The sequence below is a fragment of the Mastigoproctus giganteus genome, chromosome 11, assembly GCF_048544385.1.
Source record: "Mastigoproctus giganteus isolate SK-2022 chromosome 11, ASM4854438v1, whole genome shotgun sequence".
Lineage (NCBI taxonomy): Eukaryota > Metazoa > Arthropoda > Arachnida > Uropygi > Thelyphonidae > Mastigoproctus > Mastigoproctus giganteus.
Genome location: NC_143585.1, coordinates 38804723 through 38939182, shown reverse-complemented (window position 1 = coordinate 38939182; position 134460 = coordinate 38804723). Strand labels below are relative to the sequence as shown.

The following is a 134460-nucleotide window of genomic DNA, read 5'->3' as shown; positions in this document are numbered from 1 at the left end:
CTTAAGTTAAAATGCACTATAGTAGATGAATAAATATAGCAAATGTTTTAATATATTATTGAAAAACAACTTTTTTTAGTAAATCCTATCCTATCCCATCCCTTTATATATGTTTGCATATTGAGTCATTACAGTGTGTAAGGATCTTTATATCCATGCTGAGAAGAAAAAGTGTTCCATACTGTTAAATAAAATAAAAGTTATTCTCCGATTCAGTCTTTAAAGTAATAATAAAAATTCAGAATAAATGTGCACTTCAGGGAGTATATCACATTTGTTCAGGAACTGAAAAAAAAAAAAAAATTATATAATAATAAAAGTTATGAAAAGCCTTCTATAATCTCTTGAAATACAAAGGATGCTGTAAAGTTTGTGACTTAAATCATAAGAATTCTGTAATTTATTTGTGCTGTTTGTAGAAAACACTAGTTAATGTCTGCAACTAGATATTTAGTGTCTTTTAAGATGTTCCCTAATACATCAGTGTGAGAAAGTTTGATACATTAGTAGATTTGGAAATGTGCAAGGGTTTTCCAAAGTTAGCAGAATTATTATTTACCCCCCACCCTTTTCTATTTTCTAATAATAGAGAATGTGAAGTTTTGTTATTATGGTTCTAAATATTTTATACATCGTAATCAAGGTTAATTATTAATGAGAATGAAAATTTCTCTGCATTATTTGAATTCTAAAACCCAAGGGTTTTGCTGGTTAGTTTCTATTTTCATTTATATAAGTAAGATCAAAAACATCTAGGAAAAATTGGGTAGAACCTGTATTTAATTAAAATAATTGGCAGTTTATGCAATACTATGGATTGTTTCCTTAAGATAGGCACATTATGTAGTCATTTAACTACATAACTCCACAAAATGAATTAGGTGCTATTCATTTCAAAAGAAGGTGAATTCTGAATAATGGTAGAAAGAGCTTTGAATTTGTTACTAAAATACTAATCATTTCCTAACTTGAAGTAACCTCATCAAACCTGACATCTGATTGAAAGGCTAAATTTTACTAATTAACTTGGTAATAAATTAATTATTACAAAGGTACTATGTATAACTGTTTGCTTATTATTTCTTAACCAAAAGTAACTCAGCTCTAAAGTTTCCAACCAGTGTGGTGTTGGTTGCTTGTAGGTCTGATTAAACTACAAGTATGCTAGAAATTTGTTTTAGAAAAAGTGTTTTTTAATTTTCAAAAAAAAAATAATAATTAGACCTCACTTTTTTTTTTCTTTTTTTGACAGAAACTTGAGAAAAATTTCTTGGAAGCATTATATGAGAATTTTATAATTCATTTTCTCTACTAATTTCATTAGAGGAGAGAATTTTAAGAAACCACTGATTGCCTTGTCCATTTACACATCTCAGGACATAACAAAAGTGGCAGATTGCTGGCTATAATATTAAGTAAGAGGCTGTTGCTTTTGATGTTTGGTGTTTTATTATAAAAAAAAAAAAAAAAAAAAAGTCGAAGCCAGTGTTAAATAAAGAAATGGGTTTAATTACATACAACAAGAATATGAAAAAAATTTTACATATTAAATTTTGTTATTCAGAAGGAAAGATTAGTTTAATAATTCATTTATATAAATATGCTTCCATAGTGCCATTTACAAAGTGTTTTTGAAGTTATGGTCATCTAGAACAGTGTTTCTCAGAGTTGAAACCTGAAAATTTTTAAGGTTACATACAAATGTTTTTAATATATATTTTAATGATTAATATATAGGTTGATAAGGAAGGTCCCAGGAAGAAATCTCAAAATAGAGTGGAATGTTCGGTCAGTAAGCTAGATTGCAGTGCCACTGGTGGCATATCTTGAAAATTAACAGCACTGACTCTGTAACTGCGATAGATAACCCAGAAAACATCAGCTGTTAAGTTAGAGAGCATCAACAGTTTAGTAAAAATCCATAATCATTATGTCTGCAGTAGGGGACCATTCATAGTGTGAATGAACTTCAGACAACATGGATCATAGCTGTTGATAAGAGGTTTTCAACTTGAATTCATGGAATTGTGATGCCACAGAGCTTACCTAGGATTTCCTTGAGATTTTGAGTAAGAAGGATAAAAAAAACCTGGTGTATGAGGATTTTAAGATACATTAACAGTATTTTAATACACATTAAGAAATATCTAAAATACAAAACCTGTCTGGGGCAGTGGTTTCCGAGGTATGTTTAGCAGAACCATTGGGTTTCACAAATCTCAGAGGTTGATAAATTATACCGTTAATTTTTTTTTTATTTAATTGTACACCTGTATTACTATTTTTAATTTGTTATTATTTGTAATAATAACTGTTTTTAAAGATGGGTGCTTCAGTTCAGAAAAATATTTAAAAAATTCTGGCCTAGATCACTTAACTTGATGCCTCTGGAATGTTTTCTTTGGGGATATGTGAAATCCACAATGCATATTGCATGCCTTCTGCAGCTCCATTGATGCTACCATGCTGTCCATTATGATGCCATTGTACAAACCAGTCATGTATTATGAAAGGCACTAGTCATTTTGAATGCACCATCCTGTCAGTTATATATGGCTATTTGTCTGAACAGTTACCACACAGTATTCACATTACAATAAATGTCATTCTGTGCATAGAGGTTGTTGTTTGTTGTTTGGTTTTTAGGAGCATTAGCAACTAAGGCCATATTGCTCCGGGATATGCGGTGGTCATTCCTTTCCGCATCCTCCGTATTTGGTGGTGACGGGCTCGAACCCCGGTCTAATCAAGAAGCGTGTGCTACGCACTGCTGCTCCTTCCCACCTGGCTACCGAGGCGCCTGTGCATAGAGGTGCTATTTGTGTTGCTCTGCTGCTGTGTCACTGGGGATAATAGAGCTTATGCCTTTGAAGATTCTGCAATTGTCTTTCCACATTGCAGTGCGTTTGTATTTTGCATTTTAGTTTGCTTGTGATTTTGTGGTCATGGATGGTGCAGTTGCAGTAGTCAGTGGTAATTAGTTTCTAATAAATTGTTGAATGCTCTCCAACTTTGAAGTAGTTTTTTTACACTAGGTTTAGTGTGGCTGACTTCCAGATAGCCATATAAATTTCATCACTATAAAATTTTTCACAAAACAAGTATTAAAACTGGTATAATAGCTTCTTTAGACAGAATTTTTTTATAAACTGACCAAAAACAGCTAAATATTCTACTGTATTGATAACAGAAATACATTGCAAGCTATCTGGACATCTTTCCATTGTGATATGTGTTGAGTCATTGTTAACAAAAAATTAAATAAAAATGTCGATTGTAATATAAACCTGTAGATCTCTTATAAGAGATTAATATTTTGCTGTTTCCCCGCATCCCTCACTGCAGGCTTTTTCTTACTGCTGTGTACCTCTCTAACATATAAGGAGGTGATTATCCCCTTGTATAAGGCAATGGTCAGGTCACACCTTGAGTACTGCATACAAGTCTGGAGGCCTCATTTTAGGAAGGATGTAGAGTTGCTAGAATGAATACAGAGAAGGTCAACAAGACTGGTGAGGAGAACAAAGGGGTGTTTGCAAATTTCAGTGTCTGGAGATTAGGCACCTGCAAGGTGATCTGACTGAATGTATAAGCCCTTGAACGGTTTGAGGAGGCTCACTGTTGATGGGATTCTTCCTCTTGCTCAGATTACAAACTTGAGGGGCCATAAATTCAAATTGAGGAAAGACAGTTGGAGAATAGATGTGCAGAAACTTGTCTTTAGCCAGCGGGTAGTTGATTGCTGGAACAAGCTTCCATCTATCGTTGTGAAAGTTGATAGCTTAAATAAATTCAAGGAAGAAGTGGACAAACTTTTGGAGCAAACTGGGTGGGTAAAATGAGAAGGGGTTTTTTTTTTTTTTTTTGTTTTACTGATGTATAAGTTTGCTTTCTTGTGTCATATGCCTCTGCTAATGCCAATATCAGATACTTGATGCATTCATTTCCTAGTTTGTGCTACCAAAAACAATGGTTTCTTGCATTGTTTATCTCTCTTGACAGCTTTTTTTTTTTCTGTAGAAGTTTTCTGTCCCATGACATTTCAGCAATTTTCTGTGGAATTTAAATTTGGACACACACACACACATTAGATTATGGGAGTCTCACGTGAAATTCTTCACCTAAAGATAAAACAGTACTTTGCTATAAATCAATCATTAACGTACTGTAAACTGCATGAAATGATTGTGGAATGTTATACTTAATTGCCTACAATGTTGATAAAGCTGCAGTCATTCTGGAAAATAGTTTGCTGAAAGTGATATAACAAACAGTTTTTTTTTGTTAGCAGTCACAGTATACCATTTACAAAATATAAATGGTACTGTGACGCTGGCTGCTGTACAAGTTGAAGCTGTATGGTATTAAGGGCAAGTTGCTGCTATGGATAAAAGGATGCTTGAGTGGGAAAACACAGAGTGGTAATCAATGGACACTGCTCATTGTGAACTAATGTTATCAGTGGAGTGACCCAGGGTTCGGTGTTGGGACAATTGTTGTTTTGTACATTTATTAATGATATTGATGAAGGTATAACAGACTTAATGTCCAGGTTGGTGGGGTTGTTAATAACAGTAACGACGGTACACTGCTGCAACAGAATCTAGAAAAGTTGGGCAGATGTGCTGACAGGTGGCAACTGAAGTTTAACATTAACAAGTGAAAAGCACAGCATATGGGTAGCAGTAACTAACACATCAACTTTGTGGTACTACGTGTGGCACTCAGGGTAGCGGAGAATGAAAAAGTCCTGCAGTAATTGTGTAGTCAGATATGAAGTTTTCAGAGCAGCTCATGGGGTCTTGTCAGTAATGTACAGCAACTTTGCCAGTAGAGGGATAAGGAGATAGATTATTCCCTTGTATATGGCAATGGTCGGGCCATACCTTGAGTGCTGCATACAGGTCTGGAGACCTCATTTTAGGATGTGGAGCTTCTGGAATGATTACAGAGAGGAACAAAGGGGTTCTCTGCAAATTGCAGCATCTGGAGACTAGGCATCTGCAAGATGATCCATTTGAGGTGTATAAGGCTTTGAATGGTTTGAGCAAGCTCGGTGCTGATGGGATTCTTCCTCTTGCTTAGATTATACCCTTGAGGAGACAAATTCAACTTGAGGAAAGACAGTTACAGAATAGATGTGCAGAAATTTGCCTTTAGCCAGTGGGTGGTTGATTGCTGGAACAAACTTCAATTTGTCATTGTGTAAGTTGTATAGTTTATACATTCGCTACATGGTTACTTCTTCCCCTTTCCCCCAGTCTTCAGGCTTAACACCGGCTGATATTTGGTTTTGGTGCTACCTTAGGTCTTCTTCTTTATACAGAGTTAATTCAACCTTTCTGTCATGAATGGGGTAATTCCACACCAGTACTCAGTAGTAAAATGTGGTGGTAGCAGATATAATTGTGCTGTGAATTTTTTTTTAATTACTTTTATTGATGCCACTTCATGCATCAATACCCCCCTCTCCCCCACCCAGTGAAACTTGGAACTAAATTTTTTTATTCATAGGAAATCCTATACTCGCAACAATTGTAAAACAGTTATTAATCAGTCTAAACTAGAGTTTGAACAGGCTAAGTGTAGAAAACTTGCTTCTTGCCAAATGCTATTGGCCGCAACTTTTGCCCATCTTTGCTCCCACCTCTGTCAAAACCAGATGGTTCTGTTGTCATTTCAGTCAAGGATAAAGCTGACCTGCTAGCATCCCATTTTTCTTCCAACTCCTGTATTAATGATCTTGGTAAAACACCTCCCACCATTCCCAACACGCTCCATTCATGCCGCCTGTGGTCTTCCGTCAAAAGAATGTCAGAAAGATTTTGATGAATCTTGATGCTAAGAAAGCTCCCCATCCTGGTGGTATTTCTCCACTTGTTCTCAAAACCTGTGCTCCTGAACTTACTCCTGTTCTTTGCCGCTTTTTTCATTTTCTTATTCCAAAGGTGTTTTTCCTTCTGCTTGGAAATTTGCTCATATCCAGCCAGTTCCTAAAAAGGGTGACAAATCCCTCCCATCCAATTATCGTCCCATTGCAATTACTTCTACTGTCTCTAAAGTAATGGAGAAATCAATTAACTGCCAACTCTTAAACTACCTAGAAACCTTCCGTCTGATCAACGGTCGCCAGTATGGATTCCGTCAGTGTCGATCCACTGGTGATTCTGGTTTATGTTACCCATTTATGGACTAATCAATGGAAAGGTTTGGTGAAACACGAATAGTTGCTCTTGACATCTCAAAGGCTTTCGATCATGTTTGGCATAAAGGTCTTCTAAACAAGCTTCCATCTTATGGTTTGCTAACTGTTTTTAGTAATTGGTTATCCAGTTTTCTCACTGAGGGTGATGGTAGATGGCTCTCTGTCTTCTAACTTCTCCACTAATGCCGGTGTCCCCCAAGGTTCAGTTCTTTCCCCCACTCTTTTCCTCTTGTATATTAATGACCTCTTTCCATTGACTGGAAATTCTATTCATAGTTTTGCTCATGATAGCACATTGCATTCCACTTTCCATTTTGAGAAACCTTGCCCTGCTCAATCAGCTTCAACTTCTCGAAAATCTGCTACCAATTCCTTAAATGCCGATTTTCAGGTAATTCTCCAGTGGGGCAAAGACAGCTTAGTTGAGTTCAACTCTTCTAAAACTCAGTCTTGTCTAATATCTTGTAAAAAAGGATTCGTCTGCTCCTATGCTTATCTTTGGTGACACTCCGATTTCTAGGCAAAATGATATATCTCTTTTGGGTATTACCCTGCCTTCTAATTTCTCTTGGCACAAGCACATTACAAATATTGCTTCTTCTGCATCTAAAAAACTTGGTTTTCTCTTTCGCTCTCGGCGTTACTTTTCTTCCAAACAGCTGCTCATTCTGTATAAATGGCAAATCCGCCCTGCCATGGAATATTGTTCCCACATCTGGAGTGGTGCCCCCAAAACCTCTCTCAGTCTTCTTGATTCCATTCAGAAAAGGGCAGTTAGGTTAATTAATGATTCATCTCTAACAGAGTCTCTCCACTCGCTGTCTCATAGACCTACTGTTTCTGCTGCATGCCTCTTCTATAGATACTTCCATGGGCACTGTTCTTCTGAATTGGCTTCTATAATTCCCACTCTCTCTTTCAAAACAGTCCGAACATGTGCCGCCAACATCCATTTACTGTCCAACTTCAAACCCACAGAACCAACTTTTCATCTTGCTCATTTATTCATTCAACTGCCGTTTTCTGGAACAACCTTCCTTCATACGCATTTCCTGAAAATTACAATCTACAGAAGTTCAAGTCCAATGTCAACAAATATCTTTTTTCGTCTTCTCAACCTCCAACCCAAGCACGGTACTAAGTACTATAGGTTCTAATACCTCTCGTATTTGGGGTTTACATAAAAAAAAAAATAATAATAATAAAATACTTGTAGAGCGTTTTGTAAAAATAGCTATCCATTACGAGTAGCAGTTCTTGCATGGTCAATTTTTAATTTTTTTTTTTTGCAATACTTTTGGCATACTATGTACTTGAGTAAATAATGATTTATTGGTTTTTGTATTTTATGATGCTTTTAATTATAAGGCTCTATAAATCCGACTGACTACAGTGCCTAAGCAATCGATGCTTGTGCAGTGGTGCGTTATACGTTCATGGGGCCCAAGGCAAAATGGAATTTGGGGGCTCCAACTATAGAAAAAACTAATAAAGAACATTTTCAATTTCATTTTATTGTGACAACAAAACAAGCAAATTATATGATATAAGAACTAAATATAAAATTTCATCGAAATCAGTAAAACCATTTTAAGAAGGGGAAAAAAAAAAACAACGTAATTTTCAAATTAATCTTCAAGTAAAGTTCATTGACCTTAACAGGTAGATAGTTCAATTTCGAATAAAAATCACTTAAAAAATATTAGTGAAAAACAGCAAATGAGTTTTTGAAACAGTGAGTTTGGGTGTCCCCTCTGATCAGGGTTCCCAGGCAGATAGGCAGATGTCTTTTTTGTCTAGAGGATAATGTGCCACAGTGCTTATGCCTATCTTTTTGGTAAAATAGATCTCTGTAAGCGACTTCAGAAATCAACAAGTTGTTGATTGTGCATGATTGGTCAGTTATGCAATATTTCAAACTGTGTAGCATACAAACATAAAAATGGAAAAAATAACTTCTGTTTGCACTTCTTACTAAATTTAGTAATAATTTCGAAGCCCTATTTATATTGCTTCCCCTGGAAATTTGGCAAATTTTACTGACTTAACCTTATGGGTATTTCTCAAACGTAATTATGAGAATGCATAATTGATTAGTTATGCTTGTGTGTGTGGGGGGTGGAATTTGTGGTGTTTTCTTTTTATTATTATTATTTTATTTGTATTTATTTTCCCCCTTCCCACTTTAACACCTGACTTGTTTGATTCTCAGAAAATCCTAGACTCAAAGGGGGTCACAATATTATAAGTATTCTTCCTCTGGACTGGCTGATGTTTAGAATGACAGACAAACTCATAAGTGTAGAATATAACAATATTTATTGGCATTTCTTACATAAAAAAACTTGCAACAACATCTAACTGAATACAATAATTAGTGGGAACTTGTTATACTACTAGCGATTAAATGTGTTTATATCTTGTAATCAAAGTCAACCTTTTTATCAAAAGAACTACCAAATTCTAATACATATACAAAGGGTACTAGGAAAGTTTTGCAATACAGCTTTGTTTATTTAATTTTTTCAAAGTAATTTCCTCTACATTCAATACACCTCTCCATCCTCCGAAACCAATCTTTAAACCAGTTCTGCCAAGTTTCACTAGGGAGTAAAGCACACTCGTCCCAAGCCCGTAGAAGGTCCTCATCACTGGAAAACCGCCTCCCTTTTAGCTTCATTTTCACATGCGGGAACAGTGCAAAGTCGCAGGGAGCAAGGTCTGGGCTGTAGGGAGGGTGCTCGAGAAGTTTCAGTCCTGTCGTGGTCAAATATTCGATGCAGGCTTTGGCGCGGTGAGCTGCAGCATTATCGTGATGGAGGTACCAGGTGTCCATTCTTGACTTTGGCCGCAGGTTCTTCATAGATCCAATGACTTTAGGCAGGCATTGTTCAGTATACCACTTAGCTGTGACTGTCTTCTGCGTGTCCAAAACGACACGTTCCACAATTCCACTCGATTTGAAAAATACAGCTATCATTTTCTTCTTTACAGATCGGGATTTTCTGACAATTACGGGTGTGTCGTCATCATCAAAGACCCAAACTTTGTTTTGAGCCTTGGTCGGCAGATCGTAATAGTACAGCCAAGTCTCGTCACCTGTCACGATGTTGTTCACATACCGAGATTGTCCCTTATCAAACTTTTTTAACATCTCCCGGCACCAAGTCACACGTCGTGTCATCTGCTCTTCAGTCAGTTGATGCGACACCCAGAGAGAACAAAGTTTCTTCACGTGCAAATGATCTTGCAGAATCGAACGAATTGCTGGTGCATTTAGGCCCAAAGTATCCTCTATCTGTCGGTAGGTCACTCGCCTGTTTTCGTCAAGCATTTTCCTCACAGCAGTAACGTTTTTCTTCGTAACTGACGTTCGTGGCCTTCCCGGCCTCTCCGAATCCTCCAGAGTGAAATTTCCCCTTTGGAATTCTCTATACCACCTGAATATCGTTGTACGATGTGGACAATCATCATCTAGTGCAAGAGTCATTTCTTCTAAGCACTGGTCTATGGTTAAACCACGCACGAAATTATCCCGCAAAACTGTCCTTATCTCATTTCGTGACCACGATGCCATCGCAAGCACTTTACACTCTCACTACTAATGAATAACTGAGCCCATCGACTTGGCGCGGCGGCTACTATGCACGTATGAACATGCAGCAACATGCAGCAACAAGCAGCTTCCTGTGATTCATTGTTGCGTCATATTGCAAAACTTTCCTAGTACCCTTTGTATATCATTGTGTCTCTTCATGTTGTTCTACATAGGTTCCAGTAGGTCCGGTTATTTATTACCTCTCACAACACACAATCTGTCTCTTTACTCCTTAACAGTCCATGTAAGTCAATAAACAACTATCAGCCAATGAACAGACAAATATAATTCATTAAGTGTCCGTATCCCAAAATTATTAGGAAATACATATATTCAATCAAGAACCTTTCCTTGTAGCCAGGTCAACAGTCAACAATAATCAACCAAATTAATTAGTTACCTTTCCATTCAATTAATCCACAATTCCTTAATTAGTGCTAGACGCTCATTTAATTGTCTACCTGTTTAATCAATTTCTACCCAAATAAGATATACTCACAATAAATCAATATTCACAATAATTCAAAGTTCAACTTTTACTTCCACACTAGTTAGTAATCCATTACCCAATTTGTTAACCATTCTTAGTTACTTATTTGATCATTTCTTTCAAATCTAATATTAAGACTTCACTTCCAACTACAGATTAACTTACTCTTTAATTGCATTACTCTGATCCCCTCTACTAAACTGAATTATCACTCTTTAAGTATTACAATCGTACATATATATATATAGTTATTACTTTGGCATTCTCTCCTAAAATTTATAGCATTCTCCTAGAGTCCTTTTCATTACTAAGTTAGTTTTTTTTTTCAGTACTTATTCTAGCACTTACGCAATGGGCTGGCATTCCTCCCTGCTCGGTCTCCCTTTCTATCTGCTCAGGGCGTGGACTGGAAGGCGAAAGGTCGCTCATCCGGGGAACACAGTAATCTATCCGAGGTTTCCCTACCGGGTACTGCACTGCTGAAGTTAATACAGGATCCTATCTCCTTTCTTGGTCTGCATTGCGTCCAAGGACTGAGATACCTTCCGGGTCAGCCAGTCGCTCAACAGCTCAATTGAGTAAATTGCCTCTAGGATCTCTGTGGGCGTTTCTCCTTTCTTCCTCCATAGACTGCATTAGCTTCTTCAAGGGAACATTCCTTCCGACTCTAGACTTTCACAAAGTTCTTATAACAAATTCTCCCACTACAGCTTCCATCTATCCCAGGACTGCAGCCACCACCCAAACTCGACCACGACTCTGTCACGAATACCCTCACAAACCTCTCTCTTGGTTCCCTTCAAAATTCCCTCCGCTTTTCCTCTGGCCAACCGTTGACATCCACATCCCTTCCCTCGTGATTCCCATTCGTCTCCTCTCCTCTTCCGTGGGCGTGTCTTCCATCCTTTATGCAAGAACTTCCGTTTGTCCAGCAATTTCTGGAACTTTCTAGAAGGTAAAACGGAAGTTCTGGTCAACTAAGAAGTTTCCAGATCTTCCTTGTGACCTCACACCCCCACCCACTACTATGTCGCCCTGCACCTGCCATTAGATGCACCATGAAATTTTTAAGAGTGCACTTCCGTACTCAGTGCCCTTTCTGTTGAGTACTGCCCCTTTCTTAAGTGGGATTTGTTTCGGTCTATTTCAATTAACGACTCACTTAAGGAATCCTTTACAAACGAGAGATATAACTAAAGCTGGGAGTGTCTGGAATAAACTTTCAAATTCCATTGTTTCCTAACACACGGTATTTGAACTGAAAGCTGACTGTTTAAACTACAATTAACTCCCCCAATATTTAACAAAAAAATGTATTAAATATTTGTAAGGATGGGTCCTTACACTTGATCAGTGGCAGAGTTTTCCAAAGCTCCCTACACTGACCATTTATACACTTTTTCTGGCAATTCTTAGAAATGAATGTGACCACCATTACTGAAAACTTATGAAATGTGTAATGCCAAAAGTGAAGTTAGAGAGCATGAACAGTCTGAAAAATTGTTTCACTATTACACTGAAAGGTAATTGGAGCCCATTTGGTGTCTATTTAACAATAGTTGAAATGATAGAGGCACTGGTAGAAAGAAACAAAGATGATGCTATTAGATCTCTGTGTGAGTGTGTAATTAAAATATATATTTTGTTCCTCAGCTCCTAATTTATGGAGGTGGCTCGTAGGTTTTTGGGAAATTTTGTAAAGAGGTTTCTCTTTGCACATGCTGAGATAGCTTAGCATTAGCAATGCCTACTTATTACCTGGTTGCACTACCTTTACTGTACCACATGACCTAGATGTATCACTACATAGATTCCACAAGGTAGTGGAGGGTGTCCATAGGTGGGATAACCCACTGCATCCCACTTGTTTGGTCTTTGAGGATACTGGATCTGGGCAACTGCTTGTTCCACAATGTCTGACATAATTTAATTGGACTGAGATTGTGACTTGGGAAACAATAGGAGCACAGAGAATTCTTGTTGAACAAGTCCAGTCCCACTGCACTATTGAGACACAGAGCATTCCCTTCTTGAAAGATGTCTTTTAAGATGGTAATTATAATTGGTGGAGGTGCCCATGGTCAGAAATGGACCTGTACAGTTCTCCAGTGAGACACTGATTGACAGATAGCAGTGGACCTAAAATCTTCCATTCAAATGTGCTTATTTATGCTGCCCTCTCAATCTTTTGTGCAGCAGGATTTGATAGCTTTATATTGAGCACATCACAGTATACCATACCTTTCCATCTGCATTATGCAGTTGGAAATGCAATTTATCAGGACAGGCAACCCATTTCTAGTCATTCACTGGATCTGCTGTACTCGGGTGGGCCATTAGCCACAAAGCCAAACAATGCTAGTGCTTAACATGTGATTCACGTTGAAAGGAATTGTGCCATTCTGATGTATTATGTGGTCAGTTGCTCCACTGTGGTGTCATCTTCTGCTGGAAAACATGTTAGATCTCATCAGTTTGGTTCACAATGTATTGCTGTCCTGTGTGGGGATCTCTGGCCTTGTGGTTCCATGGTTGGTCCACTCTTGATACACAAGAACTGTATGGAAATAGTGAATGTAGGCAACCAAGATACTTGTCCTACTAATCTGTCCCAAAAAAAATTGACCACTAGGAAGTTGGTTAGGTCATCTCTAGCATAAAGCCATAGTTGGAATTGTTCCTAATGCAAGGCCATCTGAACACCCTCTCTTTAAGGGTAAATAAGTTGAATATGGACATTGGACGTGTGATTTATAGGTAGGCAACAAGAAAATTTGAGTTTATATGGGCTTCTGTAATTAAAAAGGTTGAGAAACACTGATCATAGGAGGAAGTTAACAATTTTGTAATTATTTCAACTTTTATATGATTTTAATGAATTATTCTGTATCCAAGAAGGTTATACCAATTTGGCTGGTTGTAAGGCCCGTAGATTTAGTTAAGAATTATTGCATTAAAAATTTCTTTTCCAAAGAAAAGCACAAGATCATTTATGGCATATTAAATCTCACTGTTTTAAATAAATTTTATTTTATTGAACACTGATCAGGAACATTGCTTTAACAATCCACCAGGTTGTTTGCCCAGTTATCAGAGAATTACTCAGGAGGTCCAAGAACATACTGGAGCAGTTTGTAGATGACTTTCATCAACCGGTGAAATACCACCACTTTGCTTATTGGAGGCTTGAAGTGGTGAAACACATGTTTAGTCTCTAGAGCAAAGTTTCCGGCATCCCCCTCCCCCCATACTTCTCCTTCAATCCATGCACGGTACTAAGTACTATAGGTTTTGATACCTTTCGTGTTTGGGGTTTTCATAAAAAAATTTTAAAAAAATGCGTCGGTTTTTCTCAAACTCAGTATTTTCATGGCCAGCAGAATTTGAATTGCCTGGTAAGCACAATGATCCCAAAGGTTTTCATGCTGAAGTGAAGTGGGACGTTAAAAACAAATTTCATCATCAGAAGGCTAATTTGTCATTTATTTAAAAGACGAGAAGACTGCTATGACATCTAGTTTTGGCACTTGGTAATCTGTAATCACAATTTCAAGGTAAAATAGTGAGAATGAAGTTGGCATGAAGAAATGTGTTAAAAGGTACTGTAGTATCAATGCAATTCATGGTAATGTGAAATTCTCACCATTAGGACCATTGCATTTGTTAGGCAAATTAAATGCTGTATATCAACCTATGTAGAAAAGCTTGATGATTGCATTGTCAAGAAATGTCACTAGAGATGAACTGCTATTTGATGAGGGATCAGTAATAATACCTGAAACAGGCAGTAATAGCATTATCTCCCAGCTTTTAAATATGAGTCATTTTTGGTGACTCTGATATTTAAAAGTATTGTAACAGGATAAGTTGTGGTTAAGTTCATTTTGTTATTAGTATTAAAATCGCTGCATTTACTAGGCAGTTTAAATCCTATCAGCTACAAAAACGAGAGAAAATCAGGTGGCCATCTGACTTTTCATGTTTTGAAATGGCCATAATAGCATTAACTGTGTTATCATTTCAAATAACAGATATGGTTTATAAAAGAGGGAAGGAGTGGGGTAGCTGCTATGTGCTCAGTGGTAAGCAACTGAGTTAGTATCATTTTTTCTGGCATAGGCCCCCTAGTTGCAAATATAAAGACGCGATCGCACTCTTCGTTCCATGAGCTACGCTCATGGGGTGAAGTGGAAGTGGTTATTTTTATTTATTTATGTTACTTTTTTTTTTTTTTTTTTTTTTTTGGCTGATGCTGCATAAGCTTGCTTTCTTGCATCAAATGCCTCTACTAATGCTAATGCTAATGCTAACAAAGGACGATTCCATCTTGGTTGACAATCGTTGCGCGTTTCTGAAAGCTGCTTTCATTTAATTACGGCATATAATTGAGTAAATATTTTCTCTACCATACATATGTATTTAAATCTTAGCAGTAGCAACGTTTGATTTCTATGACTATTGTGTTCCAGTGGCTTCTCGTGTTCCTGATTGCACTACGTGGCCATTGTAGCTTTGCATAGTATGTGCATATAGTGAATTATATTTGTTTATATATATATATACCTTCTTTGAGAACAAACAGGTGTCATCCCGATTTACCAAAGATCTCCGATAATCTGGATTTCTGCAAAATGTGTGACATAAAACTGAGGTGCCAGCAAATGATCCCAACCAACCCGAAACAGTTATCAGAAATTCCACTGAAGATGTAAATGAAAATAGGCAGAGATCGGCATGCAAAAAGTGTAATAAAAATCCCCAAGTCGGACAGAGAAACTAGAAGCGCAAATAATCTAAAGGAAACGCAAGTCAACCCAGCCACACAAAATGAGCCTATTGATGATGAATAAAAACAACAGTCTGGATCCCTCACTGCCAGAGGGCACAGTGTTGGAACAAATACGAACATTAAGGACACAACTTGAAAATCTAATGTTCAAATACAGGGTAATCGTAAAAGGTGTCCGTGATTTCCCTTTCAATTATCTTCGGAAATATGTGATCGTAGCAGCAAGCAGTGTGGTAACTCACTAAGTTTTATTTGACACCGCAACAATGACCTTGGGTGGGCCGTGAGTGCATAGAATGACTCCTACGCACACCACCTCAGTGTCAGTAAGATTGCCGTGCAACCGAAAGTGCAGTGTGTGTTGTACGCTGAATTTAAATCTGTCATAAGAGTGCAACGGCAATATTGACGTACTTTGGTATTGAAATTCAGCGTACTACAATATACAGGGGAGATATTAATTGGGTGAAGTATAGTTGCTTACTTTGTGCTTGAAAACAAGTAGACATTATTATTTTTGCTCTTATATTAATTCATCCTGATGGGGGGGGTTCCACCCCGTGATAGGTATTGCTACCGAGTACACAGGGTCGTTGTTGTCTGGTGTTACTGTTGGTCGAAGAATTCTCTCACTATCCTACAGGTGTCCAGGATTGTGACTTTCTGGAGTTCCTTGTAGGTGTTCTCTGGGAGACCTATTGCTGCTAGGCTGTTATGCAGGGTATTTGGCACCACACCGGCGGTTGACATGATGATCGTTACTTGTTGCATATGCCACACTTTGATCTCCTGTCTTAAGCCGTGTACTTTCTGATCTTTTCCTCTTGCCTTTTCTGGATTGCCAGTGTTGGGCACCGCTATATCAATCAGATAAATAACCTTTTCTGTCTTGTTGACAAGGGTTATGTCTGGTCTGTTGTGCGGATTTTCTTGTCCGTTATTATGGCGCGGTCCCAGTACAGCTTGTGGGTTTAGGTTTTTAGTACTGCCTGGAATTCGTACTTTTAATACGGTATACTTTCTTTGAACAATTGGCATTTCATTGCTAGCTTCTGGTGTATTATCCTGGATGATCACCTTGCATCCTGCGGTGATATGTTGGATCGTTTCTGAGGCCAGGTGGCATCATCGACATGTGTCATCTGACATTCCGGGCTCCTTGGCGATGTATTTTCTATAGTTTCTGGTGTTGATTACCTGGTCTTGGATGGCGAGCAGGAATCCTTCAGTCTCAGGGAAGAGCGTCCCACTCATGAGCCATGCATTGGATATAATTTTATCTATGTGGTCTAATGGAGGTCATTGTAATGTCTGCCATGGAGTGCCTTCTTTTCCCATCTTTCTAGCTTCGTTTTTTTCCTTCCGGGACTCCTCACTTAGGTTGAGTGGGGTATGCTGCTTGTCTGTCTTCCTTATGGCCTGGTCGAGTGCAGCTGCGTTATTATTATTATTGTTATCAACCATATGGTGCAAGGCAGCCTGAGGATTTTGCTGCACCAGCCAAAAAAAAAAAAAAAATTTGAGTTACCCTGAGAGAGAGAGAGAGAGAGAGAGAGAGCAAGAGTCGGACAGAAGTAGAAAGGAAACACCAAGGAAGAGAATAATATATCCAGCTCGGGACCCTGAGTGTGCCAAGCCCAATGTTTAAGAACTTATTGTAATCAGAGCTTAAATAAGACTGTAATCCACGTAACTTTTAATGGCGAAAAATTATGGAGTTTATTAAAACAAAATTTTGTTTCAATAAAACTGAATACAACAATAAAACTCGATTTGCAACAATAAATATACCTGCAGGCGGTGTTGTTTAATCTCATAGTACAATTAGTTAATTTCCAAGTACTATGTCTTTCTCCCAAGATATTAGATGTTCAGGGTTTGTTTTTTTTTTTTTTTTTTTTTTTTTACATCATGAGTTAGTCGACGTCGGACAAGGGAAGTAAGGTATTGATCCTGAAAACCAGGATTTTTTCGTCCAGCAAATAGGCACTATAAAACATAAAACAGAACTATTTACTCGGAAAACCAGATACTGTATTATTACTACTTCGTTATTTTTGTATTCTATGGGGTTTTGCTAAGTGAAATCGAATTTATCAGAGATGATAATATGCAACTGTCGTCGAAAAGTTACCGATAAGGGCACATAGAAAAGCTCATCTGTCATGGCAGGAAATTTTTGTTTATCCGGCGACGGGAATACATCCTTCACTTTCACACAAGGAGTTCAGAGAACATACTGCAAATGAAATTTGAATTGTGAAGGCTGAAATGAATCCAAAATTCAGAAAACAATGACTGCCTTGAAGAATGAGGGAGTCTGTAAACCTCGAAGTAAGGTAAAGAAAGTACTTAGCAGAAAAGTGACGAGTACAAAGGATTTTTTTCCAGTATAATTATAATAAGCGTCTATGAACTTGTCCCATTGGTTTATCAAATTCTAGAAACCTCATATATAAAAATATGTCAGTTTCTCTAGCTACTAATGACTTATGTGGGAGGGATATTCAAAAATTATTTGTATTCCAGAAGTAGTTGTGATGAAAGGTTTGAAACAAACACTGTGTATTACACTGGTGTTCAAAGAAAGTGCATCATCCCTTAAAATTGTAATTGTCGTCCGAATAACGTAAGTATATGGCAATATTTCTTACAGATAAGATTGACATGCGTAGGTAATGACGTAATATTGCATCAGCTGTTACTTTCAGCTATATAAGCACGGTCTGCAAAAACTGCAGTCATTCCTTGCTTGTGTCAGGATGGCGAGTTATGTGCAGCTGACGCCACAAAGAAAGAGTGCTATTGTTGCTTTACGTGAGGAAGGGTGTTCTTCCCATCATATTGCTTATAGAGTGCCTTGTAATCAGTCGACAGTGAGTAGATTTTTTCAAACTCAGGAGTACTGGTTCTGCTGATAGGAAAAAAGGAACCGAACGCAAACGAGTCTCTACGCCAAAACAGGACCGCGTTTTGAAGCGCTTATACCTTAAAAACCGGCTTCTTCGTCTGAGTTGAAAAGAGAATGAGAAGAACATACAGGAGTGGTAGCAAGTGCAGTAACAGTACCACCATTGTATAAGGCGATGGTCAGGCCACACCTAGAGTACTGTATACAGGTCTGGAGGCCTCATTTCAAGAAGGATGTAAAGCTGCTGGAACGAGTACAGAGAAGGGCAACAAGATTAGTGAATGGAACAAAGGGGTGCTCTTACGAAGAAAGGCTTAAGTTTTGCAAATTACAGTGTCTGGAGACTAGGCACCAGCGAGGTGATCTGATAGAGGTGTATAAAGCCTTGAATGGTTTAAGCATGCTCAATACTGATGGGATTCTTCCTCTAGCTCAGAAAAATCACCTGAGAGGGCATAAATTCAAATTGAGGAAAGACAGATGTACTATAGACGTGCGGAAATTTGCCTTTAGCCAGCGGGTGGTTGGTTGGTGGAACAGACTTCCATCCCTTGTGGTGGAGGTTGATAGCCTAAATAAGTTTAAGGCTCAGCTGGACAGATATTTTGAACGGAGGGGTGAAGTGGAAGTGGGTTTTTTTTTTTTTTTTTTTTTTTGGCTGATGCTGCATAAGCTTGCTTTCTTGCATCAAATGCCTCTACTAATGCTAATGCAAATGCTAATGCTAACAGTCAGAATACGCCAAAAATGGACTTGTAGCCCGTAGTCCTAAGAGTCCCCTCCTCACAGAAAAAATGAAAAAGGCCCAATTAATTTGGTGTAAGGAGCATGTCAAATGGATCCCCGAGCAGTGGAAGTCAGTTTCTCGGATGAGAAGAAATTCAACCTGCATGGCTGAGATGGGAGACAAAATGATTCGCCGTAGACGTGAAGAATACCATCCAGACTGTATGGTGCCTGCAGTGAAATTCCCTACCAGCCAAATGATATGGGAGTGCATTTCGTATCGTGGAGTAGGTCACCTGCAGTTTATAAAAGGTTCGGTAAATGCCAATGGATACCTGGCTATATTGGAGGGCGAATTGGTGCCAACCATTAGAGAACAAAATCTGCCAAGTAACTGCATCTTTCAAGATGACTCTGCTCCTTGTCATCGGGCGAAAAGCGTAAGTAGACACTTCTGTAGTTAGTTTAGCTTCATTTCTGCATTAGAGGTTCGATAGTAATGTGTTTACATTTGTTCCAGTTGAAAAAATGGTTGGAAGAACGTTCCATTACAACTCAACTGGGTGTGCTGCTGTCATCAGGTCCAGAAGCGGTTCAACTAAATATTAGTTCGCACCTTGTGAACTTTTCATTTTGTTTTCCATTTAAAATGATAAAGTGAAGCAAATTGAGCCTTCTGATAACATTTCAGCCATAATTGTCATGTTTACCAAAGCTGTTGTATAAAAGTTGCAAATGCTAATTTTTGAATATTATGAGAGCATCTGTCAAATATTACTTAGTTTTGCCTTAACTATTAATAAATATCTTTTGTTTATATTTCTATTTGTGATGCTAGTCATTAATGTAACATACCATCGGGAAAAGGGTTAGAAATGTGAAATTCCTAGGTGATGCACTTTCTTTGAACACCAGTGTATACTTTTTTAACATAATCACCAGTCAAAATGGCACATTTTTTGTCACTTCTCAATACACTTCTACAGACCAGTTTTGTAGAAGTCCTTTGACTGTCTTACAAATCACGACTCGGCAGCAGAAATCACCTCGTAATCAGCAGCAAATTGCTTTCCACGAAGAAATAACTTCATGGCAAGAAAGAAATCCGAGGGTTCGAGGTGGAGAAATAAGCTGGTTGCAGCAATATTTCAATCCCACGGTCGTGGGAACACCTCACTGCAGGAATGCGCAGGTGCATTATCGTGCAGCAGGCCACAACCTTTGACAGCTTTCTCGGTCGTATTTCTTTTATAGAAGCATATAGTTTTAAGAGGATTCCATTTATTTACACACACAATTTTATGTACATTCTCATGATATAAACAATTTATATACAGGATTATATACAATTTTATAGACATTATCATATATATATATATATCCATTCTATATAATGGTAATCAAGGTAGTGTGTGTGTGTGTGTGTTCTTATATCGGTGTGGCTCCTAGGCCTTAGCCCATCTCCACCTTTGTACTCTGTTATGGAGCAGAAACTCTGCATAATGGGCCTGAAAAGTGTCAGTGTATGTGTGCAATATTAATGTGTGTTGTTTGTTTGTGTCAGGCTATTATGCCACCAGGGTGCAGCCAACGAATGGGTAGCTGCTGCCTAGTGCCCATCCCTAGCACTGGGCCTGGGTCAACAGTCATCCTGTACCGGTGTGATTACCACCGAAAATCTCGCACCCGCCAGAGGTAGTGCAATACTGGCGAGTGCCTGCAATCTCGCTCCCAGGTTGCCCTTACCTGAGAGCCAGCAAAAAAAAAAAAAAACTTGTAGTTACATTTTACATTTATGGTCTGGGTACCTCGATCAAACACTCCTGGTCTTAAGAGATATGTAATTTTGGTCCCGAGTCACCAAGACTAACAACTCCAAGGCTAGGAGGATGTTCTAGCAAAACAATTGTAACAATTATATTAACATATATACATGATTTCCTAGTCTTAGTCTTTTTCGCCACAGTTCAATTATTCTCAGTACATTTTCTTATTTTCAAATGAAGTCACAAGTTGAACTAGCCGGGTGGGTAAAGTGCCTGCCTGGCAACCCAAAGGTCGCGGGTTCGATTCCCACCTCGGGCTTGGATCAAAGTACTACAAAAAAACCTTGGGAGGTGCATTATGGCCACAGAAGCCTATGCGCCAACAATTACAAAAAAAAAAAAAAAAAAGTTGAACTGTCCAGTTTGATTTCATTCAAGAAAGAAGTTCAGTACCAGTAGTCTTTTCCGTTCTGTGCCAGCATAAGTCTTAAAACTCTTCTTCAGGTGGTTCTATTCTAGTTGCTGAAGACTTCTAATTATTCTCTTTTTCCCTAGAATCCTAACTTGTGTATGATTTGGAATTCCAATGACAGTCCATAGATAAGAAAATGGAGTATTTTCACTTACCAAAGTTCTCGTTGTGAAAAACGTTTCATTAAGTTCATGTAGTTTTCAAGTGTATGTATGCGGTAGTTCATATCTATATGGTCACAGATCTAGATGTCACTTAAGACCACACAAAGTATTGACTGCATAAGTTTCAGAAGAAGTTATGCTTGTAACCTATGTTTCCATCTCGTTCCTCAGTTTTTAATTTCAGGTATCACGCCCCAGAACCAATCAACATTCTTTTGAGAATCCTGTTAACACCTGAGGGTCCCTGGATATCCTCCCATTAGAGTTCTATCGAAGTATCCGATCTGCGACTTCCAACCAGCTGAGAACCTAAACAAATAATCTTAGTATGTGTTTCTTTAATAATTCATCTGTACATCCTACATCTAATTTCCTCGAGGGTGAAGGGATCTTATTTCTAGTCTTCTTTTAAAAACAGTCACTAAAAATGTCTGTAAAGCATTAAAATTCCTACAGCTTTCGACCAAAGGACTTACGTTATCTTCTGTCAGATCCTATACACTGCTAAACAACTCTAAACGTGCCTGAAGATACTGTGGGCAGTCAAATAAAACATGAGACCAAGTTTCCGCACCCCCACAAGTGCAGTAAGGGTCTGGCTCAAGCACGTTCATGTAACTTGGCTCTGAGGGAGCCATGTCCCGTTTATAAGTACGTTGTATTTATCAAAGGAGCAAACCAAGGATTTATTTCCTTGGCGGCAGTAAAGTCCACTTTGGTTATGAATTGCCTCTTAACTATTCCATGTTCACTGGCATTCCACTGATCCTGCCACACAGATGTCAGATGTTCCCACAGGTTTTTTTTTTTTTTTTTTTTTTTTTTTTGAGGAGGTTGGAACACTACTTCTCCATCACAGTATTGCACTTTGGAAAGTAATCTATTAGTATTACACCATGTGATCCAAATAAAATGACGCCATCACCATGCCAGCAGTTGGCTGCACCTTTGCCTTTTTTTCGGGTGGGGAGTAACAATTATGCATGCTTTCATGATTTTGATATTTGATATAAGTTTTGGGAACATAGTGATGGATCCAAGTTTCATCCATGGAAAATAGCATTGCAAAAACTCTTCTTTCTTTTCCTAGCACACCAACAAATTGTTATGTGTACATTGTGCCCTTTTCTTCTGGTAAGGGGTCTAAGTCTGAAAGCCCATCTAGTAGACATGTTACTCATATGCAACTGTTGGTGGATGGATGTTAGCATGTTGGTCCATCCACAGATCTACACTAATTCGGAGCTCTGTAGTTAGTTCTTTGACGGTAATACGACGATCCTCTTGGATTAATGCCTCAATTTTTGCAACACTCTTCTGTTACAGCAATTGCTAGGCACTGAGGTTCCTCCACGTTTGAATTTTTTATACCAATGTGCAACAGCACTGTAACCTGAGTAGCCTTTTCCATAAGCAGCGACCGTTATGGATTATTTTGGGTGCTTTCCCTTGCAAAAAAAGGAACCGAATCGCTGACTATGTCGACTTGATCCATTGTGATACTTCTCTTCATTCAGAAAAACAGACAAAGCGACCATAGAACACACGCAATTAACAGACATAAGACACAGCACGGCAGATGAATTTAATTATTCGGGTGGCCTAAATATAATAGTTTGGGTTTTTTTTTTTTTTTTTTTTTTTCTCAACATTCAGAGTCTACGTGTGTAGCACAGTGGTATCATCACCGATCTCCCCACACCGGGTTTTTTAAGGCCCGGGTTCGAATCCCGTCGATGACGCGAGGAACTCTAATGGGCTTTTTTCACTCCGTGGCTGAGTTAGTCGGTCTCAGGCGTAGATAGCAAGGTTTTTTTCTCCAGAAACTGGCGCCTCCGTAGCCAGGTGGGAAGGAGCAGCAGTGCGTAGCACACGCTTCTTGATTAGACCGGGGTTCGAGCCCGTCACCACCAAATACGAAGGATGCGGAAACGTCAAGGAATGACCACCGCATATCCCGGAGCAATATGGTCTTAGTTGCTAATGCTCCTAAAACACAAATAACAAACAAACATCTCCAGAAACTGGGGTTTTTCGTGCAGAAAAACAGACAAATCGACCATAGAACACACGCAATTAACAGATATAAGACACAGCACGGCTTATGAATTTAATTATTGGCCTAAAAATAACAATTTGGTGGGGGGGGGGTTGTGTTAGTTAAACTGCTGTTCGGGGGAAAATAATGGAGTCATTAGTTAAAAATGCACTGCAGGGTTATCTAGACGAGACTGCAGTTAGCAGTGGCGTATCCAGGTATCATCGTAAGACAGGGCCGTACTTATGAACAGGCACATGAGGCACTAGCCTCGGGCCTCACCACATAGGTGGCTTCGCGGGGTCTCTGTAATCTCATTTTTTTAAAAGTAATTTCCTTTTTTTTTATCACCCTGGTCCATCTAGGGTCACTTGTACCTACCATGTAAACAGACATGTGTGAAATTTATTGAAAGTGTGGAAGATTCATTTCTGCGAAACAACAGATGAATTTCCAGGAAAATGAAAAAATTCATTATCTCCTAATTCTTTAATAGGGTGCTTACAGTAGGACATATGTTGACCACGGCGGCGTATTGTCTGCTTCGGGAATAGGGAATATGCCTTAATCTTTTTCACTCGCTATGGACTCAAGACCCAAGAAAGTAGTTGATCAGTGCTACTTCTTGGTACAATATGTGGGAGAGGTGGTTGTAAATAAGTTACGGACACCACTAAAATTGGAATGTTAGTACCTTTAGCTATTAATCCGGGCTTTCTACAGCAGCAGCTATAATGCCTAAAGGGCAGAGTGTTTTTGTTATTGTTTTGTTATTTGGTTTTTAGGAGCATTAGCAACTAAGGCCATATTGCTCCGGGATATGCGGTGGTCATTCCCTGACCTTTCCGCATCCTCCATATTTGGTGGTGACGGGCTCGAACCCCGGTCTAATCAAGAAGCGTGTGCTACGCACTGCTGCTCCTTCCCACCTGGCTACGGAGGCGCCGGGGCAGAGTGCGAACGATGTGTACTCACGTCTCTCGAAATCCGTTTCATATAAGTTTATTAGTCTATATAAACTGAGACCCGAAAACTAAAATTTAGCAGTTGATGCGTAAAATTAATGTGTGATACATAAGAGTGCATACAGGGCAGTAAATATAGGTACGTGTCTATATATCTTTGAAAGTAGTGTTGAAGTTTAATAATTTTTGATTTATTAAAATGTATTAAACTGAAAACTTTATTAATCAAAGAATCATATCCAATGTATGTGGATATATAAGAAAATGTGTCAAACAATAGGATGTGTTGATAAGCAGTTGAACAGAGTTAATGAACAGAGTCCCAACAAAATTATTGGCGCGATGTTTTAAAAAGAGTTATTGCTAATTCAATTATTTGATAACTTTAGCAAAGCATTTAAAGGTAGCAATGACAGTATATATTTCGAAATTTAAGGAATTATTTTAAGTTGTTGGGAATATCTTAGTCAATTTGACGTATTTTTTAAAAATTCATATAGAAATGTGCAAATTGCTGACCTGGTAAAACAAATTACCTTTCACACAAAACCTGTGATGAGTTTATAAATTTAATGTTAAATAAGACAAAAGAAACTTTCATTTCTGAATGAAACAAGCTACATACTTTTCAATGATTATCGCCTCTACTCCCTTTAGTATAAGTCCCTTTAGAATGTATAAGTCACATTAATCAGTTAATGCTAAAAGATTGTAAAATTAAAGAAAGATTCTTAGGTTTGCTTCCCGTGGAATACCACAATGCACAATATCTTGAAAAAAATCATTTTAGTCAAGTTATCAAGTTGTAGCAGATTCTTGTAAAAAAGTAAAGGATGGTCAGCCAGAGCAGATGCTGTATTCCGGCGAAGTTTAAAACATTGCTGTCTGCACATGGGTTGTAGACAGTGTTGAATCCAGAGAGTTTGCACCGGGGGGGGGGGAATGTAAACTTTGGGGGGGGGGGTACATGTAGTATATTTTTTATTATTATTTAATATGTATATGTTACAAACAAATATGTTTATGAATGTTATAATAAGAGAATATGAGAAACATATGAGAAAAGGAAATATTTATTATTTAACACTAAATACTAATAGTTAATTCACAAAAACCACATTACTGACAATAATTACAGTTTAATAATATGAAAATCACCGATTAAGATTCGCAAAAAAAATACATATATGCAAATTATAATCAAACATGCAAGTACTGTATTTTAATAATCTTATTCTTCTTTGATTTTTCTTTGCGTGTATATCAATCACTTCATTTATTAATTTTTCCGATAACTCATTCCGGCCTTCTAAGTTTATCTTCATGCGATGACAGATGAATATATAATAAAAAGATTATAAAATTTATTTTTAGGCTGCAACCAAACCGTCTTGTTTGCAGTATACAAAGTGAGATTAGCCACAAGTAGACTTGCTGTGAAAAAAAACAAATAAAGGGAATGTGAAAACCCTAAAGCGAAACTTCCGACGATTGAATTAGCGGCTGCAATAGACTCCCCTCTTGCCCAGACATTTAGCCTTTTCCCTGAAAGCCGCGGGACACTTTATAATTACAATAGGATTTGCCAGGAACCAATTCAGGCTGACCTATTCGATCAGGCGAACCTATTCGATCTTGTTTGCGATATACAAACAAAGAATTAGTCGCAAGTAGACCGTTTGTGTGAAACACTGTCAAGAAATGGTTTGTGCGAAAATAAAGGGAACCTGAAAACCATAAAACAAAAATGAGGAGACACTTGAAATAGTGGCTTTTAGTTACAATTTGTGCAGCTAGAAATATTGCCCATTTAATTATTTTGAAAATTTCGTCTTGAAAATTTCTTGTCTTTTGAATTTAGTGATTTATTTTCGCCTTATACCACCTAATGAGTAACACACTTAGTTGATGTGATTTTTCGTCTTGTGTTTATTTGACATAAATTCATTTAATTTATTTCAAATAAACACAAAAATATTGGCTTCTAAAGAGCGCAGTAGGAAGAAAATTTCAATTAAAAATAAACAAAAAATGTGGCGAAAATTTCAATGTCCGAGGTCTTTGAACTAATATTCAAATAAAAATTACTATTTTTAACTGGGGAATTTTATTCCACGGGGATCACCCCTTTGGATTCAACACTGGTTTTAGACAGTCTGGGATTTTCATAAGGCTGGACAGAATATATTAAATATTCAGTGTTAATATTTGGTACCATTGTTAAGACTATTATTCTATTAAACTCTTTTTATGTTTTAGACAATACTTGTATTTAATTATTATGTTATACACTGGTGTGCAAAATTTAAGGGCCAGTCAGGTTTTCACCTGTAGCTTTTCATAGGAGTGGCCTGGATATAGGAAAGGCAAACCAAAGGAACCTCTTGAGGTACAATTAAGATGAAGGAAACAACATGGTACAGAGGGACTTTATTCAAAAATGGCAATACAGCATTGGCTGCCATGATAAGACGCAACAAAGGGTCCTCAGTAGGAGATATGGCCACCCCTAATGTCGATGCAGGCTTTGCACTGCCTGTCCATACTTAGAACAATGTTGTTGATAAGTTCTTGCAGTAACTTCGTCCATTCCTCCGTCAGTGCCATCTTCAGCTGGTGAACATTTTCTGGTGGGTGTGGATGTGCCGCTAGGCGTCTCCCCAGAGCACCCCATATGTGTTCGATGAGATTTAGATCGGTCGGTGGAACGGGCAGGCCAATCCATACGAACAATGTCCTCACTTTCCAAAAACATATCAACAGCGCCACACCCCATAAACACGAATACTGGGCCAATGGCACCTCGGAACAGACGCACATGGGGAAGGATTACCTCAGTACAGTAGCGTGCACTGGTTACAGTACCACCTTCCAGTTCTGGAGTTGTGTACGTCCATCCAAGATAAAGCCTCCCCAGACGAGAACACCTCGACCGCCATATCGATCCCTTTCAATGATGTTTGCGGGGTAATACCGTGTGCCAACCTCTCGTCAGATTAGCTGACTTCCTGAATCTACTCTCATCAGTAAAGAGTACCTTAAGTAAAGATTTTGTGTTTGAAACCTTTAGAAAAGTGTTGGTCCTTAAGTTTTGCACACCAGTGTATAAATATATTGTTTTGGCAATACAAAATTTTTACTGTTATACTTTATAAATAAAAAAGATCAGGGGTTGTGCTTTGGGTCTCGAAAAGCGTTAGTACGGCCCTGGCTCTAGACATGTTCTTTCTCTTCAAAAAGCCTTTGGTTGAACTTCTGCGTGGTAACTCATACCTTCTCTCTCTCTCTCAGTCTTGTTTTATGTGTTTGGCCTGAAAGTTGAGCATCGCTGTATTTACCATCAGCTTAAAGATAAGAAATGATAGTGTTAATGACTACCATGACATTCTCATGCCAAGGTAGATCGGTCAGTAAATCGGTCGTTCGGTAGCAGTAAATCGCCCAGTAACTGGGTCCGTTCCATAATACAATCTTACCTTGCATCAGTCAAACACTGTTTCTCATAAACGATGCAATGTTTCAAGACGATAATGCTCTACTACACAAGGCCAGAAGTGTCCAATATTGGTTTGAGGAGCACGAAACTGAAGCTAAGCATCGCCCATGGCTTGCACAATCATCAAACTTAAACATTGTTGAGTCGCTGTACATTTGTAGAAAAGAGTGAAAAGCAGATTTTCTCCATCTTCATTATTCAAGGAACTTTAAACTTTCTTCCATTAAGAATGGTCAATATTCCTCTTAAGACAGTTCAAAATTCATTTTAATCTATTCCATGTAGACTACAAGCTGGTTTAAAAGCCAAGGCTAGCCCAACGTTATATTAGTTATACCTGTAACTCTTATCACTAGTGTTTCCCTTATGTTGTCCACCATTACATGCTTAAGCTTTTATTAACATTAATATGTATTCCATCAATTTCGATGCACAGTGGATATCTTGCTTTGCATCAGTCATCATGATGCCCTCTGCCATATAAGTTCATGACAATCTAAACTCGTTATACCCTCTCTCTCTCTCTCTCTCTCTCTCTCTCTCTCTCTCTCTCTCTCTTTCTCTCTCTTCTATAGAATTCAGCTTCTTTTTCTTCAGCCCACAATACCCAGCAACTTCTATCAAATCGCCCAATATTCCAATTTCCCTTCTCTTAATCGTCTCCTGCTTCACTTCAGTTACACACTCTAAGAAACCCTCCCTCGCAGAACATTCCCAATTTGATTTTTAATTTTTTCCCTTACAGCTTTCATCATAATTTGATTTTCTTCTATCCTCATCGCTACTTCCCCATTTCTAATCCTATCTGTCCATTTCACCCTTCCAAGGTTTCTTCAGACCCACATCTGAAAACCTCAGCATTCGCGGCATAACGACACTAGCCGGCATAAAAGAAGAGCGAAATGGCAGATCGCCCTAAGAACAGAACTGTTCGTTCCTTTTCGGGACCCTTCACAGCAGCGGTGCCAATTAAAGAACCACCTTCTCTGGGATACTATTTATTATTATTATTATTATTATGATTATTATTATTATTATTATTGTTGTTGTTGTTGTTGTTGTTACTCATATTATTTCTCCCTGATTGGGGAATTCCACTCCATGACGGGTACTGCTACCAAGTACACAGGGTAGTTGTAATGTCTGGTGTTACTGTTGATCAAGGAAATCTCTGACTATCCTACTGGTGTTCAGGATTGCGACTTTCTGGAGTTCCTTGTAGGTGTTTTCTGGGAGACCTATTGCTGCTAGGTTGCTATGTAGAATCTTTGGTACCATACCGGTGGTTGACACGATGAACGGTTGATACTTCTTGCATATGTCACATCTCCTTGACCTCATGTCTCAGGTTCGTCTACTTCCTAATTTTTTCCTCATGGGTTTTCTGGACAATGCTAGCGTTGGGTACCGCTATGTCAATCAGATAGGTAGCCTTTTCCATCTTGTTCACAAGGGTTATGTCTGGTCTGTTGTGCGGGATGGTATTATCCGTTATTATGGCGCGGTCCCAGTATAGCTTGTGGGTTCGGGTCTCTAGTACTGCCTGGGGTTCGTACTTGTAGTATGGTACATTTTCTTTGGTCAACTTGTATTTCCTCGCTATCTTCTGTTGTATTATCCTGACTACCTGGTCGTGTCTATTACTGTACTCAGTCTGGATGATCGCCTTACAACCCGCGGTGATATGTTGGATCGTTTCTGAGGCCAGGTGGCATCGTCGACATGTGTCATCTGACATTCCGGGCTCCTTTGCGATGTATTTTCTATAGTTTCTGGTGTTGATACCTGGTCTTGGATGGCCAGCATGAATCCTTCAGTCTCGGGGAACAGTGTCCCGCTTGTGAGCCACATTGGAAGCAATGTTATCGATTTGATCTTGATGGAGGTCATTCTAGTGTCTGCCATGGAGTGTCTTCTTTGCCCATCTTTCTAACTTCATTTCTTGTACCGTCTGGGCGGGAGGGGGGTTCCTCGCTTAGGTTGAGTGGGGTATGTCACTTATCTATCTTCCTTATGGCCTGGTGGAGTGGTGCTGTGTTGTTCTCGAAGTAATCCTTCAGGTTAACTATCGCTGTTTTCTGTTGCTCTATCAGGTCTACCAGGCCCCTTCCTCCCTCTTTCTAAGCTATTGTTAGTCTCTCCACTGCTGATTTCGTGTGGTGTTGGCGACTCTTGGTCATCATTGTCCTTGTCTTTCGCATGATATCTTCTAGCTCGGTGTTAGTTTAATCTATGACCCCAAAGGTGTATGTTAGTACTGGAGCTGCATAGGTGTTTATGGCTTTAACTGTGTTCCCTCCGTTCAATTTTTGATTTCAGTAGGCCTCTGAGTCTCTGATGATATTTTTCGGTCAGGACCTTCTTGATTTCCTTGTGTTCAAACTACTCAGCCTGCATTATCCCTAGGTGACTCTCTAAGTGCTCTGATATCTTCTTGGTTATGCAGCTTGTTAGGATCTTGTATGTCTCTCCTTCTGCCATAGCTGCGATTTCTTTACCAGTCAGCAGCTGGTAGTTTTGGCCAACTAATTTTCCCTGGTGCAGTACAATATGTGGGTCTTGCATTTGTCTAGAAGTGTGTCACTATCGGATTGACCTTGTAGATCTTCAGGGTCTCTATTAGCCAGCTATGAGGTACGGAGTCGAAGGCCTTGCGGTAATCAATTTAGGCCGTGTATAGGTTGCGGTGCTTCTTGTAGGCTTGCTCCATAACTGCGGCATCTATGATTAATTGCTCCTTGCATCCTTTGCTCCTCCGCTTGCATCCTTTCTGCTGTTCGGCCATTATGTTTTGACTCTCTAAGTGCTCTGATATCTTCTTTGTTATGTAGCTGCTTAGGATCTTGTACATCGTTGGAAGGCATGTGATTGGCCTGTATTTCGCCGGGTTTCTTGTATCTTCATCTTTAGGCTTCAGATATGTGACTCCTTCAGTGAGAAACTTCGGGATTGTCTCTGGGTGCCTTATCATTCGAGTGAACTGCTCTGCTAGGTGTTTGTGTGTGTGTGTGCAGGTGAGCTTCTTGTACCAGTAGTTGTGAATGTTATCAATTCCCGGGGTTCGACAGTTGTGGGTGTTCCTGATCGACTGTTTTACTTCTTCTTCTCGAATCTCGTACTCTGTCATCTCTTGTATGTCCTTGGTTTTCTTGCGTTCTACTTCTATCCAGGGTGCTCTGCTGTTATGTCTCATTTCTCCAGATATTTCCCCAGAACTCTTCGATCGTCTTCTTCTCGGGTGGTCCGTTTCCTGCTTTCTGATCTTTACCCAGTTTCCTGTAGAAGGCTCTTTTTTTGGCCTCATCGAAGATTCGGTTGTCTATTTTCCTCTGGGAGCTCCCTTTTTATCGGTGTATTCTCATGCTGAGTCCGAGGAAGTTCTGCTTCAGTGTGTCCAAATATTCTCCTTTCTCTGATTTCTGGTCTCATGTTTGCTGTGGCCGCTGTCTCTCTTAAGGATGCTCTTCACCTTTCCAATCAATTTCTTACACCCTGTTGGTACTGGGTCAACTGACCTATCTTGACTTAATTCTTCTGTCTTCTGCTGAAGTCTTCTTTCCCAAGCTGGTGGTTCCTTCTGTGTTCAGTTCTTCTGCTGCTGCACCAGCTAAGAGAGAGAGAGAGAGAGAGAGAGAGAGAGAGAGAGAGAGAGAGAGAGAGAGAGAGAGAGAGAGAAGATTGATGATATCCAGCTCAGGACCCTTTTAGCCTAGTCTTGGCCCTAAACTCATAAAGGCACTTTGGGGAGGGGTTGCACAACGTTGCAATCATCCAATGAGTTACACCGATTACATTGATTGTAATGCTTGCCGATACTAGTTTTTACTTAAAATAGCATACGTAAGATGCGCTTGGATATTTTTGTAAATGTTGACTTTTTCGAATTTTTTTTTTTTTTTTTTTTGGATAAATTGTCTCAACTTCGAAATATCTTTTAGCACGAAAGATTAAAAAAAAATCTATTAAATTAAGTACCCAATAGTAATTAATATTATTACAATAGTACTAAGATTTAAGATTACGAGTACTAATATTTAAGAGTACTTAAGATTTAAGCGTGGGGAATTTTATTTTCTCGTAAGAGGGATGTATCCCTCTGAAAATGATATGTTTTCCTGCCGAGAGAACAGCTTTGCATTTCAATGTGTCTAAAATCAACGATTGGTTAAAGAGAAGTGCAGCGTAATCTGTATAATAGAATAAAAAAAATATATAATAATAAATAATAAGAAAAAAATAAGAAAAGAAAGCAAAACTTATAGAAACATAATCAGAGAATTGTTATTTTTAAACTAAACAAACTGGCGGTCATTATAGACAGAAAATATTTAGGTGATAAAGACAGCAATTTTGTTTATAACTTAATTGAAGATATCAAGAAATATATTGAAACTTCAGATTTAGATACGTAAGTACTTTATTTGGTATGATAGAAGTGACAGAGTATTATTATTATATTTTTTAATACTTGATGTCAGTATAACTTAATTTGATGCAGAATTCTCATTCATGATGATACGATTGTTTGTAATTAATGGCATTGGATATTTCTAGGTTCGAAAATTGCCAAATCCGAACATAATTTCGACACTCTCGTTTTACTTCCTTTAAAGTTTTTAAGCATGCAGTTATCTGTTATAACACATCAGCGAAACCTATGCGTAAGGGATTCAGTTTTGTAACATAAGTTAGTTCTGTAGTATTGAATATATATAATGAATGATTTGTATTGATTAGACTCTATACTGGCCCAGGGGCTCACATCTGGTGAGTATGGACTTAGCACACCCAGGGTCCTGAGATGGATATCATCATTCTTCTCCTTCTTGGTGATTCCCCTTCTACTTCTGACTCCCCCTCTCTCACACTCACACTCAGGGTAACTCGGAAATTTTTTTGGCTGGTGCAGTATAAGTCTCAGGCTTCCTTGCACTATGTGGCTAGTAATAATAATAAATAGATTACACTGTGCTGAGTAAAAGGTGCACGGCCGAATTTATGCTTAGACAAATTAAACAGTTATGTATGGTCATAATCTGGCAGGTTCTTTGAGACATTCCAGCTCAGGTTCTGCTGTATTGATTTGAATATCTTTTAAAATTATACACTTATGCGGTTGCGTTAGATTACAGTATGTGCAGCATTATACAATTTTTTTAAAATAAAAAATAGCCCAAAATTGGTGTTTCAAGCATCATTAAAATAGAAGAGGCTTGTGGCACTATTTGCATTAAGTGTTATTATTTGATTTTTTTTTTATAATCAGGAAAACCTCCCCCGCCCCCTCCATCTCATTTGTACATGCCATTTACCAATCTAAGGCCTGAAAATTTATAAGTTTGCCCATGGAAAAGCAGTTTTATCCTAAACCATGCTTCAGTCCTACCCTAATGGTCTCCAACAGTTATCTCAGCTAACCATAATTGACATTTCATATAACAGGTCTTGTTTCTTCATTATTGTAACCTGAACAACCATGCCCTTAAATCAACATATTCATGATAAACCATATCTTATACAGGATTATCCAGTTAAATTGCATTCCACTATGCAATAACCAGTAGCAAAATGGATCAAAATACCAAAATTCCTGTTATTAAAAATGAATGTGAAGTTATTGATGAAGATACAGCATGTAATTAAGGCCAAAGTTGAGCTGATACGTTATTATTAAATATATCAATAAAAGTTATTTGAAACGTGCAGGTGCATGGATATTTCATGGCAGTACAGCACACACACACACACATATATAAAAGTACTATTTGTGCAAATCAAGAAAGCACAAATATAATGTGGTCCACCAAATGTAACTTGCCCCCCCCCCCAAATAATTTTTAACTTGTAAGAGTTTTCTTTTTAATTTTTATAGCTATTTGAAAAAAAAAAAAAAACTTAATGTCACATTTTTAATTTATTTTATTCACAACTTTAATTACATTAAATTAAATTCACATTCATTTCTGAAAATATTCTTTAATGTATTTTAGTATTTGTGTTAGTAATGGAAAATGATATATAAGAAATCAAGCTTATATAGCATCAGCCAAAAAAAAATAAATAACACTTCCCACATCACCTTTCTGTCCTCTCCAATAATTTGTTTAGTTCTTCCTTGAATTTATGCAATCACTTCCACAACAACAGATTGCAGTATATTTCAACAATCAACCACCCACTTGTTGAAGGCAAACTTCCACACAATCTATCCTGCACCCATCATTCCTCAATTTGTGCTTCCTTGTGTCTGAACAAGAGGATGTCATCAGCATTAAGCTTACTTGATTCATTCAAAGCCTTAAACACTTTGACAGTCCTTACAAATAAAATTAGCTACACACTTATGATTCGTTTATCTTCTCAGAAACAAAAGCAGTTTTCATCCATAGACATATTAGATAGTATAGACAAAATACAACCTTGGTGTATTATTCATTTAAAATATTTTGATTATATTCCAGGCTTGACCAATGATGTCTAAAGCGGTAATAGAGGTTGGGAATTGGGATTATGGAGCATATGGCAGCAATTATTAAGTCATTACCAGTTTCCTTTAATCTCCATTTTTTTAAATTTAATTTTGTTTTTATTGCCAAAACTACAGATATGGCAACTCCCTTCCAATTTGGTCTAGAGCAGTGCTACTCGAAGTGTGGTCTGCAGACCTGCAACAGTCTGCAAACTGTTTGTTACTGGTCCACGATGAATTGGAAAATCATCACGGACCGGTAACGCCTGCAACAATTCGTCTGTTACCAGTTCGTGACAATTTGTATTTTACAAAAGTACAGATCCACGATGGATTGGAAATAAAATAAACTTGTCCTTCACCACAGATAGTTTGAGAAGCACTGGTCTGGAGCAGAGGTTTTCAAAGTGTGGAGTTTGTTCCCCTGAGTAGTCCTCAGGGGAACACACTTTGTGGGGTACTGTTTTATTTAAATTTTATTTCATTGTTTTCATCATTTCATCACTTTTATTTCATTTTATTCCATTCATTTCATCAATATTATTTCAATCTTCGAGATTAAATGTATTGAAGTACATATTAATTTATAAAAGTGTGTATACTCAAGTAGCTAAATATTATGTTACATCTGGTTTTTTTTTTTTTATGTTCTGGAATGGGATATGCATGAAATTTAAGAAATATTTTTGGTTCTAAAGTAAATTGTGTAACATGCAAAATAGCCCATGACACTTGGATGTACATTTTGGTAAAATAACACTGGTGAGCAAAAATTTTTTTTTCATCAAAGATGTAAGCAGTAATATACGTAAGTTAGTTATAATCCAGTTTAATACAAATATATACTAACAAAATCAGTAGCTTTCGAGACGCGTGTCTCTTTGTCAACTGACAAATTAAATACAAAAATACAACGAGCTGAGTGAGGCACGTTAATCATGCATCATTGTTGTTGCACGGATGTGTGCTGCTTTCTACACCACTGATCATCCAGCAATAAAACGGTTGTCTCTAGGATCCTAGAGACAACCTAGAGACAACCGTTTTATTGCTGGATGATCAGTGGTGTAGAAAGCAGCACACGTCCGTGCAACAACAATGATGCATGATTAACGTGCCTCACTCAGCTCGTTGTATTTTTGTATTTAATTTGTCAGTTGACAAAGAGACACGCGTCTCGAAAGCTACTGATTTTGTTAGTATATATTTGTATTAAACTGGATTATAACTAACTTACGTATATTATAAACTATGAACCCCAGTACTCCAGGCCCATTCGTTACTAAAGATGTAAACAGTTTTCAAAATAAGTTTTGTGCATTGATTTCAAATATGTTTGGTTTTTTCTAGCACATGTAGTTTTCATAATACAGCTTCTGATAATATAAGTACAAGTTAATTAAGGCAATTTCATTACAAAACACAAGACTGATTACAATTACATTTTTATCGCCTTTTCAGTTTAAACCCAATGCACTCTATACATATAGTTAAAGTTATACAGTACAGATGATCATAAAAAAAGATACATACAGTTTAAAACTGTTGTGTAGATAGCTTTCTTTGATACAATTTATCTAAAATGTTGTGTTAGTAGTAGTAGTCTGCCACTAAATGTTTATTCCAGCTACTTTGGTAGCGATTTTCCATTGACGTCTTTGGTAGCAATTTTCCATTCCATCTTTGGAGAGGACTAGATGTATTAGTGGAATTTCCCTTGATGAATGTTCACTTCATCAAGGTTTTCAGAAAGGAAGTCTAAATGCAAATGCAAGAAATGAAGTGTCAATGACATGCAACATCCCATTTCATTATATGCATTGAACCATTTTTGATCTCCATCTTTGTGTGTGGGAGACTTGTGGTTACCAAAAAGGTTTCCAGGAAGCCATTTGAAAGCCTGTGATGCTTTTAGTTCTAATACATTAAGGTATTTTTCAAAACCATCATCCTGCAGAAGCTTTCTGATTTGAGGCCCCACAAAGATTCCCTCTTTCTTTTTTTGCTGCACTGATCTTAGTAATGAAAGATCAGTGCAGCAAAAAAAAAGTAATGAAATCCTCTTGAGTAACTTTAGTAATGAAATCCTCTTGAATTTATCTTGCCCATTACTTTCACCAAACTCATTGCTACTTTAAGTTTAATGTGGAGAGATGGAAAGAAAATCTTTATTGGATCCACTAATGGAACATACTGCATGCTACTCACTCCTGGCTCATGTATGCTTGAGGCCGTTGACATCTGATGCAAGGGTCTGTGCTAGAATGGCTGTCTCACAGGAATAAGAAACAATAGTATTTTGCAAACTCTTTTTGCATGCCTATTAATACACAGATATTCCATTAGTAAGTGCCGTATTGAATTGCTTCATGTTATAATATGTCTACTTCAGATGAACAGAATAGGCAGTGGGGATAGATGGCTTTTAAGTTTCCGGTGAAAATGGATTTTAGACTTCACTGTGAGGAGTCAATGAAGAGGCACTGTTCAGATGTAATGTATACTTGTGACAGTTCCTAAAAACTCAGTTGATATCATGGCAGTAACAGGGAAAATAGTTTACTGTAAAGATTATTGCCAAAACTTGGTTTCTTTTTTGATAGTGAGATACTTTGTCATTCTTCTTAACAAAGTGTTTCTATATATTTTATCAAGTGTTTTTATGTATTTTAACCAAGTGTTTCTATATATTTTATATATTTAGTCTCAAGGCGAGAAGTTCGACTTTATCTTTGGAGAGGGTTAGATCTCTGATGAGGTCATCTCCTTCTTGGGTAAAAAGCTCTGACTGATGTCCCTTTGTTGGGTATGTACTCACAATCAGCTAAAATTTTCAGGTCTCTACCATTGCACCTTTATCGCATCCCATTTCGTCTTCTAATGAATCCAGGCCATGCTGTGGAGATACTAGAATGAACATATGCTCATTGTGAGGGATTGATATCATCACTGAATCCAAGCTTGGATAAAAATCTTGTGCTTATTCTTCATAGATATTCTATGTACATTCCCGTTACAAGAATAATAACCACCATTGTCATCTTTCGGGCTCCCTCCATATCATGAGTTGGCAAACAGCATTGACTTTTTCCTTTTATTCAACCTATCATGTAATCCATTCAAAGAAGTGGTACAAATGATATGTGGTGCCCGTGCCTCATTGTGGTCATCTAGAGAAGTGTTTCCCAATATTTTTTTCAGATATGGAACACTTTTATATTTGAGGTGGAAACCACGGACCAATTTTATATTTAAGGTAGAGGGCACAAACCACAAAAAATATTACACTATACATGTAGATATATTAATAATTATTTTTAAATAGTGATATGTAATCATACTTAACATACGTAGTATATGTTAGGTTGTTATATGCATACCTGTATCTCTGGTTGCTGTAATGGGATTGTATCCTTCTACAGAAAAAACAGTTTTCTTGTCAAGCCTCACAGACCACTTTCATAAGTTACATGGAACACAGGTTGAGAACCAATCTAGAGAACATAGTGGATGATAGGGAGACTTTTCACCTGGAAATTAAATGGATAGAGGGGCATCCTTGTGGAAGGAGTCCATCCTCCACAGGGGGGGGATAGGAGAACCTAGAGGACAGCCAAAATATAATTGCTAAATTTTCTGAATATCCATCATGACTGTACACTGTAGTGATTTTATTAGGAAAGAGCTACACATATGGCAGAATTTTTTGGGCTGATTTTTACACTTTCGAGTCATAATGGTAAATATGTTTCAGTAATCCACCAGACCTTACCTGAAACAATTAAATTATGAAATGACAAGGATATAGATATATTCAAACAATTGCATAAATAAGAATGTATAAACAATAATAAATAAATAAATAAAATAATTATATTCATGTAGGTTGGCTGAATATACATGAATGGTATAATTGGTCTCATTGTGTTCACATAATCGATCTTGCCTTGTAAACTAGATGTGCTAGAAGATAACTGAAAACACATTTGGAATCAGCATCCAAAGATCTATCTAATCTACATATTTTTTCTGATTAAAAGTACTTGTTGAATTGTATAATCAGTGATACAAAAATCATAAGTAAGTAGGTTGTAAAATTGCATATAATCAAAGTATATAAAGTACAGTATAAATAAATCCTACATTGCTTGCACCACAACTTGAAACAAACCTGTATGCTTAGTACCTATTAGATGCAAGTTAGTGTTTTTTTATTATAAAATGTAATTTTTAGCATTTTGTTTTTAATTCAAAATAGACTTTTATTAATTATGATTTACAGAATTTTCCCATAATTCATCACTTGAAATATCTTCTGCTGTATTTGTCTACATCTGCTTTCTTTGCTCACTCTTCTTATATGACTTAAAACTCATTACTGATCTGTCTGTGGTTCAGGAATAATATACATGGTTATGCAGTCACAAAAAATACTTAGAAAAACTAATTAAATTGAGTTTTTTTAGTCGATGCTTACTTTCTTACGTAATTTTGCCAATACTAATAATAGTAAAGCCAGTAAAAATGTATATAGCAATAAAGGCAGTAAAACTTTATGAAAGTTCCTTGTCTTGTTATGGAAGATGATTGGATTAGCTTCTTTATTTATATCCCATAATCTCTCGATAAGTAGTATTTTGCTACCATGCTCTGTGTTTCTTGTACTGCAGTATGCTATTTGGTGAATTGTGATTTTGTCTCACTGGTAAAGGAAATGGAGATAGTTCTGAAAAATTAGGGTTAACTGTTTGATCACTTTTAGCTTTTTATATGATTTTTATTATTTTTATTCCAATATATAGAGTTTTGCTTAGTTTAATTGTATACAATTTTATATTAACAATTTTATGACCTGTTCAGTTTTGAGGTGTATTGAATAATGATGTTATCATGCTGTACATGAATTATTTTCATTCTAGTCAATTATGCCTGCTTTGTAGGCCCAATTGACTAGGCCTATCTGAATAGACTGAAAACTTTAATTGACCTCAGCTGGAAACTGGCCATGCAAAATCCGAATATCTGGCAACAAAATACCATATGGAAGAAGATACTTTCCAGGAAATAAGAAATTGCAAATTGCCTTTGATAAATTTTACTTCAAGTATGAGAGAGATTAAGAATATTGGCTGATGGAGATACAGTAGTAGCTGAGTCAAACTTAGTAGTGATTGGTAAAATCAGATTGGAGTTATTCTAAAAGAAACATCTGTATAAAAGATGTGCTTTGTTGCATTTAGTACTAACATAACTTATGTGAAAAGTCAACCAAATCCATCTGTGTCATGATTACAGTAGTAGTAGTAGTGGCATGTGATTCAAGAAAGCAAGTGTATGAGCTCATGCAGCATCAGCCAAAAAAAAAAAAATCACACCATTCCCTCCAAATGCCTGTCCAGTTCCTCCTTAAATTTATTTAACCTATCAACTTCCACGACGACAGATGGAAGTTTGTTCCAGCAATTAACAGCCCGCTGGTTAAAGTCAAATTTCCACACATCTATTCTACATGTCTTTTCTTAATTTGAATTTATGCCCCCTTAGGTTCATAATCTGAACAAGTGGAAGGATCCCATCAGAATTCAGTGTGCTCAACCCATTCAAGGCCTTATACACCTCAATCAGATCACCTCGCAGGTGCCTAGTCTCCAGCCACTGCAATTTGCAGAACTTAAGCCTCTTGATAAGAGGATCCCTTCATTCCCCTCACCAATCTTGTTGCCCTTCTCTGTACACGCTCAAGCAAATCTACATCCTTCCTAAAATGAGGCCTCCAGACCTGTATGTAGTACACCGGGTGTGGCCTGACCACTACTTTATACAGAGGGACAATCACCTCCTTTTCCCTGCTAGCAAAATTCCTATATATCATTGACAAAACCCCATGACCTGCCCTGGCAGCCTGTCTGCATTGCTCAAAAAACTTCATAGCTGACTGCACAATTACTCCCAGGTCTTTTTTATTTTCTACCACCTTAAGTGTAGTACCACACAGTTGGTATGTTTCTCTGGGGTTACTTCTACCCATACTCAATACTTTGCATTTGTCAAGGTTAAACTTCAGTTGCCACATCTTAGCCCATCTGCCCAAATTTTCTAGATCCTGTTGCAGTAGCACACTGCCATTACTGTCATTAACAACCCTGCCAACCTTTGTATCATCTGCAAACTTCGGCACTAAGCCTGATATACCTTCATCAATATCATTGATAAATATACAAAACAACAGTGGACCAAACACTGAACCCTGTGGGACTCCACTAATAACATTAGTCCACAAAGAGCAGCACCCGTTGATTACCACCCTCTGTCTTCTCCTACTCAACCATCCTTTTATCCATTGTAGCAACTTACCCTTAATACCATTCTGCTCCAATTTGTACAATAGTCTTCCATGCGCAAGTGTCAAAAGCTTTCCTGAAATCCAAATATATGATATCAAGATTATTTTTTGCATCCAGTTCCTTTGTAACCACATCATAATATCCTATCAGATTTGTCAGACAAGACTTTCCCTTAACAAACCCATGCTGTGTCTGAATTATTGCTGCAGTCTTGTCTAGATGATCTTGCAATGCATCTTTAACCAGTGACTCCATTATTTTACCTGGAACAGAAGTTAAACTAACTGGTCTGTAATTACTTGTGTCACCCTTCGATCCCCTTTGTGAATTGGGGATGCATTTGCACATCTCCAGTTCGTGGGGACCTCCCCTGAGTCCAAGGATGCTCTCATAATTATGGCTAAGGATTTGCTTAGTTGCTTTGCCGCCTCCTTTAATATAACTGGATAGATCCCATTCACCCCAGGTGCCTTTCTTAGGTTTAACTTCAACAATTTCTCCTCCGCTTTGCTCACAGTTATTACAAAATCATTAAGCACCCTACAATTTGATAACCTTCTGCCATTTTCAGGCCTTAACTTCTCATGTGTGAATGTAGATGCAAAATACTCATTCAGTTTGTTTGCTATCTGAGCAGGATCATCAACAGTCAAACCATCGATATCAAGTGGACCAATCAGATTTATCCCCTTCCTTTTAGAGTTTATATAAGTAAAGAAATCCTTGCTGTTTATCTTAGCATCCTTTGCCAAAGATTTCTCGTAATCTGCCTTTGCCTGCCTAACCTCCTTTGTGACCTGATTACAGACTAACTTATATCTGCCATAGGCTTCTGAGTCACTTGATAATTTATATGCATCCCATGCATTTTTCTTCTCTGTCACGAGTCTCATTAGTTCATTTGATAGCCATTTAGGCCTAAACCTTGAACAATATTTCTTAATAGGTATGAAACTTTTAGTAGCTTCCACGATTAATTCCTTGAATGCTTCCCACTTAGAATTTACTGTTGGTAACATCATCAGTTGATCCCACTGTACAGAATTTAAAAACTGTCTGAGACCACTGTACTCACCTTTACGGAAGCAAAAATCCTTTCCTTTACCCCCTGATGGTAATTATATCTTTAAGTAAATCCCACGAGTACACTGTGATCACTGCCTCCTAGTAGTTCCTTTATCTGCAAATTCTTAATACACAAATGATCACCGCTGATAACCAGATCAAGAGTATTACCCTCTCTGGTTGCCTCTCGAACATGCTGCTGCAGAAAACAGTCATCCAATAAATCCACAAAAGTCTTACTAGTGTGTGAGTGACCAACCCACAAGTTCCAGTCAATATCTGGGAAGTTAAAATCCCCCATTATAAGACATTCTGATTTACTAGCCCACTATATTTCTCTGTACAATTGTTCATTGTACTCATTTGAGTCATTAGGCCTATAACACACTCCTACTCTTATTTTAGCTTTCGCAGTGCTTATGTCACACCAAACTGACTCAACAGGGCACTGTTCATCTATATCAACTGGATGCACTTCTTTTGATTTTGTTTTTCTTAATTAACAGCATGACCCCTCCTCCCTTCCTATCCTGTCTATCCTTTCTGTACACATTGTACTCCCCAAATTCCAATTCTGCATTCCTAATATCAGTGTGACACCACGTCTCTGATATCCCAACAATATTTGCCTTTGATGTCTTGACGAACACTTCAAATTCATCAAATTTATTTACTATACTTCTAGCATTGGTATACATGCACTTATTCCTAGTTACCATGACACATCCCATGTACCCACCTGTTTCACGATGACTGCCATCAGTCCTTGAAACCCCCAGCACCCCTCGCTCCAGGTCATTACTTATTCTAATAGAAGTTGTGCAATAATCACCTTCACCTCTGCCTGTGGCTACTTTTAACCTTTTAGTCTGTGAACCCCCCCCCCCCAAGCTAGCAGTTTTCTGGCCCACCTAACACTGCCTCGATAGCATCAGCAAATATTCTTGCACCCTTTCTATTTAAGTGTATCCCATCCCTATAGAAGCAGTCTCTCCTGTTAACAAGCACAGACCACGCTGAAAAAAATTCTACCCCATGAACCTTGCACATTCTCCCCAGGGCCGTATTGATTGACAAGGCTCTCATCATGTACTCCTATCATGTCTGGGCAGAATTGCAGACACTTTCAAATTTAACCCTGACTTACGACTTTTTTGCAACATTGACCTGTACTTGTTAAGTAAATCTGCAGATCTCCTACTCTTAATGTCATTTGTGCCAACGGTACAACAATATCACCTTTTGTGCCCTTAAAAGATGATATATGCTTTACAATGTCATCAACTTTTGCCCCTGGCAGACATACCCTGGTCCTTTTCCATCTATCCTTTTTACACAATATATTCCCCATTTCCCTGACAATAGAGTCACCAACAATAATAATAACTAGTTCCTTTGGTACCAGTGCATTCTGCCTTGGAGATTGCCGCTGTGTTGCCTAATGCCCAGGAGTGAGCTCTGACGTTGAGATGGGCAGCTAAGGACTTGACAGGACTCATATTAATTTCTTCGAGGGCATCTACCCTACACCTCAAGCTCTCATAGACGCCCAGTAGAACGCTGAGTTGATGCCTAATTTCTAGACACTCTCTGCACCTGGCACACACACACACACACACACACACACACACACACACACACACACACACACACACACACACACACACACACACACACACACACACACACACACACACACACAAAGACATCCTCCTTGGCTAGATCATGTTCTGTTCCAGAGAGTTCTGCAAACATTTGACAAGTTGCACATTTTTTTAGGCTGTGATGCATTGGAGAATCGCCCCCCCAAGTTCTCCCCCCCCCCGAGTCACAGCACTCCTGCCACTTTGTGCCCGGATCAATAAGATCAATAAATTTAATTAATTAATTGTCAATACTACACTATCTAATAGAATCTTAAATGCAGTGATGCATATTACGCTATATAATTATACATTAGAACTACCTAGTTACCACAATTAAAAATTTGAATTCCCTACTACTCTATACAAATACAATGGCTGCAAGATTCAAATGAAATGACGGTTTTACGTATATTAAGTAGTAATCTCCAAAAACTCTTTATCTAAATTAAAAATAAAAATAACCAGCATAACTATAATTATAAGACTACGTATAAAGTACAATATAAAATTACAGTTAGGTAAATGAAAAGGCAAACACTTATCCCTTTTTCGGAGCCTGTAATTCACAGCTGTAATTTTTAAAGAGAGTCAGCGCCCTTTCTTTCCTGTATAAATTTTATTAAGTTGTGTGCACTTCAGCCACTATGAACTCCTTGAAGACTACTTTTTACTGTGATGTATATTAGCTGAGAAGTGGAATAAGTCATAAATTAATGTGTTACCGAAAGATTTTTATTTGAATAACAAGTTATCCCCTCTCATGAACATGAAAGGGAAACAAGTGTTAAATTAGATAATAACTTCTATAATCTGGAAAAGAGCTAGCCAGTGAACACGGTGTGTTGTTCTGTTGTCATTTTCTAGTGAGTTGATCTCTTTGAGGAATACAGTGATGGACAGTTTATTGTAATCATGGATAGTGTCATCGTTTGGATAATGTTATCACTTTTGTAAAGTCCTGATTAGATGTATACAAATATGTATAAAAAACATCATTTATTGTATTCAGGTTTCAGTTTGCATAATTGCTTTTTTGCTTCGCTGCAATTTATGGAAATTGCAAATGTCCCACTGAATGCAAAATGACACTGTCATTTTGTTTAATTTAATTTTTTTAATTTTGTTAAGCTTTATTAGCTGAGCTGAATAAAGCTCATTCAATGATATTCTATTGCTACTCAACTCAGCCCTTTTTTATAACAATATAAGACATTCTCTTAATATTATAATTAGTATTATAGTGTTATTATTATAATTAGTATTGTAGTGTTATTATTATAATTAGTATTATAGTGTTATTATTATTATAAATATATGTGTGAGTCAAATGAAAATGAGGTTTTTATTATCTAAATTTAAATTATATTCCACTGTGAGGTGTAAATTTAAGTACCAGTAGTAATACATCTGCTGATTGGACATAATGATTGTCTGTATGTGAGGGAAGTGATATGTAGTAGCAGAGACAATGTGATGTTCAGGGGGCTCAAGTAAATAAGTAATGTTGAGGATACCTGATCCTTGTTGCTCGGAGTGAGGAGGCTCCTTTTTTGTTTGAATTTGGGCCCTTTTCAATTATAAACCTGGGTGCAATTGCACCTACTGTTCTCCTTCTCCAAGGATAGTTTCACAGTGATGAATGCATTCACCTGCCTGTGATCTTGTATTCCAGCCCATAGTATCTGCTGAGCTGTGATTGTGGGACCGAGAGTGGGATTGGAAGAGGCATCCTTGGATGTATTGTATCATTAGTATAGGGTCCCTTACATTCACTAGTTCCTGCATAAGCACTCATATGGCAGCCCATGTCTTTGCTTTTAAGTAGTTGGAGTGCCTTCCAAAGGTTAATCCTTTGTCCTACGTAAGATGGTCCATGTGGGAGAAAACTTTCTTCACTAGGGTGCTGCTTATTTGGAAGTCAGTGTTGTTGGGTTTTTTTTTTTGACACTACAGGTTTATCAGATTTCATTTGGGTTAGGCTCCAGACCATTGAGGTTAAATAATTCTGAAGCAACTATTTAGAAAAGCAGTAAAGGGTACAACTCTCAATCTGCTTTATTTTTGTCATGGGGGATTGATATTCTGATATTTTAGCACCTAACTGACAGTTCTTATTTTGTTACACAATGATGGGAAATCACACACAACTCAACAAGCTATAGCAAATATCCAAAAAGAGCACTGGAGAGTGAATCTTGTTTTTTTGGGAGAATGAGATATTTTTTGGAAGACTGAAACTGATCTAGTGGGATGTTAATTCCACATGGATGATGAAGTGCTGTCTGACAGTACTTCATCATCAATGAACAGTAACCAGAATACTTTTGTGAATAGTGTTTGGTCCCTGAGGCTGTCACAGACAGCCTTTCAGGTATGACAAGCTGGGCTTGCTACCTGGGAGTCTAAAATACTAATGGAAACTGATATTCGGGTGACTTGAGTCAAGTGGACTGCATTTTGCACCTTCACAATGGTGGGACTATTAGTAATCCTAGATAAAACCCCCATGTGCAAATCCTGAAGTATAGCACCTAGTATACTGGAGGTGATCACCCAGATGTCAGCCAAGCAGGGTTCAAGTGTAGCATTCACACCACACAGAGGAATGTGGCCACTAGACGGTAGATGACTCATCAACCAGTATAATACCACCACTTTGCTTATTGGAAACTTGAAGTGGTGAAACTCATATTTAGTCTCCAGAGAAAAGTTCCAGCAATCCCTCTTCCATCATACATTATGATTGTCTTTTTGAGGCTATGATGAGCATCACGGCAAGATCCAGTTGGCATTACATTTTGAAGTACAACTCTCAAATATAGAGTTCACAGGCTAGCTGCTAGACAGTCCACCAGAATAAACCTATTGGTTACTCTCTAGGAGGCATCCACATCAGCTATGTATAATCTCACACAGGGTAGGCTGGCGGGAGTTGGAATAGTGTGTATACTGATGGCATTGTCGAAGCCACATTATGTCAAGGAGCTGGGTATATTCTTGCTGTGTACATGCCATATCCAAAATTTTATTACTTCATACATCATTTCCTCCGCACCTTTTATTACTATCAAATATTTCACGAATAGTCAAACTAATAGAATGAACTTATCTGCGAAAAGATCTAAACCTCCCAAACACTTCTTCATTCATTTTACAAATACGTGTGGTCTTAGTTCCAATCTCAATGATGTCTACAATTTGCCAAGCCCCACTTACTTTTTTCTGATAGAATCCCAATTATTGGTTTATTCAACCACTGCTCATCTCATTTGTCCTAATTATTCATTGTACAATTCCTTTAAATTTCAAATGCGGTACTTGTACATATACCCATTCTCATATTCGCTGTCAGGGACTTAGTAATCTCCTCTTTTTGATCTTCTGAGGCTTAAAATCTCTCCACTCCTCTCTGTCAAATTCATCTATTATCTCTATCATTCTTCCAACTCCATTAATCATTTGGAACTGTTTGACTTCCTTTCTTTGAAACTCAATTTTCTCCAGTCCAACTTTCCTAACAATGAGGAAAATTTTCTTGGTAATTTAAATGTTCAACTCCAGCTGGCTTTTGTTTTCCAGTTACACAGACCCAGTTGAGATGTTAAGGCTTTTGCTATTGCTAATGACCTTCCCCAATTTGTTTGTTTGTCTACCAAAATAACAGGCAATTCTAATGTTGCAACCAACACTTTTGATCTTTTTTTCGTGAACAAACCTTACAAGTACATGGTTGAAATGAGTTTCTCTAGGCACCGCAGATCACCAATTGGTCATGGTTTCTTCTCCAGTGGAGCCTTTCTTTCATTGCTGTTCTCAATCTCATATTGTTTGGCATTACAAGAATGCAAAATGGGATGATCTGCAGGGTTTCTTTTCTTCTTTTTCTTGGTTGGATTATAGTTTTAAATTTTCTGATGTCAATATCAGATTGTGCTGGTAAAATTATTCTTGTAGAGATGAAATCATTTATTCCACACTCCATCTTAAAATCTCTTCCTTTGTCTAAACCTTGGTGTTCCAATAAATGCACTAAGACTGTTCAAGATAAGAATGTTACATATCACGGTTGGCTTGCATCCAAATCATCAGGTTCATTTTCTGCCTTCACCAAAGCTTGCAACAATTGTAAAGCAGTTGATAATCAGTCCAGACAAGATTTTGAACTCACCAATTTTAGAAAACTTACCTTTTGTCCAAATGGTATTTGAACATTCTGGTCTCTTGCCAAATCTATTGGCTGCAACATTTGTCCAGCACTACTCCCACCTCTGTTAAAACCCAGTGGTTCTATTGCCACTTCAGCTAAAGATAAAGCTGACCAGCTAGCATCTTACTTTTCTCTTAACTGTTGTATTGATAATCTTGGTAAACCACCTCGTACCATTCCCAGCACATTTCATTCAACGTGACTTTCTGTGTTCTTCTGTGAAAAGGATGTCTGAAAAATCTTGACATCCTTTTCACAGAAGAACACAGGAAGTCCTGATGGCATTTTTCCATTTGTTTTCAAAACCTGTGCTCCTGAGCTTACGCCCGTCACCACCAAATACGGAGGATGCGGAAAGGTCAGGGAATGACCACCGCATATTCCAGGTGCAGTATGGCCTCAGTTGCTAATGCTCCTAAAAACCAAATAACAACATAAATTCCTGAGCTTACTCCTGTTCTGTGTCACCTTTTTACACTTTTTTGTTCCATTGATGTTTTTCCTTCTGCTGGAAATGTTTTGTCACATCCAGCCAGTTCCTAAAAAGAGATTTAATAAAGCCCTCCCATCCCATTGCACTTACTTATACCCCTTCTAAAGTAATGGAGAAATCCATGAACCACAAATACTAGACTATCTAGAAACCTTCCATGTGATCAGTGATCGCCAGTATGGATTCCATCGGTGTCAAACCACTTGTGATATACTGGCTTATGTTGCCCATCTGTGGACAAACTCAGTGGAAAAGTTTGGTGAAACTCAAGCAGTTGCCCTGACATTTCAAAGGCTTTTGCTCATGTTTCACATACAGGTCTTCTAAATAAGCTCACCTCTTATAGTTTGCCAACTGTTTTTTGTAATTGGATATCCTTCTCTCTCTCTCTCTCTCTCTCTCTCTCTGTTCACTCATTACAGGTGAAGGTGAATATCTCTCTGTCTTTGAACTGCTCCACTAATCCTCAAAGTTCAGTTCTTTCTCCCACTCTTTTCCTCTGGTATATTAATGACCTTTTTCCATTGAATGGAAATCCTATCCATAGTTTTGCTGACATTAACACATTGCATTCCACCTTCCAGTTTGAGAAACCTTGTCCTGCACAAATAGCTTCAACTTCTCAAATATCCACTACTACTTTCTTAAATGCTGATCTTGAAATTCTCAAGTGGGACAAAAATAACCTAGTTAATTTTAATCCTTGTGAAACTCCAAGCTTGTCTTACATATTACAAAAATGAAACTTCTGCTGCTGTGCTTATCTTTGACAACACTCAGATGTTAAACAAGATCACATATCTCTCTTAGGGATTATCCTGACTTCTTATCTCACTTGGCCTGAGCACATCACAAATATTACTTCCTCTGCATCTAAAAAAAACTGGATTTTCTCTTTTGCCTTCAGCATTTCTTTTCTTCTAAATAGCTACTCACTCTGTACAAATATGAAGTGTGCTCTACCATGGAATATTCTTCCCACTTTTGGGACAGTGCCCCCATAATCTTTCTTGGACTTCTAGGCTTCATTCAAAAGGGAACAGTTAAGTTAATTAATGACCCATTCTTTCCACCCTCTGTTTCATAGACATTCTGTTTCTGCTGCATGCCATTTCTATAATTCCCCACTCTCTCTTCCAAATGATTCTGAACACATGCCACAACCATTCAGCAGCTTTTTTCCGTCTAGCTTCAGAACCAACTTTTCTCCTTCATTTATTCTTTCCACTTCCATTTTTCTGGAACAGCCTCTCCTCACACGTATTTCCTGAATATTATAATCTACAAAAATTCAATCTAATGTTAACAAGTATCTCTCATCTTTCAACCTACGCATAGTACTAAGTACTGTGGGTTCTAATACTTTTCATGTTTAGTGTTTTCATAAAAAAATAATAATAAAATAATGTATAAAAAATCTGGTGTACAGATGAGATCCTTGCCATGATTTGGTTCTTCAGATTGTCTCAAAGGTGTTCTGAGAGATTTCACTCAGGATTCTATGATGGCCAGGCTTGTTTCGGAACTTAAAATCAGCCTGTGTTTGTCAGATGGAGCATTATTGTGCCAGAATATAAAAGGCCCTTTCCATATAATTGGAAAAATGTGGATATCTGGAGTTTTCCAAATGTCAATACATAATATTGCAATCAGGTTTTACAACTGTGACAGACAATTCCAGTCTGAGCCACGGAAGGCATCCCCATATATTGTTGCCTTGTCCTGTGTACTTTATTGTTAGAATGATGGATATAGTAAGCAGTTTTCGTACAAATAACAGTATTACGTTTTGCAGGAATATCTTTGTGGGAATAACAAGACCATCCTTACGGGGGGTTTTTTATTCCCTAACTGTTAGTATTAGTAGAGTAGAGGCAAATAGTGCAAGGAAACAAGCTTATACAGTATCAGCCAAAAAAAAAATTAAAAGAAAAAGCATTTCCCACATTACCTGCTTATTTAATTCTTCCTTAGTTTGTTCAGACTACCCACTTTCACAACACCACATAGAAGTTTGTTTCAATAAACAATTACTCTCTGGCTGAAAGCAAATTTTCACATCAGACATGAAGTAACTTCATTACGCACTATATAGTAATAAATTGTTGGGTGTAGGGAGTTGTTTACGTAATACCTGTGTTTTTATGGTTAAATCTCGCAGTGATTGAGTATAATGTCATTGTATCAGAAATTTCTCCTTGTAAATGATTATTTTTTTCTTACATAGGAAGGTTTGTTTGTTTGTTATTTGATTTTTAGGAGCATTAGCAACTAAGGCCATATTGCTCCGGGGATATGCAATGGTCATTCCCTGGCTCCGCATCCTCCGTATTTTGTGGACATGGGCTCGAACCCCGGTCTAATCAAGAAGTGTGTGCTACGCACTGCTGCTCCTGCCCACCTGGCTACGGAGGCGCCCTACATAGGAAGGAAGAGTTAGTCTATAATATTAGACTGAAACTCTAAGCACTTATTTAAAAATATGTAACATGAAATCAATATTTTAAGTGAATGTTTCTAAAGGTCATGTTATCTGAGTTTCAGTGTAGAAACTTGGAGTTTCCTGGTGGAGGGAAAAAAAAAACAGCCCTGGTGCCCCTGCTGGAGTAGCTCTACACAGGGTAAAAAACCTCCAGAAAAAGGTTGTTGTGAACAGGATTTGAACCCAGAAATTAGCTATAATGACTTGTTGCTTTGAAAATTTTTTTTTATAATGTGAATATATTTTATTTTAAAATTAAAATTGTGACTATGTAATATTGTTTCTTTTAATGATAATTTATATCTAGTATTTCCTTATTTTTCATGTTGGACAGCTTCCAGTATAACACTTGAATAATTTTTTTTATAAAGTAATAATTTGTGCACTTTGATTGTTGATCAAACTGTGCAGTTTTATTTTATAGGGTGTTACTGTTGCCTCCACTTTTAAGACACTATCGTTTCTTGACACACAAAGTTGTAGAAGAACATTATAAAAATTTACACAGCTTTTCCATAGGTGAAGGTGATGAACGACAAACTATAATTTGTCTTCAGGATACATTACAAAGGTAAATAATTCTGTTTAAAAATTTTGTATTGATTAAAATTATTATTTCATAATTTAATATTTTTACATGATAAAATTTTAATAATGATTTATTAATAATTAGAATTGCGGTATAGTTTAGGGCTAAAGCCTCAGGTTATGTAAAGAGTTTAACTAACTCTTTACATTGTGAAGCATTATTATTCAAGGTAGTTCAATATAATGGCAACTTGTTGCGAAGGTATTCACAATATGAGATATACTTAATGATGCCAATTTATAACTACTTAAGTAGTTGGCTATGTACTGAAATGATGCAATTGCACTAACTTGTATTAGAATTTGGTGATTTATTAATAATTCAATTTTAATTGATACAGAAATAATAAAATACTATGATAGCACTGCTTGAGTTTTAGTTCTTTGTGACTTAATTTAATTCTCACTTGTTAGCTGTTCTGTTTTCATACCTGAAAATAGCTAACCACATCATTTCTCTAATATTATTATAACAGACTTATTATATTCCATAACTTTGTTCAAAATTGAGTTTGAATTGATTAGTAATTGCTTTACAATTGTTGTGAGCTTTAGGGAAGGCAGAAAATGAAACTGGAGATTTGGACACTAGCTAATTATGTTACAATCTTACCTTGATCAACCTTAGCACATTTATTGGAAAACCAAGGTTTAGATAAAGGATGAGATTTTAGAATGGAATTTTGAATTAGCTGATAACTGCAACCTGATTATCTGCAAATATACTAAAGGCTGCTGGTGTTCCTCTCTTCTTGTTTGAATAAAGCAGTTTGCTTGTTTCTTTTAAATGTAATGCTAACATTTGAAAATCTCAACATAGCTCTCCAGTCAAATGTGCTCCAAATTCATTTACTCAGGTCATCACTCCTAGATATGTTAAAGAATGTGGTTTGTAAATTTGTTATTTTAAGAGTTATTAAACTTCTCATTTCCATTTTGGAATTTGATTACCAAAGCATACTAAATCAAAAGGATGTTTCTGACTTAGTCATGGGAATTTCTACTGCCAAGTTGTGGAGAATCTAAGATGAGGAAAAGATTCTGTTCTTTTGTTCAGTGAGGAAGTACCTCACTGCTGCTCAAATTTTATGAAATGGCAGTGCATTTTCAAATTTGAAATGTTTTGTATACAAGTTTCTCATACTCCTCAATATCATTGAAGATAAAAAAAAAAAGATGAAGAAATATCAGCTCTCTCAATTTCAGTGTGCGAACCTACCAGAAATTATTATGAAAGAAGAATTGATGTATAGTGGTCCTTAAGTACAATATAAGAAATTATGCCAAGTCATATTTGGCATTTTAACAATTCCTCGTTGTGATGCTGAGTGCGAGAACATATTCAGCCGGATAAAATAAAAAAATATACATATACGTTACATCTTCTCGTTTTGATAAAACACTGGAATGCACTTAACAGCTAAATCTAGAAAGCAAGAACATTCTTATAAACAAAACTTTGTTTAGCATATTTGAAGAGGGCAAAATCTGTGAGAGTATCTTTATTGAAGCATTCATAATCATTTTGTGTGTTAACAGACAACAATCCAAGCAGACAGAAAAGTTCTACATATGATAATGTTCAAAAACATACTGTACTACTAATAATCCTATAGTGGTTTTATTTTATATATACATATATATTTAAAAATAACTAAATGCACAAGGCATAATACGTTTAAGAGTAAGAGTTTAATATCTGTATAATGTCGGTGTAAATACACCATAGATAACTCTTAAGAAACTACGATGGTAGTGTGGGAGGCATCATTTGCTCTGTATCTCATATTGTGCTCTTCCTTGGCGCCTCCGTAGCCAGGTGGGAAGGAGCAGCAGTGCGTAGCACATGCTTCTTGATTAGACCGGGGTTCGAGCCCGTCACCACCAAATACGGAGTATGCGGAAAGGTCAAGGAATGACCACCGCATATCCCGGAGCAATATGGCCTTAGTTGCTAATGCTCCTAAAAACCAAATAACAGCTCTTCCTTCACAACGAGTTACCATGATATTGCACTACCTCGAATAAGTAACGCTTCACTGATAGAGAAGACTATTGTTACTTATTCTCAGTGAGTACCACCACCCAGACGGCACCATTTCAAAGCTGTTGGCCTATCATCGGTGGGTGGGCAGGTACCCTGGTAGTGCAGACATGACAACCCAGTTGTGAAGATAATCACACAATATGAGAGATTCCAAAAAGATATTAAACTCTTACTCTTAACGTATTATGCCTTGTGCAATTAGTTATTTTTAAATATTATCATATACACCTTTTGGCATCTCATATTGTGTGATTATCTTCACAACTGGGTTGTCATGTCTGCAATACCAGGGTACCTGCCCACCCACTGATGATAGGCCAAAGCCTTGAAATGGTCACAAGGGGAAGCCTGATATTCATGGAGTTTCCAAGAATAGGTAACAACAATCTTCTCTACTGGGGAAGCGTTGCCTATTCGAGGAATTTATGAGCTTTTGAGTAGTGAGTTGAAGGAGTAACTGTCCCTTTCTCCCTTCTACGGCATTTCCTTCCTCTACCTCTCCTACTATCACCTTCCAATTTTTTTTTTGCTTTCCTAAGTCTAATAGGGATAATATGAGGATAACAGAGATCTTTATCCCATTCCATATTTCAAACAGTGCTGTCTGGGTGGTGGTACTCACTGAGAATAAGTAACAATAGTCTTCTCTATCAGTGAAGCATTACTTATTCGAGGTAGTGCAATATCATGGCAACTTGTTGTGAAGGAAAAGCACAATATGAGATACAGAGCAAATGATGCCTCTCACACTACCATCATACTTTCTTAAGAGTTACTAGTGGTGTATTTACACCGACATTATATAGATATATATATATAGGCTAAAATAAGAAGGCGCCTCCGTAGCCAGGTGGGAAGGAGCAGCAGTGCGTAGCACACGCTTCTTGATTAGACCGGGGTTCGAGCCCGTCACCACCAAATACGGAGGATGCGGAAAGGTCAGGGAATGACCACCGCATATCCCGGAGCAATATGGCCTTAGTTGCTAATGCTCCTAAAAACCAAATAACTAACAAACTAGCTAAAATAAGATATTTTCCAGCAGCATGGCAAACCAGTAGAGTGAAAAAGAACTCAACCAAATAAAATAACAAAGATAACATAACAGAAAAATATATGGGGGGGGGATAAATAAGAAGAGGATAGTGTTGAAGCAATGTTCCTAAAATAATTTAGAAAATTATGCCAATTAAAAGAAATTTAGCGGCACCCCCTAGTAGGCACCCGTTTCCGAATTATGTGAAATCTCACTAATTTTGGATTAATTGGATTATATATATATATATATATATATATATATAGACAAATGTTTATATTCAGTGTATAGGGAAGGGATGCTGACCTATCAATTGCAGTTACCATGGAAAAATTGAGAAGGCTTGTAAGGTGAAGGAGATAACCTGAAATAAATCGATTAATATAAAAATAAAAATAATAACAATTATAACGATGTTACCTAAAGTAGTGGGTCCTAGGGCTTTACCTACTTCTTCAAAGGATTGGCAGCCAAAACTGTAGGAGCCACTACAATAAGCAGGGTCTCTGTTTCTGTTATGATGTATATGTGCTAAATGTATAAATCATAGCCAACCCGACAGAGACCAAAAAGAAAGGAATAAAATTTCAACTTTCCAAAAGAAAAAATTAGCTAAAATAATGCCAATAAAACTTTATTAAAGCAAAAAGAAGAATAAAAATTTTGAAATCAAAAAGACCAATACATTACAAAAATTAAAAAAGTAACTGTAGATTACAAGATAAAGTTAGGTTAAAGCAAACTTACTGTGTGTTTGGACTTGAATCGGTGAAATAGCTGCGTGTGGTGTTTACAGAGCAAAATTGGAGACCCAAGGAAGAAAGCCAGTATATCTCTGTCCGGAATGTTTATATAAGTTGAAGTAACCACGTGTGAGGGGGAAGAAGTGGAGTTGTCAAATGAACCGTCCCATGTTACGTGGAAGTAGGTAAATAAACAAATGAGGCAAAGTGCCAGCAAAGGGAGACTATGACTGACAAAGTAGTGTAGAAAAGACACTAAACTTTGTATCAGAATTAAAAAGAAATAATAGCAGAGGAGTAGAATCTTAATATTGCTTTTGGCCAGCCTAATTGCACATGAGAAGTAAAATGTACTAATTAAGGATAGTATAAAGCAATTTGAAGAAGAGTAATATACTTGTGCTTGGGTAGTCCGGGGTTGCTAAACCCGTACCATAGCTTGTCTCTGAACAAATGCCTCAAATGTTTAAGTCGGTATTGGTATTATTATTGAGTAAATGTAAAAAAAAAAAAAAATGGACATAACAGAACACAATATCCCCATGCATTGCCAATCCCTGAAAGTAATATGTAATCAAACAGTAAATATGTTGTTTATATCAAAGTTGTGGTTGGTAAGGTTTTTGAATTTTATAATATTTACTGCTTTTTTTGAAATGATGGTAGAGGAATGCTGTAGGGAAATTATTGCATAGCAATTTATCATGGAGTTGTTTAATATTGTCAGCCAAGAGACTGTCACTATTGCATATTGTAGCAATTCTGATGCATTGGGATAGTATTATATTAGCATGTACTTTTTTGGAGATGTTAGAGTGCCAGTGGGATGCCGACCGGGCTAGCCAGGTGGGTAAAGTGCCTGCCTGGCAACCCAAAGGTCGCGAGTTTGAATCCCGCCTCGGGCTTGGATCAGAGTAAAAAATGCAAAAACTTTGGGAGGTGCATTATGGCCACAGAAGCCGATGCACTAGCAAAAAAAAAAAAAAGTGCCAGTGGGTAAAACTGACTACATTAAAGTTAAAAGCATCTCTTTTATTATATATGTTGATTGTGGTTTGAGGGCTGCTAATATTACTATACATTTATTGTATATGTTGATTGTGGTTTGAGGGCTGCTAATATTACTATATATGTAGGGTAGTTGAATACCAATAAGTCATCAATATATCTCTAAAGTTTAATATCTGAGGGTAGAGAGGTCTCAGACCAGTATAGATATAGGTTAGCTAAGATACAGCTGGTAGGGCTACCCATGGGGGTACCTTTGGTTTGCAAGTATACAGATATGCCGTCAAAAATGTAGTTGTTGGAGACATAGAGATTAATGAGATTGCTTCAAAAAACTGAATTACAACCAATAATATGTTTGTATTTATTATAAATTTCATTCAAGACTGATTTTAAGTTGGTTAGGTCTATGCTGGTGAATAGACTATTGAAATCAAAAGTTTGCAGATGAGAAATATATCAGTATTCAGAGCATTAATAACTGAAATGTTGTTATTAATTATCTTACTATTAGGAAGGATGTTCATTATGGGTTTAAGTAACCTTTCTAAAGTTTTGCCAGGTTTATGGGTGTAACTGTATTTGCAGGATGTAATAAACCTAAATCCTGTAGGGTTTTTGTGGAACTATGAAATAAATATAAGGAAAATCGTAGTTATTAAAGCTGATTTTTAGTTTCTTGCCGTAAGCAATTAACTTCTTTGTGATGATACTGCTGTTGTTAGTGATGGACTTGTTGGTGGCACTGGAATTTAGTTCTGTATTTAATGTTTGGAAATAAAAGGCTTTACAGATAATGGCGTAATTGCAAGAGGCTTTATCAACAAGGGTGATTATGAAATGTTTATGCATGTCCTCCAATTGTTGTTTTAATGTGTAAAAATGAAATTTTAATTCTGCTGATGGTTGCACCTGTGGTAATGATAGCTTATAATGTTGTAGCATCATAGCAAGTACTGAATTAATCCATAGTTGGAAGGCTTCAATGGGGACGTTATGATGGTAAGAGAGCTTAAAACAGAAGTTAAGTAAATCCTGGTATAATTGTTTTCTGAAGTATTTAAAGTTGATTTTAAAGGGTGGCCTATATTTGAAGTCATAGGACGATGCTTCTGAGTTCCTTGCTAGGTATAATCTCTAGGTTGCCTGTTAAGATATAGCCAAAGTGTGTATCAATAAATGATACACACTTTGTATAATAATAATCAATAATCAATAATAATCAACCCTCCAGCAATGAGAGCACAACAATACAAATGGCCCTCAGTCCCCAGCAGCTTTCACTCTCCCTCTTACGGCAGCGAGAGGATCAGAGTGGAAGCAGAGGGTGCTAAGAATCTCTGGGTACGACCAGGCTGCCATGCACGGAAAATGAACTTGGCCTGTTATAACGTACGATCACTCATCGGTGAAGACAGGATATTAGAGCTGGAAAAGGAATTAGAAAATGTGAATTGGAATATCATCGGTTTGGCTGAAACAAGAAGAAGAAATGAATCACTTATAAGTTTATCAAGTGGAAATCTGCTGTACACCAATGGAAACAGTGAAAGGAGTGAAGGTGGAGTTGGGTTTCTGGTCCATAAAGATTTTAAAAACAACATTTTGGAATTCAAAAGTACATCACCAAGGGTGTCAAGACTAATACTCAAGATTTCTAAGAGGTACAAGCTGAAGATTATAATGATTTATGCACCAACATCGAGCCATGATGATGAAGAGGTTGAAGAAATGTACACTGAAATTGAGAGTCTTCTAGATGAGCAGAAAACCCACTACACTATTATTATGGGGGACTTCAATGCTAAGATTGGAAAAAGGCAAAACAGCGCAGAAAGAGGAACTATAGGAAATTTTGGAATTGGTGAAAGAAATAAAAGAGGTGAAAGACTTGTGGAATTTGCAGAATCTCAAGGAATGTCAGTAATGAACACTTTTTTCAAGAAAAGGGTGAACAGAAAGTGGACATGGAAGAGTCCAAATGGATTAACAACTAATGAAATCGACTTCATCCTCACTAACAGAAGATATATTGTGAATGATGTTACCGTCCTGAATAAGGTAAATGTTGGAAGTGATCACAGAATGGTAAGATGTACACTTGATATAGATGTAGGAAAGGAAAGGAAAAAACTGACTCGAGTAAATAATACAAAGGTCTTTGAGATAACAGAGGAGGAGAAAAAGCAGTATGTACTGGAACTTAAGAACAAGTTTGAGCTTCTGCAGACTGCTCAGGACCAAGATATCGACGAGGAATATTACAACTTTCTGAAAGTGATAAAGCCCAAGAAACCTATAGGGAAACAGAAATCCAAAGAAGAAAAAATTAGTCAAGAAACACTTGTCATGATGAACCAAAGACGACAAATGAAGAGCAAGAAAAACACTGACAGGGAGAAAATTGAGTATACTGAGTTATGCAAAGCCATTAGAAAGAGACTCAGAGAGGACATAAGAAGATTTAACACAAGAAAAGTAGAACAAGCATTAAGGGAAAACAAAGGATTTAAATCAGCAGCCATGAGCAGTAATACAGAAAGACAAATGATACTGAAACTGAAGAATAGCGATGGTGTACTTATAAACAGCAGAGAAGGCATAATTCAAATAGCAGAAGACTACTATAGAGAATTATACAAGGAGCGAGGGAATGATACCAGCAGTGGGGAAGATGGATTGCAAAGTAGCAACTCATACGACATACCCGATATTCTTCCTGATGAGGTAGAACATGCATTGAAGAAAATGAAGAATCGGAAAGCCCCGGGGGAAGATGAAGTTACTGTAGAGTTGTTAAAATTGGGAGGAAGAGACATAACACAAAAACTGGCAAGGCTCTTCACAAAGTGCATTAGAAAAGGTGTGATGCCTAAGCAGTGGAATAATGCAATCATAGTTTTGCTGCATAAGAAAGGAGATAAATCAGAAATTGGAAATTATAGACCAATTAGCTTGTTATCCCATATCTACAAGTTGTTCACAAGGGTCATTACTAACAGATTAGAAAGAATACTTGATGAGAATCAACCGAAAGAGCAAGCTGGCTTTAGGACAGGATTCTCAACTATGGATCACCTTCACGTAATATCACAGCTAATGGAGAAAGCAAATGAATATAAAACACCATTATGCCTGGCATTTGTGGATTATGAAAAGGCATTTGACTCCATACAGCATAAGGCAATGTTTCGGGCACTGGAAAGACAAGGCATAGATACTCCATATATTATGATTTTGAAGAAAATATATGAGAGTGCTACATCCTTTATTAGACTAGACAAAGACAGTAGCAAATTTAAAATCGAGAAAGGAGTTCGACAGGGAGACACAATATCTCCGAAGCTGTTTACTGCTGCCCTTGAGGAAGCTTTCAGAAGATTAGACTGGTCGCAGAAAGGAGTCAATGTGAACGGAGAGTACCTAAACCATTTACGATTTGCAGATGACATTGTGGTCATAAGCCACGATCCCAAAGAATTAGAGGAAAATCTTAATCAGTTATGCACAGTTAGTAAGGATTTTGGACTAAAGATGAATATGGCTAAAACAAAAGTAATGATGAACAAGTATGCCACGGAAAGGGAAATAATGATTGAAGGAGCAGTAATTGAAAACGTGGAGTCATATACTTATCTGGGACAAGTTATTAGCTGTAATAATGATAAATGGCTGGAAGTCAAGAGAAGAATAAATTTTGGATGGATAGCATTCAGGAAATATAGTCACATACTGAAGAGCAATATCCCAGTTTGTCTGAAACGTAAAATAATGAATCAATGTATACTCCCCACCATGACTTATGGAAGTGAAACTTGGGCACTCACCAAAAGAATGGAAGAGAAGCTGAGAACTACACAGCGAAGAATGGAACGAATCATATTGGGAATCAGACTGTTAGATAAGAAGAGAAACACATGGATTAGGCAGCAAACTCAAGTAAAGGACATTCTTATCAAAACTAAAGAACTAAAATGGTCTTGGGCAGGACACCTAGCTCGAAGACATCATGACAGATGGACTAAGAAAATAACAGAATGGTAGCCAAGAGAAGCTAGAAGAAAACCTGGAAGACAAAGGCGGAGATGGATAGATGAAATTCATGAGTTTTCGAGTAGTAAATGGATGGCCAGTGCTCAAAACAGAAGGAACTGGAAAGTTGCTGGAGAGGCCTTCATCCTGCAGTGGATTGAAAATGGCTGATGATGAATCAATATAGTAATGCTGGTACTATTGGGTTTGTGTTTCCTATAAGGTCTGGATGTATTTAGGCCTTTAGTAACTTGGAATTTGTCATCCAGACCTTATAGGAAACACAAACCCAATAGTACCAACATTACTATACATAAATACAAGTTAGGTGACTTTAAACAGACTATCTCTGACTGGGACAGTGGTCAGTTCAGCGTACAGAAGATCCATGATCTACTCTTTTGTACTAAACATAGCATCTTAAATGCCCTTTACAGATTCATACTCACCTTCAATTTCACATCTAAACATTTCCTTGACCTTATTACAGATATCTGTAAATTTAAATTAAAATCTTACAGCAAGCTTACCAGCCAAAATAATAATACCATCGTCATTTTTAATTATAATACTTGCCTAGACAATTTCAAAATTAATGATTGCATTAATAAATCTACAGACCTACTTCCAGATGGCTGCCAAAGCTTGAACATTATTTTCAGATTCAGATATGCTAAACCTTTTGAGCTAAAGGTTTGCAATTACAAACACCTAGCAACTAACTTGGATAACTTTAACCTTGAATCTACTTCTAATGTATGTATTTGCCATCAGCCCAATCTCCAACTGCTTATTGATAACACACTTTGGCCATATCTTAACAGGCAACCTAGAGGTTATACCTAACAGAGAACTCAGAAGCATCGTGTCCTATGGCTTCAAATATAGGCCACCTTTAAAATCAACTTTAAATACTTCAGAAAACAATTATACCAGGATTTACTTAACTTCTGTTTTAAGCTCTCTTACCATCATAACGTCCCCATTGAAACCTTCTAACTATGGATTAATTCAGTACTTGCTATGATGCTACAACGTTATAAGCCATCATTACCACAGTTGCACACAATGGTTTTCAACCGGGGTGCCGCAACAACATTCCAGGAGTGCCACGTGATTTGGGTTTAAGTTACTAAACTTATTATTATTATTTTTAAATTTATATGTTTATTTCATTATAAAAAGGTATACAGTATCTTTTTAATTTTGTGGTGATCTATAATTGATGTTTTCTTAGTACCTCTATATAAAGAATAAAATTATTATATACTGTATACATATAATTTTTATTATGAAATGTAATTTTTATAATTATATTATTGTAATAACTATAAATAAATATTATTGTAATATATATATATATATGCAGAGAGAGAATCGGATTTAACAGGCAGAAAATTCAGTAGGGGTGCCGCAAAATAAAATAAATTACTTAGGGATGCTGTTATTAAAAAAAGGTAGAAAACCGCTTGGTGCAACCATCAGCAGAATTAAAATTTCATTTTTCCATATTAAAACAACAATTGGAGGACCTGCATAAACATTTCATAATCACCCTTGTTGATAAAGCCTCTTGCAATTACACCATTATCTGTAAAGCCTTTTATTTCCAAACATTAAATACAGAACTAAATTCCAGTGCCACCTACAAGTCCATCACTAATAACAGCAGTATCATCACAAGAAAGTTAATTGCTTACGGCAAGAAACTAAAAATCAGCTTTAATAACTACAATTTTCCTTATATTTATTTCATACCAAAGTTCCACAAACACCCTACAGTATTTAGGTTTATTACATCCTGCAAATACAGTTACGCCCATAAACCTGGCAAAACTTTAGAAAGGTTACTTAAACCCATAATGGACATCCTTCCTAATAGTAGGATAATTAATAACAACATTTCAGTTATTAATGCTCTGAATACTGATAACATTTCTCATGTGTAAACTTTTGATTTCAATAGTCTATTCACCAGCATAGACCTAACCAACTTAAAATCAGTCTTGAATGAAATTTATAATAAATACAAAAATATTATTGGTTGTAATTCAGTTTTTTGGATCAATCTCATTAATCTGTGTCTCTAATAACTACATTTTTTATGGCAAATCTGTATGCTTACAAACCAAAGGTACCCCCCCCCATGTGTAGCTCCGTCAGCTGTATCTTAGCTAACCTATATCTATACTGGTCTGAGACCTCTCTACCCTCAGATATTAAACTTTACAGATATATTGATGACTTATTGGTATTCAACTACCATATATTTATACCTTTGCTGGTATTTGCCCTTCAGAACTTACTCTGGAGAAAACAAATACAGTAAACCCCCGCTATTCGCGGGGGTTACGTTCCTGAGAAATGCCGCGAATACTGAGTTATGGCTCCCATAGTAATAAAGGGGTTCCATTCGAAAGTATGAAATACAGTATATAAGAAAAACTAGTCTAAAATTGTGTCTATGTATGTATTATATGTACCTTCATAATATGACTACATAGTCATATTATGAAGTAATATGACTATGTAGTCATATTACTTCATAATAATGACATAGACAGTACATACTGAAATGCAAGCATATGGCATCAAAATGAAAATAAGAAACAATTTAATATTAAATGTAATATTTATTAGAAATTTCAAACAAATCTTTCAAACCAGCGCCTTTACTAGCTAAAAAAACTTATCCTGCCAGTGCTATCACCAGTTTCGCTAGTGTTGATAAAGGAGTTTTGCCTTTTCACGAATGATGAGTGAACTTAACGGAATTTTATTTTGAGTTCGGTCTTCTATCCACAGATTTAAAGCCTTTTCCGTTTTTTCTAATTTAACATCACGAGTTATAGAGCAAATTTTTGAAGCAATTAGCACGTTTTCACAGACACTACGGCGGATTTTTTCTTCCGATTTTTTGATTGATCGTACCGTTGACTCATTGATTTTATGTTTTGCCACCGAGGAGACACTTTGACCATTAGAAATTTTGTCTAATAACTCAATTTTATTCGCTAATGTCATCACCTTCTTTGATCTTTTCACATTTCCCTCGTTATTCGTAGCCATATTTTTGTACGGGTTAGAAAGAACTTGTCCACAATAAAGTCACTTTCTTCCGTTAACACACTTGAAAAAGTCTGTTTTACACTGCAAAACGGTAGATTTATCACTTTTGTAAGCGTATCAATTTATAAATTGATAAATTTGTTCAATTTATAAGCATATAAATTAAAAGCAAACGACGAAACCTTCCATGACAAGCGCATAACACACACTGAACAAGGATTAGCGAGAAACATCCACACGCCGGGATTTTGTCATCCCCCCCCCCCCCCACTGAGCTCTGTTTTGACCGGGAAAGATAATTTTAGCCACGCCCATGTTTTTTTATGGCGGAAAATGTTCACGGCACTTTAAAATTCACATTTTTTTAGGTTTCATTTTATATTAAATCAGCGACCGCGAATAGCGGGGGTTTACTGTAATAATGATTTTTCAGCCAATTATTTAGACTTGAATATTAATAATAGCAGCCCTCAAACCACAATCAACATATACAATAAAAGAGATGCTTTTAACTTTAATGTAGTCAGTTTTACCCACTGGTACTCTAACATCTCCAAAAGAGTACATGCTAATATAGTACTATCCCAATGCATCAGAATTGCTACAATATGCAATAGTGACAGTCTCTTGGCTGACAACATTAAACAACTCCATGAAAAATTGCTATGCAATAATTTCCCTACAGCATTCCTCTACCATCATTTCAAAAAAGCAGTAAATATTATAAAATTCAAAAAACTTATCAACTACAACTTTGATATAAACAACATATTTACTGTTTGATTACATATTACTTTCAGGCTTGTACATAATGTATAGTTATATGCCCCCTAGCCTCTGTTGTGTCTCACGGTGTAGAAAGCTTGTGCCCACGGATTGGCAATGCATGGGGGTATTGTCATATGAGGCATTTGTCCAAAGATCTGTCCAGGGACCAGCTATGGTATGGGTTTAGCAACCCCAGACTACCCGAGCACAACTATATTATTCTTCTTCAAATTGCTTTCTACTATCGTTATTTGCTACATTTTATTTCTCGTGTGCAATTAGGCTGGCCGAAAACAATATTGAGATGCTATTCCTCTGCTATTATTTCTTTTTTATTCTGATACAAAGTTTAGTGTCTTTTCTACACTACTTTGTCAGTCATAGTCTCACTTTACTTCATTTGTTTATTTACCTACTTCCCCATAATGGGACGGTTCGCTTTGACGACTCCACTTCTTCCTCCTCACACGTGGTTACTTCAACTGATATAAACATTCTGGACAGAGATCTACGGGCTTTCTTCCTTGGGTCTCCAATGTTGCTCTGTAAACACAACACGCAGCTATTTTGCCGATTCCGGTCCAAACTCACAGTAAGTTGGCTTTAACCTGACTTTATCCTGTAATCTACAGTTACTTTTTTAATTTTGTAATGTATTGGTCTTTTTGATTTCAAAATTTTTATTCTTCTTTTTTTGCTTTAATAAAGTTTTATCGGCATTATTTTAGCTTTTTTATCCTTTCTTTTTGGTCTCTGTCAGGTTGGCTATGATTTATACATTTCGTACGTATACATCATAACAGAAACAGAGACCCTGCTTATTGTAGTGGCTCCTACAGTTTTGGCTGCCGACCCTTTGAAGAAGTAGGTAAAGCCCTAGGACCCACTACTTTAGGTAACATCGTTATAATTGTTATTATTTTTATTTTTATGTTAATCGATTTATTTCAAGTTATCTCCTTCATCTTACAAGCCTTCTCAATTTTTCCATGGTAATTACAATTGATAGGTCAGCATCCCTTCCCTATACACTGAATATAAACATTAAAACATACAGTCTATACTGTATTTCATTATGGTTGCCAGGGTTTCTCTACTGTAACTAGTAGTACCCAGGATCCATGACACAGTTTAATATTTTGTTTTAATACTTTGCTTGTTTACTTTGTCATTCAATAACCTGATTATTTTTTATCAATATTATATATATATATATATATATAATGTGTATGTTGTCAGTGAAATTTAATTTCAGATCCAAAGTCTGAATTTTAAAAAATTTCCCAATTTCCTCCTGCTTTTTTGTAGCTATGAAATTTATATCAGACAAATTCCAGATCAAAACAGGAGTGAGTAAGCCACAATTATTTACTTTCTTTCTACCAACGTCTGGCGTGTGTTGGCTCAGATTTGCCTCCATTTCTCCTGCAAAGTAGTTGCCAAAGCCAGTGAAGATGGCTGTCTTTGCTGCAGCTTAATCTAGCACCACAGTTTGCCTCATGATCTGGTGTTTTGAAATCATTATCCACAAATAAGTCCTGTATGACATGGTCCATTGTTATGTACAGACTAGGTTCATTTCCCTAGTACTGTCACAATGTGGGTAGTGTACATTTATCCAAAACATCTAAATAGAACATGGACTCCATGGTTTCAGGCATTACTTTCATCTAAACCAGCTGAAACATTCCCATACTGTCAGACTACCACTATCAAACTTTGTGGTTGAGAAGATGCACTCTGATAGGAACTACTCTCTAAGTACTTCCTGTTGGATACTGGCACATCCATTGTCTAACAGGAAGTGTAGCAAGATTCATTACTGCATAGCATCTTCTGCCACTGCTCTAGAATCCTTGGATGTTGAGAATGACAAAAACTGTTTGGTATGGTGTCATTCATTAAACATTGATAAACAGCAATAAACATTGATGTTTATCATCAATGTTTATTGATGTTTATCACTATTAATGTTTATCACACATTAATAAACATTGGATGAAAATGATATTAGGCTTATGCATAATGACCAGAATCCCAATTTTGGGTGTAATGTCCCAGTGTCCTCAATAAAAATTTTGGGGATGCTGTTTTGTCCTGATTTTCATGCAAAGCAAGTTTTTGAACTAAATATGTTGTTAAAATTAATAATCCATAATTTAATAATAATTTAAACATAATTTATAAATGCAATTTTTTAACATTATTGTAATAAATATTGACACTTGTACATTTTACCTCTAACATTGTTGAAATGAGAGGACGTAATAAAGTATCAGTATGAACTGCCCTATTATGTTCTACTTGCACCACACTACTTTTTAACATTGGATTGTATTGTTTTCATGCCTTAAATAATCAAGCAAAAGAAGAAGTTTTTTATAATTATTGATAAAATAGAGTATCAACTGTTTTATTTTCAGTAAAATTCCCATACATAAATGCATTTATAAGGAATGATATTCAAAGAAATGGACATTTAACAAAAAAAAAAAAAAAATTACGTTGATGATGAAGATGAATGCCCAGTTATGCATGACACTTGTAAGTAGTTGGTGTGATGGTTGTGTTGATATAAATGCTTACTTCAAATAAAGGAACAAACAAAATTGCAGATGCACAACTACAAATTATGAAAAATACAAATCCTCTGCAAAATACTTGATTGGACCTGCCTTATGCCCTTTAACAACCATGCCATATTAATCATCAGGTTCAGAAATTTTAGGCACCTTTGTGGTAGCAAACTAGTAGTATTTTAGTTTCACCACTACAATAGTTGGAAACAGCAAATGTTGCTGTTCATTAATGAAAAGGGCACAGGAAAACCATTTTTGCCACCCCTGAGAGCTGATGCTTGGATGTAGTGGCCTACATGTTAACATGGGCCATGTTTTCATAGCCTTGGCTTCAAATTCTTCAAAACCAATTAATTAATATATTTTATTTATTTTTTCCACTGAACAATATTCCACCAATGAAGAATTAAAATAAAGAACTGCTGAGTTTCTTTCATCCAATTTACAGACCTGTTAGTTTGACTTCTGTTCCAGGAAAAATAATGGAGTCACTGGTTAAAGAAGCATTGCAGGATCATCTAGACAAGACTGCAGTAATAATTCAGATGCAGCATGGGTTTGTTAATGAAAAGTCTTCTCTGACCAATTTGATTGGATACTATGATGTGGTCACAAATGAACTGGATGCGAAAAAGCAGTGTGGCATTAAGGGCAAGTCGCTACAATGGATAAAATGATGGTCGAGTGGGAAAAGACAGAGAGTGGTAATCAATGGACACTGCTCTTTGTGGACTAATGTTATTAGTGGTGTCCCCCAGGGTTCGGTGTTGGGCCCATTGTTGTTTTGTCTATTTATCTGTGGTATTGATGAAGGTATATCAAGCTTAATGTCAAAGTTTGCAGATGATACAAAGGTTGGTAGGGTTGTTAATAACAGCAATGACAGCATGCTGCTGCAACACGATCTGGAAAAGTTGGGCAGATAGGCTGAGAAGTGCAAATGAAGTTTAACATTGACAATGCAAAGTACTACATATGGGTAGTGGAGAATGAAAGAGACCTGGGGGTAATTGTGCAGTAAGATATGAAGTTTTCTGAGCAGTGCAGATATGCTGCCAGAGTAGGTCATGGGATCTTGTCAGTGATATTCAGGAATTTTGCTGGCAGGGATAAGGAGGTGATTAATATCAGGCAATGGTCAGGCCACACTTTGAGTACTATGTACAGGTCTGGAAGCATCATTTTAGGAAGGATATAGAGTTGCTAGAACAAGTACAGAGAAGGGCAACAAGACTGGTGAGAGGAACAAAGGGGGTGCTCTTATGAAAAAAGGCTTAAGTTCTGCAAATTGCAGCATCTGGAGACTAGGCACCTGCAAAGTGATCTGGTCGAGGTGTATAAGGCCTTGAATAGATTGAGCAGGCTAAATGCTGATGGGATTCTTCCTCTTCCTCAGATTACAAACCTGAGGGGGCATAAGCTGAAATTGAGGAAAGGCAGTTGAAGAATAGATGTGGGGAAATTTGCCTTTAGCCAGTGTGTGGTTGATTGCTGGAACTAACTTCCATCTGTCATTATGGAAGTTGATAGCTTAAATAAATTCAAGGAAGAAGTGGACAAACTTTTGGAGTGAATGGAGTGGTGAAATGGAAAGTTTTTTTTGTTTTTTTTTTTGCTGATGCTGTATAAGCTTACTTTCTTGCATCATATACCAATGCTAATGTTTCTCAGCATTGCTGAGAAGAATGGGACAATTCTTTGGTGCATATTATTATATTTTACTATCGCTGATGCATGTATGCATAAAATGGCACCAAAGTAATAGGTTATAGGTAATCAGTAAATGAGTGCTGTCAAAGGAAAAGCATGTGAAATTGACAACTGCTCTAATTGGCACACTGATTGAACTCTGCGATATTTGCAGCTGATGCTTGGAGTTTGTTTGTTTGTTTGTTTTTTTTTCTTTCAACCATATGCTGTAAAGACTTGATAGACAATTGTATTTGTTCTTTGCTTGCACTGAGGTTAATTTATGTACATAAAATAAATTTTTAATAAAATTTTGAAGTTTGTTCTGATTTATAGCTTGGCCAATAAAAGTCAGTGTTCACTTTTAATTATGAATTCCAGACTTTTCAACCAATTTAGCTTTAGGTAGATAGGTACTCCTCAACATTCTGAAATTTATGGCACAAATATAGTCAGTAGCCAATGTGTTAACACATTCGTTGCTTCAACACATATATGCATAAAATGGCACTAGGAGTGTTGTACTGCAACACACAAATGAATTCAGAATTGCACCCAAGTGGTGTGCTGTAATGCGTACTGGCAGTCATAAGCAGTCAACCAGTGGGTGCCATAAACATAAAGGCATATGAAATGAACAACTACTCAGTATTAGCACACTGATTGAACACTTTGCAGTAATGCTTGGCATTTGCTTATAGACTTGACACGCAGTTTTGTTTGTTTTATGCTTGTGTTGATGTTAGTTTATATACATGAATAAATTTTTTATAATAAATTTTAAGATTTGTTCTAATCTACAGCTCAGCACAAAAGTAGGTGTTTGCTTTTAGTAAAGAATTGCAAATATAGTTATCCTAAACTGTCAGTTTGACTGATGAAGGTTACCATAATAACCAACAGCTATTTGTACTGTATGTATTTAATATATATATGTTTTACAATTTAGTATTAAACTTGTCATTTATTTATTCTGTCTTCTGTTTCGCTCTGTGCTACATAATAACTCACCATAAGAATTGCAAAATTTTAGGAATACTGGGGATGTCAGATATCCCCAGTATTCCTAGGTGACTAAGTCTATGAAGTGTTAATATATATTGATAGTATGTCTTCTCTGTGGACAAAATCCCTGGTTTCCTGGAGGTTGAGTTTTGCTGCCCTCATCTGAGATCGACTAACTTTTCCATTATGATAAAAACTTAAAAACTTAAGAGATCCACCTGCTGAAATGGAGTTCAAACCCAGACCTTTTTTTTTCATACTCAGAAAACTTGAAGCTGTACCAATATCTTTTTTATTTATTTATTTAATTCCTTAAAATCCTGTCAGTGTGGAAATATTTTCTTTGAACATACACTCAACAGAAGAGCAAAAAAGCAAAATCGAATGATGGTATCCACACAAAGCAATTCTGCAAGTAGCAGCCAATTACAAATCATCTTACATGGAATTTTTAACTTCATTAGAAAAATAGAAAATCTGACAATTTTTGGATCTAGTGAAGGACATGACTAATAGTTATGAATAGGGTTATCCAGTAGTTTTTAATATAAAATATTTGATTTTTGGTATGCTTATAGTTAATGCTTTCTTGGATAAAACATGATACGCCTGGATTAGGATATAGTGTTCCTACAGTTAACTGATTGATAATGTTACCAGAACCAAAAATAAAATTACAGATCTCATGCAGTTCTATGAAATATTTGGGTATTCTAGAAAAGAAAGGGAAGTAAAAGTACATCACCTCGTCTTTTATAGATGGTTCTCAGAAATGTTCTGATTTTTCTTCCTCAGATTGTGTTTTGTTCAGATTTTCATCCCTGAAAATCTCACCACCCAGACAGCTGTTCTGCCCTTGAACCCAAGGTGTTTATCTTCCTATTGATAATTACATAATTCTGCATGTTTCTCTAATTTCTTGGACCAAAAGTGACATGCACAAGGCATTAGCTAACCTCTTTATGGTTCAATGAACATATTCCATGAGTTAGGAAGCTGAGGCCATGAGATCCCCCCCCTTTTTTTCCCATTCCAGTGTCATCTGTGATCTTCCCTCTTTGAATAACGTCTGCAACAGTGGACTTTAGCAGATTCTCATGTAGTTGTGTCCAAATACTTTTGGTTTTATAGTGTAGTCATATTAATGACTACAAAAAAAAATTCTTTTAGAAATATTCATATGCAGCGGCATTATTAGTTTGTGAAGGTAGATTTGTAAAAATTGAGATGAATAATCACTTAGATCATCCAAAGAAAGAAGAAACTATTACAGCCATTATGATTATAATATTTTTTTTTTTTTTTTTTACTTTAAATGCTGGAGATTTTGGGAAATTTAATATTTTTATAGGTATGTATGATATGTTCATAGTTTCCTTGAGCTAAGATTCAACCAAAGAGCAGCTTGTTCTTTTAATGTATAGTAATAATTAGACAAGGTGAACCATGGAATCCTTATTTACACTTTTAGACATCCAGTTGAAAAATGCTGATCTGAATTGTTTATATTGTTAGTGTCATAACCACTTAAACTTTTCCATTGTATCTTTTTCCCATTATGGCATTTCTTTCTGATAATGCATTTAAAATAATGTTTTGATTTATTTGTAAATACATTTAAGATGTTTTAATCTTAACTTTCAGAGCTACAAAATCAGCCCAGTGCATACATAAGATATCTAATGATCAAGTGAAAAGGCCAGGAAATCAAGATGATACATCAGCAAAAGTATTAGAAGATTTATGTTATAATAGAATTAAGCCAATAATGTCTAAAGACAGCCTGGATACATTCTCTGCAATTTCTAGGGAAAATGAAAATAATCATCCTTCTAATATAATAAGGTGATTACACTTTGTCTGCATACAAGGTGTGGCAATAAAGTTCCTAGACTAATGCAATAAAAAGAACACAAAGTGAAGGAGCTCAAAAATGATTTTATTTTTATTCAGAGTAATCACCACCTGATTGCATGCACTTATTATACCTTTCTAATAGTTTCTGAAAAGAGTCAGCAAAGTCATCCAAAGAGATGATGCTCAGGGCAGTGTGACATTTTTCTTTGTCCTCAACATCCTGAAATATCTTTCTTTGAGGGCAGTTTTCACTTGGGAAAGAGGAAGAAGTCTGCTAGCATTAGATCAGGAGAGTATGGTGGAGGATTGGTCTTTGCAATGCCGTGTTTTGTCAAAAATTCCTTTATAACAAAACATGGAATGGTTTCCATGTTGACATTGGTTGACATTGTCATGCAACAAGAACCAATTTATTTTTCTCTCAAAATTGCAGCCTCACCCAAGAAATGCACTTCAGTAGTCTTTGAAGCACCTATACATAGAATGCAGCATTGATTCTCTTTCCTTCAGGTACAAATTCCTTGTGAATTACATACACACACACACCTTCCTTTTCCCTAAATCTTCATGCAGAATTTTACAAATCATCTTATTCAAATCCAGTTCATCAGCCATCATCATCCATTTGTAGAAAAACATGATAAGTATCATTATGATCCTGGATTTCTGTAAATGAAACTTGGGGTCTTGGTGATGATTTTGAAATCCACTGCATGTTCTGACACTTTATCCCTGGGTTGTATTGAAACACCCAACATTCATTTCCAGTGACAATAAAGTCAAGGAAATTAGGAATGTCTCGAAAGATCATACATGAAGTCTTCATATGATGACACCCTTCATCGCTTCTGCTCATCCATGAGACTGTGGGGCACAAAATTTACACACACACCTTCCTTTTCCCTAAATCTTCATGCAGAATTTTACAAATAATCTTATTCAAATCCAGTTCATCAGCCATCATTCTGAAGGTCAAACAGTGATCTCTTGCTACAATTTCCCAAACTTTTACAACTCTGTCCTCATTTCTAGAGGTTGACAGATGCCCACTTCTTGGGTCATTGTAAACATCCTCATATTTGTAAACATCCTCATCTTTGAACTGCTTATACAAATTTTCAAACTCATTTAAACACGCTGGTACGATGTAACATGTCATCACCATAAATAGTTTTTAACATTTCTGTTGCAGATTTTCCCAGTTTAAAGCAAAATTTGATATTCATTTGTTGCTCCATTGCAAAATCATGACATGAAACATGAATTCTATCAAGAAAATTGTGTGTTACTTTCAGCCTGTCAACCTACTGAACAATCTCTGTACCACCATCTGTTTGAGGAAGTTTGAACCATAACATTCCACTTCTGTTTATTTTCAAACTCAGCGAACGTGACTGCAACAGCACCAGTCTGGGAATTTTATTTGCCATACCTTGTAAAATATATAGCATTTTAATGTTATAAATTTTAAAGATTTAAAAGTAAATTTCAGGTGTGCCCTATGTTAGCACTGTATTTTCAAACTTCACATAATTTTTAAATTATTTAACGCAACTATATTTTAAAGATTCTCATAGCTACATTAAGTTTTAACTTGGTTAAATTTTAAGTACTGAAAATTATTATTGGCATTCATTACATATTCATATGTAATATGTTCTGTCTAAAGAAGCAAAGCATAATATAGCATATAAGATAGGGAACTTTTCTTATAACTTGAAGTAATCACAACTCATCACCTCAGTGAATGACATGAGTGACATTCATCCATTGGAATGACAAGTTTGCATAATGATTAAATGACATAAATCTATCACTCCAATGGATTTATGTCATTTATCATAATGACAATTTCAAATGTAATGATCTTCATGATTTTCACTCTTTCTTGGTTGGGCTGCTATTTTAAAGACTGGCAAATTACAGTCCATATTAATTTTGTTTTTTATATTTTATTTTAATGCTAATAGCAAATTGGGTTTACCTTTGTTTTTGCTTATTTATTTATTGCTTGTGTTCAATATATATTCATTTCTTAAATATTTTCTATCCTAATATAGAATACAAGATATAGAAAACTCAGAACAACAGGGCACCAGGAATGATGTGAATGATGTGCACCTGAAATGATGCATCCAGTTATATTAACAGAGACAGAAACACACATAAGTAAACTTTTAACTATTATAATGAGCACATCCTGGAATTTAGGTGACATCTTTTTGCAGATGTAAAAACATCTCCATACAGATGGAAAAACATCTCTGCTATTCATAAAGGTGGCTCAAAGGATAAAATGAAATACAGACCTGTGAGTTTGCTTTTGTGAAGGGAAAAATTACGAAGTCCATTGTTAGAGATCATCTGCTTAGAAATGAAGCTATAGGGCAATCACAATACTGATTTGTTAGGAGCAGTTTGTGCCTGACCAACCTGATTAGCATTAGCATTAGTAGAGGCATATGATGCAAGAAAGCAAGCTTATTCAGCATCAGCCAAAAAAAAAAAAAAAAAAACCCTCTCCCATTTCACCCCTCCGTTCGTTCGAAATACCTGTCCAGTTGAGCTTTAAATTTGTTTAGGCTATCAACTTCTACAACAAGTGATGGAAGTCGGTTCCACCAACCAACCACCCGCTGGCCAAAGGCAAATTTCCGCACATCTATCCGACATCCGTCCTACCTCAATTTGAATTTATGCCCTCTGAGGTGATTATTCTGAGAAAGATGAAGAATCCCATTGGCATTCAGCATGCTCAAACCATTCAAAGCCTTCTACACCTCTATCAGATCACCTCGCCGGTGCCTAGTCTCCAGACTCTGTAATTTGCAAAACTTAAGCCTTTCTTCGTAAGAGCAACCCTTTGTTCCATTTACTAATCTTGTTGCCCTTCTCTGTACCCGTTCCAGCAGCTCTACATCCTTCTTGAAATGAGGCCTCCAGACCTGTATACAGTACTCAAGATGTGGCCTAACCATTGCCTTATACAAGGGAATAATCACCTCCTTATCCCTGCTAGAAAAATTCCTGTATATCATTGACAAGACACCATGAGCTACTCTTGCAGCTCGTCTGCACTGCTCAGAGAACTTCATATCTGCCTGCACAATTATCCCCAGGTCCTTTTCATTCTCCACCACTGTCAGTGTAGTACCGCAGAGTTGATACATTGCTCTGGGGTTACTGTTACCCATATGTAGTACTTTACATTTGTCAATGTTAAACTTCATTTGCCACCTCTCAGCCCATCTGTTCAACCTTTCCAGATCCTGTTGCAGCAGCATAGCGTCAGTAGTGTCCTGAACGACCCTGCCAACCTTTGTATCATCTGCAAACTTAGACATTAAACTTGATATCCCATCATCAATATCATTCATAAACACCGAAAACAACAATGGACCCAACACTGAACCTTGAGGAACTCCACTAATAACATTAGTCCACGTTGAGCAATGTCCATTGATTACCACTCTCTGTCTTCTGCCACTCAACCATCCCCTTATCCATAGCAGCAATTTGCCTCCAATGCCACACTGCTCCAATTTGTGCAGCAGTCTACCATGTGCAACAGTATCAAAAGCCTTTCTAAGATCCAAATATATAATATCAAAGTTATTCCCTGCATCCAGTTCTTTTGTGACTACATCATAGTATCCAATCAAATTGGTCAGGCAAGACCTGCCCTTAACAAAACCATGCTGCGTCTGAGCTATAACTGAATTCTTGTCTAGATGATCCTGCAGTGCTTCTTTAACCAGTGCCTCCATTAATTTACCTGGAACAGAAGTTAAACTAACAGGTCTATAATTACTTGTGTCAGCCTTTGATCCTCCTTTGTGAATTGGGGTTACATTTGCACATCTCCAGTCTATGGGTACCTCCCCTGAGTCCAAAGAAGCTCTCATAATTATGGCTAGGGGTTTGCATACTTCCTTTGCTGCCTCCTTTAATATAACTGGATAGATCCCATCCACCCCAGGTGCCTTTTTTATGTTTATCCTCAACAATCTCTCCTCCACTTTCCTCTCAGTTATTACAAAATCATCCAGCTCACTGCCAATGTTTACTTTACCTACATCATTCTCCTTCCTGAATAACTCCTCATGCGTGAATGTAGATGCAAAATACTCGTTTAGATTGTTAGCCACCTGAGCAGGATCCTCAACTGTTGAACCATCAATATCCAGTATACAGTATACTGATAGTGTATACTATCAGTATACTGTATATTCATAAAGGTGGCTCAAAGGATAAAATGAAATACAGACCTGTGAGTTTGCTTTTGTGAAGGGAAAAATTACGAAGTCCATTGTTAGAGATCATCTGCTTAGAAATGAAGCTATAGGGCAATCACAATACTGATTTTTTAGGAGCAGTTTGTGCCTGACCAACCTGATTAGCTGCTGTGAGGTTTGTTGCAAAAGAACTGGATACCAAAGAATAATTTTGAAATCTTTAGCAAAAAAAATCTAGGTAATTTGCTAGATTTTACTGATGCTTTTGATCCCACATGAGCAATTATATAAATTGGAACAGTCTGGCATGTTACTGCTATGGATAAAGGATGGTTGAGTGTTAGGAGACAGAGAGTAGTTATAAATGGACACTGTTCTTCATGAAATAATGTTTAGTACTGAACTCCTTGCTGTTTCTAATAGTTTTTAATGTTGATGCAGATGAATATTTCAAGTTTGATGTCTAAATTTGCTGATACAAAGGTGGACAGAGTGATCAGTGACAGTAATTAGGGGAATGCTACTTCAACAAGACGATAAATTATGTGAATGGGCTTAGAAATTGTAGCTTGAGACCCAACACAGGAAAATGCAAAGTAGCAGTATGGGTAGCAGTAATCCTATAGTAGCATACAACTTGAGTAGCAGCAAACTCAAGATATTTGACAATAATAAAAACTTTGAAGTAACCTAACTAACCCTGGTAAAATAAAACCCTGATTTCATTTACCAGGGTTTCATTTATCAAGTAACTCAGATATAGAATTCTCTGTAGAGTGTTCAACAAGCTGCTAGGACAGCTGATGGATGATAAACATGTATATTCACATTATATTCTTGTATATCATTGACATGATATACAGGAACTTTACCACAAGTTATTCCATTATATAAAGCAGTGGTTAGGGATGTTAAATATTGCATACAGCCTTGGAAAATCCATTTTAAGAAATATGTGGACCTCTGAAAAAGTGCAGAGAACAATAAAGTTGGTTAGGGACACAAAGAGGTATTCTTATAGAGAGAGAGAGAGAGAGAGATTGAATTCTTTAAGTTACACTGTTTGAATACCAAGCATCTGCAGACTGACCTGATCAAGGTGTTTAAGCTTTAAAAGAGTTCAGTAAACTATTATTAACCTATTAGTTAAGTTATAAAATAAAATAATTATTTAATCCACATACCTGTAGCTTTTATAACTAACTGTAAGTTTAAGGACTCCTTATGTGCTGTATTATAATGACTAAGTATATTAAAGTAGCACCACTTAATTTTCAGTACTCACCTCTTGACGAATTCGCTTGGATGTGATGAGATTCTCAGGTAATATCCGCTTGTATATTACCTGAGATGCAATTCAGAGCATGTGGGAACTCTATTTGGGATTTGGCACAAATAAAGTTCCCACGTGCTCTGAATTGCATCTTGGGTAATAGCTCTTCTTATTAATAATGTTTGTTGTTCCTCTTCTCACAAAGCTAAGTGAAGACGAATATCGAAAGTTGCTTGTGCACAATTATTGGCTTTTCATTAATAATTAATCTATTCAAGGTTATCCCCACCTTTACGATTTTAATTGACAACCATGGAATGGAATGTACATTCCTTTTCTTACATGCATATTTTAATGGATTTAAATTAATTACATGTTTAATTTTTTAAATTTAAATTGAACCACGACTTCAGCAATGATTTAGTACAAGTAAGTCTCTCATTCTTATTAACTATGTGTCTTCTATAATCTCATCACATCCAAGCGGATTCATCAAGAGGTGAGTGCTGAAAATTAAGTGGTGCTACTTTAATATACTGTAACTTTTATATAAAAGTTTTATATAAAAGTTACAGTATATTAACGTGTATATATATATAAAAGTTATAAAAATAGATATAAAAGTTACAGTATAATTAATTATTATAAAAGACTGTAACTTTTATATAACAGTTAGTCTTTTATAATAATTAATTTTGATAATATTTCTAGTCATATTTTAAAATGAATTATGAATTCGGTTATTCTCATTCTTTTCTTTAACTCTTTATCGCATCTAAAGTGGATTCACGTTTTACTTATCAATTTTAATGCTTTTAACCCTGTGTTGTTTTTTTAATCAGTATATATGTACTGGATTTTATTTTGTATGATTTTAAGCATACACTTAATAATATATTTTAATAAATTTTTTTATCATTTATTAAATTGGTATCGACTATTGCAGTTATCATGAGCAATTATTTCATTCCCCTTTCCAAGGTTTATTTGAAGATTTAGAAATGTAGCTGCTGGAGAATGATATCAAGGACAAAAATATGGCTTATCTCCCAGAACTTTTTGAAGCTACTTCATGTAAATGTAATTACATGCAGCTTTTAAAACAAATACAATGTATTAAAACTCTATGTAAATTACAGAAAGAGTTGAATGTGAGGCTGCATTTAAAGAAGTCATTAGTACCTCATATAATGGAATAATTGTATTTGAAGAGTACCATTAACTTGTTTAGTTAAAGGTTTCATGGATATAATGAGGTCACAGCTGAGTAAGAAAATTAGGAAAAAATTTTCAGAAACAATGTATTTAATATCAAAATTTCATATTTGTGGTGAGAATGTTAATTTTGAGTTTCACAGAAATAACATACATGTGTAATAGGATAATCATTAAAACCCTGGCATCCTAGACCCTCACAACTACCGTTGCTGTTGTTAAACTAAACTATCTTTATGGCTGTTATCACAATTCATAAAGAAGTGGAACTCTCTTGCAGCTGAACTCAAATCACTCTCTATATGCTATTGAACTCAAATCACTCTCTATATAAATCACAGATATATGCTATTGCAACAGGATCTAGAAAAGTTAGGCAGATGGGCTGAGAAGTGACAACTGAAGTTTAACATTGACAAATGCAAAGTGCTGCATATGGGTAGCAGTAACCCAAGAGAAGCATACCAACTCTGTGGTACTACACTCAGGAAGGTGGAGAATGAAAAAGACCTGGGGGTAATTGTGCAGTCGGATATGAAGTTCTCTGAGCAGTGCAGACAGGCTGCCAGAGCAGGTCATGGAATTTTGTCAATGATATATAGGAATTTTGCTAGCAGAGACAAGGAGGTGATTATCCCTTTGTATAAGGCAATGGTCAGGCCACACCTTGAGTACTGTATACAGGTCTGGAGACCACATTTTAGAAAGGATGTAGAGTTGCTAGAATGAGTACAGAGAAGAGCAACAAGATTGGTGAGAGGAACAAAGGGGTGCGCTTATGAAGAAAGGCTTATGTTCTGCAAGTTGCAGCATCTGGAGACTAGGCACCTGCAAGGATCTGATTGAGGTGTATAAGGCCTTGAATGGTTTGAGCAGGCTCAATGCTGACAGGATACTTCTGCTTGCTCAAAATAATCACCTGAGACGGCATAAATTCAAATTGAGGAAAGACAGATATAGGATAGATGTGCAGAAATTTGCCTTTAGCCAGCGGGTAGTTCGTTGGTGGAACAGACTTCCATCCCTTGTTGTGGAAGTTGATAGCTTAAATAAATTTAAGGCTGAATTAAATTAAATTAAATGCTAGACGAACATTTGGGGTGACCGGATGGGTGAAATGGGCAGTTTTTTGTTTTTTTTTTTTTTTTTTTTTGCTGATGCTGCATAAGCTTGCTTTCTTGCATCATATGTCTCAACTAATGCTAACTAGTAGTTATATAAATCCAGAATCCCAAACTGCTGCCATGATCCGAGAAAGTTAGGTTGATAGAGAAAGATACTCAAATGACTATTTGAACTGTAGTTTATTTAACCCTTAAGTAGGCTTGGAATTCAAAAATCTATTAAGTAAGTGTGGATTTTAATATTTCTCCAGCATTGAATCTTACTTGAAAAGAATGTATGACAGTTCTGTATTTTTGAGCATGTTTATGGTTGTTGATTTGAAGATTTATTTTTTTGAAGCACATGAAGATTTATTGTAGCTTCTTTCAAACCAATGCCAGTCCAATTTGTACTGTGATATGACTGAATAATCCATTTGTAATAATCAAACTCTTGATGTAAACCTTTCATTGATTGCTCCTGATCATGACTGTTAGCTGCTATCTTCCATCTTTGCAGTATATAAACTTTTTTTAGTGGAAATGATAAATTTGCAATTGAGAAATTTAAGTAGAGTATGGCAGATTTTTACCATTGGTTGGGTGGGGGGAGTGCTCCACATTTCGGAACAGAAATTAAAGGGTTTTAAATATCTCTCCATGATTAACTTTTATTTCTACATATGAGACAATATTCTCTTGGGCCATTCATCAGAATATTTAATCAAAAAACTCACAGTTGAGAAACATATGCACAACAAAGTTGCCAAGCAATTATTGGCAAAATGCCGTATGACATACACTTTGAATAACAGTAGCTATCAGTCATAATTTGTAGCAACCAGTGAGAGACATAGAAAAATAATATGTTAATCAAAGAAAGTTGAGTTGCCAAACAATGGCATTTGAAGTGTACCTTTATGGAGGGTGTCATTATAGAGTTTGATTAACAGTGGGATTTCCATCCATATTGCAGCATGAATTGACTGACAACAGAAAAGGCACTGCTTTAGGAAGCTGCAGCAAATTTTTCTATGAGTGCATTTAATAGTTACAATGAGTAATGATTAATAAGCACACTTTTCATCAGCCCCTTAGCTCTCACTATAATCAGGTTTGAATTGTATATACCATTGTTTATGCAATAAAGATAAGAATTAGCAACAGTTCAAGTGTGATGAGCCCAGTTCATTCTGATGTGTAGGATGTTCTCTGCCAGTTTCACTCTGTTTATATTCTTCTCCTTGCTATAGAAGTATAGCAGATTTATGAAATCGGAGGGTCTGTGTGTAAGGAAATTACCAGCTTATTTTGGAAAAGCAGGTGCACACTGAATAAATAGGATTGTTTTTGAATAGGTGTGCTTTACCTTGAAATTAAGTTAAAACCAAAATATACCTTTCTCATTGTGGTAACTTTTATGGAATCGCCTTTTGGAATGATTAAATGAAATCATCCCACGTCATGCAGATAATCATAAATATCACCATTGTTATTGGTTGCCAAACCCTGATATAGATGATTTTAATAAAAATTACTCCAAAATTAGTGAAATAGATTTCTGTAATTTTCAAAATATGAAAATTTTATCTGTTAAAACCTGTTGAAAATTACAGAAAAGTGTTGTTTGATGTTGAAATGCATGCAGTGGCATCTATATGAATCTGGCTCATGATAGAAAAAAAAAAAGTCATATAAAGTATTGACGTAATTCTTTCCTTTTGTGAATATGCACATATAATATGTACCTTTGTGAGTATGTGCATATAATATATACCTTTGACTATGCACATATAATATACCTTTGTAAGAGACAAAAGGAGCATGCATGTATACATCACCAAAGTAGATTTTCTTAACACTAAGAAGTGTGCTGTCATCTATCAACTGTATTTGCAAGCAATAGTTTCAAAAATTTGCATAGGAGGGCATGGTCCTTTTAATAAGTTTTGAGATGATGTAGGCTTACATATGCTGAAGTTTAAGAGATTCTTTAGAATGCAGATCCAGAAATTGATGATCTGAATCAAATAATACACATGTAAATGTAGAAGATATTAAAAGAAAAACAATAAGGATGACAATTTTTTTTTTAAGATTTAGATTTTATATTTGATAATAATTGTACTGTGTTGTTTGGCTGCAAAGTCAAAATAGGAAAAAATTTATACTTAAAAGCATTTGGTACATAGTTTTTCAGTTTTTACAAACTTACTTATCCTTGAATAAATTCACTTCATTTGAGAAGACGTCCAGAAAACCCTCTTGAAAAGATTAATACCACAGATCCTTCATTAAAGTTATGTAAAGAGTTGTAGGACAAAATCATTGTAATAGTAAAAATATAAAGCTTATAATTTACAAATAGACATTATCCTTTCCAGAAATGCTACAATCGTGGGCTGAGTGATCAGCATGCACATACAAAATGAAGTATGCCTTATGTTCAAATCCATATGATACCACAAAATACAGTAATATTCATATAGTCTCTTTAAACCTTCTTTAAACTTTAAAGTCAGGATGGTTTAAAAATCTTTAAACCATCCTGCCTCCATATTTTTTTTTTTTTTTTTTTTATGAAAACCCCAAATATGAAACATCCAGAACTCAACAAATATGCTTGCTCGTAGCAAGTAGATATTACCTGCTGGCAAATAGCTACATTCTAGACAAAATAGAATGTTTTTATTAACATTAATAATAAAATAGTATTATTACATTCACATACTTTAAGTTGATATCGATAATAGCAATTCTTACAACTTCAACAACATCGTGCAAAAGGGGTTTTAGCACCATGAATTTAATTAAGTCCAAGAACAGATCCGTGCTATAGATGGAGGTCTAGCATAGAGAACCTCTTTACAGTAACACTTAATGGTCCAACAATTGATTTCTTCACCAGAATATTCTATTGATAAAAGGGTTTTTTTAAGTAAGACGCGTCATGTAAAGGGCCATTCAAATAGAAAAAATTAAAAATGTATGACACGAGTGCTGGAGAAATTTAATATAATAAACTATATTATCAAAAAATAATTTTGTAATTACTGTTCTTATTCTTATTAGAACTTTGTCTTTAAAAAAAACACTTTTTTATTATTATTATTATTATTAGCCATATGGTACAAGGAAGCCTGAGGCTTATGCTGCACCAGCCAAAAAAAATTTTCTGAACCACCCCGAGAGAGAGAGAGAGAGAGAGAGAGAGAGAGAAGTAGAAGGGAGTCACCAAGAAAGAGAAGAATGATGATATCCAGCTCAGGACCCTGGGTGTGCCAAACCCATACTCACCAGATGTGAGCCTTTAATGGCCCTCTTTTTGAATGGTGTCTAGAAGCCAGAAAAAGGTTATGAGGGCACCACCCCAGATGTTGGAACAATATTCCATGGCAGGATGAATTTGAGATTTGTACAGAGTGATTAGCTGTTTAGAAGAAAAGTGATGTTGAGAGAAAAAGAGAAAACCCAGTTTTTTAGATGCAGATGAAGCAATATTTGTTATATGCTAGGAGAGATTAGAAGTCGGGGTTATCCTGGATAGAGTATGTGATCTTGTCTAGAAATCTGAGTGTCATCAAAGATGAGCATAGGTGCAGAAGAATCTTTTTTGCGAGATATAAGTAGGACTGAGTTTTAGAAGGATTAAAATTAACTAAATTATCTTTTTTTTTTTATTCCGGTTATTAGCATTAGCATTAGTAGGGGCATTTGATGCAAGAAAGCAAGCTTATGCAGCATCAGCCAAAAAAAAAAAAAAAAAAAAAAAAACCCACTTCCACCTCACCCCTCTGTTCGTTCCAAATACCTGTCCAGCTGAGCCTTAAACTTATTTAGGCTATCAACCTCCACCACAAGGGATGGAAGTCTGTTCCACCAACCAACCACCTGCTGGCTAAAGGCAAATTTCCTCGCGTCTATCCTACATCTGTCTTTCCTCAATTTGAATTTATGCCCTCTCAGGTGATTTTTCTGAGCTAGAGGAAGAATCCCATCAGCATTGAGCATGCTTAAACCATTCAAGGCTTTATACACCTCTATCAGATCACCTCGCTGGTGCCTAGTCTCCAGACACTGTAATTTGCAAAACTTAAGCCTTTCTTCGTAAGAGCACCCCTTTGTTCCATTCACTAATCTTGTTGCCCTTCTCTGTACTCGTTCCAGCAGCTCTACATCCTTCTTGAAATGAGGCCTCCAGACCTGTATACAGTACTCTAGGTGTGGCCTGACCATTGCCTTATACAATGGAATAATCACCTCCTTATCCCTGCTGGAAAAATTCCTGTATATCATTGACAATACTCCATGAGCTACTCTTGCAGCCCGTCTGCACTGATCAGAGAACTTCATATCTGCCTGCACAACCACCCCCAAGTCCCTTTCATTCTCTACCACTGTCAGTGTAGTACCACAGAGTTGATACGTTGCTCTGGGGTTGCTGTTTCCCATGTGTAGTACTTTACATTTGTCAATGTTAAACTTCATTTGCCACCTCTCAGCCCATCTGCTCAACCTTTCCAGATCCTGTTGCAGCAGCATAGTGTCAGTAGTGTCCTTGACAACCCTGCCAACCTTTGTATCATCTGCAAACTTGGACATTAAGCTTGATATACCATCATCAATATCATTTATAAATACAGAAAACAATAATGGACCCAATACTGAACCCTGAGGGACTCCACTAATAACATCCACGATGAGCAGTGTCCATTGATTACCACTCTCTGTCTTCTCCCCCTCAACCACCCCTTTATCCATAGCAGCAATTTGCCTCCAATGTCACACTGCTCCAATTTGTGTAGCAGTCTTCCATGTGCAACAGTATCAAAAGCCTTTCTAAGATCCAAGTATATATGTCAAAGTTATTCCCTGCATCCAGTTCTTTTGTGACTGCATCATAATATCCAATCAAGTTGGTCAGGCAAGACTTCCCCTTAACAAAACCATGCTGTGTCTGAGCTATAACTGAAGTCTTGTCTAAATGATCCTGCAGTGCTTCTTTAACCAGTGCCTCCATTAATTTTCCTGGAACAGAAGTTAAGCTCACAGGTCTATAATTACTTGTGTCAGCCTTTGATCCTCCTTTGTGAATTGGGGTCACATTTGCACATTTCCAGTCTATGGGTACCTCCCCTGAGTCCAAGGAAGCTCTCATAATTATGGCTAAGGGTTTGCTTACTTCCTTTGCTGCTTCCTTTAATATAACTGGATAGATCCCATCCACCCCAGGTGCCTTTCTTGTATTTATCTTCAACAGTTACTCCCAGTTATTTCAAGATTCTCTAGCTTACTGCTAGAGTTGAATACACCTCTGGCATTCCCCTTGCTGAATAACTCCTCATGTGTGAATGTCGATGCAAAATATTCATTTAGTTTGTTAGCTACCTGAGCAGGATCATCAACAGTTGACCCATCAATATCAAGTGGACCAATCTGATTCATCCCCTTCCTTCTAGAGTTAACATAAGTAAAGAACTCTTTGCTGTTTTTCTTTGCATCCCTTGCCAAGGATTTCTCGTAATCTGCCTTTGCCTGCCTAACCTCCTTTGTAACTTGGTTGCATATCAACTTGTATCTATCATAGGCTTCTGTGTCATGTGTTAATTTGTAAGTATCCCATGCATTTTTCTTCTCTGCCATATGCCTCATTAGTTCATCTGACATCCATTTTGGCCTAAACCTTGAACAATATTTCTTAGTTGGTATGTAAAGCCTAGTAGCTTCCAAGATAAGTTCTTTGAATGCTTCCCATTTTGAATTTGCTGTTGGTAACATCATCAGTTGGTCCCACTGTATCGAATTTAAATACTGTCTCAGTCCATCGTAGTCGCCTTTACGGAAGCAATAACCCTTCCCTTTACCCCTAATGGTAGTTACCTCTTTGAGTAAATCCCACTTCAGCACACTGTGATCACTGCCACCTAGTGGTTCGTTTATCTGCAGATTCTTAATGCATGAAGAATCACTGCTGATAATCAAATCAAGAGTATTACTCCTTCTAGTTGCCTCCCGAACATGCTGATGTAGAAAACAATCATCCAATAAATCCACAAAAGCCCTGCTAGTGTGTGAGTAACCAGCCCCCAAATTCCAGTCAATATCTGGGAAATTAAAATCTCCCATTATAAGACTCTCTGATTTACTGGCCCACTCTATTTCCCTGTACAGTTCCTTATTATACTCATGGAGAATAATAAGGAACTGTACTCTGGTTATCTGGAGAATTCTCTCGAGATCAGCCTTTAAGGAATTGTTAGTGAATATTCGAGAAATTGAAGCTGTTTGTGCAGGACAAGGTTTCTAAAACCGGTAGAAGGAATGCAATATGCTATCATCAGCAAACTGATGAATAGGATTCTAAGTAAATGGAAGATCATTAATATATGAAGAAAAGAGTGGGAGAAAGAACTGAACCTTGGGGAATACCAGCATTAGTGGAAACATTAGAAGACAGAGAGACATCTACCATCACTTGTAATGAGTGGACAGAGAGAAAACTGGATACTCAATTGCAAAACGCAATTATCAAACTATAGGAGAAGGGAAGCTTATTTAGAAGACCTGTGTGCCAAACACAATCAAAAGCCTTTGAAATGTGAAAAGCAACTGCTTGAGTTTCAACAGACTTTTCCATTGAGTTTGTCCATAGATGGGCAACATAAGCCAGTATATCACAAGTGGTTTGACTCCAATGGAATCCATACTGGCAATCACTGATCAGATGGAAGGTTTCCAGATAGTTTAGTATTTGGTGGTTCATGGATTTCTCCATTACTTTTAAAGAGTAGAAGTAAGTGCAGTGGGATAATAATTGGATGGGAGGGCTTTATTAATCTCTTTTAGGAACTGGCTGGATATGAGAAAATTTCCAAGCAGAAGGAAAAACATCAGTGGAATAAAAAAGTGTAAAAAGGTGACACAAGTGGAGAAATGCCATCAAGACTACTTGTGTTCTGTGAAAAGGATGTCAAAATTTTTCAGACATCCTTTTCACAGAAGAACCCAGAAAGTCACATTGAATGAAGTGTGCTGGGAATGGTAAGAGCTGGTTTACCAAGATCATCAATACAAGAGTTAAATGAAAAGTACATAAATTACCTTTATCTTTTGCTGAGGTGGCAGTAGAACCATCAAGTTTCATCAGAGTTGGGAATAGAGATGGGCAAAAGTTGCAGCCTGGATATCCGAATACTTGACTATCATTTGAACAAGAAGCAAGTTTCTACTCTTGACTTGTTCAAAATCTTGTTTGGACTAATTAATAACTGCTTCACAATTGTTGCGAGCTTTGATGCAGGCAGAAAATTAACCTGAAGCTGATGATTTGGATGTGATATGCAACATTTTTATCTTGAGCAGCCTTAGCAAATTTATTAGAAAACCAAGGTTTAGATAAAGGATGAGATTTTAAGATGGAATGCAGAATAAAGGATTTTATTCCTACAAGAATAATTTCACTGACATGATTTGAGCAAACATTGACATCAGAGGATTTAAAACAGTAATTCAACCAAGGAAAATACAAATAGAAATCTTGTAGAGCATCCCGTTTTACATTCTTGCAATGACAAACAGCAGAATGCTGAAATTGGCCATGAGAGAAAGTCTCCATTGGGGAGAGAGACCATCACCAAGTTGTGATCTGTAGTGCCTAGTGGACCACTCACCTCAACCGTGTACTTGGAAGGGTTTTTCATTAGAAAAAGGTCAAGAGTTGGCTGTGTGGTTAGGATTGTCTGGTATTCTGGTAGGTAAATGGACTATCTGTGCAAGGTTATTAGTAATTGCAAAAGCCTCAGCATCTCAACCAGCTGGAGTTGTGAACATTCAAATTGCCAAGGAAAATTTCCTCACTGTTAAGGAAGTTGGATTAGAGAAAGTCACTTTTCAATGAAAGGAAGTCAAAAAGTTCCAAGTGATTAATGAATTTGGGAGAACAATAGAGGCAAAAGATGAATTTGACAGAATGGGGAAGAGATTTTAAGCCAAAGAAGATCAAAAAGAAGAGATTCCAAATTACTGTCTTTGACAGGGAATATCAGAGCAGGCATATGCACTTTTGACTCTCTCTCTCTCTCTCTCTCTCTCTCTCAGGGTAACTCAGGATTTTTTATTTTTTTTTGGCTGGTGCAGCGTAAGCCTCGGGCTTCCTTGCACCATGTAGCTAATAATAATAATAACATTCAGTATTAAGAAAAGGTGGGGTATGACATGATGTATAAAGTAATGAAATTTTGGATAATGTGGCTTCGACAATGCCACCCACCCATCCACACTATTCAGATTTCCTCCAGTCACTATCTGGCAGAGTAGAGGCAATGAGATTAATACACTAGCTGATCTGGATGCCTCTTAGTTCTCAACAGGTTCATTCTGGTGGACTATTTAGTGGCCAGTTTGCAAACACTGTTTTAGAGCTGTACCCTCAAATTGTTAGGGGATCTTGCCATCATAACCTAAAAAAACTTCAGTTGTACTGCAGATTTTCTGATAGAAGAAATGGGGGAGCTATGTGGTCCCTTTATAGTATAAACAGAAAATCTATTTATTATGCTTTTTATTAATATGCCGAATGAAATTGTAAATAGTGTTCCTCCTATACATAGTTTGCATATGTACAGGCAGTACTTTTGACACCATTGTTCCTGAAAATTGCATCTGAAGTTGAAGTGTTTTCCATAAGAGTAGTTAAAATTTTACATTCCTACCCCAGCTGCAAGATAATTTATTTTATAGAATGACCATGGCAAAAACATAAATGTAACTTATTAAAGACTGCACTAATCTTTTTTAATATAACAGAGACACAATAATGACTTGGGAAACCTTTAGAGGATGTCTCTTTGACATCCTCTAAAGAACATACCTGCCAAATTTGTTTGCATTTCCTCCATTACATTGTGTCCAGATAGTTGTAAATAGTTGTAAATATATGATGGCATTGTTCAAAATTTATATGGTTAAATGAATACTCATTCTATTTATTATGTCACTATATTTTTATATTTTAATTGCAATAACTTTCAGTTAAGTTTAATTATTATAACATTTCTTTATCCTAAACTTGATAAAAAGAAAAAAAAGTTAATTATTCTGTACGAATTTTGTAGTGGCAATTTTCCATGATATAAATATTCATTAAAATAGATAAAAAAGAGATGAATGGTAAAAATTAATTGATATCTCAGTTGGACTAGCAGTTAAATATACTTAAACATTACTTTTGCTCTTGTTTCAGATCGAGACAAAGAAGACCTGACATGCAGCTGTATGTTCCTCGAGCCAAACGACAACAAGGAGCATCACCAACATCTTCAAGTAAAGAATGTAAATCAGAACCTAAGACGAACAAAGAGATTCGAGAAAACAGAAAATCAAAAAATACATTAAAATGTTTGTCACACAGTGGAGACGAATATAACACTACTTCATCAAAATTAGAATCTGAAAGTGCCTTTAATGAGCCTTGTACAGACATTCAAATAAATGGATTTAACAGACTTGTACCTTCTGGTCCTGAAACTTATGAACTACATTACTCTGACTCTCATATTGCAGAAACTGAGCCTAGTGACTGCAACTATGCATTAACAGGTTCCTTATCAGAAATCAGCAGGTTTAAAAATATTGCTAACAAATTGAGTACTCTAGAAAAAGGGACATGTGACACTGCCAAGGAAACTGACAGTACACCTCAGGAATTACATTGTGATAATCATTTTGTTTTTAATGTTGCACAAGATTCTCCTTTCCAGATATATGATAATGACAATAGGAAAGTACTTCATGAAAGTGTAGATAGTGAAACTAGTAATTGTGATGATAATTTAATCAGTCATATATTATGTGACACAAATATAACATCAGAAAAACTTTCAGAAGTTGTAACTTGCTCTGGTGTATTAAGTAGTACAAATAGTGAACAGCAACTTGAAAACTGTAATTTAGATAGCATACTTGTAAATGCACACCAAAATAATTGCAGTGATAATCATCATGTTGAGCACCATACAGATGCATCTAGTTACAAAACACCATCTAATACTATTTCCATAAAAGACCACAATAATGATTTTGATAATTCTAAATGTCCTCATTCACTGAAATATGATGCTTCCTCTCCAGTATGTGTAAGTGATATATCAGAACAAATTTCAGAACGCACAAAGGAAATTAATTTGATTAGTTGGACAGATCAATTAGAATTTGAAGATCACCCTATTCAAAACAGCAATCCAGATTTATTAAGTGACCATTTAGAAAACACTATCGATTTCACAGCTGAAATTCCTGGCTACACTGGGTATGTAGAACTAATAAGTGTTGAGGCTGAAGAAAATTGCATTGTTTCAGATTTGGTTATATTAAGTATGGATAATGATGAGAGTGAAAGGGACAGACACTCTAATGGGGATCTGGATGGGTCAGTTTGTGAAGTGAAACCTACTCTGGATAGAAAAATGGATACATTTATACCAATGAATACAGTTACCAGTCAGAAAGATTTAGAAATGTGCAGGAATTTGTTAGTTGAAGAAAATGGTATAATGGAAGCTGCAGAATTTGACTTTACAGGACATACAGAGCAGACATTTTCAAGTGAATTACCAACTGATAAACCAAGTTCGGAAATTCAAGATAAAATACTGGATGAATGCCTTGATGCGTTGAAGGAAAATTCAGTAGGTGACGATGCAAACGAAATTAATGCTGCAAACTATCAGAAAGTATCACGTCTTCATTCTTCAGAGGAAGAATCTTGGGATACAATGTTTGATGATAATGGAGAATGTATCAAGCCAAGTGCGAAGAAAGAAGTAGGTAACTATTTGAACATAATTATCAAAAACTTTAGTAAAAAGTTAATGCATTTTAGAACCAAAACAGACTTCTACACAATTTTGCAAACTTTTTATTACCACATGTATAATTGATATAACTAAATTATTAAGCATGTTTTACTTGTTCATGTATTTAATTACAGCATTTGTTTGAAGATTTCTGTGTGACTATCATCCTGAATTTTTTGATTAATGCAAATTCAGCTTGCATGTGCTGATAAATTCTTATTCACTACTTTGCATGTTTTATGTTTAATTATAGCATAATTTAGATGCTGCAATTATGTCATTTTCAAAAGCATGCTTATATAAAAATAAGTATATATGATATCGGTGTTTAGATACACCATAGATAACTCTTAAGAAACTACAAAGTAGTTGTTGGCGGCATCATTTGCTCTTTCTCATATTGTGCTCTGCCTTCACGACGAGTTGCCATGATATTGCACTACCTCGAATAAGTAACGCTTCACTGATAGAGAAGACTATTGTTACTTATTCTCAGTTGAGTACCACCACCACCCATGGGTGGTGGTACTCAACTGAGAATAAGATTTCATGAACCACCTTAATAAATAAACAAAATAAAAAAATCCTGGATTCTATGTAAATTTTCATTTAGAAATTTTAAAGTCATTAATTAATTTTAAAGTCATTAATTTTAATGCCTTTTAAAGTCATACCTTAAGATTACAATACATTGCACAAAAAATTTCAGAATTTGAACTATTTTTAGCTCACTTGATTTAATGTTTCCTATTAGTAGTAACTGGAATATCTTTTAAAGAAATTTTCTGAAATGGATACATTTTAAAAAATTGTTACTCTATGTTTGTTTCCCCCTCTCTTTCTCTCTTGTATTTCAGTTAAATTTAATCCTTGGAAATGTGAAAGTTCAGAAGGCCCAGATTGATTACTATGATTTTCAGCCACATGATCCTGATGTAAGCAGTGAAGGTAAAGATTTACTTATCCAGAGATATTTTAATGTGATTAATGAAGTACTTTTTTTTTTCTTGTATACTTAAGTTATCTGTTAATAAAGTATGAAAAGCTTCGTACCTTCTAGATTTTACAAAAATATGGCTCTTTTTGACAATTTTACTAACTAAATAAATAAATAAAAAATCTAGAAATTACTCTGAAGGATTGTGTAAATTTTGCTGTAGCTTCCCAAAGTAATTGACAGACAACTGCTGTTATTCAAATTGTTTATCATATTAAAGTTGTGAAGTGAGTAGCTTTATTTATATCTAATGTGATACCATAAATATGTTAACTTCACTTGGTATTTGTTTTAAATAAATAAATAAATAAATATTGCCAAAGATATGCATACTAACAGCGAAGTACATGTATGAAGGCAAAGTTCCTGGAAAAATGACCAGGGGATTGTTTCTTGATTATGAGCTAGCTTGGCAATTTAGTAATATCAGTTGCCTTGGGAAAGTTTCTCAGTCATCACATTCTAACCCACAAGTTAAAAAATAAAAATAAATAAAAAGCTCACTTTAAAAGGTTTCTGATTCCAAACCAGGAGGAGACACATATCTCCTAAAGTTGGCTTTTGGAGAACAAATTGGAGTCCCGATCTGGTATCTGCTGTTCTTCTTGAAGTGTTACTTGTTAATACGTGCTGAATGATCAAAAATGGGCTGCCAGCTAAATTAGATAAGATTGGATAAATCCTTTTCACTAAAGTAGATGAAACAATTGAGACACATACTTGCTGGAACTACCAACTGGGTCAGAAAGGTTCTTGTTGGGCCAGGCTAAATATGCCACTAGAACAGTAATAAAATAGGTACCATTAATATTAGAAGCTTAAACAGCAAAGAAGTGGAAATAACAGAAGAATGATGATATCATTATACCAGTTATCGCATAAACCAAAAAGATGAATACAGGTGAATGCAGATAAATAGTAATTATAAAATAATTTATTCTGGATGTAAGATGTGTAAGGAAAGTTTCTTCCAGATGAGTTTAAAAGAAATAGCTTTTAAACTAGTCTGTAAAAACAGTAAAAATTTTGAATTTAAATATTTATTAGAATCACATAAGTGTGAATTTTAGTATTTGTCCAGTATGATATTCACTTTCAATCTCTGTCATTAATAATTTTTAATTGGAGAAGTTGAGCCATAAAAAAATTCTTTATAGTACCGTGTAAGTATAAAAAAAAAAACGTTCAGTGGTAACATTGAGTTTCAATTTCCTGCTTTTTTTTTAACTGCCCACAGCCCAGATTTTTTATTGTAGTGGTCATTCATCTCCTCATATATGTAGAACTTTTAATGCAAGTGGCAGCAATCCTAAGACACTGAGACAGAATGATATTAGCACACAGATTTTGAGATATTGGATTGCTGACCACGTTGAATGTCTCTTTTTATATACACATTTATATCTTTTGATGTGGTGGAGATTTCAATTTTTTTAAAAAATAAGTTAGCAACCACATTATGTTTATTTCAGTTAATCTCACTTTGTGTATTTTTTCATATTGAGTTTCATTATTTATTGTTCCACTTATTTTCCAGGTATCGGCATTGCTTCATTCATTTGTGTATTTTAACATTAGTTGAGGCACATGATGCAAGCAAGCAAGCTTATATATCATCAGCCAAAAAAAAAAAAAAAACCTTCCCATTTCACCCATCTGGTCACTCCAAATGTTTGTCTAGTTCAACCTTAAATTTATTTAAGCTATCAACTTCCACAACAACAACAGATGGAAATCTGTTCCAGTAATCAACTACCAGCTATCTAAAGGCAAACTTCCACACATCTATTCTACCAACTGTCTTTCCTCAATTTGAATCTATGCCCCCTCAGGTTCTTAATCTGAGCAAGCAGAAGTATCCCATCAGCATTGAGCCTGCTCAAACCATTCAAGGCCTTACACCCCTCAATCAGATCACCTCGCAGGTGCCTAGTTCTACTTGCAGAACTTAAGCCTCTCTTAGTAAGAGCACCCCTTTGTTCGTCTCACCAATCTTGCTGTCCTTCTCTAGCTACTCTACATCCTTCCTAAAATGAGGCCTCGAGACCTGTATGGTACTCAAGGTGTGGCCTGACCATTGCCTTATACAAGGGGATAATCGCCTCCTTGTCTCTGTTAGCAAAATTCCTGTATATCATTGATAAAACTCAATAACCTGCTCTGGCAGCCCATCTGCACTGCTCAGAGAATTTCATATCTGACTGCACAATTACCGCCAGGTCTTTTTCATTTTCCACCTCCCTGAGTGTAGTACCACACAGTTGGCACGTTTCTCTTGGGTTACTGCTACCCATATGCATTTTGCATTTGTCAATATTAAACTTTAGTTGCCACTTCTCAGCCCATCTGCCTAACTTTTCTAGATCCTGTTGCAATAGCATACTACCAACCCTGCCAACCTTTGTATCATCTGCAAACTTGGACATTCAGCCTGATATTCCTTCTTGTGATATACCCTCTGTGTATTTCTTCATAATGGCTATACATGTCCATGTCAAATTATCTGCTTATTGCTATCCCTTGTTTTATGGTTTTTTAACTTCCATTTTATACATATTTGTGTATATACAGGGTGTCTCAAAAATATTGGTACAAACATTTAGGGGAGGTAGGTAACATCTAAAGGAATGTGAATCGCATAGGAACCCATAACCGGAAACGTCACCGTAAGTCGGTAGACGGCGCTGTTCATCAGTTCGCGAGAGGGAAAATTTCAGTGTTTTGTTCACGGATGAGGCTTATTTCACTCGGGAAGGCTTATTCAATCAGCATAATGCTCATGTGTGGGCTCACGACAACCCACACGGTGTGCACCCCCATGCGGCACAACATCACTTCAAAATAAATGTGTGGGCAGGTATGGTCGGTGACTGCTTAGTCGGCCCATACCTGTTACAATCCCGCATGAACTCTGCTAAAAATCGGATCTTTCTTGAACAAGTTCTACCAGGGTTACTTGACGATGGTCCAGAAAATGTGAGATGCAAAATTTGGTTTCAACACAGTGGGCACCTGCCCACTATGGAAGATGTGTTCGTGACCATTTTAACAGGCGTTTTGGGCGTCGGTGGATTGGCCGTGATGGACCCGTTGCCTGGCCCCCACGCTCACCTGATTTATCTAGCCTTGATTTCTTTCTGTGGGGAGGGGGGGGCCCTCAAATCTATCATGTATGAATCACCTGTGGAGACGGAAATAGATCTCGTGGCGAGACTCGTCTGCCCTGCTGCTACTGTCAAAGAAACTCCATGTGTGTTCGACCGTGTCCGCCAATCCATGCTGCATCAGTGTCATGCATGCATCGCGTCTCATGGTGGAACCTTCGAGCATCTGTTGTAACATCATGAAATGCATCCATCTCGTACTCCATTGTTAATATTATGTCAAATAAATATTTGCCATTAATTACTGTCTTGTGTCATTTCTGCTTCTTGTGCCTCTGCTACTACTTTCCCGTGATGTTTCTGGTTATGGGTTCCTATGCAATTCACATTCCTTTAGATGTTACCTACCTCCCCTAAGCGTTTGTACCAATATTTTTGAGACACCCTGTATATATATTTTTTTCATTATCTCTGATGATAATATATCAGAGATAATGAAAAAAAAGCTCACACATAATAACTTGAAACTTCAGCTCAAGGTCCTTCTGTAGGAATGGGCAAGCAATCCTGGGCTTACCTGAGCATTATCCTTAGTTTAACCTTAACCATTAACCTTAGTTCCCACTTTTAACTATGTCATACTCATCATTTTTATTTCTCCAAAATTATTATATTTATTGAGGATGGAGGAAAAACTATTTTTGAACATATTGCTATATCTCAGCAATATGTTCAAAATTGTGTCTTTATGAGGTTCAGGTTTTTTTATTTCCTGCTCCATCAGCCATTTGCACTACTTTGCTATTGCTAAGTTTCATTATGCCTGAACTTAATATTTCACATATTTAGGCTACATTCATGTTAAAATGTGCACAATAATACACATTTTAATATGGCCACTTTATAAGCTTTGTCTTCCCTAGAGGTTGCTTATACTGGATCCACTCTTCCTATTTTTTTTTTTTTTTTTCATCCATAGTGTGGTCCACACATGGTTTTTGGCTTGGACTTGATAAGTCAACTATAGTTCTTGATTTATAGCTTTAGATTTTATCTCATTCATTCTCTGTCTGGACAGTGATAATCTATATACACTATACATACATTTTATATATATAAACTTTTTTATAAAATTAAAAACCTTATACTAGTTATTTGGTTTTTTTTAGGAGCATTAGCAACTAAGGCCATATTGCTCCAGGAATATGCGGTGGTCATTCCCTGACCTTTCCGCATCCTCTATATTTGGTGGTGACGGGCTCGAATCCCGGTATAATCAAGAAGCATGTGCTACGCACTGCTGCTCCTTCCCACCTGGCTACGGAGGAGCCCACCTTATACTAATACTTAACCTTTAGGCCCTATTATATTGGTAGCACCATACTAGATATTGATTATCACAGAAACAGAGAACCCCTTGTCATTGTTTTTCCTTTCAATCTGGTTGGCCCTTGTAAAAGTCACCTACATTGTAGGTATGCAATGATAGGTATTTTGTGTATATATATTCATTAACAATATAACATAAATTTAACTATGTGTACTCCATAAATTTAACTTGGTATGTCTATCAGTTATTAACTACTCTTCACTAATACTAACATAAGATACTATATATTACATTACGGTCATAGTGTATGTATTGTTATGGCAATGGCACTAGCCCATAATTCAGTATAATAAAGTTAATAACTAATGCTATACTATTTAAACCTATCTGTAATGGGGTGGTGATAATTCAGTGTAAAAACTGAACAGCTTCATATGATAGATATATGATATATATAGATATATGCATATGATATGAGCAGTGGTGATCTGCTCATACAAGTCAAAAAGTGATAAGGAAGCAGTTATGGGATATAGTAAAGATATCCCGGAGTTCAAAAAGGGCATGATTGTGGGCACTCTTGTGTCGGGTGCTTCCATATTGGAAATGGCATGCCTTTTCAGTTTCTCAAGGTGTACAAAGAATGGTGTTAAATGGGTCAAACCACCTCCTGCTGACAGAACGTTAAAGGATTATGCAAGGTGGATGTTTATGGTGAGCAAAGGATGCAGCATGTTTTACAGGCTCAATGGCAGGTCACTGCGCAACAGTTGATATCACAAAACAATATGGAGAATGCAAGAACAGTATCCCAAATGATCATGTGCTTCACACTAAATGCTGTGGTGTCAACAGTACACTTGTTGAACACTGGAGGATTGGAAACAAGTATGCTAGTTGGACACTGGAGGACTGAAAACGTGGGGTAGTCGGATGAGTTCAAATACCTGGTGCAACACACTGACAGATGGCTTTGTGTGTGGTACAAGCACCATGAGTCCATGAATGAATCATGCACAGTACCCACACTCCTGGCAGGCAACAGCAGTTGCTCAGTATGAGGCATCTTTTGCTGGCAAGAACCAGGATCTCCTGGTGCATATTGACCATCATTTCACTGGAGAGGTCTACTACCAGCTTTTAGAAGACCACATGCACCCTGCCATGATACATTTTCTTTCTGGACAGAAACAGGATCTTCCAAAATAATAATACATTGTGTCATTGGGCATACACTTTGTTCAAGTTGTTGGAGGCATACAGTTAAGATATCACCCAGCTTGATGGGCTTCCAAATTTGCTTGACCTCAATTTAATTGAACAGTTGTAGGATGTTTTGGAATGGGAAGTAAGGCATATATGGACACATGACTGTCATCTGTTCTGAAACTGTGGAAAACCTTGCATGGCTGTAGATCCCTATGCGATCTACAGGAGTTAATGCCTAGACAAATAGCAGCTATTATCCAGGTAAACAGTGGCCCAACATGGTATTAGGTAGGTGATTATAATTCAGTGATCACTGTGTGTGTGTGTGTGTGTGTGTGTGTGTGTGTGTGTGTGTGTGTGTGTGTGTGTGTGTGTGTGTGTGTGTGTGTGTGTGAGCGAGCAAGTGAGCTTATAAAAATTTCCAATTAAAATGATATTTTTCTTAAATTTTGCATCCCAAAATTTATGGTGCATCTTATTATCTGAAATACAGCAGGCCCCCGTTATAACGCGGTTCGCTTTACGCTGATTCGCTATAACGCTGTTCTTATATTATAACCCGTATCTGACTATAACGCTGTCAAAACTCACTATAACGCTATTTTACTAGCATACAGATTGAATTTTTGGCAAATCCGTCTTCAGTCCAGTCTGTTTTGAGCCTTTTTTTTTTTTTTTTTTTGGCAAAAGGAGAAAATAGTCACCATGAAATTAACTACAGTAATTATTTTTATAATTTCTACTCTATGTACAAAATTGAAACTTTCAATATGCTCTATTTTCTTGGTGTGGATAGTTTCAAGGGAGAAATTCTTTTTTAGTACACCAGCTGAAAAAATTTACCATCCAGTGTCATATGCTGTTACGAAGTCTGCATTTTCTGTTCTGACATGTAATAGAAAGATACTAAAAATAGATTTACTCCCTATCTCTTCTTTTGTTTTACTGTGGGAACTATAACTTGCGAAATGTTTTTCACACAATCAATCCCATGAGTGCTAAATGCGGTGCTGTTTCTTGTACAGTATTCTCTTGTCTTCTGAACTCCTCTGACCTTGTGGTCACCCGAAGTACATAAAATTTGTTTGTTTTACTGTTTTGGAAATTCCATAAACATTCTCCATGACTCACACCATAATTTATTACAGTATTTTCGTGCAATAAACAACCATTTGATTTTACTGCACGGTAAAATCGAACTTTTCAGATAAATAAAACATTTGTCACCGTCTTCAGCTCACTTGCCAGAGGAATTCTAGATATCATTCAGTGCATACATACAGACAGTTTACTGTACTCGAACATCGTATCTCAATCAGTGCAACGAAGTTACATTTGCAGAGAGTTATGGCGGATAAGAATGAAAAAGCAACAATGTCTGGACGCGGTGCAAAGATTGGAAAGGTAAGAAAAACATTGAGTTTGAAAATTAAATTAGACGTTTTGAAGAGAATTGATTCCGGTCAAAGACAAGTGGATGTGTGCAATAATTTAGGACTGGCAGGTTCAACTGTAAGAACAATCATAAAAAATAAAGAATCAATTTTAGCAGCTGGAAAAACCGCTGTTCCCCTGCAGGCAACTAAATTGACCAGGGCTAGGCCGGCTATTATGATTGAAATGGAGAAACTTCTACATAATTTTATTGAAGACAACATTCAACGTAGAATTCCGTTAAGTTCAATTATTATTAAAGAAAAAGCGAAGAGCCTATATGAAGATTTAAAGGAAGCTCACCCCGAAAAAAATGTGGAACCATTTAACGCTAGTAAGGGCTGGTTTGATAGATTTAGAAAGCGCTATAACCTGCACAATGTAGCAATACAGGGAGAAGCTGCAAGTGCAGATCAACAAGGAGCCGAAACTTTCAAAAAAGAATTTGTTAAAATTATTGAAGAGGGATGTTATACTGCTCAACAAGTTTTTAACATAGATGAAACAGGTCTTTTTTGGAAACGAATGCCTAAAAGAAGTTTCATATCGAAAGAAGAAAAAAACATGCCAGGCTTCAAAGCGGCGAAGGATCGGTTAACTTTGTTGTTGGGTGGTAACGCTGCGGGGGATTTTAAATTAAAACCCCTTTTAGTTTACCATTCCGAAAATCCAAGGGCTCTTAAAGGTTTAGCTAAATCAAACCTACCTGTCATCTGGAAGGCTAATAAAAAAGCTTGGGTAACCAGACCGCTTTTCATTGATTGGTATGCTGAGTTCTTCTGTCCTGCAGTGGAAAAATATTGTGCAAAAATAACATTGGTTATAAAGCTATTCTAATCATGGACAATGCGCCAGGACACCCAAGCAAAGAGAGCTTAGAAGACTTGAACAATCACATAAAAGTTTTTTACATGCCTCCAAACACTACGTCTCTGATCCAACCAATGGACCAAGGAGTAATTGCCACATTTAAAGCGTACTACATAAGGAACACCTTTTCCCAAGCTATTAAAGCCATCAACACTGAAAATGTACCGAGTTTAAAGGAGTTTTGGAAATCCTATAACATTAAAACCGCCATCTACAACATTTCAAGTGCCTGGGATGAAGTGACTCAGAAAACCATGAATGGAGTGTGGAGGAAAGTTTGGAAAAATTGCATAAAGCATTCCCAGGAACCTGATGATTCCGTTGAAAATGTTAAAACACAAATTGTTGAGCTCGGAAAAGAAGCAGGATTACACGAAATTAACGAAGACATCGTACAAGAGATGATCGACAACGACAGGGATGGCCTCTCTAATGAAGAACTAATGGAAATTTTAAAAGAACAAGAGCTTGCTATTGAGGGAGATGATGATCAAGATACTATAGATGAAGAACCGATGAAGTCGCTGACTGCAAAAGGACTTAGTGAAGCTTTTGAACACTTCGAAAAAATGTGTGATTATTTCCGGGAGAACGACCCTGACATGGAACGAAGTGCCAAGGTAATAAGAAATTTGAAGAAAGAAATGAATCCCTACATGTTGTTGTACAATGAGAGGAAGAAGGCCAAAGCACAACCCAAAATCGACTCATTTTTCAGTCCAAAGATACGAAAACTCGAGAGCACAGGGCCATCGAATTAATAAATTCATGATTTTCCTAAGTTAATTACCTCATAATTATATGTGTATATAATGTAGAATATTTTATATGTACAAAATTTTGAATATTAAGTATTTTTAATCGATATTGGTGCATATTTTCACTACCATTTATTATTGATTAGAAAATATCCTATGGAATAGACCGCAACTCACAAATACATATGTTACCTTATGGGAATATGGCGCTCGCTTAGCGCGGATTCACTTAGCGCTCTGTTTTCCCGGAACGAACTATCAGCGTTAAGCGGGGGTCACCTGTACAGTAAAATACCATTTTGATGAAAATTTCACTATAACAAAAATATTTCCCATTCCTATCCAATTTCCCTTATTAATAATGTTTTGTAAATCTCATTTCGTTGAAATAATTTTAATGAAAAATTTAGTACAATTATTTTCAAAGTCCACTTATATCTTAAATACATATATTGGTTTCCATATGTGAAAATTGTGAATATCCTTTGTGTTGTGAATATGGTTGTAGGAGGATTCAATTGAAAAAAAGATGTGTCAGGAGAATTCAGTATCACACCATATATTAAGTTTTGCATATTTTGGAATGATTATGCTGAAATTAAATTTGGCATGGTGTGCTGGCTCACCCCCATAATCTCCTGCCAAAAAAAAAAAAAAAAAAAAAAAAATGAAGGTGTGTGATGAATTTGCATGCCTGTTTACTTTTATTAGTTACTTTTTTTTTACCCTAGTATAAATAATAAAAAAATCAAAGAATGTGTTTCATTCATAAATCAGAAAAGGTAATCTTAGAATTATTAATCTAATTTAACTTATTGCAACATTCATCCACATATTTTCAATTGCACTAAACTTGAATTTTCATATTAATGTGAAAGTTGCACTAAAGTTGAATTTTTAATCTTGCTGCCCTTCTCTAGCAACTTATATACATCCTTCCTAAAATGAGGCCTCCAGACCTGTATGCAGTACTCAAGGTGTGGCCTGACCATTGCCTTATACAAGGGGGATAATCACCCCTGAAAAAAGATAAATACTAAAAATAAAAACTTACATATTAATGCAAAGTAACAAAAAGTTGTTTACTGTACATATAAAGTTGATGTTTAACACATTTGCTGGCTTTATGCATAAAACGGCACTAGGAGTGATGTGCCACAATTCATATCTGCATTCAAAATGCACCCAAGCATAAAAATGCATCAAATCCATATGAGCAATTGCCGTAACTGTTAAAGCACATGAAATTAACAGCTACTCAGTATTGGTATACTGATTGAACATATTTCAGTAATGCTTGACTTTTGTTTATAGACATGTCACACAGTTTTATTTGTTCTTTGCTTGCATTGATGTTAGTTTATGTACATGAATAAACTTTTATTAAAATTTTAATATTAGTTCTGATTTATAGCTTAGCATAAAAGTAAGTGTTCGCTTCTAGCAATGTATTGCAAACTTTTAATTTTCAACATTATGTATGAATTTTGGAATGCTGGGGATGTCTGGATGTTGATTTTTTTTTTTTTTTTTTTTTTAAGTTCCAAAAATTATAGCATATTGAATAGGTTTTCTTCACATTTAGGTGGCAGCAAAGGTGCCAAATAAAATAAAGCAAAATTTGCTACTTCCATATGTTATAAAAGTGAAGAAAAATTAATTTGAAAAAATAAAAAAAAGGATGGGTCTTTTGAAATAATTTTCAGCAATATTCATTAGAACAAAATTTTGGTACAACAAAATCATTAATTGCACCTCTGAGAAATTTGTAATGTGATTTTACTCTATCTTATAGCCTAAAAAAATGGTAATTACTTCTTCTCCTCCTTTATTCAGTATACTCTATTAAGATATATTCAATATATTTGTAAATATATTTGTATTGTTCATAATTGTAATAATGCATAGTATTCTGATTTAAGGACATTTTAAATTTGTAGAATTTGGACATGTGGTTGAAATTTATAATTTTCCTGTTGAATTCAAGACTCAAGATCTTGTATCTGCTCTATCAGCTTTCAAGTAAGTTACTTTTTAATAAAAACAAATATGATGTTTTTATAGTCAGTAGCTCTGAAAGTTTAAGAACTTTCAGAGCTATTGACTGTTGAATATGATTAGCAACTTGGATGGTGTACCGACCTATAACTATAAATCATTATTATTTGCATCATTTACCACTACTTTTGGCTTTTGGAAATCTGTGCTGGCCTTTCTTCATTATGTATCCGAGTGCTCTGCTGATTGTGTGTTATTTATGCCCTGTTCAGATTGTAAGATGCCAGGCTCCCAAGGAAAATTTCTGGTTGTCCCTAAATTCTCTTTTTTAAGTTGTGATGATAATTTGTAGCCTGATTCTGCAGTGATTGTATACACTTCCGGTACTCATCTTACTAAGTAATGACAGATTTAAATACGTGCAATGTATAGCCTAACCATAATCTCATTCAAACTTAGAAATACTTTGCTAAATAATGAGAAATAATTCAGACCATTTTCTAATAGTGAGTAGCAGAGTCTATGATTCTTGATATTATGACAAACTTGGACACATGAATGGTCACTTCTGATTTCTCTAAATCAGCTTTTTTTTTTTTAATGTTATATGTTCTTCTATATCATCTTTCATTTATCTTAAGTTTTTTCTGGTGTCAGCACTGTCAAAACTCTAGTATTGCATCCTGTATGTACTGATGCCATGTTCAGGTATCTTGACATGTCTCTCAGGTTTACTGCTGAAACTATTAAACATTTAGTGTTGCATACTCTGCATGTTCTATCCACTTTGGAAATGTTGATATATTATTAGCATTGGCAAATGATGCAAGGAAGCAAGCTTATGCAGCATCAGTAAAAAAAAAGATCAACTACCCTCTGTCTGAATGCAAATTTCTGCACAGCTATCCTACAACCATCCTTCCTCAATTTAAATTTGTTCCCCTTATGTGTGATGTCTGAACTAGTGAAGTTTGCCATCAGCATTTAGCTAACTCATTCCATTCAGAACCGTAAATATCTCAATCAGATCTCTTTGCAGATGCCTAGTTTCAAGATTCTGCAGTTTGCAGAACTGGTAAGAGTACCCATTCATTCCTCTTGCTAATCTTGTTACTCTTTGCTGCATCCATTTCAACAAATCCACATCCTTCCTAAAATGAGGCATCTACATATATATGCAGTAGTTAAGGATAATTACTTCCTTATTCCTGCTGACAGGATTCCTGTATATCATTGACAACAGCAGTGAACTGCTCAGAGAACGTTGTTTCTGTATAATTACCCCCCAGGTCTTTTTTTTTTCTCTACTATCTTCAGTTATTAATGTACCAACCACATAGTTGGTACATTAATTTGGGATTACAGTTGCCCATATGCATTAGCTTGTAGTTGTCAATGTTAAACTTCATTTGCCACTTCTCAGCCCATCTGTCTTAATTTTTCCAGATTTTGTTGCAGTAGCATATCCTGATTACTGTCATTAACCACGCTGCTAACTTTTGTATCATCTGAAATCTTAGAAATTAAGCCTGATATGCCTTCATCAGTATCATTAATAAATATTAAAAACAACAGTAACACTAGTACAAGAAAAATGGTGCCCAGAATGGAATGATTATGATTGCAGTGTATCCTGACTGTGTCAGCTTTGATCCACTGCCATACAGTGCAGTTGACGATGGGGAGGAGATGAGAATTTTCACAATTTCAAGTTGTCTGCTCTTATTAATAATCTCTTATTTTCAGTTGTCATTAATGTGTGTAAAGATGCTTTGGTTAGTTTCTGTTGGACTAGTTGTACTAGTCTTCAATCTGTTTGTGGCTGCACACACACACACACACACATGGTCTTATGTGGACAGTTGTTGTGAAGTGACATTGGCATGTATTGATTAAAACAGTTGGCAGCCTTTATTTTCCATTCTCACTATGAACAGTATGTTGATGTTTTTTTTCATAATGTGTATACTAACAAAAACATATATTGATCTTAGAGTTTATTTTATTATAGCAAACAAGGCTTTGACATAAAGTGGGTGGATGACACACATGCATTAGGAGTTTTTTCCAGTCCCTTTGCAGGTAAATTTTTAAAACAAGCAATATAAAATTGTATATGTTAGATGTTTTCAAGACAAAAACATGAGAAACAAAGCATATCATTATTTTTATTTTATAATTTTAGTTATTTTTATGACTATATGTTTAGTATTAACTGTATAGTGTGTGTGTGTGTGTGGGTACACACACACTATTTATTCATATATATATATATATATATATATATGAATAAAGATCCTGTTTGTGGAAGGAAGCTTATTACAGTGTTTCTGTTTTAATGTTATTATGCAGATACTGGCACAAGCTATTGAATTTATTTATGCTGCAATGTTGTTATGCAGATACTGGCACAATCTATTGAATTTATTTATACACATCACAATTATACACTGGAAACAAACTAAACTTTATTGTATTTTTATTCAAAAATTCTGTAGAATTGCATTTAAATCTGCTTACTGAGCTTGTGAGGTTAAATAAATAGTTGCCGACTCTCTATTACACTATCATAAAGTAGTTGTTGACAAGGAGTTTTTCCATCTTTTTGCAAAAAGACAGTTTTTGTGCATCTTTTTATTTTTGAAAAAAAAAAAAAATAAATAAAACTATGCTAAAATTTGATTTTTTTTTTTTTTTTTTTTTCCAATTTTGCGATTTTCTATTTATTTTCATTAATGGATTGGCCATGAGGTATGCTACAGTAGTCAACATTGCAAAATAGAAACATATGATAATAGTGCTTGTCTCTGTAATGTGTGAAAGTGATATTTCATTGGATCTGTGGTGCAAACTAATTGTCTTTTGGTAAGATACCAAAGAAATGCTACATAAAATTTCAGACGACATATATACACAAGATTTTCCATCCATTGTAAAATCTGAAAAAGGTAACATTTTTGCCTTGTGTACCATATGTAGATGTGATATTTCAATTTCAAGCAGTGGGAAACACAATGTAATCAAACTGAATGTTTATTTGCATCTTTTACTTAGAACACAGTCTTCCTCAGAAATATGTTTCCTGAAAGCAAAACAGCAAAAAAATATGGTTGTGAAAGAACAAAAACAGCAGGCATTGTTATGAAATTGCATGGGTGGGGAAGAAGAGGTAGTGATGGCTCTGAAAAGTGGACCATTTTCTATTTCTGTAGATGATGGCACTAAACAAGGTGTTTCCAAGTTATATTCTATTGTTATGTTATGACACCTTTTCAATGAAAAAAAAAAAAAAAAAAATAGTCAAGTCGAAAGCAAGTTGCCTTCAGTGCCAGCATTGGAAGGTGATTCTGCAGGGTGCAATATTGGAAATCTTTTAAACGTGAAAACATGAGATTCCTTCAAAAAAACTGTCTGGCACATAGTAATGATAATGTGTCTGCTGTGTGGTAGGTTGCAAAATTATTAAAAGAGAAGATTGAGCATTTTGGTGGTAATGGGCTGTCCTTGTTACCTTATTAATTTGCATGTTGAAAAGGGAAATGCATGTCTTCCTGTAAAAGTGGATGAATACTTAGTGGAAATTTACTATTATCTAGAAAGAAATGCTAAAAGGAAAGGTAGATTTAAATAATTTTAGTTGATCCATGCCATTAAAGTACAAAAAAAAAGATTTTATAGTATGCGTGTGTGTGTGTACACATTGGCTGTCTTTGGTTAAATATGTAATTAGACTTGTAGAACAGTAGCAACCTTTGATTGATATTTAAAGAAGAGGTTAAAAGTTATCAGAAAAGCCACACAAGCACTTTCAGAGTTACCAAATTGAAAAGTACAACAAGCAGTCACTACTCAGTGGCACTGTTTGTTTGTTATTTGGTTTTTAGGAGCATTAGCAACTAAGGCCATACTGCTCCGGGGATATGCGGTGGTCATTCCCTGACCTTTCCGCGACCTCCTTATTTGGTGGTCACAGGCTTAAACACAGGTCTAATCAAGAAGTGCTACGCACTGCTGCTCCTTCCCACCTGGCTACGGAGGCGGCAGTGGCACTGACTCATGTTTAAATCCAGGTCGTGATCCAAAAGTTTTGACAGAAGACAAATTGATGAACTCAAGAAAAAGAATTTCTGAATTGCAAACTTCTGGAAAAATCAAGCCTAAACAGGCCAGACAAGTTGATAATTCTAGGCATGTTATGCTCACTTGTGCAGAAAGCTTGTTCATGTTCTTCTCTTCCCTTCTGGCTTGAATAAAGCAATTTGCTTGTTTCTTTTAAACGTTATGGCAGTGTTGAATTGAAGATCCCTGTTTGGATTTTAAAATAATGTACTGAAGTCATTACTCCTAGATATATTGAAGAATGTTATGTGCAATTTTGTAATACTGACAATTTTCAAATCTTCCACTTCCATGTTTGAAATTGATTACCATAGAACTAAACCAGAAGAATGATTCTGAATTAGTCATAGGTATTTCTACTGCCGGGTCATAGAGAGTCTAAAACAAGAAAAGGTGCCATTGATTTGCTCAGTGAAGAAGTACTTTTTTAATTATTTCATCATTTGGCAGAGCCCATTTTCAAATTTGAAATTTTTGTGGACAAGTGTCTAGTACTTCTTAGTTGCTAAAGATAAAGAAATAGATGAAGCAATACATGTTGGCACAGTGGTTAATGACAGTATGCTACTGCAACAGGATCTAAGAAAAGTTAGGCAGATGGGCTGAGAAATGGCAATGAAGTTTAACATTGATAAATACAAAGTACCTGCATATAAGTAGCAGCAATCCCAGAGTAACATACCAGCTGTGTGGTATGGTACTACACTCAGGGTAGTGGAAAATGAAAGAGACCTGGAGTAATTGTGCAGTCAGATATTGGCGCCTCCGTAGCCAGGTTGGCAGGAGCAGCAGTGCATAGCACACGCTTCTTGATTAGACCGGGGTTCGAGCCCGTGACCACCAAATACGGAGGATGCGGAAAGGTCAGGGAATGACCACCGCATATCCCTAGAGCAATATGGCCTTAGTTGCTAATGCTCCTAAAAACCAAATAACAACAACAACAACAGCAGTCAGATATGAAGTTCTCTGAGCAATGCAGACAGGCTGCTCATGGGGTTTTTATCAATGATATACAGGAACTTTTCTAGCAGGGATAAGGAGATGATTATCCTATTGTATAACACATTGGTCAGTCCACATCTTCAGCACTGCATACAGGTCTGGAGGCCTCATTTTAGGAAGGATGTGGAGCTGCTGTAGCGAGTACAGAGAAGGGCAGTGAGATTGGTGAGGGAGAACAAAGGGGTGCTCTTACCAAGAAAGGCTTTGGTTCTACAAATTTCAGTATATGGAGACTAGGCACCTGCGAGGTGATCTGATTGAGGTGTTTAAGGCCTTAGTGAGTTAGTGGGTCTCAGGCATTTCCCCCCCAGAAACTGGGGTTTTTCGCCCAGCAAAACAGGCAAATTGAGCAGAGAACACACACAATTTACAGACACAATACACATAGATATATGAATTAACGTTCCAGGTGACCCTAATGTAATAGTTTGGATTATATCAAGTTTGTCACTAAGCTTTCGTGTTGTTCTTCTTTTCTTCTGTATGAGGCTTATTAACTTTAGGAGCCATAGTGAGGGTTTTTAATTTAAAATAAATGTAAAACAGCTGTATCAGTACATAATTCACTTTCAAAATGACAAATAAACAAATACAGTAATCATGTGACTTGCCGTTTTCTTTTTTCAGCACTACAAGACATATACGCTGTATGTATACATCCGATCTCAATGTGCTATTATTTTGAATGTGCCGTTATTTCACAGTCTATTGTAGATTTATTATATAAGTTAAGATACAAAAATATAAACAAACAGGAGCCCCAAAAGCTCCTGTTCATTTATATATTTGTATCTTAACTTATAATAAATCTATTAGTTTCAGTTTTTCGGTTGTAGCAATATACTTTATGGCAATTATTGAACCCTAAAACCAAAGGCCTTTTCGCAAACGAAAAAAATGTTTGCCTCATAAGTTCTGTCAGTTTCAGTGTGAAACTGAAACTGACCAGATGCTTACAGTAAATTTTTAGGTAAATTGTTAGGTTCGTTGCCCTGGTAGCCTTATACGCTTCGGTCGTCTGGTCCTCGGCTCCTGAAACGTACATTAAAACCTTCCAAAACGTAGAATATTGGATACTCAGGTGGCTAAACAAGATTTTCCAATTCCCCTTCACTGTCTCCAGAGGCTTATATGTAAATATGGAGTGGACACCGTGGATTTTTATTGTCATTTGGACAAATATTCATATACTGGCCAAGCTATTGACAGGAAAATATGATACACCAGTACTTACAGGCATCATCTCACACCCACAAAGTCAGAGGCAATTGTGCAGCCTGCAAATTAAGCCACTTTGCTCTAATCTAAACTTGAAAAGTTTAAACAGTATGTTCCCACCAAATACCATAGAAACCCTAAACCGGTGTTTCAGGTTAACTGTGAAAAATTGTGCTCCAATAAACGCCTACAGAAAGTCTATCTACCAACAAACAACTGAGTTGCTACACTGCTAGCTGGGACCTATCGTCTTTTAGTTTCTCTGAGTTATGCTGTCATCACAACATTTGAGTATGAAGTTAATAAATTTTAGTGTTGTGAATACTCCTCTGCGAAGACATCCAAAAGTGAAGAACAAAATTTTTATATTAATATACATATTTTATATTAATATACATATTTCCATAAGCTGTAAATATTTTTGTAAATTTATCCTCTGCATTTACCCTCTGTCTTGCACACCGTACAAGGGGTGATTGTATCTTACAATCAACTGAAAAATAAATAAATTATATACTATATATAAGAATATATATAATAATAATAAATGACACTATTATACCACATGAAATTATTAGCAAATTAGATTTTATTAAACTCATATGGAATAAAAGCTCAATTTCTACACTAAATTATAGCAGGTGATGTTTCAGGATTCTTACCTAACCCCATCATCAGACCATAAATGCTATGGAGGGGAAATAGAAAAACATTTAACAACTAGTAAAATAAATTGATAGAGAATTAATCAGAAGTAATTACAACTAAAATTCCTTCATTTTAGATTGTTATAAGGCAGTATGATGTGCATTTAGGAACTTAGAAATTATAACTGAGATAAAACTGTAACTACAAAAAACTGTACATACCTACAGCTCTATGGATACAGCCCTCCACTTCCTACATTGCAATTCAGTTGACAATACCCATGTAGTGCAGGGCTTTATAAAGAATAACAAAGTAAGATTATGGTGGAAGGCTATCCATTGAATAAAGAACACCCTGAAGACAAAGGCCCTAAGACAACTACTGTTTCTGGGCTATAGCCCTGAACCAGGAGGTTCAACGGGAGAATGATCTCAAACCAGAAATCCTACGTGGAGAGTGTTATATCCTCTTGGTCCCAACAATGCCCGGATGTTTTTACTCCTCTTCTTGTGGTAATGTCTGATGGATGGTATGTTCTCCTGATTGGGGCTATGGTGAGTAACCATTTCTTCACTTCATTTTCTATTGTTCTTTGGAAGATGTACAGAATGAAAATTTGATCCTTGTTTTCTGTTGATAGAAAGTTCACTGAAAATCTTGATGAAGAAGTCCTCCTTGAAGGTTCTTCTTTTGTAATTTTTATCAGTGGTGGGTACTGTTGTATCTCCGAATTCCCAAAGGTTCCTGAATTGGTGCAGGAACCTTTGGGAAAAATATGATTTGTTGGACCTGCTGTACCGTACACCCTTCTTGTTTTCCTCCAGTCTGGATTGAAGCTGGTGGTAGGATTCTCTACTGTGGGTTACCCCAAAACTGCACCTTATGTAATATACTGGCCCTCTGGGATTGTCCACTGCTGCTAATGCACCAGAAATACCTATCCAATTCCAATCCAATTGGAATTGGATAGGTTTTTCTTTCGTTGGATAATGTTAAGCATTGTTTGGGGGATGAGGAACTACTTTAGAATGTGGTCACACCTTACTTTTTGGCAGCTTCTGCCTGGGACATATGGAATGCTGATGTGTGGGAAGTCCTTCATTTTATTTCTGGGAGTCTCTTTTTTGTGATTTGCCTTCTTGGTCTTTATGGAGCACATAACTATTGTTCAGGGCTAGTTGAGAGTCATTTTGAAGGAAGAGGTGATCACTACATATTTTGAGGGCACACAGTACATACGATTTCACTACCCCTATTTTTGTGCAGTGGGAGTGGACAGAATTGTACTGGATGATGAGCCCCATATTGGTTGGTATTGTGTATACTTATGTTTGTATTCCATTGGGACTTCTTTGGAGCAGAATATCCAGGAAGGGCAGGGTGCCATTTTATTTAATTTCCATTTTGAATTTAATGGATTAGTGGAAGGAGTTTAAGTCATTGAGGAAACTGTGTAGGTCTTCTAGGCTGCCATTCCAGATTTATTATTTATTATTTATTTTGTTTTTGTTTAGGAGCATTAGCAACTAAGACCATATTGCTCCAGGATATGCGTTGGTCATTCCCTGACCTTTCCGCATCCTCCGTATTTGGTGGTGACGGGCTCAAACCCCGGTCTAATCAAGAAGCGTGTGCTACGTACTGCTGCTCCTTCCCACCTGGCTACGGAGGTGCCTGCCATTCCAGATGCATAGGATATTATCAATGTGTCAAACCCCAGAATTTGGGTTTGAACATGTTTTATGAGGAGGTACCTAGGCTGACCTATGACAACGTGACTGTCTAGAGATTCCTTAAGCCTTAATTTTGCTTCTTCCAATAGGATGGTTGTGAACAGTGTCTACATCTAGGGAAATCAGGAGGGTCTCAAGATTAATGTTTATCCTGCTGATTTTGGAAATCTAGATATGTATATATAAATTTAAATTTAAATATAGGATATAATATACTATATTGATAGAAATTACATAACATCCTTTCCCAGCTATACTACACTATTATGAAAGAAGAAAGAATGATGTACCATAATCTGGGAACTGACAAGTGCATTGACATATAACAAATTATCCAGAGTCATGCTTGAAATTTTAGCAATTCTTCATAGCAGTGCTAAGTGTGAGAGAATATTTACCAGGTTTGGAAAGTTTGGATCCTCTTTCTGGTGACGCTTTGGAAATGCTCCTAACAGCCAAGATAAAGCCACTTTTATGAACAAAGCTTTTGATATCATTTTTGAAGTGGGCAAAGTCTGAAATAGTATTTTTCTTGAAGTAGTCAAAATCAGTTTGTGTCTAACAGAATATCCAAATAGAAATCCACAGACATAAAAATGTTAGGCAAGCTAATGTTTAAAAGCATAATATATTGATAAAAAATCTGATGGCTGGATTTTAATATAAAATGTATATTTTGCTAGTGAAATTTAATTTACAGTGCAGTGTGGACTTTAAAAATTCTTGCATTTTCCAAAAAATCTTTTTTTTTTTTTTTTTTTTTTTTTTTTACCTGTTTTAACTTGAAAAACGCCTATTTTCCTCCTGTTTCTAAATGGATTTTTAGTTGGTAGCTAATGTTGGCTGTTAATGGCATATATAATAATAGATTGCCAGGTTATATATTTTTTTATTTTCACAACCTGAATAATATCAGCAATTCCATTAGCTGCTGAATAATAAGGTACTGCACAGTACTTACTTTTAAAACAGAGCCATTGAACCAGCAGACAAATTTAGTAAACAACATATGTAAAGATTTATACTCTAGATCCACAGACATCAAAATGTCTGTGGATCTAGAGTATAGTGGACCATCTACTATACGATTTTTAACTAGAGCACATTGCTTTAATTTTTTACCAATCAATTTTTAGAAATTGAAAACTAGAATACTTTTGATATGGATCAGCTTTGAATTGTGATAGTTGAATTAGTATTACAGTGACCAGATGATGTAAGGAAACAAACTTATTCTTCATCATCCAGTAAAATTAAAAATTTCCTCAGTTACTTAGATTATTCCCAGTGCCTCAAATGCCCATTCAGTTTGGCTTTGAATATTACCAAACTCTCCATTTAGGGAAATCAGGGAAACTAATTAACTTCCATCTTGGGAGTTAATTAGTTCTAATTATTAGCATTAGCATTAGTTGAAGCATACAATGCAAGAAAGTAAGCTTATGCAGCATCAGCCAAAAAATAAAAAAAAAACTCCCATTTCACTGCATCTATTCACTCCTGATACTTGTCCAGCTTAGCCTTAAATTTATTTAAGCTATCAACTTCCACAACAAGGGATGGAAGTCTCTTCCAGCAATCAACTACCTGCTAGCTAACGGTAAATTTCTGCACATCTATTCTACAACTGTCTTTCCTCAGTTTCAATCTGTACCCCCTCAGATTCTATCTGAGCAAGAGGAAGAATCCCATTGGCTTGCTCAACCCGTTCAAGGCCTTATACACCTCAGTCAGATCACCTCGCACGTGCCTAGTCTCCAGGTGCTGTAATTTGCAGAACTTTAGCTCTATCCTGGTAAGAGCACCCGTTTGTTCCCCCTCGCCAATCTTTTGCCCTTCTTTGTACTCATTCTAGCAACTCTACATCCTTCCTAAAATGAGGCCTCCAGACCTGTACACAGTATTCAAGGTGTGGCCTGACCATTGCCTTGTACAATGGGATAATCACCTCCTTGTCCCTGCTAGCAAAATTCCTATATATCATTGACAATGCCCCATGACCTGCTCTGGCAGCCCATCTGCACTGATCAGCGAACTTCATATCTGACTGCACAGTTATCCCCAGGTCTTTTTCACTCTCCACTTCCCTGAGTGTAGTACCACACAGTTGGTACGTTTCTCTTGGACTACTGCTACCCATATGCAGTACTTTGCTTTTGTCAATGTTTAACTTCAGTTGCCACTTCTCAGCCCATTTGCCTAATGTATCTACATTGTGCTGCTACTTTATTAGGTACACCCCTGCTGTGCACACAAATGGTTTGTCCCACAACGCTGCGTCACATGACCGCAGTTGAGAATATAAATGCAGCAGAACAACCTTTCTAATATCAGTTAAGTGTACAAACCTTAGCAAGAATGGGGAAAAGGAGTGATCTAACGGACTTCGAACGTGGCATGGTAGTCAGTGCAAGACGTGCCGGACAAAGCATCTCTGAAATGGCAGTTCTCCTGAACTTTTCACGCACCACAGTTTCTAGGGTGTATCGAGAATGGTGCAATGATCAGAAAACATACTCTGAACAGCACTCCTGTGGAAAAAAATCACTTGATGAGAGAGGTCAGAGAAGGATGGCTAGAATTATGCAAGCAAACAGATGGGCCACAATGTCGCACATGACGTCAGAATACAACCTTGGTGCGCAGAACAAAATATCACAACAGACCACTAGTCCCACTTGTCGCGAATGGGCTACAACAGCCGATGGCCACATCGCTTACCTTTGTTATCAATGAAGAACAAGAGAACATGCCTCCTTTGGGCACAGCAACACCAGCACTGGACTATCGAGGATTGAAAAACAGTTGCTTGGTCTGACGAGTCGAAGTTCCTGGTGCATCTTGTTGATGGAAGGCTCAAAATTTGGCAAAAACAGCATGAATCTATGGACCCGTCATGTCTGACAACTACCGTGCAAGGTGGTTGGGCAGTGTTATGGTGTGGGGAATGTTTTCTTGGCACATGTTGGGTCCATTAATACCAATAGATTCACGTCTGAATGCCACATCCTACCTAAACATCGTTGCTGACCAAGTGCATCCGTTCATGTTGGCAGTTTATCCTCAGTCAGATGGTTACTTCCAGCAGGATAATGCACCAGTTCACAAAGCCCGAATCACTATGGAATGGTTCCAGGAACATGACAATGACTTTTCTTCTTCAGTGGCCTGCTCAGTCCATGGATCTCAATCCTATTGAACATCTTTGGGATGAGCTGGAAAGGGCTGTTCGCTGCAGGCCTACACTCCATCGAATCTCAAGGAACTGTGTGACACACTCATGTCTGCATGGTACTCCATTCCTGTACATTTTCAGCATCTTGTTCAATCCATGCCCACATGAATTCAGGCTGTTTTGAAGGAGGCTCAACACACTACTAGGTAGGTGTACTTAATAAAGTGGCAGAACAGTGTAGAACCAGTTGCAGTGGCATAATGTCTTTAACAACCCTGCCAACCTTTGTATCATCTGCAAACTTGGACATCAATATCATTGATGAATACACAAAACAACAATGGGCCAAGCACTGAACCCTGGGGAACTCCACTAATAACATTAGTCCACGAACAGCAGTGTCCATTGATTACCACTCTCTGTCGTCTCCCACTCAACCATCCTTTTATCCATTGTAGCAATTTGCCCCTAATGCCATACCACTCCAGTTTGTACAACAGTCTTCCATGTGCAACAGTATCAAAAGCTTTCCTGAAATCTAACTCCTCATGTATGATATCAAAATTATTTTTTGCATCGAGTTCCTTTGTGACCACATAATATCCAATCAAATTGGTCAGACAAGACCTCCCTTTAACAAACCCATGCTGTGTCTTGGACATCAATATCATTGATACTGCAGTCTTGTCTAGATAATCCTGTAATGCTTCTTTAACCAGTGACTCCATTATTTTCCCCGGAATACAAGTTAAACTAACAGGTCTATAGTTACTTGTGTCACCTTTTGAACCGCCTTTGTGAATTGGGGATACATTTACACACCTCCAGTTCATGGGGACCTCCCCTGAATCCAAGGAAGCTCTCGTAATTATAGCTAAGGGTTTACTTACTTCCTTTGCTGCCTCCTTTAATATAACTAGATAGATCCATCCACCCCAGGTGCCTTCCTTATTCAACAATTTCTCCTCCATTTTGCTCTCAGTTATTACAAAATCACTTAGCTCCCTGTTAGAGTTTGGTAAACTTCTGGCATTCTCCTCCTTGAATAACTCCTCATATGTGAATGTAGATGTAAAATACTCATTCAGTTTATCAGCTACATTAGCATAATCATCAATAGTCAAACCATATACGTTAAGTGGACCAATCTGATTCATCCCTTTCCTTCTAGAGTTTACATAAGTAAAGAACTCTTTTGCTGTTTTTCTTTGCATCCTTTGCCAAAGATTTCTCGTAATCTGCCTTTGCCTGCCTAACCTCCTTTGTGACTTAATTACAGTCTAGCTTATATCTGCCATAGGCTTCTGTGTTGCCTGAAAATTTATATGCATCCGATGCATTTTTCTTCTCTGCCACGAGCTTCATTAATTCATCTGACATCCATTTAGGCCGAAACCTTGAACAGTATTTCTTAGTTGGTATGAAAAGCTTAGTGGCCTACAAGGTTAAGTCCCTGAAGGCTTCCTTTAGAATTCACCATTGGTAACATCATCAGTTGATCCCACTGGATAGAATTTAAAAACTGTCTGAGACTTCTGTAGTCACCTTTATGAAAGCAAAAGCCCTTCCCTTTACCCTTGATGGTAATTACATCTTTAAGTAAATTCCACATCAGTACACTGTGATCACTGTCACCCAGTGGTTCCTTTATCTGCAAATTCTTAAGGCATGAATAATCATTGCTGATAATCAAATCAAGAGTATTTCTCTCTGGTTGCCTCTCAAACATGTTTCTGTAGAAAACAGTCATCTAATAACTCTTAGTTACCCTAACACAACCCATGTATTTACTTGTTCCACTATGACTCCCAGCACCTTGCTTTTCAGGCTGCTGCTCATTCTGATAGAAGCAGTGCAAGAATCACTTTCACCTCTGCCTGCGGCCACTGTTAATCTTTTAGTGTGTGTATCGCCCCAAGCTAACAGTTTTCCGACCCACCTAACTCTGCCTCGATTGCATCAGCAAATATTCTTGCAGAGACTTATATTCTTGTTTATATAGACTCTGTAAGTTTATATTCTAATAGACTTATACTCTGAAAACATTCTTGCAGAGCTTATCTACAACATGCTACTCACAGGTAGCCGACCGGGCTAACCAGGTGGGTAAAGTGCCTGCCTGGCAACCCAAAGGTCGTGGGTTCGAATCCAGCCTCAGGCTTGGATCGCAGTAAAATGCAAAATCTTTGGGAGGTGCATTATGGCCACAGAAGCCGATGCGTTAACAAAAAAAAAAAAAAAACTCACAGGTAAATTTTATGACATCCAGCCCTCTGTTACTCCATAAGGTTTTGTTTGCGTTACCTTCAGGGCCTTATACAACTCACTCAGATCCAGTAATTCCCCCCCCTCCCCGCAAGATATCTAGTTTCGAAGCTTTGTCGATCATAAAAAACTTATCACTCTACACTTTGAAGTAACCCAAAACGTTCTATATCTGTTTTTTTGGTTGTGGCCTCCAGATACAGCATTCCATGTACGATCTCACCATCATCTTATATACAACAACAAACAACCTACTATAAAGGTCCATTAATTGTTGATGAGAAGACATGTGCCTTCCTTGCCACCCTTTTACACAACATGGAGTATAAGGAATTTGAATTTGAAGGGGACACAACTTTATGTATTTTACAATAGAGTATATATTCTCTCTCTTCATCCCCCCCCCAGACATTATCAGGCTGCCACTTTTTGTAATACAAATTGATGATTATTAAATATCATTATTGTTAACTGAAGATGACAAATGAACAGCAAGATAAACACTAACAAGAATAAAATTGAAAGAGACTCAGAGAGGACATAAGAAGATTTAACACAAGAAAAGTAGAACAAGCATTGAGTGAAAACAAAAGACTTAAATCAGCAGTCATGAGCTGTAATACAGAAAGACAAATGATGCTGAATCTGAAGAATAGTGATGGTCTACTTATAAATAGCAGAGAATGCATAATTCAAATAGCAGAAGACTACTATAAAGTATTATATAAGGAGCTAGGGAATGATACCAGCAGTGGGGAAGATAGATCACACATTTGCAACACATACGACATATGCCTGATATCCTTCCTGATGAGATAGAATATGCATTGAAGAAAATAAAGAATTAAAAAACCCCGGGTGAAGATGAAGTTAGCGTAGAGTTGTTAAAATTGGGTGGAAGAGACATGACACAGAAACTGGCAAGACTCTTCACAAAATGCATTAGGAAAGGCATACCACCTAAGCAGTGGAATAACGCAATCATAATTTTGCTGCATAAGAAAGGAGATAAATCAGAAATTGGAAATTATAGACCAATTAGCTTAGCTTGTTTCTTCACATCTTCACAATGGATATTACTAACAGATTAGAAAAAATATTGATTAGAATCAACCAAAAGAGCAAACTGGCTTTATGACAGGATTCTAAAATATGGATCAGCTTCGCATAATATTACAGCTAATGGAGAAAGCAAATGAATATAAAACGCCATTATGCCTGGCATTTGTGGATTATTAAAAGGCATTTGACTCCATACAGCATAAGGCGATGTTTCAGGCACTGAAAAGATAAGGCATAGATACCCCATACATTATGATTTTGAAGGAAGTATATGAGAATGCTACCCGTTTATTAGACTAGACGAAGACAGTAGGAAATTTAAAATTGAGAAAGGAGTTCGACAAGGAGACAAAATATCTCCAAAGTTGTTTACTGCTACCCTTGAGGAAGCTTTCCAAAGATTGCACTGATCAAAGAAAGGAGTCAATGTGAATGGAGAGTACCTCAACAGTTTAAAATTTGCAAATGACATTGTGATCATAAGCCACAATCCCAAAGAATTAGAGGAAAATCTTAATGAATTATGAATATGGCTAAAACTAAATCTTAATGAATATGGCTAAAACTAAATCTTAATGAATATGGCTAAAACAAAAGTAACGATGAATAAGCATGCCACAGAAAAGGATATAATCATTGAAGGAGCAGTAATTGAAGAGGTGGATTCATATAGTTATCTGGGACAAGTCATTAATGGTTTGAGCATGCTCAATGCTGATGGGATTCTTCCTCTTGCTCAGAATAATCACCTGAGAGGGCATAAATTCAAATTGAGGAAAGACAGATGTAGGATAGACATGAGGAAATTTGCCTTTAGCCAGCGGGTGGTTGGTTGCTGGAATAGACTTCCATCCCTTGTCGTGAAAGTTGATAGCCTAAATAAGTTTAAAGCTCAGCTGGACAGGTATTTTGAACGAACAGAGGGGTGAAGTGGAAGTGGTTATTTTTTATTTATTTATTTATTTGTTTTTTTTTTTTTTTTTTTTTTTTTTGGCTGATGCTGCATAAGCTTGCTTTCTTGCATCAAATGCCTCTACTAATGCTAATGCTAATTAGCTGTTCAACCTTCAAGCAGCACTTTCCCAACAGCATTATCAACACTGACCTCTGCCGACATCGATTTTGATGTGTGGCCCAGTATTCAACCTACAGGGGAAAAAAGAGAAAATCCATATTCACTTGCCATCACCATTCCTGTATCTGCCATTAAAACTGAAAGACTCCGAGTGAAAGATGTCCAGGCCGGCTCAATCAGTCTATCAGGTTATACCTGGATCGTACTCTTACAGTACAAGCTTATATTATCAGTATCTCAGAAGATCCAGTTCAAATGCAATTATCGATAACTCAAAGCTATTATATAGGTTAATCTTATGCTGAAGAAAGCAATATATTCACTGTGATTTTTGTATTCTAGGGATGTTATATGTATTATACTGTTGTTCTTTGTATTATATGGATGTTCTATGCACTCTATGCTTTCTTATTTTTTTTACAGTTTGTACATAAGTAAATATAGTTTCCGGTTAGATTGTTAGATTCCTCTGGATACCTGTAATGGGAATCATATCCTTGTAAAATTTTGTGAATAAAGAATTTTATTATTATTATTATAATGATAAATGGCTGGAAGTCAAGAGAAGAATAAATTTCAGATGGATAGCATTTAAGAAATATAGTCACATATTAAGGGGCAATATCCCAATTTATCTGAAACATAAAATAATGAACCAATATATACTCCCCACCATGGCTTATGGAAGTGAAAATTGGGCACTCACCAAAAGAATGGAAGAGAAGCTGAAAACTACACAGCAAAGAATGGAACAAATTATATTAGGAATCAGACTGTTAGATAAGAAGAGAAACATATGGATTAAGCAGCAAACACAAATAGAGGACTTATCAAAACTAAAGAACTGAAATGGACTTGAGCAGGACACATAGCTTAAAGATATGATGACAGATGGACTAAGAAAATAACAGAATGGTACCCAAGAGGAGCTAAAAGAAAATCTGGAAGACAACAATGTTGATGGACAGATGAAATTCATGAATTCATGGGTAGTAAATGGATGGTCATTGCACAAAACAGGAGGAACTGGAAAGTTGCTGGAGAGGCTTTCATCCTACAGTGGATTTAAAATGGCTGATGATGATAATGATGAAATGAACTTATTATATCATGATACCAATGAACTTGTTATCATATAATGTGACCTCTTACATTGTACACTGTATATTCCATTATCTGTTTATGCCAACTGCAATAGGTTTCTAAGTTTTTGATCAGTGTGCACCTGCATGCATATATATGACCATGTGAAACCTTAAAAATTCCAAGGTTTGGCAAGGATTGGGTCTGCTGGATTTGAGAGGTTTGAATGTCCTCTCATGAAGGACAAAAACAAACAAGCTTAATGGATACCTACTTTAGACAGTTAAAAACTATAACTTAACACAAATTCAAAACATTAGTGAAAGGGTGAAAAACAACTAAAATTAGCAATCGTGAAGTGAAACATCAGGCTATTCTCTTTCACAAAGAGTCAGTAATTAAAAGCACAGAATTTATACTTAATGTTTAGTATAAAGTACTGTGAAATGAATGTAACAAGAAAATGTGAATGTCACTATTTCTTCATATACCATAAGCCCAACCATTTCAAATTTATTAATAAAATATTGCTTCTAGAGGAGGAAGCAGCTAGACCAAGAATTAGTGACCCTTTTTTCTTGTAAGTGTTTTTTGCTCATTACAAGCTTAAATATCTTTATGCATGCCACTTGAACAAATATATCCAAATTATAATGCATGGACAATTTAGAAAGTATTATACTACTGGTATGCTATAAAGATCCTTTCTGCATGCTGCTTTGTGGCATGCATGCAAGGGTTTCTGGTGCCTGAGCTAGACTCTTCCCATACACCTAGTTCTTTGCTAAAATTGTGCTTCAAATTAAGCATTATGTGCATTTCGCATTAACCACATTCAACATTATAGACATATCTGCCTTTGCAGAATGGGAGACAAAGGATTCAGCTTTGAATTAGTGGGTTAAATTTATGTTGTATTGACAATTACTAATCTTACTTGTATAATTAATTAGGGTTAGCCTTTGAAATATAGTGAGAGTGGCAGTTTTACCACTCAGCATATCGCAGAGTTCTACTATACTGATACATTATGTACATCCCTAAGAAAAAGTTTTAAAAAGTTGAATTGAAATAATTTGCATAATATTAATATTATCCATACAATGCAAGGAAGCCACAGGCTTTTGCTATTCCACTTAAAATTTCTTATTTATGTTAACAGCACTGGAAGCTTTAAAATTGCAACATCCTGTAGTAAAAATACGTCCTCTTTCACAAGGAGTCAGGGAATCAAAATTAAAAGCCCATAGGTGTGCAGGTAAGAGCTTTTATGCTTTGTATAGTAACTGTTGGCTTTAATAAATTCATCATAATATAGGGTTTTAGCTTATTTGCAATTGTTTTGCCTTTTTAAAGGATAAAGTCCTTGAGGCAGCTTTTAATTGTCAGATTGCTGTTTGCTTGAAATGAATTTCTCTAGTGTTGCTGATGGTATTAACTTACTTTTCAGTATAATGAAATCACTCCCCATCCCCTGTCAATTTACTGTGTATCTCTGCATAAAAATGTTTCATTTGAATGAATATCACTATAATGAAAATATTACTTTAGTGCAATAAAAGTTCATACTGCTATAAAAAAATATAGTCATTTAATGAAGTTTATAAAATGAAAGTCCTTAACCAGTATGATGTACATTTTTTAATTTTTGGTCTTTAGCATCTGTCAGTGCTGCAACGATTTACTAAGGGTTGAACAGTTAATTTCTTTTTCCAGGTTATTGACTTTTTATATACCTTCCTAAAGTCTTATTTGAATAATTTTATAAGAGAAAGATTTTTTTACAGTTACATATTTATTGAAACATGCTGGTTGTTGAGATACTAGTGTTTAAATTGTTTACAGGTTTTGTGTAATGAAGGATGGTTGTTTATGTTGTATCATCTGATGGTTGCACTTATTACAGTTTTATAAATTTGAAAATGTAAGAGACTGTAGTTTCATGTTTATATTGCTTTTTTTTTTTCTTTTTTTTTTTTTTGCTTTTTTTTCCAAGCAATATTAATAAAAGTTGTTTTGTTGAAAACAAGATTTTTATTAATTAATTTTATTATTGTTATTATTTTCTAACGAATCAAAACTGTAAAAAACACAATTTATAAATTTTTGAATTTTTTTCACTTTATAAAATGAACTTACAATTAATAAGTAAGTTTCATTATAATTATGTTATAATATATAATTATTGTCCCGACATTTTTTTTCTTTAATATGTTTCAGTGTAGTGAAATTTAATTATAATGAAATGAAGCATGAAGTCTTTATATGCTGACATTTCACTGCAGTCAGACAATGCAATGCAATGAAATGACAAAAAAAAAACTGCCATTGATTGCAGCTGGAAGCAAATGATGCTATGCATTGTGTCAGAATGAACAGACTTATTCAGATTGCAAATAGTACTCATGTCGGGCATTAATGTTTTCAAACTGTTCACTGTAATATCTGCTATTGTTAACAGTATGCTGGAATTATAGAACCACATTGTCAATTGTAACATTTCCTTCAGAATGTTCCAAATATGTTCCCAAACTCCTTCAAATCCACTGTTTCAGCACTTCAAGGCATACAAAGTGAGTATGGATGGAAAATTTTTCAATAAGATGGGGGCAAGCCCGCATATGGTGAATCTCTTCATTTCCTGAAAGAACATTTTAATGATAGGGTCATCTTTAATCGATATCCTGAACATTAGGGAATTGGACAGGCTTGGCTACCATATTTGCCTGATCTGAATCCACTGTGATTATTTTCTGTGTAGATTCCTGAAGGATGCTGTCTACAGGAATAATTCACAAGAACCAAAAGGTGAAATCACAGCAGCTGATGTAGAGGACATCTCTGAAGAAACATTGACTGCATTTATGGTGAAATTAATTTTAAATCTCTGAATATTCGTAGATGCATAGTGATCACCAACTGAATATGAGAAATATAAGGGATAAATGAGAAAGGGAAAACGTTGGGTTAGTTTGAAGATGGACTGTATAGACTGTATATATGCATCTGTATAGACTTGTTTGGAAGAAAGAGGTGGAATTACAGATACTAATTCAGAAGAACAACTCCATTGGAAATATCTGTGGTAAAAAAGACACGCAGCAAAAACAACCTCTGTGTAAGAGGGACGAGTAAAATTGTAAGTGAGACATTATTTAACCATTGTCCTCTTTTGGATAGAGTTTGAGAGAAGTTTTTGGAGTTCCAAAAGTTGAAAACAGTATGCCGCAGCAGGGCAGGTTTGTGATTGTACAGAGTTGGCAGCTGTTCAGAAGAAGAGTAATGCTGAGAGTGAAAATAAAAGCCTAATTTTTTAATGCAAAGGAAGTAATATTTGTGCTATACTTATTCGAGGAAAGTTAGAAGACAAGGAGCAGACATTTTTTGCAAGAAATAATGACTGGATTTTAGAAAGATTGAAGTTGGCTAAGTTTTCTGCTTCCAACTCAAGAATTACCTGTTGATCAGCATTTAAAAGAGCTGTGATAGATATTCAAAAAGTTGTAGCTGTTTATGTAGAGAAGAGTATGTCAAACTGGAGATGGGAATGAAGTGTACTATCATCCTCATTAGAACTACAGATAGGAATTCCAGTCACTGGTCATTCATATAAAAAGAGAAAGGAGTATATGAAAGTTGTTGTTGTTATTTAGTTTTTAGGAGCATTAGCAACTAAGGCCATATTGCTCCGGGATATGCGGTGGTCATTCCCTGACCTTTCCGTATCCTCCATATTTGATGGTGACGGGCTCAAACCCCGGTCTAATCAAGAAGCGTGTGCACTGCTGCTCCTTCCCACCTGGCTACAGGGGCCGTCAAAGTGAGCAGATGAGTACCCAGAAGTATGAGAGCTGACAACCCGGTTGTCACTTATTTACAGTATGAGAGACTAAAAGGTTCTTAGATTAATAATATTTTAGGGCAGAAAGCCTTAACTATGTAAAATTCAGAATGTTACATTAGTTAGTGCATTTGCATCATTACTACATAGTTGAATTTTTTAGACTAACCGAAATTTGTACATTGGCATCATTATTGTAATGTCTCATATTGTGAAATCCAAATAGCTTCAAAACAGTGCTGCCTGAGTGGTGGTACTCATCTGAAAATAGTACTACCTGACAAAATTTTTTTTTTTGTCATATCTCTGGAATGAAGGTTGGTTATTCTGAACAAAATTAATGTCCTGATTATGAAAATATCAATCTTTTACTTCTGTCATGTCTACATCAAAAGATATACACATTTTTTAAATTCCTTGTTTTTATACAGTATCAGCATACATGGTTGTAATTATTAAACACAATATATGTTACTTAGACATGTTTCCCATTCAATGATTTCCTTTTTTACTCCAGATTGCTTTCCTGTTTAAGGAACCAACAGTAATCTCCCATCGTGGCAGAGTCCCAGCGACCTTGGTATCATTTTTCCATTGCAGATATGTCCTGGTGGAAACGCTCTCCTTGTTCATCACTGATATCTGCTAAGTTTTCAAGAAAGAAATCCAGATGGCAATGAAGGAAATGCATTTTCAGTGACATTCAGCACCCTATGTTCTTGTAACATTTCAGCGTGTTTATCACCAGTTGCTCATAGTTCTCTTCTTTTCTCTTTCCGACGAATTCGTGTACCACAACCTTGAAAGATCTCCATGCAGCCAGTTCAACATTTGAAATTCTTCAGCTTTGCATGAGATAAATTTGGAAACATTTTCAGTAAATATGCAAATCCTCTGCTTTCTTTATCCAGTGCCTTAGTGAAATTCTTAATCAGTCCGAACTTGATGTGTAAAGGGGGAAGAAAAACCTTTTGTGGGTCAACCAATGGAACATACTTTACATTGCTTTTGCCGGGAATATGTTCATCTCTCTCTTATCCCAGTGTTGTATGACGTAGTGTTTGGCTGTTGCACGAGTATCCTACAAACACAGGAAACAACAGTATTTAGTGAAACCACCTTGCAACCCAACAAGAAGTCCAATCACTTTGAGATCACCACAGATATTCCAACCATAGTCATTGTAACGTATAGTAGCAAGAATCTGGAACATAACTATCGTAAGTTTCTTTCAGGCCAATAGCATGAACAAGAGGAATTGATGGTAAAGTATTTCCATTATGAAGCAATACTGTTTTCAAACTTAGCTTTGACGCATCAATGAACAAACGCCATTCAGAGGTATTGTGATCAATGTTCAGTTCGTGCACAAGACCAACGACGTCTTTGCAGACACACATGTTGTTTTCCATTGCAAAATATCTTGAAAACTCTTCATTTCGCTCATGGTGTATTGTAATGTTTGTACCTTTGGCGAGTAAGTTCCACTGTTGTAGTCTGGATCCGAGTAATTCAGCCTTCTCTTTGGGTAAGCCCAAGTCTCTGATCAAGTCGATTAATTCTTCTTGTTCAATATAGTGTGGGCCTTTTCTTTTTCTGGCTTGTAGTTCAAATTGTGATGTACATGGTTCCCAAACTTTTTAGACGTGCAGAGCTCCACATCAGAAAGAAAAAGCATTCTGGAGCCTTAATAAAAAAATACACTGAAAATAGAAACAGTCAGTCACTAATACCAGATCTTTACATATATAACATGCACCTTGACAGTCCAAGGTCACTCATAAAAGGCCAAATTTACTTTTTACTTTTATGCACATCATATTCTGATTCAATTTTATAGTTTTAAAAAAAATATCTTAACATTCTAAAATTTCCTCACCGCAGAGCCCCAGCTAACTGTGGTGGAGCCTAAGGGCTCCAAGGAGCATAGCTTGAAAAATCCTGATATATACCATAGCTGAGCAGCAAAGCAGCTGTTCTGGCTAACTTGAACACAACATCCCCATCTTCTATGATGATATATGTTCCCTCAAGCCCTCAAACAGATCTTCATTAGCAGACAGGAATATCCAGTCAACCTTAAGAGACCAGTATATTACATGCAACATTCTTGCAACTCCTACACTAATCCTTTAGGAAGCACCCCAGAATAGATGAATGGGCCACCGTTTTTGGTTTTTTTTTTTGTTTTTTTTTTTTTGATAGAATCAAAAAATATCTGAAATGGTGGCCTCTGCAGATGGCCTTAAGAATTGGAATTGCAGCCATCAAGAGAGAGAGGATACGGGTTCCACCTAATCTTCTCTCTTGATCTGTCACATAACAGAACATTTAAAAAAGCTTTCTTCATCTCGGCTTTCAGAGCTTCAACCTTTAACAAGCAAAGAGCAGACTTTGACCAAGCTTACTATTATTTATTTCCTAATCTAATCGTGAACAGCAGTCAGAAGAAACTGAGTAACATTTCCAGTCCCCCCCCTCCTGACTCAGTCTTATTAGAGTTGGGACACCACTTATCTCAGCAATGGTGACCTTCCAGCCTCAGGCACCTCTTAGCCTTGGATCTTTCCTTTGTCATAGACCAGTTTGTTACACCAATCTTGGCAATATACATGAGGAAAGACCAGATTGCCTGTAGGATACTTTCTTACTGTCAGAGTTTAAGAACTTATGACAGTTTTAATGTTTTATTATTATTATTTCATTTTTCAATTCTGATCTTAGTTTCTGTGTTATGTTTATTTGGGCTTCAGGTTCCACCCATATCTAATTTACTCTTATATGTACCTTTTTTTCTTTAATACAGGTTTTAGTTATCTTGTCTTGATATTATGCTTTTCTTTCTTGTTAAATTTTTTTAGGGTTCTATGGGTGCCAAGTTTTTCTCTGTTCTCTTTCATAATCCCCCCCCACTCAACTCTTGGTATTCTTCAACTTGGAACTACAGTTCTTCTCTCTTGTCAGCCCAGATAATGGAGGTTATGTGTCTCTTCTGTGGCACTTCCATTCCCCATAGATTCATAACCTTGATCCTAGCTGTCATTTGTCCTTTTATCATTGATTCTTTGTTTGCCTGCACTTTAGTAAACTCAGTTCCAGATCGTGCCCTTCTCTACCTTTCTTTTTTTTTTTTTTTAATTAGTGTTCTATTTGCTTTGTTTGTTTCTTCATGCTGGTTGCATCCATTAGGCTTTCATGTAAGCCTTTTAGTTAGCAAGTCTAACCCAGTTTTGCTGGTTAATCAGTTCTGCTTTGGTAACTTGGAAATTTTATCTGTTAACTCTTAACTTTCAAAATTAAGATTCTCTGGTTTGTTTGTGGCAGAGATAATTAAACATCTCCCAATTTCTGGTGTTCAGCTCCTCCGCCATCTTCGTGAATTTTCTGGCAGTTACTTATTTCTAGCTAGTTTTCAAGCAACATAATTTCAAACTATGGCTATATCACTGAAATTATTGTCATAATAGTTATGATCTCTGTATTAATCATCACCTACCTTCAAACATTGCTATCTCCAATTCTACCTGATGACAGGATTCAGTCCTATCTTGAAACATCACCATTTGAGTTAAGTACTTATTTTGTGATGGTTATAGAAATGTTTCAATAAATTAACTTTACATAACACGTGGTTGGTGCATTATAGCCTAGGTTGTTGTTGCACCAGTAAACCCAAAATCAGATCAAATCAAACTTTACATAACATGTGATATGATTCTGTTCTTTCTTCATAATTTATAAAACTTTTTCTTAAATTCATTTCTCAGATGATTTATTCAAGATATTTTGTTTCCCAGAATTTTTGCAACCATATAAACCAAGACCTGAAACATCAGCAGTACTGGCTCGTAGGTTAGTATCAGGTGCTCTTGGCTTGAAAATGAATGTACCTAAAGAACAAAGAGAAAAAGAGAAGCAGAAAATTAAAGAAGCAAAAGGTAAGTTTAATAATCACAATAGGCTTATGCACCAAGTATTATATTATATATATCCTCATATGAAAATTAAAAGATCCTGTACATTCAAACACTCCAGATCCACTAATCTTAGGACTGGATAAGTCCCTCATTTGTGGAACCGTCCAGTTTATGAGTACCCTATGTGTGTTTTTGTGTAGTTTTTTCTTTTAATACATATAATTGCAATTTTAATGATCTAAAGAAGCATAATCTGTATACTGCATGCCTCCTGATTTGCAGACATCATGTGTTCCTGAGAAATAGTTCCTAAATTAGGAGCATTTTTCAAATACATGATGATGCAATATCATTATATCTATGGTAAGATTGCTCCTGTACATATATATATGTGCCAAAAAAATTTTCCTGTCTTTTTATTGTACGGTTGATGCATTAAATATTTATTAAATTTGTCGGCAATCTGAATAGGATCATCAATAGTTAAGCCATTCATATATAATGAACCATTGCATTTTATCCCCTTCCTTTTAATGTTAATATAAGTAAAGTATTCTTAGCTACTTTTCTTTGCATTCTTAGCCAAAGACATCTCATGTAAGCTTCTATTTTCCCTGATAATTTATAATCTTCCCATGAATTTTTCTTCCCTGTATTTCTCATTAGTTCATATGACATTCATTTAGGTTTAAACCTTGAATAATATCTCTTAGTTGGAATAAAAATCTTAGTAGTATCTATGATTATTTTCCAGAATGCTTCCCATTTAAAACTTGCAGTTGGTAATATCATCAGTTGGCCCCATTTAAAAGAATTTAAAACTGCCTAAGACCACTGTAGTCATCTGTATGAAAGCAAAATCCCTTCCCTTTACCCTTCCCTTTACCCTTGACAATAATTATATCTTTAAGTAAATCCCATATCAATGTATTATGATTGCTACCCTAATGGTTCCTGTATCTGGGGATCCTTAATGCTGAAGGGTTACACCTGATAATCACGTTTCTCTTGTCTCTCTAACATGTAGGTACAGAAAACAGTCATACAATACATTCAGAAAGGATTTGCTACTGTGTGAACAACCATTCCATAAATTTCAGTCAATATCTGGAAAGTTAAGAACCCCCATTATATGACATTCTGATTTACTGGTTCATTCAATTTGTGTGTATAGCCGTTCATTATAGTATTTACAGTCACTTGGCATATGCCCAAGTGGTACCATATTTCCAACATCCCTACAACATCTGCATTTCATGACTTAACCAATACTTTTAGTTCATTAAACTTACTATTCCTAGCATTATTGTATTTTATGTCAGAGCAACAAGGTGCAATAAGTTCTATATTATATATATATATATTAGTTAACAAAAGAATGAGAGAAGTTACCTCAATATGAAAAGGCCTCCGTAGCTCAGTAGTCAGGAGCGCGAGTGCAGTAGCACATGCTCTTTAAGTACACCAGGGTTCAAGCCCCTGACTGCTAGATATAGCCGATCTGCCAACCCCCACTGGACCTGCATGGATTATGGAAGATTATGGCCCATTTCCCTCAACATGAATCGTCAAGGAGGTGTCCATTCTGCAGTTTGATAATGGCTGCAGTTTACCTTTTTTTACCTCAATATGGACTTGTAGAACTCTTCAATGCTAACACTCTCCAAAATTGAAATGAAAGGACATGTCATTTGTCTATTAATAAAAACAAATGCAAAAACGATATAAAATAATTTTTTACTTTCCTGAAGCAGACAAAGCTTTTCGACATAAGTCTTGATCACAGGATATTCCCTGTTTGCTACTGTAAACAGGGAATATCCTGTGATCTGTAAAGTAAAAAAAAAAAATAATTTTTTACTTTCCTGAAGCGGACAGCTTTTCAATGGGTCTTGATCATAGGGAATATCCCGTTATCAAGACCTACGCCGAAAAGCTTTTGTCTGCTTCAGGAAAGTAAAAAATTATTTTATATCATTTTTGCATTCGTTTTTATTAATGGATGAAATGTCTTCTTTCACTCGTGGATATTTTTTGGTGGTTTGATGTATTTTGGGGTCAGGTTTGGAGCTCCTAGACCTTCAATTTCGGATGCATTGGATCATTAATGTTTCTTCGGGTGTGGAGAATTCATTTAAGTTAGTTTTACATTCAGTTGAATTTCAGATAGTGTTAGCATCGAAGCATTCTACAAGTCCATATTGAGGTAATTCCTCACATCCTTTTGTTAACTAGCATTAATGATGTGTATTTGTTTTTGCTCTTAATAATCCTAACATAGCCAATATATTTGCTTTTCCTATGAAGGCTCCCAATAGGCTCAGTAGTCTCCCATTCCTTATTTTTCAAGCCTGATATATATATATATATATATATATCTCAAAGCTCTTGGAGTCAACATCCAAACAGTCAGTAAAATTGTAAAGCTAGCTAACTAAAACACTAAACGTATAGGAGATGGGTAAATATTGAGTGGCAGAGAAGGACAGTGACAATGTTTAAAAAGTTGTACTTAAGAGAAACCTCACAATATAAAGTTCTGAGGCTATAAAACAAATTTCTAGTATATCAAAAATGCTCCCAGAACAAGACCTAAATTTTGAGTGAAATAGTGCCATCAGGAGTGTTATTAGAGCAATAGAAACTTCTGTAGTGTCATTCATAGTAGAAAGCATAAAAAATATCTCAATTCCATGCCCCTCCTCCCACTGAAGCCATGTACAGAACTGCAGTGTGATGAGCACCTTATGACCGTGAATAATGTTAAAGACTGTGTGTGTGTGTGTGTGTGTGTGTGTGTGTGTGTGTGTGTGTGTGTGTGTGTGTGTGTGTGTGTGTGTGTGTAATTGTTTTGCAGAACATTGTTTCTTTCATGTAATTTTTTAAATTTTAGTTATGGACAGAACAAAATAATTTATTTTCACTATGAAGTCTGTTTACAGTACGACTAGTAAGTTATGTAAAACACAGATGCATTCTAATGTTATAAATAATTTAATATACAAAATTTTGACATACAAGTGAAGCTCCAGGAACTCATCCAGATATTCATATATAGAGGTATTCTTTTAGATTGCATTTCATGAGGGCGCCTCCGTAGCCAGGTGAGAAGGAGCAGCAGTGCGTAGCACATGCTTCTTGATTAGACCGGGGTTCGAGCCCGTCACCACCAAATACGGAGGATGGGGAAAGGTCAGGGAATGATCACCGCATATTCCCGGTGCAATATGGCCTTAGTTGCTAATGCTCCTAAAAACCAAATAACAACAACATTTCATGAATTTTCGACTCTAACAAAGCTTCAGGTGTGATTGTAAAATTATTAAGAAATTGGCTAGGTCAGAATCCTTTATCTTATTTCCAAGCTAAAGTTTTTACTTACTTAAGTAAACAGTCCAATTCTTGCTTTCGTTATGTCAAACTATTTCCTAAATATTTCTTCCCATACATATATATATACACAGGATGTTTCAAAAATGATGGTCAATAATTTAAAGGTGAAAAGTACAAACTAAAATTAGCAAAAAAGTCCCAGTGAACATCGGGCCACAAATGAACCGTTTTCGAGATAATGCACATTTTCTGTTAAGATCCGCCAGTGGTTGTGGGAGCACTCTGGGAGGGTAGTCTGTATTGCTAAGACCTTGTATACACTGGATATGGTAGGGGTGCAGTAATTGGCGATGTAAAATTTGCCACACACACACTGCTATGACTCAGTACACGCTCTTGCAGAGCAACCCTCCTTGTCGAAATTCCTGGATTTTGTTCTATTCTTTCTAACACCCTTTCCTCAACATCAGGTGTTATGATTCTGGGCCTACCTGCTCATACTCCATGTGCAAAGCGCCCATGTTCTCTAAGGCGTTGATGTACCCTGATGAAGGCGCACCTGTTGAGCTGCCTTCAGCGGAGAAATGCTTCTTAGTACAAATGTGCAGCCTCGAGTTCACTGCCGTTACCTTTACCATACATGAAGTGCATGTCTGCATACTCTTCGTTGCTGTAACCTCTTTCCATGTTGACTACCCTTTGACAAGTACTGGTATGCCTGCTACGTCTCAGAGAAAGGAGAAAGGGAGAGAGTGAGCATAACCTAGCCTAAACAAACAAGTCAGTGGTGGATCCCAACTCTGTACAGTTCACCTTGTCAGTGGTGGATCCCAACTAGAAATGTGCAACATCTCAAAAACGATTCACTTAAGGACCCATGTTTACTAGGCTTTTTTTGCATATTGTAGTCCGTACAGTTCACCTTTAAATCATTGACCATCACTTTTGAAATACCCTGTATATATAAAATGTAAATTACATTAAAAATAAAATAAAGAAACAATGGCAAACATAAGAGGTAGCATTAGCATGTCAAACAAAATGTTGCCTAGAACATAATGTGAATTAAGATAAAGAAAGAGAGTAAAAAGGAAAAGCACTGCAAAAAAGTACTGAAAATTGTATCAGCAGGCTGACATTAGTTTTTCAATTGCTGTTCGTTACATAGATTTGTATAATGTTTGAAGTGCAGTAATTTCCAAGACCATTGTTGTCTTGTGGCCTTCTGATAAGAGACTCAGTGGTCATCATTTCTCTATTTTTGGTTTCATTTATTTGTTTTTTGTGGATAGTTTACAGTATCATTATCACATTATTTGACTCTGTATTATCAAGAGGGTGCTGTTCTAAATTTATTCTTTATTGGCTTTTAAATTTATGGCAATATTGCCTTTAATTTAAAATATTCAAAATTTTTGGTACATATTCTTTCCACATTATTCTTTTTCTCAGTTTTTTTTTCCCCCCCTCTCTTCCCTTTTGCTTTTCTAGTTGGTTTTAGTTGTATTTGCTTTTTTCAGTACTTTTCCTTTTTACTGTCTTACTTTTATCTTAATTTACGTGATGTTTAAGCAAAATTTTGTTAGACATGCTATGCTCTTATGTTTGCCATTTTCTCTTTCTTAATTTTACTTTTAATTTAATTTACATTATATATATATATATATATATATATATAAGGACTCCTCCAGGATCAAGGCCACATCCAAGAAAAATACCAAGAGATATAACCAGAATGCTTAATATATTAATATTGCTCACCTCTTAGCAGTTTTATGCTGTTGTTTTATTTTAATCACTAACTTGGATATATATTTACTAGGGTAGTGTTAATGGTTTATTTCTAGCTCTCCAGAAAGGCAAAAACCCCTCTGGAGAGCTGGAAGTGATTAATAAGAGCTATAAGCATGTTCCTTCTAGAAAGCAAAACATTCTTTTGAGAAGTGGGTAACTGATCTTTGTAATTCATATCAAAAAAATGAATCAGTTTTAAATAGGATGACAAAGTAATCCATGGAATGGAACTTTTGTTTCAATGATTGTTAACTTTAGTTTTCCCTTCACTTAGAAAAAAAAATGAAGGATTCTAATCCAGCTAGTTTTTAGCAGATTTCTTAGGGACAGCTTTTTACTACCACTGACGATGACTGTGGAATAGATCTTACATCTACAGAAGTGATACTAGTGTTGCCACTTCTTCAATATGTATACTTGAATTTTAATCCTACATCAGTCTTATTTTTTTGTAAGTGTTGCATGATATGTTATTAAGAGAAATGCAAAAAAAAAAAATCACAAATAGTGTTGTATGCTTGCCAATTATCAATATTGAATAATATGAAAATATTTTTCCTTCTAGAGCGACGGAGGCAAGCAGTAAAACAGAAACAGGATATATGGGATGGCATCATAACATGAACACCTCAAGATGCTGCCTTATTTCATTCTTAAAGGCACAGAATTTTAATGGGCAAATTATATTTTTAAATAGACTAGTAATGATATTGGTGCCATTGGCCTATGTGTGCATACTGCTTGTGTGGCATATGTTTTTGCTTATTCTTGTTGCAGTATTATCTTTATATGTATTTTATAAAAACTGAAATGTAATTAATGCTTACCAATATGAACTTTTTATAAACTCCTTTTTGTTCTTTGTACATAAAAACGACATTTTTTTAGAGTAAAATTTCTATTTAGTACACTTGAAACATTGTGTTGATAACAGTAATTATAATTGAGGGTGACACAATAAATTAATAAAGCAGATTGCAAAATAAATAGTCTGCTAAGCTAGTTAGTTTATAGTTAAAAGTACAGTTAAATTTACTTAAAGTAATTCTTGAAAATTTCTATTGTATCTTTTCTAAATCTAGTTAAAATTTATTTTACTCTGGATAAAGGGAATTTTATTTTATCGCTTTATTTTTTAGTAGGGTATCATTATTCCCATCTGTAAAAATTAATACTTTTTGTGCACTGAGGCTATATAGCCATATAAGTTCAAGCCATTAAACATCCACGTGGGTAGTACTTCATTACAGATAAATATAATAGCTTTGTTCTTCTCTATATGAGAAGTGACTGGTGATAGAGCCTACCATTAAGATTTCTTTTTAGCTAATGTTTTTAGTGGCAATACTACTATTAATGCAGATAGTCATAAAGCCTGAAACTTAATTGTAATAATTGTAAATAGCTATTTCTGTTCTTCCTTTAAAATTTTACTATTAATATGTGTACTTCAAAAATTTTACAATTCTCATCCCCCCCCATAAAATTTTTGAAGCGAAACTTCTTTAGTCACATCGTAGGCAGTTTTCACACGTGAGTAACTTGTGTCCGTGGATTTCCAAAAATCGCCACGAAATGATTCATCGCCCACACCATTGTACCACTCCGTACCAGGCATGAGCAATGCGGTCCCGTACGCGGCAGTGTCACGTGACACAATCAGTACCCCGGTGTAACTTGCACACGTGTCACATTTACATTTTAAATTGCTGTATCTCAGCTTCTAGCAGTCTGATTTTAAAAATTTATAATTCAACATGCCGAAGACTAATAGTGAACTTTATTAGGCATACAGAGCACGCGTATGTGCAATGCAACCACCGAAACCGAGTACAAAGGAGAGATCTGTAAAAACGTTGGAATAAAGTTGTAAAACAATTGTAAAATATTAAACCACTGTAACATTGAAATAATAAACATTTCAAAAGATTCTAAAGAAGTTTCACTTAACTTCTGCTTTGCATGCTCAGCACACACAATTTTTTTACAACCAGTTTTCTTACTGCAAAAAATTGTTTACTAGGTTTCCTCCAGCATTTCTATATTTTTTTTTTTTAGTATAACAGCACTAATAATTACATATTAAATTAAACAAAAGGCATCTATGGAAAAAAGAAACTTTCTGGGGCCTTCAATTATTTTAATTGATAAGAAGCCATTATCTATGAGTGATATATGATGTATCATTATAGAAATTTCCGATTTTCATTAATGCAACATATTTTAAAGATGAAATACACAGAGCATAATAGCATATGGGTTTAAATAACTATATAATATCTGTGTAGATACACCATAGTTTACCCATAAATTAAACTATGTATGTAGTGTAAAGGCAGCGTTTTTAATTGTATCTCATATTGTGGCTACCTTTACAACAAGATACTTCTCTACTAGAGAAGCGTTACTTATTCGAAGTAATGCAATACCTGTTATCTCATTGTGAAGGTAACCACAATATGAGATACAATTAAAAATGCTGCCTTTACACTACGTACATAGTTTAATTTATGGGCAAACTATGGTATATCTACACCAATAATATATATATATATTAATGCAACATAATAGGTACCACCTGATATGGATTAGTCTTAATTTGTGTATGTGTTAACAGAATGGAATTATGGATATTCTGCCATTTGTTAATGGGTTCCTTTTCTCTGGAATTACTATCCCAAAGATATTCAGACGGTTTTGTGATAGATACTTTCTTTGCAATTTTTCTCTGTCAATAAGTTCCTTCAGCATTATTTTGATAGTGCAATTTCTTATTGCATTTTATAAGAAGATAGAAAGGGGTTAATTCCATTGATATTGAAATGATCATAAAACTTTAAAAGGAGTTCTTTACTACTACACATACACACATTGAGTTATGTATTTCATTTAACATGTCATTAGCTGTTAATTTGCTTAGTTTTGAATTTAGAAATTTTACACACAGATCTGTTTTTCTTACATTTTTCTGAACTTTCAAAATATCTAGTCAAACCTGATATAAAATGTGCTGGTAAGAGATTTATGATTTCTAACTTCAAATTTCGAGTAATAACTTGCTTTTCC

General features: G+C 36.2%; 1 protein-coding gene across 1 annotated transcript; it reads left to right on the top strand.

Annotated features, from left to right (window-relative positions):
* Positions 1 to 17376: 17376 nt before the first annotated feature.
* Positions 17377 to 132066, top strand: LOC150077924 (uncharacterized). The gene is made up of 11 exons (XM_090384406.1): positions 17377 to 17421; positions 31883 to 32028; positions 50751 to 50897; positions 70535 to 70735; positions 87815 to 89393; positions 90284 to 90374; positions 101069 to 101150; positions 103138 to 103208; positions 119672 to 119767; positions 126148 to 126288; positions 131960 to 132066. The coding sequence occupies exons 1-11, from the start codon at positions 17377 to 17379 to the stop codon at positions 132016 to 132018; spliced, it is 2658 nt and encodes an 885-aa protein (XP_090240532.1). The 3' UTR covers positions 132019 to 132066.
* Positions 132067 to 134460: the final 2394 nt, after the last annotated feature.

Coding starts and splice junctions, on each gene's coding strand:
- LOC150077924 (XM_090384406.1), top strand. CDS start 17,377: ATGACTGCCTTGAAGAATGAGGGAGTCTGTAAACCTCGAAGTAAG. Junction 50,898..70,534: donor CTTCAGGATACATTACAAAG/GTAAATAATTCT, acceptor CTTAACTTTCAG/AGCTACAAAATCAGCCCAGT. Junction 70,736..87,814: donor CATCCTTCTAATATAATAAG/GTGATTACACTT, acceptor CTCTTGTTTCAG/ATCGAGACAAAGAAGACCTG.